Raw genomic sequence first — 110,359 nt, 5'->3', positions numbered from 1 at the left:
AAACAAAAAGCAATCTTTAATGACACTAATAAAAAAGAACATCCAGAACAGGCAGGCAACAGAAAGTCCAAATGACAGAGGAACCAAAACTAACTGAAAATCAACCGCGATAATACAATGAATTCAGGTAAAAAGTCTGAACAGAACAATATACACCAGGCAGGAAACGGAGCAGGGAACTACACAAAGAACAAGGAATGAGGGCAGACAAACTGACCAGGAACAAAGGGAAACTCTCAAATATATAGACACAGAAAATTAATCACAAGAATGAGACACAGCTGGAGTAGGAGGACACAGGCAAGAGGGAAATGGAGATAACAAGGGTGTGGAGGGGAACGCTAGGGTGGAGCAAACAAGACTAATACAGAAATGGTGTGAAGGGAAGACTCTGGGAACAGGGAAGGACTAACGAGATAGGTGTGATAGAAAACTCACAAAGACAGGAAGTAAAACCAGACGTGACACATGAGAAGAGAATCTACAAAATAAAACAGGAAGCAGATTAAATTTGAATGAATGAACAACAAAACAAGGAAGAACACAAACTGTAAACCCCGAAACGAAATCCACAAGATAACAGAATATTAACAAAAACCCAGGATCATGACACGTCCTGGTTAAGTTCCACCATGGGACCTCATGTAATACACCCGTAACTCTCTGTCCCTATGTTTCCTGCCTGTACCTCACTGTAACCTGTCTGATAAAGGTGAAAAATGCAAAAGTTGTATTTTAACACTCCACTATGTACTGCCTCCCAATGCTTTCACTATACTGTACTACTTGATTAGTTTTGCTGTGTAAAGCCAAAGCAGAGAAAAAACATTCATCTGAATCGCCACTAAAATGCAAAATGACAGAAAGAAGGGTTAGAGAGCGAAATAATGGGACCGTGTCTTGAGTCAACACATTAGATAAGTTAGAAGCAAAGCTCTTTTCAGAGGGATAAACACTTGTAACAGTTACTCTCTCAAGTACACAGTGAAGCTCTCTGTTTATCATTTTACAAGTGTCTAAATGGCGGGTTGCCGTCAGTGTCACACAGAGAACTTAGATCTCTGTAACACTGACTTTAAAGCGAGTTAGGAAAAACAACACCACTAAATGAGTTTCAACAAATGTTCAACTTTTTTCTGATATTTCAGAGGACATGAGATCGTCAGAAGAGGTTTGGAGGAACATTCAAAATATGATAAGTGCTTAATGTGGACATTTTGTGTTGTTTTAGACAGTGTAGTAAAAAAAAAAAGTTCTTTTATTATTTTTCTATTTATGTAAATTTGTATCTACACAAACTTTGGTTCTCACTGTACACTGGTATTAAAGGGATGACTTTCTGAATTTTTCATTTTCTTCTGTGAACTACAGCCTCACCAATATTGCTTGTTTTTGTCTTTTCTTACTAATTTATATGCTTTTTAATTCTGTTTATTTCTTGCCATTTTTCCTGATATTTATGATTTGTCAAATATAAGATTCTTTTTTATTTGATTTGATTTGGTTTCACTTTATTATCAGAAAAAAAACAGGATTTTTCTTGCACCCCAGGGTGTCGACTGTTTCACATTTAGCGAAACATAAAAAATAACAAAAATACAAATGCCATAAATCAAATCAGACATAATGAAAAGTGGATGAAGTGCAACAAATTAATCAGTCTTATTACATTCAGTGTGCGAGCCAGGTACACTTCATTTTAAAACCTCTGTAAATGAATTAAACCTATGCCTTGCAGTAGTACAACTAGAGGTGTTTTGGCAGCTTTAACACCTCTCTTCCCCTTATTAATTTTATATTATACTTTTAATTGTGGGATTTACCAAGAGACACCCTTTTGCTGCTGTTGCATTCAGTGTAACTCTCAAACACTTAAACTATTCATGACTAAAACGCCTAAAGTTATAGCGAATTATTTTGTGTAGCAGAAAGATTGTAAAATCAGCTTGGATCAGATCTACAGAGCTCATCTGATTTGTTCCACCAGAGGACAGTGTCTCACCACAGCGATGTCTCACCACAGCAGTGTCGCACCCGCTAGTATGTAACAGTAAATGAAATGAACACTGACTGTGCTAACAAATCAAATATATACCTGAGAATATTTTTGTAATTTTTGGGTTCAGGCACATGTAGCTGCTGCTTAGACACAGCTACATTTAAGAAAGTTGAGCAGTGCAATCTGTGTGTGGCCGGTCTTTCAGGGTAAAATCCAAAATAGCAAACAAATTCTATCCCATGATTGGAATAAAAACATACATGTTGAACACAGATATTGTCCTCTACTGCATGAAGCCTCAAGAAGGGACATGCACAACCAAACTTAATCCAAATTATTGCCCAACATGGACTTCAGCTGGAGTGACTAAAGTAAGACGTGGTAAATATGTGTGGAAACTCTCAAAATGTTTTCATTTTTATTGATAATATATATATTAAAGAGGAGCTGCCCAGTTTCACAGATATTAAATAAAGTGCACAAAGTGCCAGTCACAGCAGGAATATAAGTGAAGTCATTAATTTGTGTGGTATTTCCCTTTAATCCCTCCAGAGGGGCAGCAGGTCATTATAGTTCATCGAATGTAACGTTCTGGTCCTGTAACTTTATACCTCTGCATCAGTACATTACAAACACTCACATACTTACCATCAGCTGGTCCTGCAGTCACATGATGAGACTGGGTAAAACACACACGCACACACACACACACACACACACACACACACACACACACACACACACCAGTTTCAGGTTCCTTCTCTGGTTTCTCTGTATGGAAAGAGGGAGGGGGGGCTGTGACCCTGAGTGTGTAAGAGAGAAATCTGATTCTGCAGGAACAAAGTTTTCTGATCTTCGTCCCCTCTCTCAGTGGTCTGACCACACAGCATCATGGGAAACCAGTTGGCTGCTTTGTAGATACTGAGCTAAGATGTTTTTCCCATGAAAAAAAAAAAAAAATGTTGAAGTCGGCCTGAAACTGCAGACCAGCAGGTTGCTTCACCAGCAGTCACATGAATTGTTATTATATGTAACACTCAAACTTTTCTTTTACTTAACCTCTGCAGTACTGACCACTTCTCAGCACACTATTTGGTCCCTGTGAGAACAACACCGGTCAGTTTTAAACCATTATGTCGATGTTGAGTCTAGATGACCACTAGATGCCACTAAATACTACACACTGGACCTTTAAGCTTTAGGGCGTGTGTAGTGTTTTTCTTTGGCAGTTAAGTGGCAACAGGGCACTAGGGGTGATTCTCATCCTAGAGCTTCATAAAAAGAGCGCTCCTTGTGCTGTTTTTGTGACTCCGAACCTACCAACAAGCTTACAATGCACCCCATCAGTCAGTTACCAGAAATGGGCTTTTCTGTCTGTTGTAGCAGTTTCTCACTGACATATCAAACAGCTCCGGACAGATGGTAAAGGAGCAGCAGCAACAACACCAGTGCCTTTCTGATAAGTTCAGTGATTTTCAACTAGAAGCACTTGGAGCAGCTGCACAAAAAAACTAGAGCACTCTGAAAAAAGACGTTGGGTGCTGTGCTTTTTGCCAAGCTTTTCTCTCCTTATTGGGAGCAACTGAAAAAGATGCTGATGCTCAGAAGAAAAAGCCCTTACTTGAGTTCCCATTTTTCTGCCCCTTTACTTCTACTTCCATCTCACAGGAAAATATGGTACTTTTTATTTGATACCTTTAATTACTAGTTAAATTGCAGATTCTGATTTTTAATACAAAATATAATCAACTAATGAATTATGATGTATTATTGAGGATAAAGATAAGATCTGACTGCTACCTAGGAGTGTATGTAGTAACAAATAATCCCACATTAACAAGCTTCAACATTAAAGTGATGAACAAAATAGTAAGATTTTGAATGCAGGTCTTTTACTTGTAACAGAGTATTTATACTGTAGTATTATTACTTAAGTAAACGATCTCACTACTTTTGACAACTAAATCAAAGTTTTTAATATAACTTCTTTCTTTGCTCTGCCTGAAAGTGTCTGAGTGTGTTTTGTTTCTCTGTTATCAGTATTTCATGGGAGCTTATTTAACTGACGGATTCTTGCATCATCTAACATGCAGTGATAACACTGAGTGAAATTTACATGCACTGTTCAGATCTCTGTGTAAAATCAGTGGAATTAAGTATCTATTATAAGAGAAAATGACCAGTTCTTAACATACACTGGTAATAACTTCTTCAGAACATTTCTGTCAACAAAATCTCTGCTGAACATCTGCATCCTGTCGTCCCACACGTTGACTTAAATCCTTTTTAAACCATTTAAATAAAGTAGAGCGATAACAATCAAATCAGACCAGATACTTTGATGATATTGAAGATATTGAATACTTTTCTGAATTATTAATGATACCCACAGTCTTTCTGGAAACATCTTTCATGTATCTAAACTAGCAAAAGAGAGCACCAACCTAAAGTGCATGTGTATCCAATTTTCTATGAGGTCAACTTTAGATTAAATGTAAATTGTAAATACCTGAATTTAATTTTCTTTATATGTTTACGTCCATATAGTTTTCTAAATGATTTATACTGTATCTAATTTTGGAAGTTTTGGGGTATAAATGTGTATTTACTGTAATTCTAAAACAATCAGACTTTGTGTAATGTGATTATGATTATGATTAAGCTTAACCAAAACCAAACCAAAATGTATGTGGAGCTTGTAATCATATTCCAATTTCCAACAGCATAACTGGCTAAACTCCTAACTTTAGCACACTTGTGATGCACATATTTGTACATATTCCTTACTTGTATTTTTTTTTTACATGTTTATGTAATGAGTTATATATTGTGGCAAAATTGTTACCTTTGTCAAATGCTGATGCTGTCCCTGGTTTTATATGAGAAGAGGAAAAGATCGCTAGCTGCTAACCTAATTTATGCAATGTAAAATGCCATAGGCTTGTGTTAATAACATTAGCATGTTATATTTGTTTGGAAAACGTGTTAAGTATAAGGCAGTTGTTTTGTCAGTGAACCTTGTGAGTTGTAATGGGACAAAATTATGAACTGTTACCTTTGTTAAGTGTTGCTGTTGTCCCTGGTTTTATATGAGAAGAGGAAAAGGTCGCTAGCTGCTAGGCTAATTTATACAATGTAAATTCCATAGGTTTGTGCTAATAACGTTAGCATGTTGTATTTGTGGGGAACTGTGTTCAGATAAAGACAAGTGTTGAAATAAATATATGACATAAATACATGTGTATGGTTTGCTGTGAATCCCTTCTTCATTATTGATTGTTCTCACATGTTTTGAAACGTTGAATAAAAACAGGAGTCATTGTTAGTTTAATTCTGAACAGATTTTAAAGGTGCGTTCCATACAGTGTTCATCCAGAGTCCTACATATGAAGGCTCGAGCATATTTACAGAACATAGAGATATATACAGTCTTTATATAGAAAACAAAACTACTAACAAAAATAATCATCTTTTTTATAGCAGCAAAAAAGAAGAAACTAAAAGAGAAATATGTATATTTACATCTTTTTTTTTTTTTTTCAAATAACAAGGCATATTATATATATAGTACACTGCGCATACTTGCTTTCCCATTCTTTAAGTATACTTCTTGATTTAATCTCTGTGAGGATCAAAGTATATAGGCATCTCTCTCCTCCGTCATTTACACACAGTTTACCAGAGGCAGAGCCACACACACACACACGCACTAACATACACTGAGTCTGACCAGGTTGGACTAACTGCATGGCTGCCACGCTGCTGCCACTGACAGCTGCTGGCTGGAGACATGAAACAGCATCACCACGTCGCCACATTCATTCAATGATCAGGATGGTGGAGCCAACATGGCTGCCACTGAAAAAGTGCAAAGGCCAAACCCTTGTGTGTGGCTCTGCCTTAAAATTCAAAGAGATACAAAATAAAGAAGACATTTTCTAGTTGAGTTAAAACACCAGAACAGAGACAATAAAGACTCGTAAATAACCTCCGGTATTGCAGCCATCGATTCCAGAGTTAAGTGTAAACCAGGTGATTGCAAAGAACAGAGAACATGAACCCAAAACAAACACTGAGATGACGTTTTTTAACACACTCCTGCCTCTTGCTTTACATGTGAGCAGCAGAGACGACTGCTCACACACACGCACACAAACAACCCAGTCCACTCCTATAACATCTGTGGAAGCAAATAAGAGACCTAAGTATTTACATCTTAACAGCCACTGAATATTTTATTTTGAAATTGAAATGCCACTGAATTGATCATATTGAAATCATTTATTCTGAAAACCATGTACAGTACCTTAATTTGTTCTAAATTTTAATGTCCTTGATTTGCAACTCCAAAAGCTGAAACTGTATTTGTTTTTTCAGCGTTCACAAATATAGACAAAAAAATTCAAGTTGCATTATTTATTTATTTTTAAATCTTTAAGAAAAGATTCACGCTGCTTAAATTTGACTGGGCATATGAAAATCTAAAAGCCTGAATGTTTTGACCAATCAAATTTGACTGATGTTTTGTTATTATTAGCATTATTTTTAGATCTGAATTGGACTGATCGCATTTGAGCAACTTGAATCTATTTTTTTAAATAATTAAACTTTTTTGGGATCTTTGGGCTTTTGAAATTGCAACTCAAGAAATGTTATAATTTCAAAAAGGTAAATTCAGGACAAATACATGGTTTTCAAAGTCAAATATTTCAGTGACTTCAGCATTGTTTAAATTTCAATAGTATTATGTATTCAGTTGCTGTTAAAATTACGAAAATAAAAATATTTTTGTCTCTTATTTGCTTCCATAAACATCTCCCGTAACAGCAAATAGAACAGCTTTATTTATTCTTTTGGAAATTAAGTGAAAAATGTCCGTTATAGCCAAAAAGCTCAAAAAAATAAATATCAACAGTATTTTTTTTCTTTCTCTTGCAACACACCTGTTGTATTTTTGTTTTTTTTCTCACTATGTGCAAGTTCTGTGCAATGTAAGACACCCCCCGCCCCCCCACCGGCTTATCGAACATCAAAACAAAAATGATTTCGGCTGAAATCACTTCACATTCATTGACTTTGTTTGTTTAAAAAACATTTAAGTCACAAGATGGAATCAAAGTTAAGAACTCAATCTCCCAGCAGGCCATGCTGCTGACTGAACATTCCAGAGTCTACGGTAAATAAAAGGCTTGAGAAATGAGAATAAAGACCCCCCCCCCGAAAAATCAAAGACTTCAGAAACACTCAAGTTGCACTTCAAGTATTCGAGGCCTGGAGTTTCTCGACTACGCTTTAAACAAGGAGTGTCGCTCAGGACGGCGCGCATCTCGCCTTCTTCACGCACCTCGTGTTGAAAGGAAACGAGATGTGTGCTGTCTGAAACTTAGCTCAAAAATGTGCAAAAATATATTTAAAAAAAAAAAGAAAGAAAGAAAGAAAAAGTCACATGCTTGTTGAGTGTACTGACCCAGACCGAGCACAATGCTTCAGCTTAAAGAGTACATGTTGGTTTTTCTTTACACATTTATGTTCAAACAAAAAAGACACAAACACCCAGCCATGCATTAGAAAATACATCCCTGACCTATTAGGACAATAAAGAAAAGAGCTCGAGTGATTTGTACAGAGTCATACTTTGGTGTTCCACACATGCATATTGCTGTTGTCGCATGCAAACCTCCCAATCCCAAAGTTGTTTTTTTTTTTTTGCTTTTTTGTTTTAATCTTCATGTTTGTCATTAAACTGAAGTTGCGTGTCCATTATTCAATCCAGAATGTTTTATTGCCCTAGTGGTTTCAGAAGCCATTCAAAACTCTGGCATCTGTACCTCCTCGTCTTTCGTCATCGTCCCATCCCTGCTTTTTTTTTTTTCGTCCCAGCACCACAGCCAGAGCAGGATCAACCCAGGAAGCTAAATACTCTCTACTCTACTCTGCTCTGAGTCTGACTGAATGTACCTGAAATTATGGAAGGAATCTATTCTGTTAAAAACAGGGTTAAACTCTGCACCGACACCCATCTAAGTGAAAAACAACCACATCATCAGTGAAACCTCTTCTAAAAACCAAAAATTAAAACAATCTTCTTTGCTAAATGCTCCGATACACACTAAAATTAAATGTTCTTTCACCAGTAAATTAACTCACTGCCATTTACATTTCAGTTCCTTTCAGTTTGCATGTTTCAGCTGATTGAGGTGAAAGGAAAACCGACCCAAATCGCCACCACACACAACCCTGCAACCCTTAACGGAGCCCATTATTGCAACGAAAAATCTGATTTGTCCAAAAACAGAAGACACGATAAACTGTTAAATTTTTCATTTCGTCTTTCTAACTACAAGTTTTTCTAAACACGTCCAGCATAATCAGCTATTAAAACATTCCAAGATTATTTTACCTTATCAGTCTATACTCAGCATCATTTTGTATTAGTAAAGGTTTAATTTATACAATTTGCATTTAAGTACTTGTTGTGATTAGCCCATTAGTCTTATCATCATCTGTGTTTAAAGGTTAATAAGGTTGAAGTAAAGCTAAACTCAACAGTTTCACTTCCTCCTCCACCATCGTTGTTGCTGCTTCTTGCCTTTATTAAACAGCAGATGCAGCATTAAGCGCCACAGGCATCTCTTACCACACTTTCAAATAATATATTCTAGTCATGGGTGGATTTTGGTGATTAACTTTTTTATTTTTTTTTTTAGGTCATTTGATGAATTATTCTGAGTATTTTTTATCTTTTTCAGGAGACGTGGTTTAATTTTCCATGTTGGCTTTCTATAAAGTTGTGGTTTTCAAGACTTTAAGATTTTGACATCTGCAAGGACTCTGGGAAAAGTCTGCCTCTATTGAGGCCTCACCCATGATCCACAGATTGGATTAAGTTAAGACATGCATTTCCAAATTTGTAAAAATCCAACTTTTGCTCGGGTTCAAGCATTTTAAAGACTACTATGACATTTCAGGAAATACGCACTAAATATTTGTATCTATTTTAAAGTGAATACATTTCTCCAGTCCTCCTTTTATCCCTCTATCCTCCTCTATTCTAAATATCCATTCAGCATACAACACTCAGATGTAATGAGCATTGAAATTACAATATCACACTTAGATTTGGCCCAGTATGGTGGAACCAAGACATCTAAACCAGGAGTGGAAATCCTCCATCGAGGCTAAAGCAACAAGCCTAAGCCTGTTATAAAGGTTAATAGTTTTCATCACTCTGCCTTTCTCACATTATAAAACTCTTCTTTAAATATATCCATTAACCATTCTACTATTGTTGTGTCCCATTCCAGACTCTGATGATTACAAGTAGAGTTAGTGGACCCACTGGACCAGAGGAGTGTCAGGAAGCTCCATCCGAATTCGACATCCTCTGATCATCCTCATTTCAAAACTTTTCTAACTCAATGCTATTCGACACTCTTTCAAACAATGGCTCAGCTAATGTGCAGTTAGTGACAAACATTGTGCTAACAGCATTTTCTAAAAAAAAATAAAATAATAAGTGAGAAAGTTGAGAGTGAAGGAGAACAACTCCTCCTCTCTCTTTTTCTCTGGTGTTTGGTTTGTCTCTGCTCCTCTAACATGCAGCATGTAGGTTAGTTTAGATTATTCCAAACAAACAGAAGCATCATTCTGGGCCCTCGATAAATCATGAAAATAATATTTGGGATTGTAATGCCCTGTATACTGCACGTATTGCATCTGCGCTCTTTCTTGCCTGGAATTTCACTCAATACACATCTGTATTCTTGACCCTTAATGTACATACAACTTCTGAGCAGAGCCTATTGTCAACTTAAAGGCTAAATTAAAGACTTCAGCGCTCCTGCCATGTGGAGGAGGGTGAAAAAAATAAACATTTGCAATGAATCCAGGGACTCAAGATCAATCATTTCCCCCCAGTGACCAGGCTTCGGGCTCTTCAGAAATGCCACTTCCAGGAGTCTCTAGAGTCTTAAAGCTACTGTCAACGAGTGCTGTAAAAGTCCCGCAAATCCGAGTGTGTTAGGATTGTTTTGGTGAAAATGTCAACAGAAACACACACACTCTCTCGACGATCTTGTCGGCGTCATTTTAGCAAAGATTCGATCAGGCTGATTCCACAGCGAGGAAGAACAATTTTCAGCATTTTTGAATGATTGCAGCTTCGAGGACTAATGTTCATCAACAACGTTCATTATTAATGTGTTCATTCGATTGTGTTGAAGAGGTGTGTGTGCGTGCATGTCCCCTGAAGTTTCCTGCCCAGGCAGCTGCTCAGTAACACCTCCTAGAGGCCCTGAGAGACAGAGACAACCTCTACTTAAAACCACGACTAATGGATTAGTCACTTCTGGACGACCCTGACGGATCAGTCAAATGTCCACGAGGGTGAAAAGTGGAAGGAATTTCTGTAATGGCTGAAACAGCTCTGGGACCAGAATGTTTATTTTGTAGTTGGTCTGGTATAACACTGGTCCCTTGTCAGATTGAGGTGTTTCCTTCAGTAAATCAAGACACAGCAAAGCAGAAAAAAAAACCCCTGTCAATGCAAAAACAGACATAAAGAGTGGACCGCCAATCGCCCTCCTCTTTCTTTGTCTGTAAACCCCAGCACCACGAGGACGGTGATATCCAAATGTCTTTCCATCTGCATTCAAATTTGAATTTAGTTGTTGTGTCGACTTAAGCCAGCTGATCACAGAGCAGACTCATTCTCCGTGTGACAGGAAGTGGTGGTGGTGGTGGCCTTGCCCTTCTTGTTGAGTTTCAGGAAGCTGGGTTTTTCTGCCACCACGGTGACAGCCACTTCGTTGCTGTTGGAATTTTCCAGCTTTGTCAGGGATCGTTTCTCCGAAGCTTTGGCTGATTCCCCATCCCTGTCAAACATAATTAAGATCACATCTATTAGGACTGTATTTTGGGCTAAAAGGAATAGTGTGACAACCTGAGAAATGGGCTTATTCGCTTGCTTGCCAAAAGAAAGAGGCCAATTAAGCTGGTCTTAGACTACAGGAGTTTTGGGCCAATTTATCCCCAACAGCCCTACTGACAATTGGAGGAGAAATCTGGTCTGGGACCTTTGTCAGTACCAATGTTCGGCCCAGAATATCTAGTAGTGTGAGGCGTTCAATGTCTTAATTTAGGCATAAAAACTGGAAACAGTCAGAACAACTCCCCATTTCCAGTCTTGGTGCTAAGCTAAGCTAACTAGCGGCTTACCATGAAGACACAACAGTGGTAATAGTCTTTTCAACTCTTGGTAAGAAAGCTAATGAGTGTATTTCTTAAAATGTCAAACTGTTCTTTTAAGGGTTAATTTTCTTTGAAGTGGGGTTGTATGAGATACTAATTCATAGTCAGTGTATCACCTACAGTAGATGTCGGTCGGCATGACCCTAGTTTGGAGAAGCAGGCTGGAGTAGACAGCTCTTTCTGAAGGGATACTTTCTCTATGTTCTGTTCAAAGTTGCCAGACTCCTTTGAAGGAAACATTAATTTTACCTTGCAGAACACAGCAGCTGCTGGTCTATACCACTGCCTCGGTTGGTTAGTTTGCGTTATTGTGTGTCTTTGGTAAATCTGACCTAACCGTTAACACCAAAGTCACACAAATAAACCAGCTGACTGAGGCAGCAGTAGACCCCCAAACCCCTTTCTTCTGTGAGGTAAAATTACTTTTGGTTATTGGCTTCAGTTCCCTGTTGGAAAGGGCTGTCTGACGGCAACATATAGAGGTGAAAATATTGTAAATATAGTGTACAATTAAACTGATATTGATGTTTTTTGGTAGCTAAAATAGATTTTGCTGCTGCCCCTGTCAACAACAGTGCATTGCTTAGCTTCCGTAGCAGTACTCCAGCCTGCCTCTCCAAAGCGCAGGTGTGCCAACCACCATCTACTGTAGGTAATAGAAGTACCTCAGAAGTAGTAAAAGAAGTACCTCATATAACCCAGTGTCAAAAACTCCGAACTATCCCTTTAATGACAAGTCAGGTAATGAGAGGCCAGATGGTTTTCTCACCCGTTTGGAGTCGGGTAAATGACCAGGAAGAAGGCCGTAAAGAATCCGAGAAGGGAGCCCCCAGAGGCCACCATGGGAATGACACGGACGCTGCCAACAGCCTCCACAACAGCACCCAGAGCCGAGGCCACCAAGATCTGACTGATGTACACCTGCAAAATCACAAGTGATTACAAAATAACACAGAGCTTTCAGCATACTATAGCATACATACATATATAAGAGTGTGCCACAAAGACTTCATGATGACAACACTCACCTGACAGGATAAGATAGCACAGTCGATACCAAAGCCTCTGCGGGAGTTACCAGGACTGTGCCTGATGTACTGCAGGAGGCAGAGACAGTTACAGTTAATGAAAGCTACATATTTCAAAAATAGATTTACAGGATGTTAGAAAAATACAGACTATCACCAGAGTCATCAAAACAAACACAGATGAAACCAAGCAGCTGAATGTGTCTGTACCTCTTTCATTTCGTGATACTGTCCCAACAGAGCATACGGACAGTAGGAGATACTCATAGAGATGATGCCCATGCTGCTGATCATCACCATGGCAACATACACGTTAGGGAAGATTGCCATGACAGCAGTTCCTGCGGAGGGAAGAAGAAAAAAAAAATACTTAGTAGACACTCACAGTTATTTTGTTTTACTGTGTTGCTGTGCTGTGGTTCATACCGATGGAAAATGCAAGTGTCCCCATGATGTAGATGACTTTAATGCTCAGGTCAAAGTTGTCAAGGTACTTCTGAAGGATAGCTGGAAAACATGTATATGGTGATTGATTAATACAGAGTTAACAATCAGAGAGCTTGTTGAAAGTGTGTGAATGCATGTGCTTTCTATGACATGAACCAGAGGGCTTGTGTGTGTTACCTGAGCATGTGGCAGCAGTCATGGCATATATAACCAGCCCCCAACATCCCATCTGAACTCCTTTGTGATAATCCTCCAACAAAGTTGAGTTAATAGGAGCCTGAGAGAGAGAGAAAGACAGGTTTGGTTTTTAACTGAGGTGTGAGACAGAGTTCAGTTCAGCTTGAACCTGCTGTAGACAAGATGACGTGACACATGAGAATATTAGAAAAAAGGACAAAGAGAAAAAGACATGTTTTGTGGTGACTTTTTTTTTTTTAACAAATACTCAAACTACCAATTATTTAGGATGTTTCTGAGCAAACATTCAAACACATTTACACATGTTTAATGGCTATCAAATGTCTGATAAGATGATGTTGTAATGGAGCTATCATTTTCAGATTAGGTGTGACCCTCAATGATTCAATCTCAGGAGCCCGACTCCAATGCCAATCTCACAGTCAAATCGTCGCAGTTGTTGAAAAATGTGGTTATGAAACACAGGATCATTCTATCTGGGCTATATGGGGGTGCTGAATGTCTGATTTTACTTAGAATTGCTTGGTTTCTCCCCAAAAAATCACAATGTAAAGCTCATTTTACGTATAAAATAAATCAGAGCAGTCACACAAAACTGTAACGCTTGCAGAATGCTAAATATTTTTGAATGAATGATTATCTGTCAAAAACAGCAGGGGAGGCAAGCACAAAAAGCTGTTTGCAGCTGCTTACAGCACTCTCTCTCTCTCTCTCTCTCTCTCTCTCTCTCTCTCTGTGTCTAAGAATAAGTTGAAAGTTGTTTACAACCTCAGAAAGCAAGCAGTAATAAAAACTTAGGAGTGTGTTCTGTCTGTCTCTCTATCGATCGCTTCTGCTCCCTGTCAGTACTGACGACAGCGCCGCTTTGGCACCTACACGCACGAACAAACACACCCATACCTACTCCCAACACACAACAAACAGTGCTAGATTAAATACATCCTAATATAAACTAGATTCTTATGCCGAGTCAAGACGACAAATTGTTCAGTTCCGTGTTTCAACTCTTTCGTGTGGTGTGGAAAAAATGGAAACTAATGTCATACATATTATCGTATATTAATCAACGAGCAAATAAAAGAACAAAAACCATGATTTGACTATCAGTCAATAGGTGACACTGTAAATTCTTAGTCCAGGACACCTCTGTTTTAGATATTACAGATTATGTGATGCTGCAGAGAACAGCTTTCTGGTCAACTAATGATTCATCTCAATGTGTTTGGTATTGTTCTCAGTCTCTTTCTGAAATTTTACATCTCTAACTGTGGCTTGGACGAGCCATCACACCATTAAAGTAACTGAACTTGAGAGTAATGCGGGGATCTATATATACAGATATAGTGTAGGTCTGTGTGTGTGTGTTCCCCTACGGTAGGATCTCCATGGTAGATGACTTGTCCCATGAAGTCAGTGAAGAAGACGGCCTCAGCGATGATGGAGAACCAGGTGAGCAGGTGACAGACACACAGTCGCAGCAGCTCCTTGGGCATCTTCAGCATGGAGAGCCACAGCAGCCGCACAGTGGTCTCAACCTAAAGACAGATAACATCAGACAATATCCACCAAAAAAAAAAAAAAAAAAAACGAGACAAATAACATGGAGGCAAGAGTAATGGGGCTCCACTGTTGCCATGGTTACAGGTGAGTAAATTCCTCCTCACCTCTCCCTCTTCGCTCTCTGTGTCTCCGCTGGAGGAGTTGGTGTTTCCGCTGCGGTGTCTGTTCCTCTGTTTCTGCCTCCTCCTGTGTCTGGCCTCCACTTCATACAGGTCGTTCATGCTGCGAGACGGCTTGATGAGGAAAGCGGCATTGGCACGGCGGTAGCGGTAGCGGTGGCTTCCCACTCGACCGTAGTAGGAGAAGGTGCAGGACGGCTGGCGGTAGAAGATGTGGCGGTGACGTGACTGTCGCATGGGTGCTCCAGTACTGGCAGCTGGAATAAAAAAAACATTATAGGTTAACATTAGGTGACTGTTTTTAATTAAGTTGTATTTATTTGTATTTTATTTGATACAGAGTTGCACAGAGTGAAATATAACATGAAAACACTGACCTTTGACCATTCCAGCGCGATGTGCCTGTCCTTTAGAGCTCAGCCTGTTGGTGCCATCTCTATCAGGATTCGTCACACTGGCTAACAGCCGGCCGTTCAGTGTCCGCTGCTCATTGAGCTGGTTGTTCAGCAATGCCTCCTGACCGTCGTCATTTTCCATTTCCTGTAAGAAAGCAGAGAGGCGGGAGATCCTGGGGTTTGTAGCGTGCGTTTGGTGGCTATTGCTGTGGAGCAGATCCCCACTGCCTGCGCTGCTGCTGCGTCTGATGTTGCCAAACCGGGGTGGCGGAGTGCTGCGATGCTGGTTGAAGAAGTTACTGGTCAAAGGAGGTGAGCCGTGATAGGGCGAGAGGCGGTCAGCAAAGATGGAAGGCTCAATGTGGCACAGGAACAATGCATCGTGGTCCAGGTGGTCAAGAGTGGCGTCAGCCATGGCGAGAACACTGTCACTTTTACCTGGAGACGGATGAGGAGAGGGCTGATCAGTTAAGAGAAAATGATGGTGAAAATGAAAACTGAAACCAGTGGCCGTTGGCTTATGTTGCACATTATGTTGCCATAGCTTTTTCCATTGGATTTTGAATTACTGTAGAAAATAAACTCTGTGGCAAACAAATTTTTATGATGCTTATGTGTTTTGATCAGCAAGATAATCTTCACAAGTTACCAACACTTTCATGGTTTTTGAAGCCTAAATGCAATGACCAGAAGTAAAAAGCTAACAGTAGGCTATAAATGAGCTACACTACAGTTTCATGACTTAACATCCCCAACATAACGAGGCTGTAAAGCCATGTTTGATGTGATGAAGTCTGTAGCCTCATTCAGCCACTTGCTAGCAACCACCTTTTTTAAGACTCATAAGAATATTTATTGATGTATTTCACGCTGTAGAACAAAAGTCTCTTTAGCTTGTGTAACCACATACTTTACTTGAGGCCTCTAACCAAAAACCCATTGAAAAACCCATTGAACATGAGACAAGGTGACCAGGCGTGCTAAAACACTAACTCATTCCTGCAGCACTCTAAACAACCTTCAATCAAACTACTTTCACTCTTTCTGACTCTATGAATATGTTTGCTAGATTAATTACACTGATCTTTCACTAGTGATATGAATCTATAATAAGTGAATCCAGTGCCCTTGTTTCTGCGCTAATTACTTTTCAGTCTCTTGTAAAACTTTATCTTTGGTCTATCTGTTGTTAATGACAGCTAATCTTTTTCCAATTTGCTATCACTATAATCTATTTTTTGCTAAAATTGTTTTCACAGTTTCAACACTGCTTCCAGTAAAAAGTTATTGGAGGTGTGTTTTGTTTTACATAACTGTCCCAGTGTTTGGGAATAAACACCTCCAGACATGTAAGTCTCTGTAGGACACAAGATCAAAAGCCGCTGAACTAGATCGTCAATAATACCACAAATATTGTCTCTTTTCAGGAAGGGACAGAGACACAGATAACACATGAGATTCCTCTGTTTTTGTTTGATTAGAAAATCAGTTAATCAAAATGGCCTCAAACTATCTACTGTAAGTGGCAGCTGATAAAATCTCTAAATAACAAGACAAGGAGCTTAATTGCTTCCTTTCAAGTTTCAGGAGCAAAGGACCACCAGATATTCCCACACCTCATTCTCTTTTACATTTTTTGGGGATTGGAAGAGAAAAAATTAAAACACGCAATTCAGATTCTGCAAAAAGGCAAGAGTCTGTCAACTTACTTCTCACAAGCTCCATCTCTAGGAAGTCCATGTCAAGATCTCCGTGCTCTGACAGGTCATCTCCGTAGGGGTCATGCAAGTCGTAGCTGTCCAGTGTTTCATCCTCTCCGATCAACTCCAGCTTGGGAGCAAGAAGTCCAGTCCTGCCATTGGCCGATGGCTGTGGGTTGGTGCGATCTGGACTCTCCTGGTGAGAGGACAGAAAGGAAAGTCTTAGGGTTTGTTTTTTTAAAACTAAAATTGAATTTTACAGTGAGCACACACAAAGACACACACTCGCTGTACCTGATCCAGCCTGTCATGTTGGGGCGAGTACTGCTGCTCCTCAATACTAAGGAGATGTAACACCACAGAGATAGTGAAGAGGATGGCAGCGAAGAAGAACAGAATCTGCTCCTGGGACTTGAAGGCTGCTCCGAGGAAGGTGTGCGTCCAGTCTAAACCTCCGAGGGCGTAGCCGACCGCACCACCAAGACCTGCACACATGGACAAAAGTTTAAACATACAGAAGAGGCGTTAGGAGAATGGGATTGTGTCTGATCTCATTTTCTCTCTCTGCAGTAATTTATGTCAAATTTCTGTCCATATAACTATTATTACTAAATATTTACTGGAAGGACCAGAAATAATATTATCATAATATCTTGTTAAAGTTATATGGGTGTCAGATGTCAGCGGTACCTGCTGAGGCGGCATGAATATTAAGTGCCATGTCTTGTTCCTCCGTGTCCGCCACGTCTAGCAGGTACGCCCTGATTGGTCCCTCTGTAGCGTCCGCACAAAAGTCCAACACCACCACCCCCAGCACGGTAAGAACTATACCTATTGGTTGTCTCCCCTGCTCGTCACCCAGCGACAAACCTAAAGGGGAAAGACATAAATGGAAAAAGAGTTTTAATGATAAATAGTGTTTGTTTTTTTAATTCAATAAACACACCAATAATAAGTTGTTGTTTTTTTTTATTAAAAGGTCATTTTTATTGCAACATAAGTGTTTTTAGATGCTTTTATTCAGCTACTCTGCTAGAGTTTATGTACACAGTGTGTATTCAGCAGCTTGAAACATCCTAAAAATTTTAAATAGCAATTCAGCTAAATTGTAAGGCTCTGACACACTAAGCCGACATCCATTGTTGCACTGATGTGACCCTGTTCAGAGCTGCGTATGTGATCAATAGCTGATTAGTGAGTCACAACAGCTGCGTAACAAAAACACAAAGATGTACAGAAATGGGTCACCGCACATTTCCCATATTGCTTTGCAAAATGTGAGTGACCTTGTGTGTGTCATTACATTTGGCGACCCGGTACTGCAATCAAGCTGCTCGATGTGTATTCGTGTCTGAGAGCCTGAGTGTGAACTTGTATCAATGTAAGAAAACAACACAGAGTGACATGGGAAAGCTTTAATAGCCTGTGTGAAAATGAGTGTGTGTGTGTGTGTGTGTGGGAGAGAAAGAGAGGGCAGTGTGACGAAGCATGACTTTACAAAATGAAATCCATTAACGTCGGGGAAACAGCACAGTGTGTGTGTTACGTGTGTGTACTTATATATGTGTGTGTGTGTGGGACAATGGGGCTGCACAACTCACTAGCCTGGCAGACAGACAGGAAGTGAATTGTGATTGGTGGAAAGGGGGAAGCAAACAGGAAGCATTTCCCTGTGAACTGCCTGCTCCTGTGTTCCCATGTCAACACACACACACACACACACACACACACACACACACACACACACACACACACACTCATACACAGGTTACTACAGTTTTCCCATGTCATCCTGTGTTGTTCACACACATTTATATATTTACAACCATGGAAATGTGCACTTTCTCTCTTTTCTCTCACACTGATACAGGTCACTGGTCTTTTCCCATGTCAGCCCCACTGGCAAGGTGCTCACACATACATACACACACACACACACACACACACACACACACGATGCCCTAAAATGACCTGTGTGCCAACCTCTGTGCAGAAGAATGGAGGTAGAACAGAATAGAATTCAACAGAGGAGAATAAAATCTGCTGACAGAAAACAGTTCACACAGCTCTCCTTCTTGTTATTTATAACTCCTTTGACAATTCATTTCACTTTGTTCTATTTAGAGACATTTAAAAAGGCCCAGTCCCAGGCTATTGTTGCACCGTACATGCTTCACCCATTTGGGCCACATCTGAATATGCAACATGTACGCTCTACAGTGTTTCCCCTCGGCTTGCGTCCAGCAGCGGTGACTTTTATTTCACGCCAGTGTGTTGGCTCACACTGAAGAGACAGAAGAGCTTTAGACACATGTGCATGTCCAATTACATTTAGTCAAATGCTTCCCATAGCCATTATGCTGTTGGAATAAATCCTGCATTTAACATCTATTGTTTCAATCAGCATAGTGAAAATTGCTTGTAAAAACAAATGGCTGCTAACAAGCAGAACACAGATATAAGTTGCCGACCTGTGTGTGTGTGTGTGTGTGTGTGGGTGTGTGTGTGTTTATGTTTGTTCACGAATGTATAGACAGACATAATTAATGACATTACACCCGGAACTACGCTAATGAAGTTAACCCAGAGTTCAATATCTGTGTGGCATGATTGACAGCTGATCAATTTGATTGATTGGATTGGTTGAATATGACCTTGGAATGACTTTTAGATGATGTAATAAGCTGAGGGTCAGACTGAGGATAACATCGGTCTCTGTCTGTAGACACGACTCTCAGTGGGGAGAGCTTTGGACAAGGGATGCTCCACTGATTCTAGGAATAAATAGGTCCTATTCTTTTTTCTGTTTTCTGTGACAAAAGTGCATGCTTGGTAAAACAACAGTGCCTGCATTGTCATAGTTTGCAGTTAAATTCCCGCTGCAGCCGTGATAGTTTAGATAACAGCATTCAGCCGATGGCACAAAGTAAACATCTGTATTTGTAGGCTAGGTTACTGTGAATATCTCCCTCCTGTGTGTTCTTATTGTTTGATTTGTATGTATGAGTTCATACTGGGAAAGCACTGTAACAAATTAGTTTATTTAATTTGATGATATGAGTTTGTTTTTCTACTGGCATGTTCTGTTTCATTGTTTAATAAAGGCCCAGACACACTAAACTGACATCAGAGAACTACTGGCGATGAAGGCTGACTGTTGTCTTGGATTTGTCTCATCCAAGAAGTTGCACTTGAACACACTGTAAAGACTACAGCTAAAGGCCAACTAGCATGTATCTGCGCCTGCATGAGAGAAAATGAGCCTCCACAGCAGCAGGCGTCTGTAGACTGTATTCCTCATTCATAAAGGGAAACTGGAAAACCAACACGGATACAAGAAACTACTTAGCCAGCAGCACATTAACCACGCAACTTCATGTTGAAAGAACAAAGCGTATTTACCTTGCGCTAGCTAACAATGACACATCTTCCTAACATACATCGAGTGAGCAAACTCTGGCGGATAGAGCGTGATAAGGTGTCCAGATAGACTATGAGCAACTATATTCATTTGGCTTGCTAAAAAACTGACACGCCGCTTAGCATGTTTGCAGATGCACACAGCAGGTTAGGACATCTTCAATGGGAAACATTTAAACATTCTGATGTTCGCTTGCTCGCTCGTTCGCATCACATCCAGTTGGTTACACAGACAATTACGAAGCGTCTGTGCTAAAGAGCTTAATGGCTAACAAAAATAATGTACGTAATATGATACATTTGTTTCAATCTGTCTCCTTCTTGACTTAAGTTCTTATTTGCTTTTCTATCTCCATCTCCACAAAAACTTGGGTGACAGACACTCACTAACGGCCCGACATAGATGGACAGCCGACCGTCGGCCCTGTGTGTGTCAGGGCCTTAAGAAAAAAGGTGAAAAAAATGACCTGTTCATTTTTAGAGGTAATCATTTTAAATCTAAGTGACAAGCACATTATTGTGAAAAAATTAACCATTCATTTCCACACCGTACTTTCGATTTAAATATTTGATAATGCTTGCATCCCCTTTAAACCTGACAAAAACAATATTTAACTATCATTTAAATGAAATGATAGGAGAACTTATTTATCACACAGAAGTTTACTGAGACTTTTGTAAAATATTTATGTACTGCTAACAGTTAAAAGACTGTGGATTTGTCTGCAATTCAATCCTTAATACCAAGTCACTGCTATTACCGTGAAACACAAGATTTATAGTAGCTTTAGTTTACTTGACTAACAAGATTTTAGCAGCTGATCAAAGGGCCATGGAGCAGAGATAAACTGCTGATCGATATGTCCTCTCCTCCTCCCTGACACACTTACTTCAACACTTTTAATATCCAATAACACACACTCACCTATCAGCGATCCATTCAGAAACAGCGCCACTCCTATCAGTGTCCCGATGCAGAGAGCCAGGATGAACGGTCTCCTCCTGCCCCATCGCAGAGTGCAGCGGTCGCTGGCCGAGCCGATCAGAGGGCTGAACATGAGGCCGAGGACGGGACTGAGGAACCACGTCAGGCTGTAGTACTGCTCTGGAAGACCTGCACACAAACAGACAGACAGAGAGACAGACAAATTTATAGATAGGCAGAGTGAAGTGTGAACTTGCGCAACAGAGATTTAAGATTAAGACAGATGCCAAATGATAATCACTGAACCACTGAAATTTGACAATGGGAGTCTTTTTTTTTTTAATCCACCAGGGGGTGCAAGTGACATCCTAATTGTAGTGGTGACAGACATCATTTTATAATTTGATTGGTTTGATTAAACAAATTCTTTTTTTTATTGGAATCAGGCATTAAGACGAAAACAAGCACATGCATTTGATTTATGCAAAACTGCAATCATGGGATCTTGTATAACTCTATTTCTTTCATTTTATTGGTTATTTAACAGGGACAATGCACAGCCCATTTACTGTACCAGCTGTAGGTAAAAGCACACTGGAATCGGCTGTGACAGACTTGCATTTAGCTGACTGGTTATGACACAGCATTGCTCACTTTTATCAAAGTGATGTTAACAATATCCTGCTGTTGTGATGTTAGTTTTTACATTATTCATAATATGACAAAACAAAATAGCAACATGTTCAGTTGGTTGCTCCGTATGATAACAATGTAGTCGAAGTCACAGCTGAAGTAAACAGCAACATAAAGACTGTTGTGTTTGTGTTGTCACCTCAGTTACCTGAGAGGTGACTTGAGGCTAAATTTTTCAACACAGGTAAAAAAGAGAATGTCACGGCAACCGTGCGCGACGGGAGGTTTTTATCTTGTGTCTATTGGGCGTCTGTGTGAACATTAGCCCCGGATGATCACACAAAGGACTTTAACAGCAACACCTGCGTGCTAATGCAGAGAAAATGAACAGGAGTGTGGAGACTCAAGTTTCATTTCTGACTACTGTTCTTCAATAGACTCATTTAACTTATGATCTGGAAAGCAGGAGCTCATAAGATGTAACTTAAAGTGATGCTGGATAAAAGAAAAAACAGAGCTAACCTTTTAAAGCCTTTGTTGAATATCTTAAATTATATTAATTTCCTAAAACAAGTGGATTGGAATTACCCTTGACCTTTACGTGCATGTGACTTTCTTTTATCATCTGTGTCTCAACTTTCCACTGTCGGAAACTGGGTGAGGATTACAGACACGCATGTTGAATGACAGGACCCTAAATTAGTACGGATCTATAAAAACACACACCCACAGGATGCAACAACATAATGGAAACACATACGGAACTCTGTTCAGTACATATGCTTTCAGTAGCTCTGAATAATATCAGACAACACCTTGCACACACAAACCTGTCACCAACAAAACCAGTTCATTAACTCCTCATAAAACCTCACACACCATTTCAGCACCGCATACACACACACACACACACACACACACACACACACTCACATTTACATTAGACATCAGCTCGCACATGACCCGAGCTCATAATGACAGTAACTGATAACATAACATTTCTTAAAAACAAAAACATGTACATACTTGCTACGTATGATGGAAAATGAAACACTGTTTTTGTTTTCTATTACCACCTCATGACATTTGCACACTGTATAACTCCAGATTAAAAGGTTATGAGGTTCACAAGTATTATAGGAAAGACTGTGATAAATCTGTTTAGAAAACCCATATTTTTTTTGCAGGAAAGAATAAAAAAAACTTCTCAATTAGAATAAAAAAAAAGAAAATTAAAATTTCTCTCTTAGCACTGATTAAATCCCTAAAATCTCATCTATGTTCATCAAAATTACATATTTAGATTTTCTCCATGAAAAATATCCTTCCTGCCTTAAAAAGGCTTGATGTAACTCTACACCTTTGCCTCATTTACTATGCACAGAGCCATGAATATGCAAATTAATCCGTACCTCTATCTCCCCCTGCCCCCCAGCTGCTTGCCTGCATCTTGAACCTATCTTTGACTCTGCTCATCTCACAGACAAACCTCTGCTTGTTTTCTGTTTTGCAATCCACTTTACACTACACACTGGCACGTGGTAATATACAAGTTAATCAGGCATACTGTACATGTACGAACCGAAAACTGATTTCAAAGAAGGACGATGAAAGAGATAAAAGAAGAGCTAATTATAAAGGGTCTCCTAAAGGTCAGCGTATCAGAAAATCAATGTGTTCCATGCATCGTTCTCAATAACGTTATGCTGGGTACACACTATATGATATCAGCCCCCGGCTCGGATCGTGGACGACAAAGAGTGTTGTATGCGATAATCCATCGTTTCATCTCATGTAGTTTGTCAACTGTATGGCAACAACACCCCAGCCTTTTTGATATTTCCTCTAGAGACGTGTGTTGCTAATGTTGGATAAAATTTGCTCCCAATCACCAGTTTGACAGGTTCAAGTGAAAGTGAAACCTAGCTTGCAAAAGAAAACGAATCGCAGCTACACTTGGCTTCTCCTCTGATACCCCACAAGTTGACGAGATTAGTTTCTTAGGTTTGTGATCTAACAAACCCTAGAAGTCAGAATCCATGTTTTTGAGACTGTTATTGATTCACTGCATCAGCAGGTTTGCCTAATTTGAATCACAAGAGTCATCTGCCAATCAGGGCCAAGCATTGTGGTTGTAGTTGTACACCTGTCACAGTTAGGTATTTCAAGTAGGTGAGTTAAAGCTGAGCTATACTGCATTTACCAAAGCTGTGAGCCAAGTACACAGCACGCATCACCTCACCTCTACAGCACATTGTTTGCTTTGTCTTTACTTGTGCAAACTTTGCGAGTTTGTTTTACTTCCAAACTGTTTTGCCTGACTGAAATCTGACAGGCTCCACGTGCTCTTATTTCTCGAGGTTTAGGTGCCTTGAACTGTTTTTTGTTCCTGACAATTGGAAAACCTCATCTACATGTAGCTGACAGCAGCATCCCAACTAAAAATACTTCCTAAAATTACATCATGAGGAGGAAAACCATATCGGTAGCACCTGCTGAAAACTGGAGGATGTCAAGTAAAGTACATTTTTATACATGTTTACAACTAGTTTGACATAATCTGCAGAGTATAACTTTCATGACTTCCTTCAATTTTCACACCAGCAGCAACAAGTCTTTAACTTCTTCTAATTCTATCAGTGAAAAAACCACAAAGACCATCATAACCATCCTGCCAGCTGTAAAAATAGTTTAAAACCCACTCTCTGAAGTTAAACTCATTGCCTGAGGAATTTGCAAGTTTGTTCTTGTCAATTGAACGCATAAAGAAAACATGCATGATCAATGCCAAAATAACAAAACAACAACAGACTACGCCCTTGGACACATTATTTCACGGAGCTGCTGAGAGAAGGAAGACGAGAATGAAGATGCAGCAGAGGCAGACGGTCTTTTAGCTGAGTGAAGTCAGCTGAATCTCAGATAATTAAATTAGGACTTTATCATTGTCTCACTGTCAAACTGTCGCTTAATGCGGCTCAGTGAGAGCAGCCAAATACATTAAATGCCATTTGGCCGCCACACTCACCTTCTCATATCGAGAGAGAGAGACACTAAAGATATCTGTTCAAGGTAATCTACTCTTGGTAATGTCTCTGCCTGCAGTTTGAAGGTATGCCAGCCCACGTTGGCTCAAATAATGATCAACAGCTCTGCTTAAAGTTTGGGAAATGCACCTTTGAACAACCTTAAGAGCTTTGTATACTTAAAATAAAGTCATCAAACCTTAAACCTTGTAAACCTTAATCACTGCTGAAGGTGCATTTCTCTGCTACTGATCACACAAACAGGAATTATTCAAAAAACAGACTGACCTTTTTGCTCAGAAACAGCACAAGACATAAGGGTATTTATGTTGTTATATAACTCTGTGTAAGAAGCACAAAGTAGTGCAACTTCCAAAGAGTATCCCTTTAAGTGATTTCAAGCTATAATCCCCTCTTACTTTTATTTAATCTACAGTAATCCCAGAGGAAGAGAGACATTAGAGACAGCTGCAGGATCAATATGAGGAAGATAAAACTGATGTTTCATTCCTCAGTCAACAAAAGAGACGGAAAGATGGGCGAACGCTGGAAAGTGAGAGCGGATCGATGGCAGCTAATTTAATTAAGACAACATTAGGCTCTTAAACACTTAGAATGCACATTCATATTTCAACCATAATCAATAACTGAGTCATAGTATCTAATTATCAAGAGCCTTTGTGAAAATGTCCCCACGCCCTGCACAAGTTTCAGTCAGAGGTGTGACTCAGTCCGTCTGGATAGTTCACCTGCTGACTGAAGCAGGAAATCCAGTTCAAGAATCTGAGTGGTTCTTGGCTGTACGGGAGACCTAAAGCTTATTTGTTTGGTAAATCCAGGAAAACTCTGAATGACTCAACATAGCGAGTATCCGTGAGAGTGATGTTGCTGAAGCTTTTGTAAGCATTTGGCGTTTTCTGGAAGTTTCTGGAAGGGTGTTGTTTGTCTGCTAAACGTCACAGTCATGTGAAAACCTCCCTGCTGCAATCATGGTAATTTTTATGTTTTCATCACACGTTTCATGGTCTGTAGACCTCTCACAGTGTGTGACACAGAGCCAGAAAATTAACACGGTCATTTCTTTTTATTAAATTGTGTTACATCATTAGATGAAGCTGAGTATTTTCCCTTCATGTATAAATAATGTTAACTTAAGGGGCACTCAAGGACAAAATGATTTGGTGTGTCAGGCCTGAATGTAACTTAAGTGTGTTTACAGGACCCAAATATCCATGTTTTAGTCAAGACGACCTAAACTAAGACCAAGTGATGGCCAAGACCAGAGTCTATCAAGATGAAGTGATGACCAAGAACAAAAAGGGCAGACCAGAGTAAGTCCAACACTACATGACACACTGACAATGAAAATATTGAACATGCAAACCACGGGCACTCCTCAAACTGATCTGAAATATCCACAGTCACAATGAGTTCCAGGACATTCTCACTGTACATATGCACATATACATGAGAACGTCTTGAAATGTCTTGTTTAGCTGAGTTTAACTCAACCATCATTAGGCCCGTTTCCACTGAAGAAGTTCCTGGTACTATTTGGGGAGCAGGAACTACTACAGGAACGTCCTCTCGCTCGGCCCTCTCAACCGCCGTGTCTCCACTGAGAGAGCGGAGTACGAGGAAGGTTCCTGTAAAGTTACGGGCTCTGGATGTGACGTAATCGTTGTGCGACCATTTACCGGGGCGACGTAGGGACGCCGTTAGCTGATAGCCCTTAGCGGTGTCTGTAATAACTCACTAAATGGCCCATGAAAAAAAAATAAAATTTCCAGCGGATGTCTTAGTTACAACATGATTGAGCTATCTGGAGTAGTTTTATGTTGTATCCGACAACGGGAGGCTTTTAACAGATGACATCCTGATGTTAGCTTTGCTGCTGCTGCGGCCACTGATGCTTTCTAGACATCGTGATTGCCCAAAACTGAATAAATACCACACATAAACACAAAACTGCTTTGCTAGCTCAATCATGTTGTAACTAAGATATCCGCTGGAAAGAATATTTTTTTCACGGGCCATTTAGTGAGTTTTTTTTACATGGCGGAGGAAGCTATATGAACGAGCTAATCCTCGTCTGCTGAGTTTTAAAAATGCCGGCTATTTTGTTGCTTTCTGTTGACATCACATCCCTCCTTGAGTATATCCAATCAGCACCAAGTAATCCCCAAGCCCCAGCCGGGAGTCTTTTGGGGCCGTTCTGAGTACCTACCCGAGGCAGGGACTTGTTTAGCCCCTGTAAAAGTTCCGGAACTCTGTCCTTCGGGGGTGGTTCCTGCGGTAGAGGCACGCACCAACGGCCCCGGCCCCGTAAAATTACGCCGAAGTTCCTGCAGTGGAAACGGGCCTAATATTCAACACTCCCTTTTTGCACAGGCAATGTACTGATATCCCTACAGTTGTGGTATTGACCAATCTTACAACAAAATCCTGAGTCCTCTTTGTCCGAGACTGAGACGAGACCTTCATAAAGTTGTCTTGAGACCAAGCCCGATCTTGACAACTACAACACTGCCTAATGTTCCACTAGCAACCAGAATAATGGCCCAGTAAGAATAAAAATGCTTCTGTAACCACCTCAATCAGAGGAGACTGGCTAAATCGGAGGGAATTTTCATTCTGGTTTAGCTGGGGTGGTACCCCGCATGGAGTTAACATGGCGGTAGCAAGACAAAATTGGTTTGTGGTTTATGGTCTACTCCTCTGGGGCCATACACCTCTGCCTTAAGGGGTATACTTTCACGAAGAACTGCTGTGTCATTCAAAAATTTTGCCTCCGTTCCTGAAGCAGTACACTCCATGAAGACGATCTTTGTTTTGGACTTTCCTCCATTTGCTCCTGGTCTTTGGCGTAGGAAGGCAATTTGTCAGTATCTTGTGTTGTATTTTCAGCAGGTTATACGCTTCACAGAGAGCAGTACCACTTTGCACAAGTCAAAAAGTTACATTCTGATTAAATGCTTTGGGGCATGTTAACGCACATCTTAACAGATGACTTTATTCTGCCAAGTATCTGTCAAGTACTTTAAGTTAAATGTCTGGTTAAAAGTCTGCCAGGAGCACAGGTGTATGAAGTGTATTACGTGAGAATCATACACGCCAGGAAAACATGTTTTTTTGAGATTTTTTTTTTGCCTTCATTTGTTAGTCATCAAGTAGAGAAACGACAAGAAACACGGGGAGAGAGCGACAAACATCCCCTGCAGGAATTGAACACATGCACCTTACACCACTTGCATTGTGTCCCACTGGCTCCTTTCGCTGACTGTCAACCTCTGTGTTTCTCATGAGCGGGCCATAAACAAGGCTTGACCCCTGTCGCCGTGGTGACCAGGTCTTGGGAACCCCGTCACCACAGAGACTCCATCACCTTCGCTTCCTGGCTCCTAATATGGCTGTGTCATTCACACAGGGCTTCCTGTTGTGGAGTTTGTTCAATCTAAGGAAAGCTTTGTTTCTCTCTGTTTGTCTCGCTTTTTTTTTTTGTCTCCCCCTTTCTGTCTCTCTCACTCATACACACACCCGGAAAAATAAGATACTAGTATGAACACACACACAGACAGACAGACAGACAGACACACACACACACACACACACAAAAGGCACAAATGTACACAAAACCTGTTAAACCAGCAGCATAGCCATAAAGCATGAGACAAAGCAGCAGATAGGAATCTGTCTGTCTGTAGGTTTGTCAATATCAAAACAGGAAAACACTTTCTAGTACACAGTTCCACCCGACACACACACATACCCACACCCACACCCACACACACACACACACAGTCACAAATGATACAGAAAAAAAACAAACTTAGTAAATAAAGACATGTCTCTGTTCCCACAAACACACACCAGAGACATACCGTACAGACTCGTAAGAGACACACACACACACACAGCTGAGTTCCCACACACTCCTAGTTCTGTAGGTACAAACACACACACACACACACACACAGGGAACAATACTGAGAGAATCAAGACACAGGAAGTATTTCAGAAAGTAAGAAAAAGAAATGAGTGGAGTGAGGAGACAGAGGGTGGAAACAGAGAGAGGATTGTGAGAAAAGATTAAGATGAAAGAAAATCAAGAAAGGGAGGACAGTGAGGAGAAGGTGAGAGAGGGAGGAAAGATGGAGGACAGAGAACCGGAGGGATGAAGAAACTGACTAAATAAGTTCATATCCAAGCGGGCGAGCGGCCGTGAGTGTTAGTGATTGATCGTGGGAAAGAAAAATGTACAATCTGCTCCATCTATCATCAAAGTGCTCTCACACACACGCACGCACGCACGCACACACACACACACACACACACACACACACAAACACACACACTAAATATGGAGCTCAATGTGTGACTGTTGGAGTACAGACTGCCCATTCATCACAACTGCTGCACAGCCTTCATGTGTGTTCCTCCACCTTGTGCCTGCACTCAAACACTAAACAGACAGGGAAACTTTATGGTTCCAATTGTTTTCTAAACATTAAAGTTTAGATTAGATATAGTATGTTTTAACTGGGGAGAGAAATCACTCAGATATTGTGTTTTTAAAACAAAACAAGGTCTTGTAGAGGCATGCGACTCAGAATTTGATGCGACCCGACTCAGAATTTGATTCGAGCTTTTTTATCCTTACTTGAGCTTTTTCTATAGTCTACAATATTTGTATAAAACTTCGTTTTGCAGAATAATTCAAAAAATGATGCCCACTGTTTCAAAGAAAAGTCTGAGATCAGTTGATAAGAGTCTTCCTACCTAAGCTGCCTAACTTCACACAGTCCTCTCCTTGTTTTCAGAAGTCCTGAACAAGGATTACTGTATTTCTGTCTTGCACTTTGCACTTCAGTTTGGTTTGAAATTATTTTCTGAAGCTAACTCAATCTTGGAGGGGAATTTTTTCAAAGTTTTGAAAGGGCCATCTGTATTCTGTTTTCCTAGAAAAGACTGTACTGTATAAAAAAAAATATGTTTTTTTGAACTGTTACAAACATGCTGAAATGTCACTGGAATATTGAGGTGCGTGACTTAACTGGAGAATACTTATATAAACTATTATTAGTGCCAATTCTAATCATTGAGAGTGAAACTAAAAAGTTTTAAGAAAAAGGTATTATGGCTTATTAGTGGGCAGTGATGTCCAATTATTAGGAATTAATGTCAGCTATCTCTTGTTTGTGCAGGACCAACAGACAAGACGTCAGGACCAGCTGAGATTTTTATTGGACTGATGGACAATCACAATCATCAGGTTAGAGACACAATAATTTCTTAATTTGTTTTCTCAGTTTAAATGCTTAACTATGTAGGAGACTATAACCCATTTTACACTTCCTACTTAAGGCAGGAATGTTGCACCATCATTCCGACTCGCTGTTCTTCATAAAAGGTATAATTGCAGAATTGGGTAACGGAGTTGTTTCACCTTTACGCCGGCAGCAGAGGTAGTAAGAGCGCTGAATTGACATCTGTGTGAAAGGGACAGTTGGCAGGAAGGGACGGATGTGACATTTTGACGACTTTCTACATGTGTAGCCCACCAAAAGAAAATTTAAACAGTGGCTGATGGCAGTTAGCAGCTAACTAAAAGTAGAACAGCAGCCGAAAATGTCTGCAAAGTCGGAAGACAGTGAGGTCCAGAAGCTCCTTACCATCCGAGCAGTGGGAGAGATCAGCCGCCACTTAACAAGGATAGTAAATGACATGTCATGGCAATGTTATTGTTTAGAAAGTGCCGTCTGGCACATACTTTATAAGTCATGCTAGAGACCATCACAACTTTTCTAGACGCTGACATGTTGTCTTAAATCACACCCTGGAGGGGTAGTGTTGCAAAGGCTGCATAATGAAGGGTTTACAATGAGCCCTATCGCGTGATATTTGTGTAAGAAGGGCTTATGATTTTTGCATCCAGTGCACTCAGTGTTAGCATTTGTTATATTAATAATAAAGACTGTAGGCTTTCAAGATTAAGGCTGGCATCATTTCACATTTTCTAACTGTGGAAAAATCCCATGAAAAGACAAAAACAAATAATGACTGGATCCTACTAACAAGTGCTGTCGGTGTATCCGAAGCTTTATATAGCTCTTTCCTCTGAGCCATAGAGCTCCATTGTTGTCCCAAACACTATTAAAAACAAATCTATGCGTCACACCTTTGCACTGGGTGACATGCTGATTTATTACCATGAGCACTTTATTTTCAGTCAATCCCACATTATCCCGCTGCCATTCATCTCACCTTTGTACTTAATGTGTATTAATCCACCACTGAAAATAGTTTCTTATAAATGCAGCGTTTATACTCCTGTTTGAGTATCGTTGGCTAAGAACTATAGAGCCCAGCTATTATAGAGCATTACTTGATTTTTTTTCTTTAAAATGAAACTAAATATTTGTGATATCTTTGTTGTTGTCAATCAAAAATTATACACTATATATTGCCAGTGCTATGCTCGACTTATATTTTCTTGTTGACATTTTCTCCTCACAGCATAACTGCCTCATCCAACATGTTGACTTAAAAACATCTCAAACCAATGTCTATACTTTGGGTAATTTCAGAGTGAGTAAAAATTCAATTTTAAAAGCTGTAATCATGTGGCATGAGGGATACATCTTTTCTCCAACCCCTCCATTCTTATCTCTAACAATGCTGTGTTTCTATCCAGTAAACAAAACGCACTATCACTCGCATCTGCATCTCTCTCTTTTCCTATCATCCCTCTAAACAAAAGACCAATGTGTCCTTCCAGCCTCTTTAAACTCAAAACTTTTTCCTCAATAACCAACAAACATCTACCTTATTCTCTCTTTCCTTTCCCTTCATCTCTCCTCTCTCTGTTCCCATCCCTCCCGTTCCCATTCTCCCACAAAACACAAAACAATCCTTTCATATCCTGCGCAGGCGTGAGAAAACCGCAAGAAATATGACAAGCGTCCCCAAAAAACAGCCGGAGAAACGGTGTGAAAGTGAAAAAGCAGGGCAGGGGTCATGAATGGAGAAAGTGGGCAGGAAGGAAGGAGGGTGAGAGCGAGAGAGAGTGAGAGATGGACGGCATGAGGAAAGGAAAGGAGGAAGCAGGTGTTTTTGATTAAACAAAACAAGTGAACTGAGTCAGGTGTAGTGTTCAGAGAGGAGGAAAGAAAGCAGATGGGCTTTGGGAGCAGATTTAAAATATTAACATTGATATTTTATTATTGATAAGAATATGGTTGTAAGTTTTTTTTGCCAACACTGGCTGAAGGCTGCAGGCACATTTGTGTCTCTGCAGCTAACAATCGCTTTTGTATTCCTCTAATTTTAACATGTAGCTGTTGCACCAGTGACAATTCAGTCAGGTGCAGTATTGGATATTGATATCTGATGCTGCTAGAAGTTGTTTACATCAGCACTTTGTGAACAAAGTAGGAAAAAACCACATGATAATTAATATTTCAAATATACAAGTGAGTGGTGTAGGTGTAGTTCGGTAGAAAGATAATAGTTCCTACATGAAACAGCTCACAACAAGGTCTGTGGATTATCTTGAGTAACTGGGTCATGATTTCTGGAAAGAGATATTGCTGTTGAGTTTCTCAAATGTATTATTTGGTGCTTTGAGCACCACAATCTGAGTGCCATCTAGTTCCATTATATTGGAGAGAACTCTCCATGACCAATATCTCCAACACTTGGCAGCTCATACCAAAACAATCTAGACTGATAAACAGCACTACAGGCAAAAGGAAAAACATGTATTTTGGATTTCGAGGTGAACTGTCCCTTTATGATTGTTGGCATGACAAAGTAAATGATTTTATCCACCTTCACAGGACATTTTTGTTCTGATTTAAGGTACTGTAACTTGTACTGTACTGTGTATCCATTTCCCCTTAACCCCTTCATTTGCCAGAATCCTCTTGGACTAACTGTTTAGTTCAGCCCAGTACAATCTTGGCTTCTACAAACACAATTTAAAAGGCCAATAGCTCAGCAGCCACTTATTTGCCACTGTGAAATGGTGGTTTCTGAGGCTTGTTAGTGCTCTTAACCAGGAAGTTACAACAAAAAGCAACTGCGGTCAATAACAACAACGACTGCGTAAAGTCAGCTTTGAGACTGGGTGATAAAAATCTGTTCTCACAGAGAGAGTGATGGTGGAGTTATTAGATAAAAATCAAAATGAAAACAACAATATGACCAAATAATAAAACTGGATGCTGTATCACATAATATTAATAAAAGTCCTGGTCTCAGCGGGCGACAGTAACTCTTATACTTCTCCTGTTTTCATTTTTGTGCCTTATTTAACTCGTCTTGTACATTTATTTCTAATGATTTTTGTAATAAAAATCCTCTGTAAATTCACTGTGACTGACAGCTGAGAGCTTTCTGCCTTAGAGCATCCTGCAGATATTTGTAAAACCTTGTGACACAAATGCTGCTGAGGTAAAAGCAAATATAAAGCCACCAGTTGTTTTCCACTCCTAATGACAAGGTCATTTGAAGATGTTGCATTGTTATACTTCTCCACCTCTTAAAACCTTTGAATATACCTTTCTAATTATTTTCTGTTTTGTTGGTTTTAAATGCTATATAAAGCTGATATGTGCTTTATAATAAACTTGCCTTGCTGTGTTCTACCTGGAACTGGAATGCTCTCATGGACAGTAGGAGTGGACGAAGGAAGGGGGCAGAGACACAACGTGAGAGACGTTAAGAAAGGAGTGAGTCATTGTGCTTCCCAGCAGTGAGAGATGGCAAGACCATCAATCACACAACAGACACACACAGTCTCCAGCACCCACACACACACTCATAGACTCACAAGCTGCACAAGCAAGGTCATCATTAACAAAGTGCCCAGCAGAGTGAAATACTGAGTGATGAACGGTTGTGTGTGGCTCTGCTGATGACAACATACTGCCAGTGAAATCAGTGCAGGAAGGAGAATAGTAGTGGGGGAAAAAACTGCACAGAGCAATGCTGTCATTGCAGACAGTATTTCCCGGTTAGAATTCCTTTAGTGATCATTGTTCAGGAGGTTTTTACCAGGAGCCGAATTTTCTGCAGAGGTCTCCTCCTCTCACAAACAAACAGACCCAATGATTAAAACCAGTACAAGCACCGAATAAAGCAGATTCACTTTAAAAATCAGTGTTTTTCTGATGAAGTTTGGCTCGTCACAGAGGGGATGCTAGCCCAGGCCCTGCAGCCCTGTGCTCACCTTTTTTTTCTGATAACTTAAGATCCAATCATTTAGGAAGTTTTTTTCAGGAGCTGAATTACCTGCAGAGGTCATATCCTCTCCAAAACGAACAGACCAGGTGAATAACACTGGTAAAAACACTGAACAAAGCAGTTTCATTTTAAAATTAGTGTTTCTCCAATGTTGTTTGGCTGTTTCTCTGATAACTTCAGATTCAGATAACTGAAACATGAAGTGAAAAATGACAAAATCTAAAAAGTGTATCATAAAAATGTGACTTAAAACTGGGTAAAAAAAAATGTATGAAAGCTTCTGGCAGACAACGCAAAGAGATGAGACGCCACTGACAGGCGACAGCAACCAAATCACACGGACCATGTCCTTTTTAAAAACGTTGAAAACGTTGGGATGATCTAAGTACACAACTGAACAAAACATGTAACATTAGTCCAGTCATTTTTAGACTGTTTAATGCAAAAAAAAATGGCATATTATATCTTTAACCGGTGGTATTTGTTGTAATTGTTAAATATTGTTTTGGAGTTTAATGCCTTTATTCTTTATATCTACTGTAAAGCTATGTGTTTGTGTATACATACACACAGACTGTCAAGGTCAGTCTTTAGAGGACACAGAGGATGATGGACTTTACTTTGCACAAAAACACACATTAGGACAAACGCACACGCACTCTGCTTTATACTGAGTGGAAACTGGTTTTAAAGTCGTCCTTTCAGCTCATTTAACACAAAACAGGGTGGTGTGTGTGTGTGTGGGTGTCTGTGCATAGGGGTAAAAAAAAAAACAAAAAAAAACAAAAAAAAAAAAAAAAGAAACACCACCACCACCAACAAAACATCCTCTCTATGCAAAAAGGTGGCATTAAAATTGCATGACGCCTGCATGTATGTGAACACACACACACATACGAACGCAGCTGCCTCCAGTCAGCAGAGTTATGTAACACCACTGCAGTAAAGTGGCCGCCTCCTGCAGAGAGAGACACAGACAGACGGATAGATCAAAACTGAGAGGGAAATTAAAGCCGTGAAATCTTATGAATGCCGATTTACAAATATGTAAATGTTACATTTACATTCACCATATGTGGCTGACAGCAGGGAGGCAGGGCCCTCTCACTGAGACTGACCTATCACACAGAGGAAGCTGCAAACAGCATCGCCGACTGCCCTTTTGCTACCACAGAGGCAATCAATAAAGCCAATCAGCAGCAATCCGTTGGTTATAACCACAAATACAGTAGGTCAGCAAAAAGTCTTCTTAATAATGGTGCGTTCAAGTAGGGCTGGGCGATCATACGATCTCAATTCGGGATTGCGATAAAATTTTGATCAATCTCAATTATCAGCATGGGATGTTTTGAATCGATATCATATAACAAAAGTAAGCGCAACAACAGCATATCAGAGTCTGCTGGCTACCGTATGCCATGTAGGCAGGATACGCCCACTTCTCATTGTAAGCGTGGCTACAGTTGTGGCGGGAGGTAAACAGAGAGAGAGAGAGAGAGAGAGAAGTTGGAAAAAGGAGAAAAAATGAGTGAAACTGAAGTCGAGGACGTAAAAATAATGCAGAACGTGAAAGTGACATCACTATATCATCCGGAACCGAAGATACTGTTGGAAAAAAGAGATAACGCGACGTCAGTTGTGTGGAAGTGGTTTGGATAACGTTATCTCAAAAGTGACGAGGAGCATAGAAGCTGGTCTGCAAAATATGCCAGCGGTTGGTACCAACCAGGTCGGGAAACACCACAAACCTTTTCAATCACCTGAGACGGCACCATCCCAATGACCACACAGAGAGTCTAACTATACGGCCTCAAGTTGCCCCGACTCCACACACACAGCCTAGCAAGACCCCTTCATCTGCTGTTAGCGTCGCTAGCTGCAGCTTAGCAAAACAACAGTCTATCCAGTCATGTTTTGCAGCCATTACCCCATATGAGAAGCATTCAAAGCGGTAAGTTTATATACAATGTTTCAATAAGTTAAAGCTTTTATTTGACATTGCTTCTCGTTCTTTGAGTTTATATATGGCTAAAGGGGAAAAAACAACCGTAAACGGACAGCATGATTAGTGTTGCGTTCAAGGTCCCCCCAAAAAACGGGAGGAAAAAAAGGCTGAATATTCAATTTTTTTTCACAATCGAATCCTAAGGTTTTTTTTGGAAGGTCTTAAAAAAGTCTTAAAAAGGTACTGAAATTAACCTCAGGATTCCTGCATATACCCTGTAAAAACATTTTGTTCTCAATATTGGAAAAGCATTTTATTTAGTGTTTTATGTTATTAAACTTTTATTAAGTTTCAATGAATCTCTTGTTTCTTCAAGCTCCAATCAGGATGCTCCCCGAACTGGCAGAATCAGCAAAAACTACATATCGTGATAAAAATCCAGATCGATCAATATGAAAAAATATATCGTGATAACATTTTTGGCCATATCGCCCAGCCCTACGTTCAAGTGTCCATTAACAATGACCTTCAATTTAAGATAAGGCACAACTACAATAGGTGACATTTTACTGTCTTTCTGCTCATGCGATGCAACTTCACTTCCCTGTCGTTATACTGTGGATTGCTACACTGAAAAAAAAGAACGTGGGACGAAAGTAATATTACAACCATGGAGAGCAAGCAAGGCATAACCAAAGTGACTTCTGCTTCATTCAGTTCTGGAGACAGCGGTTCGGGCGGGCGTGTCAAAAAATGATAAAGCAGCATTCTGAGTTCTTGACAAAAACATTGCGTACAATAGTCTACATTCCACGTTCTCCCCCACACCTTGCAGAGCACTCAGACCCTGGTCTCTGTGTCAAAAGTGTCATTTAGCCTATATGTTGGGGGATGCCAACGTGAAACTGTACAGCACCTCAAAGCAATTATGTTTAGAGCCCTGACAACCTCAACTCACTACCCTCATTTTGTTAGGCTACAACTGTTTTACTATATAAATGCTGCTCCACTGTCAGTATTGTTTCTCTTGTGGGAGAGTCTACGTTAGCTAGAAAGATATATTTGACATTAGTCACTTTGTTTTCTACTCCAAGACGTACAGTACGTGATGGGCAGCTGTAGTGTTCCTAGCAGTAATGTTTTAAAAATATACATAGGATCTTTCTTAATTTGGAGGTATTTCAAATCACTCAGGGTAATTTAGACAATGATAATAAATTGGCCAAACCACTGTGACCTTTAATGCTTTCCTGGGATAGATATACATTGCTGACAGTAAACAAGCACACAGTCAGAGCCCCAAAAATCTGACACCAGCACACACTATTTTTCAGTAGTCAAACACATCTGCTCTTCTTAAATGACTCCCAACTTCATTTGCCATCACCTTAAATCGCTTAAACGCAACTATGGGACAAGAAGCAGCTAAACAGATTTGATTATTTTTACACTCAAAAGGTCATTGGGTAAAAAGATTTTTTTTTTTAAAATTACATGCAGCAAGTGAGTGAAATTAACTTCCAGTATCTCTATAACTCATTGAAGCAGAGAAAAAGTTTAGGAAAGACATGAAGAACTGGCCAGTGAGAAGTTTCTTAGAATATGGACCTTGCACAAATTTTGTTATTGTTGTCTTTTTTGTTATTTCTGTTATGTGATTATGTTATTATTGTCTTTACCAGACGTATGATTGCACAAGATTAATCTGTCAGTGTCCATCCATCCATCCTTTCAGTTATATACTGTCAAAGTGAACAAGCAGCAGTGAGAGAGAGCAGATGTTTTTCTACTTTCCTTAAATACACACACATATAATAACCCCGAGGCCAGCCATTACTGCTTCTCTCACTGGCTGCTATTAGGGACCGCTGTGTGTGTCTATGTGTGTGTGTGTGTGTGTGTGTGTGTGTGTGTGTGTGTGTGTGTGAGAGTGTGAATGTTGTGCTGTTGGGTTTTATGGATTTTCTTGCCTGTTTAGTGTGCTACAGCCCAACTTGTCTGTATTTTATGATAAATAAACTGATGTCAAGTGGAAAAATTAAATGGAAACAGTAATTATTCCTATGAAGTGTACATTCCAGACAGTACAACCCACTTGGGTCCAATTTTGTGGCAATTATTATCATTATTTGACCATTCTTTTAAACATATTTTATACATTTTTTTCTTAATATTTGGATATTTCCCTGGTCTCATTTGACAGTCAAAGTACCAGGGTGCAGTTATGATTTACTGTTACATACGTTGCGAGTTGAGAAGTTGTCAGAGTGCCTCAGGGCGATTCACACACTCTGTATGAGGAGAATTACGTGTCCCATCAGCCTTGTTGTTGTGCTGAGATCACTGTTCAGCTCCAACGTTTACGGCTGCAATGTTGCGAACGAGCTGTAGGTGAAGTGTTAACGTTGTGTGTGTTGTGTTTACATCCATACTGGATATTCTGGAGGCCATGGGATTCTTATTAAAACAAAACATCTGTGACAGGACCTCACTAACCCAAATGGCCAACCTGCACACTTACACATGTTAACACAGAGAAACATCTGACTTACTATAACAACACATGGAAAATCCACCTGGATGTTTATAGACTGAAACAATTACTTACCAATTTAAGCTGTAGCAACAAAAACCCTGACTGTATTATTATGAGAAAGGACATGCTTTGATTTTGATTACGAATCTAACTATATATAGATTGATGCCGTTGCTGACATTCAATTTTAAATATTTTAGGATACTCATATTTCATATATTTCATAATTCAACTTGTTTTTGAATAGTTTTAACTTTATTCTTCACTCGTTTAACTAAGAGTCCCCCTCCAGACATGTTTTACAGTGAACATTCATACTAATATTTTGTTTAAAATGATTTTCACAAATATCAGTTTAAAAAAAAAATCTGAATCTCATCTCCCTCCTGCCTGTCCCGACTGCTTGCCCTAGATTTTGCTTTCTGCTTTGTCCAGCGCTGCTCTCGCTACACTGACCGGTGAAAGAGCAGTGCACCTCAAGATGGCTAACGTTAGCGTTGGACGAATCATCACAGAGATTCAGCCATATGTTTGAGTCTCAGTCAGACCCAGGGTGCTTTTCAACAAGCTAACTCATGCCTCCTCACGTCCTCTCTCCTTCCCTGACCCAGAAATCGTTCCCTCTCTGCCATCAAAGAGGAACCTTCAGTCCCTTAAAGGCATCTCCAGGAGACAAGAAGCAAGGACACATGAAGCCCCTGGAGGAGCTTAGAGTGAGGAAAAACAGGTTCAACCTAAGCGGAGGTCTTTTAAGTGGCATGACATATGAATGCCACACTGCCACATGTGGTGCCGTAACTGACATCGCTTAAGACTGACGCTGTAAGATTTCTTATTTTGCGGCTTCAGCTCCTCCGCCCCTGTGTCTCCTCCTCACACTTCTCTCTAACATCCTCGCTAGGAGAAGCTAAGGTGCGAGGAAGTAATGTGAGAAAGAGTTAGTGTATTGAAAAGCACCCCCAGACTAAGATGAAGATGTAGTTAGCATCTTCCATCTGTTTCTGTTGTTTATTAGCGTGTTAGGTTGTAGGCTAACTGGCAGATGCTGACAAAGCATTAGTGGTCCATATCATTGTATGTTTATTGTACTTTAACTTACAATAATCTCAGCTGCGATGGCATATTTGGTAGATAGTGGAAGGAAGTTCCAGGGTTTGGTGTACAATCAAAAACTACACACACTACCATGTTTGCTGCCAAACTTTCACCATGCTAATGCTAACTCCGCTCTCTGTACTGACAAATCCGCTCTGCGCTGGAGGTTTCAGGTTTTTATGTCGGTGTCGTGTCTAAGTTTGTTCCCCCTTCGATAAGCGTTTCCATATTAGACAACAACTGGCTTTCATATACATCACAGACATCGCCTCCCTCAGTAAAAGAATGTTAAAACACTCTAGTGACAAATTATGCACACATACAAGTCAGTATAGTCAAGGTCAGACATTTTAGGGTGCATAAACAAAAGATAAATACAATTTTCAGAAGACTGGGACACTAATATATCTATATGATGCATTTATGTGCCTCCCATTTTATCCTGCGTCTATTTCACTGCTTTAAAACCAGCTGCTCTTTGAGGACAAACAGAGCCAATGATTGATTAAACTATTGAATAAAAACAATAACATAACATTACAACGACAATAATTGTTATTTGCAGCCTCTGTTTAAAGAATTTGCTTTTACTGATGTTTCTTTGTCCGTCATCATCACCTGAGAGCTCTGTGGTGGCTTGTTTTTGATGACTTCACCTCCCTGGAGGGGGGGGGGGGGGACAATGTGCTGACAAACAAATACATACACACACACACACACACACACACACACAGCTCTGCATTCCTCACATATCTTACACTAATAGCACACACATACCTTGCTTATCGCCTGTTGCATGGAAAAACACACACATCCCTGTCACACACATAACATGGCTTTGTCTTAAGGTTTCTGCTGACTCTGCATTTACATCACAAACACAAACAAACACACACGAATGTACCACAGTTCTGATTACCACAGAACCCTCTCCACGACTCCCTCGTGGTCCGCGCACCGCAGTTTGGGAACCACTGGCATCAATCATCACATGCTAGTGTTGCTGTTTGTCTTGTCTTTCATTGCATCACTATTACACCACTCACTTTGCCCTGCGTCCACGGTGATGTTAGCAAATAATGCTCTGAAACCTTTTTGTGTCTCCGTGTTTGTACAGTGATAAAATTAATAAATAAACAAGGTTACTGCAGCGATTATATAAAGAGCTATGAACAGGAAGGCTTTAAATAACTGACTAGACTGGCGTGTTTGTCTCTCCCTCCCTCTGCAGACACACATGCAGAAGTGTAAAAAGATAACAGAGGAGCTGAAGATTGTGGTGAAAAGGGCTCGCTGGCTGGCGGGAACACAATTCACACTGTCAGTAGCTCCTATTTCTCACCTATCTCTATGTAGATGTTTTTCTCTTTTCTCTTTCCCACTTAATTTCCCTTGATGATTGCTCCTGTCTGTTGCTATAACAGCCATGCAACATTTTATCCACCTATCCTCCTTCTCCATCCTCCATCCACTCTGTCCCATGAATGACTGGGTCAGATTATGGTGATTAGTCACTGTGTGACATCAAGCCAGTCATTTATATAACCCCGTATTACGCTGTCTGCAAGGTCATCTGCTAGATTAGACCAGCTAACGTGATAGGATCACTCGGTGGATTAGGCTACCTGGGACGCTAGCATAAACAATGCAAGATCAAGCTGATTTGCTGCACAATACTTTGCATGCAACATAGGATTTTTCTTTTAAAATGCTACATTTATTGAAACATTTATGTTAGGTAACAATGACAATTTAGCATTTAAAAAACACTAGATTTGGTAGCATGCCACTGAACTCATCATTATGCACATGACAAAACCAGATGTCATTTTGCATTATACTGAATCAAGTATTGGCTTGTACTTTTAAACCTTCACGGGCTGCTAGCAGAATCCATTGTGCTGCATGCTAACATGCTACCATCTTGTTACCATCAGGTGAAATCACAAATGCATGACGGGCACTTTAGTTAAGTTGATGGTTTCCTGCAGTGTTTTAAAGCAAAAATGGACCACAGTGCCTGGAATTAAGTCCACCTCTGGCAATATCATTAAAAAATAATACACTTTTGTAAAATAAAACATTTGCATTCAAGAGCTGAGGTGCTATTGCACACCTAAAATGCTATGTATTAAATGAGTGGGACTATTATTGTTTATATAATCATCTACTAAGTTGATCACGACGAGACAAGATGCATCAGGATCTGTTGGCTAAATTTAAAATTATTATTTTATGGGGTAGCATTTACTCAGTGCAAATGCTGTTGTAATAACCAGGTTTCCTAAAGATTGATTTTCCTAAAGCTGTTTACTAAATGTTATTTTGTTAGCTTTTGGTTAGTTGTCCTCATGCTTTGTAGGATAACATGCAGTGTGCAGGGGGGCACGCATTTATGCAGGATTTAAAACATAATTTGGTTGTCAAAGATGTGATTTATAATTTCAGATGGCTCATAAAATGCATGTAATATTTTTTGGGCAGTGTTTAACCTTATAAATTGTGCTGGATTTTGACTGTTACTGAGTGTTTTCTTGCTTTAAGACAAGTCAACTAGTAGTAGTTTTAACTTCTATCGAAACATCAGGGTAATTAATCGTTAGAACGTCCCTTATCTGGATGATCATTCAGTCTCGGCATGCAAACATAACAGCTGTATGGTGTGTCAAACAGTTGAAGCTTTAGCCGAGGAAATGGAATTAAGTTACGGCCAAGACTCTATTACAGTGAGCAGCAGAACCTGAATGAATAGAAGGACATTTCCTGGCAGATTGTAGTAATCTCCTTTAGTAAAGCCAAGACGGCCTCCAAAGAAGGATAACAATGTCACAGGGCTGCCAGCCCTGGACTGCTTTTGGGTACCACATTGGTGGCACGGCTGGTGCTGCATGCACAGCTAGTTAGTCAAACAGGCAAATAAACAGATCTAGATTAAACAAGGCTAATGGTGGTCACCTTCAGACTGGACTGTCCTGATAAGCAGACTCAGGTGGTGAGAAGAGAATGATGTGCACTCCAGGAAGGTCAAAAAGTACAGAAAGCTTTTGCAAAATAAATCATCCATTGCTCATTAACTCCCCTAAAGTCTTTGGCTTCAGGCCTGTATGAAAGAAAATGTCAATAATTCATCCCTAAGCGTGAAAGAAGTGCTTTAGTGTAACTGTCTTTTATATTTCAACTCTGTACATGGATGCACTGCTGTCAGGTTACTACCCAATGTTAGCTAACTTTGGGCATGTTTAACACAGCGCTTTAATGTTTAATATTAGTGGACTCCACACCTCCAGACTGAAGATCAGAAGATCTGTTGCACATCTGCTACTGTTTCTCAGTGAGTGTTTTTTCATTTCTCCCCTTTATGTCCTACTATTTTGGGACTTAAAGTGGCCCCTTTCATTTCCCTATTTGATCAACTGTGACAGCTGCAAACTCACAAAATCACAGGCACCTGTGTTAATTGATTTCACCCTGAGCCTGGTGTCTGCAGGTATTCAACCTGCATGATTTTTGTGTCCAATAACATCTACTCTCTACTCTGAGACTAGTGCATGTCCTAAACTGTAATCTTGTTACAGATAATTCCAGCAGCTAATATAGAGCTGCTGAAATTGAGCATTAATGCATCAGATTGCATCAGTTTGTCCTTCTGATATGTCTGTAATGAGCATCATGATGCTTTAACAGCTTTCTCTGTGTACACTTTAAGCTCAGAGAGCTTGTTGTTATGTAATACACCCCCCTCTGAACCAAAAAGAGCGACACAACATGACATCTGCACTCTTCATCTCCTCCCTCCTTATTCCCCCTCCCTCTCTTTCCACTCCTTATCATGTCTCTTAATCTCCTTTCTCATCATTGACTCATCTCTCTCTTGCTCTTACTTCACTTTCAGCTGCATTAAGTCATTAGGTGATGCTCTTACAAGATACAACTTTCAAAAAGACCAGAAGTTAAATATATCTGGAGGAGAGGCAAAATAAAATCAAAAGTCATTGCACAAAAATCGTTACAATATGGCCCTGGGCTGCACAGGTGGCCTGTTCTCAATCATCTTTTCATTATGAGCTATTTTCTGCCAAATTTAGATTTCTGGGTTCTTTCCTCTGTGCCTGTCTCACCAGTTTGAGGGAGTAAAGGCTCAGTTGGAAGAAGGTCATGTGTGATGTGACTGGTCCATTAGTCTTTATGTTTGTGCGTGCCTTTAGGGGAAAGGCCTGTGTCCCAGTCTGAGTGACTGCTGCCAGGAGCTCGGAGACAGAACAGAGAGCTCTGCATGCTCTCGGCACAGGACCTTGTAAGGTAGAAGTTTCTTATCCTTTCTCTGGGTTGTGTAAATATGGGCTCCTTGACCAAACTGTGTCTCCTGCACACACACACACTAACACACACACACCCTCCTTCTCTGACCCCAATGTTGTGGGGTTACACACACACAATGGTTTCACTCAGGGCGAGCCAACCAGCCAGCTATCCAGCTAATTCCAGTAGCTACAGTCAGTCTTCTGCCTGAGCATTAACCACATAGAAGGGGGGGGGGGGGGGTGTCGATATTTGTTATCCTAAAACTTGGACCTCTGCCCACAGAGTTGGAGGGTGGGTTTGTTTTCATCTCACTAGGCCTGTTTGTTTGTCTGTTTGCAGGCTAAAAACATGAATCAGTCTGCACAAAACCAGCCATTGAAGAGGAAAATGCATGAAGACATATAACTTCTAAAAGGATTCATGTGACACAATCACACATAGAGAGCATGGATGGAAAACAAGGACAGGAAAGTGCCGTCATTCCAAAGAAAGTGGCTCAGGACAGAAAGTAATAAGCCACTGGGAGAAGACCTTGAAGGTTAACTTTGGTATTTTCAATCTGGACCCTATTTTACCATGTTTTTGTGTCTGAGTGATTGATGGGACCAACAACAACAACAACAACAACTCACTCAGCGGTATTGAGTGGGAGTCCTGCAACCTGCAGCAGCGAATCAGGCTGCAATGTCACCACTCAAAGCAATTATGCACCACCAACAGACGTCCACTAAAAGTGTTTTTTTTTTTGCCACAAACATGTTCAGATTGTTAATATGATTGTCTCACAACATTATGGAAGGATCCCTACAGAGATAGTCCTTCTTCTTAAATAATTAGATCCTTTTTGTTTAACCAGAAACAGCCCCAAAATCGCTATCACCAAACCCACCAGACTCCGGCTACAGCGCTGGCATATTTTCACATCTAACTGGGTGAAATAAGGGTTTATATCAACCAAACAGCTTAGGTGATCACTGGAACAGTGGAGAGATTAACCAAGATGGCTTCCCATATTGTTGTCAGATACTTAGAATAACAATCTGAGCCTGTCAGTGACAAAAACAAGCACTTTCAGTGGACGTAAAATGACGGTGTGAACACACCCCTAATGGAATGCAGCCTGTTTCACCGCTGCCAGCTGCAGCACTCTTGCTAAATATTGGATTTCAACAATTGTTCCCATTAGTCACTTGGACGTTAAGGTTGAAAAATACACAAGTTATCCTTTAAGAGCTGAACCCACTAAGAATTATCACCCGACTGCAGTTCCCCTCAGCTTTACAAAACATTTCAGCATTTCTTAGTTCGAGTTTAAACCTTCAGTTTTACTGCTTTGTTTCAGTCTCATCAGCCTTGTTTCCTATCAGCACCACTTCAAATGAATGATAATATTGCACTGCGTCTGCTCGATGTGTAAATAAGCAACTGTTTGCTAACAAGATCAGCGTATAAACTTAAAAGGTGATGATATGCAAGTGCTGTGTTGTTTCTCAGCCTATAGTGTAAAAAAAATCAAAACAAAAAAGATGATTGCTACTTTCAGGTCTGTTCCCACATCAAATGTGGTGCTGATTCACCTGATCACATTGTGATATTCACGCTAAACAACAGCTGTAATCCTCTGTATCGTGTCACATTTCAGGTGCAGTCATGTAAATGTGTGCATCTCCTAACACACAACAATTTAGTATGACAATTAAACACGATGCTCCGCTGAGTGCAGTCTGCTTCATAACTCATTTGGATGGACGGTAATTCCTATGATCAGCATTAGAGGTCAGATTGAACAGCAGTCAATTAGCCTGACACAAAAAGGCCGACATGACTGGATTAACCCTCCACATCAGTGATGAATCTCAGTTAGACACCAAAGTCACTGCTCTGTCTGCTTCAGTTGCATTTATTTCAGTGAACTAATCTGCAGCAGTTGTACCTCTCAGTGGCTCTAAAATCTACTAAGAGGGGCTCAGACACATCCTGATCTAAAAAAATAGGTTAGCTAAATCAGGGCTAAAATTAGAACAAAAACATGCAGCAGCAAACTCCCCTGGTCTCATACTACCACAGAAGACAAGCCTAGTATCTGGTTGCAGTAATTACGGTTACAAGGTACAAACTGTTTCGGAATCCCACCATTAATCTCTGATCTTCACTTCTTCTGCCATAACATAATAGATTTTCAATAACTTTCTTTACAACATTTGGCAGATCTTAGTGCAGTCCTTCTAACAGAAAACAGAACATTTGTCAAAGCGAGTGTTTCAAAGTCTTTCTCCCTGTGGCAGCTCATCCTGGGTGAGCCAGCCAGGAGTCACGGTGGCCACAGAGTGTCCTGCCACTCATGTCGCCGTGGTTATATAAGCTAGGAGATCACATTACGCCACTGAGGGGGAAGGAGAGATTTGGAGAGAAAAGGAAAGGAAGAGAGAGAACGAGGGGGGGGGGGATTGCATGGGAAGTGACTTTGAATTATAAGCAAGGTTACGGCTGCTTCAGCCTTTTATCTCCCTCTTGCTCTCTCTACCTCCCTTTCTCACTCTCATGTTGTTCCCGTCCTCTCCTCCTTTTTACTTCTCACACCCTCGCCATCTCCCCCGAGGGCTCGGGTGTACTCCAGACAGATTTGGACTTGGTGAATACTTCAAGGCCGTCAAAGACGACGCTAGGTGCAAATGACAGCGCGCTCACTGTGACTGGATGTCTGTCTGTGTGTGTGTGTGTGTGTGTGTGTGTGTGTGTGTGTGTGTGTGTGTGTGAGTGAGTGAGTGAGTGAGTGAGTGAGTGAGTGAGTGAGTGAGTGTGTGTGTGTGTGTGTGTGTGTGAGCGAGCTAATCTCCAGGCAGATCCAGTGGAAGTCCATCTGAACAAGGTGGACAGCAGGGGGGATATATGTAGCTGCCAAGGTGTCCTCTGAAATGCCAGAACAACATCGGGATCAACAACAAGACGCCCTGTTCCCGCTCAGACACTATAATAAGTTTACACACACTTTGTATTCTGTATGACCTTGTATTGCTTCTTCTTATAAGAGGAATGTAATGGTTGTATCCTGAATAAGAATGAGAGGTTTATTCTTCATTAACTAGATGGCTGCAGTGTCTCCATTGTTAGGATTTGCTGCTTTTCTCTTTTTAAGGGAGTCTAATGGAGGATTTCCTAAAAAGCAATAGACTAACAGAGAGGCAATCCCTCTCAACATCAGTTATGACCCACAAGAAATGTTTGGTGGTTTGGCACGGAAATAATAAAATTGCTGCGTTGATGCTGAGGCCTGGGCTACTGTTTTTCCACACAGAAAATCAATAAAGAAATCAATAAGCAGAACTAATAGTGGCACTGCTGTCAATAAAATATTATCAGTTCCCATTCTTTCTGCTTGCAAACAGTGCCTGACAATGCCCACATAGTATACCTTTAAACTACACACCTAGCATATGGCTGTTGCCCGGAAAAACACACACACCAAAATAAACATACACAACATGGCCTTGTCTTCAATCTACTTGAATCTCAGTTTTGATTACAGTAGAACCCTCTCAACGAACCCCTCATGGTCCACCACGCACTACAGTTTGGGAACCACTGGCATCAATCATCACATACTGGTGTTGCTGTTTGTCTTGTCTTTCATTGCATTAGTATAACACCAATAACTGCGCCCTGCAACTGTGGCGATGTTAGCAAATAACCCTCTAAAACCCTTCATGTCTCCATGTTTTTGGAACCAGAGGTGACAATATTTGGTCGAGAGGTTGAAGTGGAGGAGCAAGGGTTGGATCTGACTGTGGCGATACCTCACAGACAGCCTGTCACTCAAGTGGCCCCACCCTTAAATATGCATAACTTTGGGCCTGGATAAAATGTAAATTCACCCCCTTACAGTGGTCATGAAGGGGGAAATTAGCTATAAAAACCAAAACCATTTTTTGTACCAGGCAGTCAACAGGTTTATTTCTACTATTAAGATGAACATTTTAATACGAGGGTCTACAGCTATTGACTTGATTTTGAAGCCAGCCTCAAGTGGCCGTTTAAAGAACTACAGTTTTTTGCACTTCGGCGTAGGCTTCACTTTTTAGCCTTGGAGGTTGCCGATTGCTGCAGACCAGTATGCCTTTCTGTTTTTTACACTAGTGTGTCACATTTGAAGTCATGGAAAGGATGGAAAACAGGTTAGTAAATGGTAAAAAGCAGCATGGAGGCCAGTGAAGATGTTACTATGGTTACTTCTTTATATCTTACCTTTTCAGTAGCTCTTTGAAACACAGTGCAAATTAATATGAAACAATGTCTGAGTGCTGCATGAGTGGAATAAATACCATTTACTGCTGCAGAGTCATTTGACCCAGATGTGAATGCTGATTGTAACCTTTCCCATTACATACAAAAGCCAGATGTTAGCAGGTGTTAATGGGTTTTTTGTGCAGTGGGAAAGGGGCTTTACTGCAACAAATGTGTAAAGAGCTATGAACAGAAAGGCTTTGAATAACTGACTAAACTGGTGAATTACAGAATTAGAATATCTTTGGCTTTTTGAGATTTTCCAACATTTCATAAATCCCAAAAACAAACTGATTAATCATAAAATAGACAAATTAACTGATAATTATATGACTTGTTAGCTGTAACAATGCAACTTTGTGGAGACTCTGAAACAGACAGCCAATTAGGCGGCTACAACAACAATCAATAAACAATGCAACGATCAATGCAAAATAAACCAACCCCTGTGAGTTCTGCACTGACTGACTTTTAAGGAATTATACAAAAATTGCAACTATTTTTGCTATTTTTTTTTTTTACTTGCTCACGCAATTTTACGGCAAAAGAAAGTGTAAAAAGTCATAACGTGCATGAGGGGGTGAGGATGGAATGCCTTCCTTTGTTTTCGGGAGGTCAGAGGGGGTGTAAGCACAGCAGGAATAAAGTGAGAACAGCAGCAGGTAGAAGGTGACAAAAGAAAAATTTCCTCTGGCATTTACCACTTCTGGTTGTTTTTAGAGTGATGCACCTGTGTTTTTATGTAAATACAGTACATATGCCATGAATCTGTGTGTGTGTGTGTGTGTGTGTGTGTGTGTGTGTGTGTATGTGACCTCTTTACTGACCTATCTGCAGCAGTACGGGTGTCACCAGCGCTGTCTCCATGGCATAGCAGAACTCCCGCCCGAACATCACGGCCCCGTGCATCACCCATCTCTTCAGGGGTATGCCTTCAACAGATCCCTCGCTCGCTGACTCCTCCCCTCCTCGACCTCCTCCTCCACCCGCTCCTCCGCCGCTGCCTCCCGATCCATCCGTCTCGCCTCCTGCTCCCCCTTTTTCCCCATCCGAGCCTGATGCCGTGGTGTTTTTGGCGCTACCCCCGCCCACCAGAGATCCAACCTGCATAGCGTCGGCCTCTGTGTTCTGGGGAGGCATGGTGGAGGGCATGCACGCAACGAGAGAACAAGTGCACCTCCTCTAACACGCTGACAAATCTGAGAACTACCTGTAGCTACCAAAGGAAAAACAATCCCTGCTCGTATCAAGTCACTTATACATATATATATATATATATATATAAGTACTTAAAAACTAGTAGTGACTCAGTTACAATCTTTACAAGCTACAAACTGCAGCCTATGGTCGTAACTTAAATGAAGGAAAATCTGATCTATTATCTATAGATCTATCAGGTTAATGTAAAGAAAAAAAATCTCAATCAGCAATCAGTTGTCCTCAAAACAAGTCGTCCAAAAAGCAGGTTGTCCTCCCAAAACACTGCAGCTTCAAATTCAACACATGTTAATCCTCTCGGCTTTTTCTTTTGTCCCAGAGTTGAAAAAAAAAAAAAACACAAAAAAAGAAAAAGACAAAATCAGCTTTCCAAAGGTTTGTAGAAAATCCAGAAAAATAAAAAGGGAAGCAGTTGAATTTTCACAGGAAGAGTGTGCGGTACATTCCAAGAGTGTGTTTACTTCTTTCTGTGTGCGTCAGGTGTGTTTGTGTCTGTATGAGTGTGTGTGTGTGTATGTGTGTGTGTGTGTGTGTGTGTGTATGTGTGTGTGTGGTGTGCGTGCGCTTTATGGCTTTTTTGTCATTGAGGTTTCCCCCTCCTTTTCTTACTGTCTATTACAAGCTGTAAAAATCCATATAGAAGACCATTCAGTAAGTTCCAGAGTCATTTTGTGTATGGAGGGCTGGATGACAGGGTGGGTGGGGGGGATGGAGTGGCCGCGGGGGGAGAGGGGAGGAGGAGGAGGGAAGGCAGCGAAGGTAGGCGGAGCTCCTCTGAAAATCCCCATCGATTGGCTGATCAATCTGAAAGGAAAACGCCCAGAGAACGACGACAGGCAGGTGGAGAAGCACGGAGCCACAATCCAGGCATCCAATTGGTCAGGAGGAGAGATGATGGTGGTGAGGTGGTTGATAAGAAAAAGAGAAGAACACCACAGTTAGTGACTTTCAAATAGGTAGCTTTGCGGCATATACACAAAAAGCAAAACTGCATTTTTCTCAGGTGTGTCGATATGAACGTACAAGGTGAAGGTAGAGCGTCAAGAGAAGGAAGAAAGAAGAGGTGGAAGTGTCGTGGCCAGGAGTGCCGCCTGTGTTTTTACCCTTAATTTCTTTATCAATATCCCTATTTAATTGGTACTAAAATTACCAGGGACCTCATGCACCAGAATTCGTTTATAACCCATGTGATCATGAGGGCTTCCATCACCTAAGGAATGTGCTGATGAGTGTAAAGATAGAGATATTGAAAGTATGCGTATGATTTTCCCCCAAGAGACCAGTGTTCATGTCCCGTATGAAACCAAGTGAGCTTTGAGTTATTTTAAGGTAACTTTCCTAAACCTAACCCATGTTATTTTAAGTACATAACTTTATGCTAAGCAGGCCTACGTAACATGATGACACCCAACCATGAGTCCTTTCTTAAACCAAACTTGCAGGGGCGCTGATTTATTAGATAACATACAAACAGTTGTATGAGAATATGATACTGTGGTTCATGCTGCGCATTAGCAGGGGTTGAGCAAAGTCTGTATTTCATTTGAGTTGACCGACACGATCTTGCAGCTGTGATGCTCACAGTCATCCGTAACTCCACTTGCTGTCACGCGTCATCCATCTCATCATTATCAGATTTTTCACTGTTCTGATGCATCTAAGCTTGCTTGTTCAGTGAATAGCAAGATGATCCTCCTGCACCCAAAATGCTGTCAAACTTTCATTTATAATTACCAACGCAGCCTCTGTAATTCTTGGCAGAAAAGAGGCACAGAGAAAGCAAAAATCTGAAGACCCCACATCACCGAGATGCAAATTTGCACAGAACTAAAATTATCACTTGACCTCTGTGTTTGCCGAAAAATGTTAGATAATTTGTGGTGTAACTGTTACATAACAAATGTTTTGTTTTACCCTTTGTCTCTCCGTTTTTGCACATATGGAATCAAATGGTCTCCGTTTTCTGCATTTAACAACTCCTATCATTTTTTCTTTATTACCAACACACTTAAGAAGCCTTTTTGTCCACTGTTCATGTGGACCCGTGATTGTCAAACTCCACAAAAACTAATTTCCCACCCTGATCCCCGTGGTGCACAGCGTCTGAGCAACACAAGCAGCATTTTTGTTGCAATTTGTAGGAAGTAATTTTTTGGCGTCACAGCCATTTTGTTGGTGCTTGCCTTTATGAGTGAAAAGATAAACATATTTCTTACTTCTTACTTGTGATATTGGCCCACACAGTCTCTCCTATGAAAAGAGCCCATTTTTAAACAGTGTAATTGGTCTGAGCACATGATTCATCCTCTCAGACACATGGACAGTCTTTTAGAACTCGATGGGGAGGATGAAAGCGTGCAATGAGCTGAAATGTTTTCAAATTGCACTACTGTTTCAAACAGAGGGCTTGTGTGTGTGTTTGATGAGAAGAAATGAGATATGTGGATGAAAAAAAGAGAAAGAGAGGAGAACGAGACATGAGGGCTGTCAGCTAACAACACGCCTCGTAGAGAGAAGGAGAAAAACAGACTGCATGTATGTTCAATACGACGTCCTGCAGAGTTAAATTCCAGAGTGTGTGTTTTTGTGTCCAGCGGGCCACTGGATTATAACCCGTGGAGATGGCACGTTTCCTCACACCCAACACACACACACACACTAATGCCTGCCACGTGAAAGGCATGCGCGCACACACACACGCACGCACGCACGCACGCACGCACGCACGCACGCACGCACGCACGCACGCACGCACACACACACACAAATCATAACAGTGCTAAGACCCTCATCAAGCCTCTTAGAGGGAGATTGAGAAAGAAAACAAAACAAGAGAGAGGGAAGGAGGACGGAAGGCAAGAGGTAAGGAAAGGAAGGAGGGAAGGATGGCGGGTTTGATCAGGTGGGAGGTGGGAGGAGTAAGAGATGGAGGGCGCAAAGTTAGGCAGAGGAAGAGTGAGTAGAGACAGACAGATGGAAGAGGCCGGAGGTTGAAAATATTTGCGTCTCGGCCCGTTTCTTACTTTCTCTGGTTCAACTCTCCTCTCCATTTTCGGTGCTCTCACATGTCCCCATTAACATTCATGATGCACTCAAGATGTTCATGAATATTTTACACACACACACACACACACACACACACACACAGAGCCCCCTCCTCACCTGACCTCACACACTGCAGCAGATTACATAACAAGGCCCACTCCTTTTCCAGCACTCATATATACATAACAACTACACACTAATTAAAAATCTAAATTATGTTCAAATTAGAGGCCAAGCACAGAAGGAACACCACAGCCTCCCTCCACTGTCGGGGAGAGAGAACATGATGTGCTGAAGCACCCAAGCTGGCAAAAGTCTCTGTGGCCAGATGTGTCACCACACCCGACAACAAAATGTTTAGATGTGGTTAACCAGCGGCCTCAGTGTGATGGGAAGTTAAGATTAAATTGGGAATGGTGGGAACATACACAAACAGGGTGGAGATGCTGACATTATGGTCTTCTTTTTAACAAACAGCAAAGCAAAACAGTTATATGGATATAAATGTTTTATAAATGTTTGTTTTTTTTACATTTGATAAGCCATTAGTTTTGCTGCAAAAGTTAAATCAATTCTGTGTGGTAACCTGGAATGTGACAACACTGAGGCTACACCCATGTGGTGATCATCTGCTCAGTCAACTGCATTAGCATAGCCTGGTAAGAACATCCTGATGAAATGAGCTCAATATTCTGTCTCGCTCTCTCAATCAGTCTGGCATTCAGTGGGCGGGACTCATCCTCACAAACTCCTTCAGCCAATCAACATTAATGACACAATAGGTGTCATCTTCATCACCAATTGAGCCAGTTAATAAATCAAGCTCCCGCTGAGGAGGGCCAACTCGGTCTTTTTAAACTAAAAGGGTTCCGCCTATATGACTACCCTACGATGCAGAAAATTGGGCACCACGGATCAGCTCGCCAATCCGGCTCTGTGTGTCTAAACACTTGCAGCTTGCCGGCAAAACGGCCCAACATTCGCGGAAAACCTGGCAGTGTAAATGGGGCTTGTGACTCTGCAGTGGTGGGGGTTGGGCTTCAGGGCTTTGCGGACTATGGAAATACACATTACAGCCATCAAGAGTCAATAAGCATGCGTGGATAGCCTACAGGAACAGCACCACTCTGCCACTACATCTCAAAGTGTGTACATTATGCCTACTTATAACTCTAAAGACGTTACCACCAGAGAAATATCACTAGTTAAATCCATGTTCTTCTTTATAACTGCAGTGGTTATGTAGAAGCAAGAGACTAACATGCCTTAAAATATTAATACTATAGCTGAGTGCATTTCATCAGTGGCATGACTTGGGCAGGTTTTATAGGGGCGGATTTAGTGATTTGCGGCACCAGGCAAACACTGTCCTGCTTTACATTGTACTCTTTCTCTAACTGGGAATAATGGTATTGGCAGTGGTAGAGGAAGTACTCAAAAGTTTTGTTTTCATGTTTAGTTTTCGAGACAGCAGAAAGCTGCAGGCATGTTTTGAACGGGTACTGCACAGGTGTGATGTAAATATGTGGATCTTTGCTTATGTGACTGTAGTGGTGTGTAATTTGTTTTAAATGAAGAAAATAACAGGTCAGGCGCTGCTGTTTGTCCATGCTTCTCCCTCTCTCTCTCTCTCTCTCTCTCTCTCTCAGGTGACAGCACTATCTGACCTGTATCTGTAACTCTCAGTCCAACAAAACACACACAGACACACACACAAAGCATCGAGTGCTATCTGATTAAAGGTCTATGCAGATGTCACACCAATTAGTGCCCTATTTTTTCTGTGTGTTTGTGCATGTGTGTGAGTCGGTAACATGAGCTCAGGTTGTATAGAATTTCACCTCAGCTTTTCTGGGAGCCAAAGTAAACAACGTACAGTCTCACGTGAGAGCGGAGAGAGGGAAGGTAGGGAGAGGAGAGGTGGAGGTGGAGAGGATGGAGCTGAAGCACAGGAGAAAGCACGGGAATACAGACAAAAAAGGGATGGAAGAAAGACACTTACACAAAGTTAAATATTTGCCAAACAAGTTGCAGTTTTAATCCACGTCTGTCCAGACTCAGATGTAGCCACGACAGAAGGCAATACTTAAATTGTGGATGTTGCTGCAAAGAAGCTACAAATTCTAAAACATGGATGCTTCACACACATCTTCAATCTGACAGCACAAGGGATCTGTACAATCAGCACAGTTTCAGAGTGGGCACCCGAGATTAGTGTCACCAATTCAGTATCTGACCAAATGTCTCCCCTTCTGTTCCTGAGTTATGGTGTTGAATAAAAGCCATTAAAGTGTTTTTGCACAACATTATGATGTCACAGTGAAGCTGACCTTTGACTTTTTTCAATATAAACGATGTACAAATTCTTGAGTTATGGCCAAAAAGTGTTTTGTGAGGTCACAGTGACGTTTGACCACCAAATTCTAATCAATTCATTGTTAAGTCCAAGTGGACGTTTGTGCCAAATTTAAGAATTCTCTTAAGGTCTTCTTGGGGTAGTGTGTTCACAAGAATGGCACGATGGGATGAATGGACAACCCGAAGACATAATGCCTCTGGCCACAGCTGTCACTAGCCCCGAGGCACAATAACAGCCCAAATTTTCAATCATTTTATCCTCAGATGGACAAACAGAATGAAAAAGTGACACATACGGAAGCTGAGAGGAAAACGGTCAGGTGGGTAGGAAAGGTGATGCTTGTGTAGTCCAAGGTCAGGGACAAATAAGTCTGTCATTTCCTATGTCTCGCAGATAAATAGACATACACACACACACACACACACACACACACACACGACCTCAACTCTGAATCTGCCAACACACACACTAAACTCACGCAACCCAGGTCTATTTTAGTGTGCGTTTATTCTTGTGCCCGCAGACCAGATTACCTGCGACACCAGTGTGAAATCAGGGCAAGCTCGGCTATTCTCACTTCATCAACACTCTCCTTCTCCTCCTTCCTCTCCTTCTTTTTCTGTCTCTTATGCATGTAACAGGTAACGTGAGAAAACAGACATGCCTAATGCCTGCTGCAGGCCTGATCATGTTTGACACATAATGTCAACATCCAAATAAGCAGTGACATGAATTGCATAAATGCTTTGCGTGCTTTCTGTGCTCTTGTGCAACCCTTTAGGACACCCTATAGGAGACATTAATCCATTTCTGCAGAGCAGGTTGACACTACAGACAGTGGAAAAACACAGATGTCGCTGATGGAGTGAGATTTTCTGCTTGCAATTATCTTGTCAGTTATCTAAAGGCACCAAATACCAATTTCCTCAGTGGGGTGGAGCTGAGGAGAGACAAGTTAGATGTGTTTTTTGTTTTTATTGTTAAGCTCCTCTGGAAGAAGTGCACTTGACAAATAAGTTTGTCAAGGTGAAGAAAAGATTTTAATAAGGTGATCATTTCAATATGTTTTTGAATCTAGGATGATGATTCTAGAAAATGAGTGTGTCTTTGTACGTTTGTTTGCCACGACCTTGTCCCCTGACCACATCACTTTTCCATCAGCTTGTACCCGCTAATTCATTTTGGTGTCACACTCCAGCAAGGTACGCCAGCGTACATGATGCACAGCATACCCCTGACCCATATACTGTAGAGCTGGATATAGATTACAAGAGGACCTCAGGGTCAAGTTCACATTTAACTGTGGCCTATAGATGTTTGTGTGCATCTGTATGTGTGTGAGAGAAAGGAAATAAAAGAGGGGCAGACAGTGAATGAAAATAAAGAGAGGCGTATTTTGTTACTGTGAGAGAGACACTTGACGAAAACTTTCCAAGAAAAGACGGATCAGATGATTTGATGTTGCACTTTATTTGGTTCGACTTGGGAGTATTTGTGAGATCAATCCTCGGTGAAACCCAAGAAATCACTTCAGGTAGAAGAGAGTTCACATCAGAGCCAGAAAAGATGGGAAATCTGATTATATAAACTGCCGCTGGGAGATATAAGATGTCAGTATCACATTTTGTGCAACCCTCTATTCATTTTACTATCAGTCTGCTCCTGGTGAAACAAGAAGCTGCTTTTCATTCACTCATAATAGAGTGTTTACTCTCAAAAATGTGCCATTTTGTCTGTGTCAGTATCAACTGTTATGACGCTTCTATGTGTGTGGGTGAGAATATGAGGCAATACGTCAGATTATTTTGTATGTGTGTTTCCATCACGTCCAGTTGCTCATGACTTTACCGCTACATTTTTCCTTTCTCCTTTTTGTTTCACATTTATTTTTTGTGACTAGAGCACAGAGACTCTTCAGTCTTTAGTCGCAATATCTCTCACTGTCTCTTACGCACAGACAGGTGCAAAAACGCACACACATTTGGCAGCACAGAAGACAGTTTTGGGACATTTACACCCACGGAGAAACATGTAAACACAAAGGCTGCTGACTGCAAAGCAGTGCATGCACACAAACGCTTCAGCATTCCCAGGCTGTTGGTGATATTCCCATGAAAAATAACCATATTCCCAGCTTTGGGAGGCAGATGGCAGGGATAAGTAGTGCAGAGAGAGAGATAGAGAGAGGTAAACAGAGACTGGATGTGTGCGTTATGGTGCAGTGCTGCTGCAGTGCAGAGAGTATGGGGGGGGGGGGGGGGGGGGCGCTGGGGGGGCACATGTGTATCAACGTGCACTAGCGTCAATGACAAATCCCTTACTCCATAACCAGAGCTTATATCACCATACTGACTGGTATGAACATGACATAATATACCTGCTGTGCACCCATAAGTGTACTCTCTCAAACACACACACACATTCACACACGCACACAGGCACGCACACACAGGCATGTACATATATCAAAACACTTATGAGAACCTCCCGCTGCCAGCTCTAAATTGATCTCCCATCTCCACCTCACCTGAACCTTACAGCTGCCACCTCTCAAAATAGAAGTTAAATGACTTCGATCACTTTACGCTCTGGCTGTCAAGGCTGATAACAGGACAAGAACACACAAATACCAGCATTGTTTCTGAATCAGAGACACGACTATGAAGGCATTCAAGGTCAATCTGTCACTATACTGAGAGGCTGATCAGGTTTAATGAATGTCTGCTGCAATAACGGTAGAGGCTCTGTGGTTGGTATTATCAACATCCAGCCCCATTATCCACCTACTTTTCAAATGCACTCTGGTTATCCACCTTGTTGTGACATATTAACTATGTACTGGAGTAAGGATGTTTTTTTTCCCAATGAATACCAAGTATGTCATTTTCAGTACCTGCATCAGATCAGATCATTCTTTTACTCATAAACTGAGACTTCAGAGAACAAAAACCATTGTATCATTTTCTTTTCAATATCAACTGAAATTTGCGTAAAATTTGCATTTCGCAGCTGCAAGTCAACAAGTAGATAAGTAGTAGATAAGCAAATATATCTAAGGGTGACTCTAGTGCATTGAAAACAAATCTGCTTCACTTGGTTAAACAAGCCAGAGGACAAGTTAATTTGGGAAACCATTATGCTGACATTAAGCCTGTTGCACATTATACAGCTCAGATCATAATTACTAGGTACGGGGAAAAAAACAACATTCATATCACCCAACGACTGCAGCTGTAGGCTACATATGGTAATTTCTCACAGCCATGATATCGTCTACAAAATGGCTGCAAAGCAATCAACGCAGGAGGTTACATCTAAATAAAATCCTATGCTAACTCTAATTTTGAGTATTTAATTAAATAACTTTAACTTGATACTTAACCCCTGCAGATAATTTAAAAAATGGTGTGACTACAGGGCTAGTAAGGGGGCGTAACCATCTTGGAATTAGGGATGGGCATTTTAAGTTATTTCCATTTTCAAGTACTCGCATGAAATTATTGTACAGTACTCAATACTAGAAAAAAATCTAACATTAGAATAGGAATGCTAATGGGCAAAAAATGGTGCAAGCACAAATAAAATTTCATTTATTAAAGCAACCAGGGTGCAGTTAGCCCATTAAACCATAAATTCAAAGTTCACATAAGAAAAATTAGCAAACTTTCTGTTGCTGCCATTACACAGGTTAGACACAGCACTAAAGGCCCTAAGACATCAAGCCGACGGTCGGCCGTCGACCAAAGTCGGCCCGTCTGTGTGCGTCTGTCGGCCTAGTTTTTGCGGTGTTTCCCGCACCGTTGGCGGAGCTAGTCGGTGAAAGAGATCACTCTGATTGGCTGTTTAGGTTTTATTCCCCCGCCCCTGTAGCGAGTTAATCTGCCTGTAGTAAAACCGGGGCTAACCGGTGCTTCCTCCTCAGGCTCTACTTTACTCAGCTGCCTGACAGATCCACTGCTTCTTCCCACTTTAACCTGAATAACAAACCGGAGCTAGCTGGCAGCATGACGGCGGGATGCACAGCCAGTTAGCCTCTGCTAGTCTCTGAGCTAGCCCCGGCTCTCCGTTTGAATCCAAACGGAGAGCCGGGGCTAGCTGGGAGCGGCTGGTGCAGCATGATGGAGGGAAGCACAGCCAGTTATCCTCCGCTAGCTTCCCATCTAGCCCTGGCTCTCCGTTTGGATCCAACCAGAGAAACGAGCCCTGGTTTGTTATTCAGGTTAAGATGAGTGAAGCTGAGTGAAGTGGAGCCTGCGGAGGAAACACCAAGACCGTCTGAATTTAAGAGCCAGTGGAGGTGCTGCGGTGCTCGGCTGCACAGATAGGTAACACCTCGGCTGTCAGGATGTACCATTCTGTCACTCCGCTCTCTGTCACGCAGGCACAGAACGTACGTGCTACTTGGCCGTCGGATGTAGTCTGTGTAGTGTGTTCAAATGCAACTGACACAGGGCGACGTGAGGCGACATAGACAACGCAGCAGTTGGCTTTCGTCGCCGCTAGTTCTTTGATGTCGGTTTGGTGTGTCCGCACCTTAAAAGGACCATTTCCAAGCCATTCACCTCCCGCTCAGCTCAACGTCTGCCAGGTTAGTCCAAGTCAACACCACAGCAGCAGCTAACATCCGACACCAAGCTGTTTAACAATCCCAACAAACTTACACCAAGACCAAAATGGCTCAACTCTGTGGTTAAACCTGTTAATAACCATTAGGTACAGTTTGCCATGTGATGCTAATAGTTAGCCCTTTCATTGTGTGTGTGGGCAGACTCTCACCAACTGTCCCTGCCATTGGGCTCACACTCCCACAGCAGCTATCTCCAATGTGTCTTGTGATAAACAGAGGGCGACAGCAGGGCACGGAGGCACTAAGCGAAGCAATGCGCTGCAAGCAGCTCTACAATGAAAAAGATTAAACCTCTTTTAAGGTTATAAATATATAAAGTCCTGTTTATAAACATAGCCTTGTAATTGAAGGAATACTCATATCCAGATTGAGCACTCAAATACTAATAGCCATGCCGGACAGCTGGTTTTCTCACTATCCTAAGTCTTTTAATATTGTTTGATTGCAGTATTAGATCTAATAAATATAAAGGCAGGGTTCCACTTTAAGGATATTATTATGAATTTTAGCCTCATCAGTGTCAGCATTGGGACCCATTACCTACTGTAAACTTGACCTAGCTTCTCTGTTTTGAGGAAAACTAGCTTTAAAAAGGAGTCTGAATGCCACTGTAGTGTTTATGTTTAAATATAGTTTCTACCTTTAAGGTTCAGGACACCTGTGTAGGTTAGAAGTCCCACAGATAAGTCACTACCTGGAGAAAGAGAAACGAAGTTGCTGGCACTAAATAGCACAGCGTTCCTACAGTTAAACACAAGTTAGACTTTGGAGGATTTCTGAAACGCCATTGGAACTAATCTTAACATAAATTTTATGATAATTAAAGAAAAAAGCCAACATCACTTACTTAGGGTCAGGGACAATCTTGTCCAAATGCTTATTGTAACATAAAACGTGGATTTTCTTGTCTTGCAAAGATGAGGGATGCAGGGACGAGGGAACAGAGTGAGTTTTCTGAAATTTGGCTCAGGTTGAAACAGGCTGAAGAAACATGCAGCTGGTGCAGGCATGACACCAGCAAAAATAAAGAAAGAGAGGAGGCGTGAGGAGGGGACTCTGTGTGTTGTGTCAGCTAGCTTTGCAGCCAGTAATAGCCCAGTCATCCTTGTGTTTATTTTTAGCCCTGGCTAATAGGCTAGTTAGTTAGCACTCTGACCGGCCCACATACACACTGCAGTCAGTTCACACACACACAGCAGGTAGCACAACACAACACAGCTAACTGCTTTTCCTTTTTTTATTTTGAAGCTGTAAAAGACTGTAATTAAAGTAATCTTGCTTAAAATACTGGGAAAGTGTCATCTTCAACTTCAACTTACTACAAAACAAGATTTTGACCTGGGGTGCCCAAACGGTTGCATGCCACTGTACATTAGCTACAAGCTAAGCTACTGCTACAGGTTTCAGGCTAAACTAGCAACTCTGTGTCACAGTAGCACAAACCCCCTGTGCAGGCAGGTTGAAGGTGACTAGAGCTTCATTTATTTCAACTATATTACTTACAATATAATAATATTACTTTGTAAGCACTGTTTGTGGACACTAAAGTTACACATATACACACAAACACACTGTTACTTAGATCCACCTCCTGCTGATCTGAGCCTGTCTAGACAGTTGATGTCATGTAGTTTCTAGTGTCTCCTAAATTTAGTATCATTTTTATGTCATCTGATAACCCAGAAGCTTTTTTCCCATCTAGCATTGCTAGCAGCTAATGATCCCAGACTCCTAATGTAAAAACAGTGTGATAACTCCTGCAGGTCTGAATGTGTGAGGCTGGATACAGTGAGGTTTTGACAAGCTGCTGACAGCAGCCTTGGCCTGCTTCTACACCGGAGTCACGTTACTGGCTGTGTGTCACCCTCACCACATAACCACACACACACACAAATACACACACACACACACACACACACACACACACACACACATACACAGGACTGTAACTCACCACCTCAAACCTCATCGGTGCCCCCTCTGACTACAGTACCCCCTACCCAACATCACATTACTGCACCCCCTGCCTGCATCCTGTCTCTCTGACCCTGGGGGCCTGCCCCCTTTTAGAGGGACTGTGTGTGTGTGTGTGTGTGTGTGTTCGTTTTCGTGTGTGTGTGTGCAAGTATCCTCCCCCCTCACGGCCCCCTGAGGCTTTAACCCACAAGGGAGCAGCAAGCCAAACAGGGGATAGAAAAAAGAAACTAAAAGAGCGTGCGAGGAGGTGATACAGATCTACTGGATGTACCTCGCCATTTGTGGGTGTGTGTTTTTTTCTATGCAGCCATCAGTGTGACCAAGCTTCGTCTGTCACACTCTGTCATTTGCCTCGCTCTGATCAAAATAAAAACACAACCCTTAAACTGACTCTAAGTCAGCTCAAACCTCACTAAGACATGCACATCAAACTCCCTCCGCTCACCACATGAACCGAATTAAAGCAGCTGAACACCAATGCACCAAAAAAAGTGGTGATTTCATCTCATAACGAACATTTTTGTTTCACACCAGCTTGTTCACAACAAGCCTAAAGCATTATAACTGCCTGCACAGACCTGTTCTGGATCACACAAGACCTCAAGATGTTAGGTTTTAACCCCACCCCCACTTCAAATGGAATATTCCACAGTAAAGCAGACACACAAACACACACTCCTCACGCATACACTCATGCGTGATGCTGATAAAGGCCAACTGACATTAGCTGCGTCAAACTGCTTGACCACACAGGCAGGTTAAGCTGTCAACAGCAACAAAGTCAAATCATCAATATGTGAAGAAAAAACCATGAGCAACAAACTGACACAGAAAATAAATCTTCATGTTATTATTATCGCAGTAACGTCTGAATTAACTTTTTGCTGCAATGCTGCTCAAGCTTGGCACTGGCAGTGCTTTAACCACAGAGGAACTTCTTGTTCGCTATAATTTCCTGTTGTCAAGCTGGTAAAAACAAAACCCACCCATTAGCAACAAAAAGTAACTGTCACAATGGAACAAGAGATGAAAGTCGAGTTTGCTCTGTTGTTTTGTTTTGTTCCTCTCCGCACATGTTGTTTCGGTGTCAAAGCAGGACAGGAATGAGGAATGGCACATGGAACAAATTTACCTTCAGTTTCATCACAAACCAAACTGTGTCAAACAGTCTCATCAAACCTGCAGCTTAACATCCATGCAACCATCGCTCACGAGCTGCACACAATAAGTGTCTGATTGAAAACTGGTACGGTGTCAGGGGATGTGTGCCAGCGGCAACTATGCCACATGAAATGCCTTAAATTTGACTACATGAAAAATTTGCCGTGGATGTTTTAGTAAGAATAACATGGTGTCCTTTATTTGAAAAAAAAAAAAAAAAAAAGATAGTTACTGTACAAATGAGGATAATTGTATGTGTTCATAACATCAACATGACAACAAACTTCTGTGCTGACTTCTGCAGCCATGACATATGAAATTATTCACCCTTCATTATCGTCTATGCTCCACTGTAAACATTTTATTACCAGCTGTTCTGCCAGTTAGGCACGACCACTATGTTGACCTTTCACAGACTTACAGTACATGACCGTAACCATAATAACCGCCTATAGGTATTGATAGATTAAGCAGATTGTCTATTCTGTATTTGGTTGCTTAGTAACTGGAAATATCATGGAGGAAGAACTGCAATGGCAAAGAGTAAGACCTGAGAATTCTTTGCTTGGACCGACAACTAGGGGATAGCAGCAGCTCAGTCCATAGGGACTTGGCTTGGGAACCAAAGTCACCGGTTAAAGTCCTGTACGGACCAAGTATGGTGTGTGGACTGGTAGCTGGAGAGGTGCCAGTTCACCTCCTGGGCACTGTTGAGGTGCCCTTGGGAAGGCACTGAACCCTAAACTGCTCGGGGCGCCTGTCCAAGTCAGCCCCCTCGCTCTGATGTCACTTCATTTAAGAAGTTCAAATACATTGGAGTAGAGCAGATGCTAGGCATAAATGTAACAATAGTTAAACATTAAAAACAAAACATATTAACTGTGCAGCCTTGGAATTGGTACTTTCTATGTACAAATCTGCTGAACTGAAACTTTAAATGTGGCGTCTACCTACATTCCAAGATAACTGTCAGTCCAACAATGTTGTAAATCCTTGAAAATGTACAACAATCAGTAAAAGTTACCTTTGTTTTAGTTTGAGCACACCACACCACAGATAAAACACGAGACAATGAGTAATAAATGAGCTGCGAAAGAAAATGTAACATCAGCAACTTATAAATAAATGTCAGTTTCGGTCTAGCAAGTGGCTTTCATGTATAATTCAGAGTCTACAACATTATTCCATCAATGCTTTCATCTGCAGCATCCACAACATGATTTTATGATCAAATCTGGCAGCAGGCGGGCTGTGGTGACTCATAATCGTGCTCCACTTTACCAAACGCTTCACCACGATTTAGAGAAAACAGCTTTCTCTGAGAATACAACATGCCAAAAACCATGGTGCTCATGGACACAAAGCACAAAAACAATTCAAATATCACATTACAGACCCATAACTGGTCCCCACAAGGACACGATCTAACCATTTGGTGGAGCGTTTAATCCAGAGTGCTTTATGAGAGTGCACATTTCTATATTTGGGAGGTCGCAATAAAACCTGTCACTCTGGCTGGACTCAATCCCACTGAGGGACGAAAAACAAAACAGCCACATAACAAGACAAACAGAGATATGAAAATGTTTCACAGTGCCTCTTATACTAATGCTTGTTTAACTGATATGTGACATTGAGTTTTATCATAAAGTATCAGTCTGTGTTACAGGGTTTATCTGATCCTGTGATAAATAAGCCGTGTTAAAGGATGTTCTTTTGTAGCGCGCAAATCTGCTCAAAAGTGAACAAGTGTGTGTGTCCATTACACTGAGTGCAGTATTACTAACAGTGTTAATGACATTACTGGCACACAGCCAGTCATTGTCTCTCATCTTTCACCTTGGATACCTGACTAACTGTCTGTCTGTGGAGCCCCTTTCAGATGATAAATACTCTGCCAATTTTGTATGTTTACAGCTAGAGCTGAAACAATGAGTGGATGGAAGATTAAATTAATTTGTAAATATTCAATACACCAATAAGTTGTTTTGAAGCCAAAATGTCCAAAAATACACTTTTTTCAGTCTCTCAAATGTGAATATTTGCTAGTTTTCTGTGATATTAAACTGAATATGGATTTTGAAGTGTCACCTTTGGATATTGGAAAGTGTGATGTACATATTTCACTTTTGGCTGACATTTGAATGACCAACTGGTTATTCATTTACTTAGAGCAACACTTATTTTTCTGGAAATTTTACACTTTTCTTTGTTTAGGTTAAAATGCTATTAATAAGTTGATGGCGCACTAAAATGTAAGTGAATTCCACCAGAGATGAAAACTCATAATTATACCATTCTCATATGGTTCTAAGAAAACTCCGACCAATCACTGCATTCGGACCAAATGCAATGATTGGTCGGAGTTTTCTCCTGTCCTGTCTGCCTTCCCCACGTGGAGGCCTCCGACAGACATAACCGCTCGCGTAACATCCTCCCCCCCCCACACACACCCTCCACCCCTGAGTCTGTGAGACATCAAATATGCTAGTAACAGGGACACTTGTGGATATAAACTAGTAACCTGAGATGACCATGGTTTTGCCTGGAGCTGTCCCGAAGGGAAGATGCCAGCAGCGCTGTGACAGGACGCGGAAGCGTGGAGGGGTTAGCTCTATGCTAACAGCTAACCCCATCAAACCAGCTGTTCCCAGCAGCCTTCTAGCAAACAGCCGCTCGCTGGACACGAAATGGATTACATCCGACAATGGAGATCCACTCACTGAGGTGTGAGGGACTGCTGCTTCCTTGTGTTCACTGAGACATGGATGAATGGTAACATATCAGACACCTGTGTTGAGCTAAGGAGGCTAACACTACACAGAGCAGACAGGGAGGCTGCATCATCTGGTAAGCTCCGCGGTGTATACACAAATAATTCATGGTGCTGTGATGTGAAGAGGATCTGCCAGTTGTCAGGATGTGGATTTTTTGACTGTGAAATGTCGACCCTTTTCATCTTACTATTGCACTATATCAAACTTATAGGTTCTTTCTTCTATGTTACACAAATTGTTTTTAAATGTTTTTTTTTCTTTTTGCTGCTGGTATACAAAAATGTCAGTTCGTTTTTTGTGCTGCGCGTAAAAATGACAAATAAAGAAGTTCAGTTCAGTCCATAATGTTATATATGACAACACAGCATCCAGTTGCTAATGGCTAACGTTAGCCTACTGTAGCATAGTCTCTGAAACATTAATGTTATCTTCCTTGTGCGTTTCCACTTACTAGTAACGTTAACATTACTATCTAACGTTAGCACTGTAACCTTATTCTAAAACTCATCAGTCATCACTGACTCCAGTTGAGTTTAAAATTCCAGGGTTGCATTTGTAATGTTACACTTGCCCTCATCTTCCATGTATCTAACGTTACCATGCCAACGTCTACGTCTATCATAGACGTAATGCGGACGTAATGGAGGAGGGGGGAGTAGGCCTTTGGAGGGAGGTGGAGCTGCAGGAGGAGAAGGATGGGACTTTGGAGGGAAGTGGGAGTTGTGGATGTTCAAATTTTATCTAAGTGCTGTGTGAAATGCAAGAAAGGTAAGAGTTGCTTTAAGAACTATCCTTCAGAGTAACAGGAAATGAAAATAATCAGTTAAAATCGTCAGTTTTTTCCACTTAGTTGGTCTGAAAATCTGCTTACTCAGCACCAAATAGCATTTCTGAAACATTTTCTACACTGATAAAATAAATACATCAAAATAAAATCACTCACCTTATCAATTAATTCACACACAAGATTGCAAAAGTTCTTGCATATGAAGTAGCAATGTTGTAGCACTCATGATCAGCCTTGGTCGAAATGCCACTTTTTGAGTGTCTTGTTCCCGCCTCAGACTTGCCCACATTGTAACTCTGTCTTATCTCCACCACAGACAAAGAGGACTTGGAATTTACAAAAGTTCTTGCATATGAAGTAACAGGGTTGTAGCACTCAAGATCAGCCTTGGTCGAAACGCCACTTTCTGACTGTCTTGTTCTCGCCTCAGTCTAGACCACATTGTAACTCTGTCTTATCTTGGCCAAAGACCAAGGGGACTTGGAATTTACAAATGTTCTTGCATATTAAGTAGCAATGTTGTAGCAGTCAAGATCGTCCTTGGTCTAAACGCCACTTTTTGAATGTCTCGTTCTTGCCTCAGACTTGACCAAATCGTAATTCTGTCTTATCTCGGCCACAGACAAAGAGGACTGATTTCAAGATCAGTCGATAACTGCAAGGGTATCACTTTATTTTTTCAGCAGTTCACCTCTGCAATGCCTCTGTAAGACATGTCTCATGGTACACTTAAACATACACAGACATACAGGATATGGTAATAAAAGAGGTGAATGAGGAGGAATCTTTTGTTTTTTGTGGGTGTTTTTATGGGAATGTGGATCTTTCAGATCACTTTGAGGAGTGCCTGCGATTAGCATGTTCCACATTTTATTTGAAGTGTGTTATGCAGTGTGTGACTTACACTGATCTGGTCTTGGTCTTAACTCGAGTCTCGGTTTTGGTCTTGAGTACAACACTGCGAAGTAGTGCACAAACCAATTACACGAGACTAAGAAGTGAAGCTTTACAAGCCGTGGCATGACAGTACGATTGAGTCATATGTAAATAGGTAAGGTAAGGTAAGGTAAGGGAAGGGAAGGGTAAGGGAAGGTAATTTATTAATTCATGCACAAAAAGGTGCCCAGCCCACATGACCTTATACGACACTACAAACATAACAAAAACAAGAGCAATAACATACTGCGAACAAATTACAAATTACAAAAGAACAAATTACAATGCACCTACAGTATGCTGTCTGGACTGGTAATATTATATTTCTGTAAGATTTTTGTTTCAATGTGATTGAATACTTTGATTTTTGAGCTATTTACTGGATAGGCCTAACATAACATGCCATTAGAAAAAAAATACAGTGATATTAGGATTTCATTTCCCACCAGACAAGATACACCACATTGTGCATTAGTGTTTATGGCTGCAGACCAGTTGATCAAGACTATTTTGGGCTTTTTTGGACAAAAACAACATTCCAAGACACATAGACAAACTGACAAAAAGTCAAAGGCCCCGTGCCACGCCTATCAGACAACACCAACATCAACACAACGCTAAAACTTCTTGACGCACCATGTTGGATAAGTGAAAAGTAAATATGAACTGTGACACAATAAGTAAAAGGGAGAGATAATTAAGTGTGTGATATCTGGGTGTTTTGTGCACTAGCAAGGGAGACCTAAAGGCAACCAAAGATGCTCCACAACAAAGCAAATCTGATTCGCTGCCAGTCTTCTCTGGCATCCAGTCAGCTCTCTGGTATTTTAATTGGAGAGTGGGAAATCAGTTCGTCCTGGGACAGGATGAGTCGGTGAAGATGAGAACAAAGATTGGACAAAACCCAAGGTGATGTCTTAAGAGAGGAGCTTCAATATTTGATTTAAGAGCAACATTTCTACTGCAGGATAAAATGACTTTGGGAGATAACTTTGGACAAAGAAAACTTTGAGGACTGAAAAATTGGCTCGTAGTGCAGATGTTTCACAACAACTCATTGATTGAGTAGTTGAGCAGGCAGTCAGATTTATTGCTTCTTTATTAATAGGTTACCTTTGCCAAGGAGGTCATGTTTTGGGGGCTGTTTGTGCGTCTGCATGTTTGTCTGTTTGTCTGTTTGTTTGTCTGTCTGTCAGAGGGATTACGGAAAAACTACTGACCCGATTTTCATGAAACTTGGTGAAAGGGTGTGGGCCAAGGAAGAACACAGTCAGTGTTGGAGCGGATTCGAATCCCTGGGCAGATACAAAAATTGTATTTCCCTTTGATTAAACTAGCATTATATGCACACAGTGCTCACCTTGGGCATCACAAGCACAAATTGAGCTGAAAAGGCATGAACCAGCGTTACTCTGCCTTGGATTGGCGAACCCTGATATTCTTACCCTCACCAATCTTACTACTCATGCTAAAAGCTAGCCAATCCAACCAAAGAAGGCAGCAAGTACTTGCAAATCAGAGGAAGAAAAAGCCGGGTCATGCCTTTGCCTTCCTAGGAAAAAAAAGTTGGCGCCCAATGGGTCCTGCATCCATGGGTTGGGTCAGCGTTATCAGCATTAAGAGTCGTATGAGCACTACTAGCTAGCCAGTGGGGACATGGCCATGAGTGTCACTACATTCTCTGCCATTACCCAACTATATCTTTACACAGCAAAAAGTGGTTTGCTGCATAGGCTAAGGTCTGAGCTGTCCCAATACCCTTCTAGTACTTTCATTGTTTTCCGAAAGGTTCTTGCTTGTCCTGCTTTTCCAGTCTGGCTGCATTCCTATTTCTGCGAAGGCGAAGAGAATTGTTTCTTAACGCATAATTGAACAGATCTATAAAGAGGATTTCACACCTCCAAATGAAAAACCCAGGGTCAAATACCAGCTCATTGTTCTGCTCTGACAGCAGTAATTAGAGGTACAGGAGTGTAAAAATCTCTGACAAAGGCCAGTTGTTTTCCACATAAAGTACTCTGGGACCACAGATGACCTTTATCGGTAAATAGGCCACTATATGTCCGGGAGAAATGAAAGATACCAGAGTAAACAAGGATGTTGGTGTTGTTTTTTCAAATTTAACATGAGAGGTATTATTAAGATGATCATGGTAATGGAAAAATCATGTTGAAAGCCACTTTATCAAACACTTTCTTTTTCACCTTAACGGATCGTTTTAATGTTTTGGTTATTGACAAAAGTACTTTGAAATCAACTAAAAAGCCTTTTAACTGTCACCAGACTAATCTGACCACAGGGTCCATTTAGCAGCTGTTCTGGAGCCTTCATAGGATCATATCACTTGATCTTCGGCAGATAGAGTCTGCCCAGCTGTTATGGAGTCAAATCCCCATTTTTCTGGGCACTTTCTCAGGACTTCTTCATTCTTGACCTTGACAATTGTAATCAGCGGTAAAAGGCAACACTGGCAGGCACTGAAGAGCTACTAAATGGACGTTGTGGGAGACATTTTCATCAATGCTGTTTCCAAGGTCAAGAATAAACGGTTTCTGAAATTCACAAGTGATAACATGAATACCAGCCTGTTTTCTTTTTAAGTTTGATGCATTTTTGTAAATATTCAGAGCTTTCTTGTGCCTATTTAGCCCCTTTCCCACTGGATAAAAATGAACACCCACTAACATCTGGCTTTTGTCTTTAGTGGGAAAGGTTACTATCAGCATTCACTCCTGGGACAAATGACTCTGCAACAGTCAAGGGTATCAGCTCCAGCTCTGATTAGCAGTGATGGAAACATAACTCCCAGGTGGCATGTTACTTTACACCCCTTTTTCATCCAAGCAGCTCCTGAACACCCTTCCAAATTAGTCATCACCAATTTGAAAGAGAGATTTATTAAGTAGCACATATAAAAAAAGAGGTAACCACCACACTTTTTAACTGGCCTCCATGCTGCTTTCTACCATTTACTACTCCTTTCTACTGTTTTCCAGCATGTTTCTGACATCCATCGTGAAACACCAGAAAAAAACAGGAAGGCATACTCATCTACTCACAATGGGAAAGAAGTCTATTACCTATTTTTAAAAACACATTTAAATAACTTGCATATACGTGCTAATTTGGTTGGAGTAAGTGGTACAAGTGATTAGCTCAAACCATCTGGAACTGACTACAGAGTTGACGAGGCTTCTGGGTGCGACATGGAGCTCAAGCCAAAAATGGAAACAAGATACAAATGAGGAAGATGGGAGACGAAAGAAACGGGGGTGGGGGGGGTGGGGGGGGTGTGGAGGACAAGACAGAGTGGAGGAGAGCTGACAGGGGGGGGCAAGCAAACAAAGTGGAAAGTCTCTATTCTTAGAAGACGTTTGTGTTATTGACAATCTCTCTGGCTACAGACAGCATCTGTGTGTGTGTGTGTGTGTGTGTGTGTGTGTGTGTGTCCTCTAACTCAAAGCCAGGGCTAAATACAGTACAGCCATCTGATACTGACTTTGATAACGGCCCTCCACAAAGAGAAAACCAACCAGCCATGCATGAAGTGTTGCTGGTCGCCTCAAAGTAAACAAACAACTGCCTGAAGATTCCCAACCACCCACACACACACACACACACACACACCTCTTGGACCACAGATGAATCAAAGTGTAACATCTACTTTCTGTTTTTCTAGATATCAATGTTGTGTGGTGTTTTTTTTACCCACCTAGAAAGTAAACATGCCAGATCTTTACACTCTTCGCATCTGAAATTTGCCAGCTGGATCAAAAAGATTCAGGAAAAAAGTAAACAAGCAGCAACCTGTCGTCTTTTACTCCCAGGTGTTAAACGGTATGACTCCAAACAACACAACGGCATTTATAGCTGCAACAACTATGTGTGTGTGTATGTGAGTGAGAGAGCGAGAGAGAGAGATCTTGTAGCGATAAGGGGGGCTGTCAATAGCACTGATGTAAGTAAGTAAGTAAGACAACACACACACACACACACACATATAAACACACAGTCTTGTTCTCTGATCAGAGGTGAGAAAACATAATCACTCATTTTCTTTCTCTCTCTCTGGATTTGTGTACAAAAACTTCACACCAGTAGGAAGTGGGTTATCTACACACAGGATCAGGGCTCAAGATACAAAGCCAGATTAGCTGTGTGTGTGATAGACAGAGAAAGGCAAAGATAGTGAGAGAGTGTAAAAGAAACAGTGTTAGGCAGGCAGTATTCCTTAAAGGTATACCAAAAGGGATTTTCCCGGAAAAAAAAAAAAAAAAAAAAAAAATGGACCCACTAGAAACGGGTCAGTGGCAGTGTATTTTTCTGCAGAGATTCTGCATTTGCCTGTATTTTCTTAATTCATTCTTATTTTCTGTGTTGGGGACATTTATGGGTGTGTACCGCCACAACGCAAAAAAGGTAGTGATTCATAGTTGTCCCACGCTGTAACATACCCAATTGGCCTACGTCATTGTGAGCATGCACTCATGCAGTACTGTGTGTCGCACAGCAGTCACACCTCCAGGTGGCGGTGGAGCTTTTTTTGCCACTGTGCTTAGTTTCTGTGGAGTTTGATTGGTTCGACTAACATGTCTAAAAACAGACATAAAACATAGCTTAATAGCAACAATATTAAACACAAGTACAAAATTCAGCTCACGAACAAAACAGCTGTCTTTTCCGAGACACGTTTTCTACACAAATACAACACAACGTAACTAGCGTTAGCCTCTAATATTTTACAGAGTTTCCACTCCTCAAATGAATCCAGGATAAATCACACCCAAGACTTAAAATGCTATTTTGTGGGGGTTTTATTGTCTTTATAAGTTATTGTTTCTTGACTATGAAATAAAAGAAAATGATTTTCAATTTACAAAAATAAACAGGAGGTCTGTGACGTGTAGTTACATTTCTGTGGAGGTGCACGTCTGCAGGCGTGCTGTGTTTACACAGCAACTTGCGCGAGTTGCAGACTAACTGACCACGGTGAGAAATGACGCTATAAAAGTGGAGTAAATTACGTCTTTTCAAGTCAATTTTGCATGCCGCGGTTTCAGGGCACTTGGATTACGACAGACGAGCCGTTCTGACGTTTTTGAAATGCATTAGCGGAGTTCTGTTACATTTTCAAAATGATTTTGGACATGGGTTCCATGTACTTCAAGTGTATGGAAAAATCCGGCTAGCTGTTATCCTCCGATACCCCGACTGAGTTTTGTGGATTAAAAAACTACACTAGACTTCTTGTCGGCATGAGGGTCAGTAAATACTGTCTGTATTTTCATTCTAAAGTGGTCATTTCCTTCATCGAAGAGACACAACGCTAAAAAAAATGCTGATATAGTGAGGAAAAACGCCAAATGAGAGTGAATCTGGGGGCGTTTTTTTTTTTCAAACAGTAACCAAAAATCGTGCATAGAATCAAATTTGGTAAAATAATGGGTGAAGAAACAAAAAGAGAAACTCCATTTTGTGACACTTAAACTTCTGGCCAAAAAAAATTAGCCTGGCTCAACTTTTGCTGCAGCACAATGTGACATCATCCGGCAAGCAGTAGCATTAGCCAATCAAATACATGCAAGAGCACATTTCTTCCCATAGTGGTTTATTTTGGAGATTTTTGTTAAGCATTGTAGTCTTTACTGGACAGTTCTGCCAATAGAGAGAGAGTAAGGACTCTAACCAGGGATGTGGAGGTTGCATGATAGATGTCTTAAATCTCCTCACAGCAGGATGCCTTTTTGTTATAAGGAACCTGCAGGTTGCGTCGCCTCCCGTTGCGACTCTCAGGCTTCATCGTGTGGTGTGGAAACCATTAAACAAACAGATCTGGAGCTACAGTGAGTACACTAGCAGCAGTCTGACAAAATGCCAAAGTCAATTTGGAATATGAGGCGTGTTTTGTGTGTTTGAGCCACAATTCAACCTCTTATAACAACCATATTCAAAGCAAAAATCCCACGCTAAGTTGTCAAAATGGTAGGTTTCTCTGTGTGCAATACATGTAGAGGACATCTAGTTAAGATCCTTGAAGCAAACTACAATATTATTTACATGTTGTTTATGGAAATACAATCCAGTTCTGCATGCAAAGTATCAAAATATTTGCATATGGGCAGACGATCAAAAGCCATTCTCTAGGAATGTATGCATATGGCAGTGTACGCTCTGTTTGCACAACATCTCTGCAAATCTATGTTTAAGTTCACGAGTCTCATGTGACTGTCTGCTCGTGACACGGCTGTATTTCGTAGGTAATAACCCGATGCTGACTCAGCACCAGTCAGCAAGCAATCCATCAAGAGGAAGTCGATTGCTTTCGCATCAGCTGAACCGCCGTGTCTGAGGCACGCAAAACCTGAAATGCAGGCAGCATTGCAGCATGTCGAAAACAAGAGGGTGACACAAAGAGACAGATTTTTAAGGAAGACGTTTGAACAATACGACTGTGCTTGTGTGTGTGTGTGTGTGTGTGTGTGTGCAAACCAAGTCCCTGATCAGATTGCCACATGCTGCACATCTTATTCTCTTTGTTTTGCTCGTGCTGGTTGTGGCTTTAAGCAGAAACATTACACATCTGGTGGCCATTTACATCACTCTTTGGGATCTCTGTTTTGTTTTGTGCAGATTCACTCCAACACACAGTAGAATAACAGACACAAGGAGGAGTGACACAAAGAGTTAAGGGCAAATAAAAGAACTGGGTGCTTTCGGATTTGTGTTTGTGCATGTGAGACTCACCAAAAGGCCTTGAAAGCTTCATAAATGTCGCTGAGACATAGACGTTTTGGTCCAGGCTGCAATGTTGAGCCCTGCAGTCGTACCTGAACGCACACAAAAGCAAAGAGTTAAGTCTCAGCAAATCACCACAGTGCACACAGACACACAAGTCAAGTAACACTGCAAGGGCTTAAGTTTGGTTTCAATGCTTGGGGGAGGGGGGGGGGGGGGGGGGGGGGGGGGGCAGCCTCTGTTATACTCTACATTGGATCAATACAGCACCCAACAACACAGCAAATAAGCTTGTCTGGTCTCACTCTTTCATGCACAAGAGCATGCTAATAGATCACTAGCTGCCAATAAACAAGAAAACACACGAACCTGCAAAACACTTAACGCTAAGTCTCTCTCACAACACTCCCTTTGCACCAGTGATTTGATGGAGCTGCAGTCGTCCAACACAGATATATTTAAACCAAAACTGTATGCCCAATCACAGGAATGTGTGTCCAATCCTTCAGTAGATTAGCAGCATCAAATGGATGTACATTAAAAGGTCCTCCAAGCTCAATAAAACACAACTTTTACATGTTTTCTGACGTCAGAGAGAAGCAGAGGCTCTGTTGTTGATTTAACACTGACATTGTTGAATGAGTGTGCAGTCATTTTATGGATAAATCAATTAAACGCTCGCATTCTCAGCACAGTCATGTCCTGAAATTGCTTGTTTTCTTTGACTAACAGTCTAAAACCAAAAGATATTTAAGTCAGAGATAGAAATCGCAAAGAAAATAAGCAAATATTCACATGTAACGCTAAGTCTCTCTCACAACACTCCCTTTGCACCAGTGATTTGATCGAGCTGCAGTCATCCAACACAGATATATTTAAACCAAAACTGAACGCTGAATCATCACAGGAATGTGTGTAGAATCCTTCAGTGAATAAGTAGCATCAAATGGATGGACATTAAAGGTCATATCAGCAAAATAAAACATGATTTTTAAATGTCTTCTGACAGCAAAAGGCTGGAGGAGCTCTGTTGTCGATTTAACACTGACATTATCATTTTACAATGCAGTTTATTTCTGGATAAATCAATTAATCGCTTGCATTCTATCACAGTGATGTCTTGAAATTGCTTGTTTTGTTTAACCAACAGTCTAAAACCAAAAGATATATAAGTCAGAGATGGAAAACACAAAGAAAATTAGCAAATATTCACATGTAAGAGGCTAAAAGCAGAGGTTTTTTTGGTACTTTTGCTTGAGAAAATACTTTAATGGCACTCTGTCATGGGGCTGCAGCCTTCCACAACAGATATATCTAAACCTTACATTTACATTGAAGTCTGAACTACAGGGTGGTGGCACCAACACCCACATCTCCTGGCATTCAAACCCATCATCAGCCCTTTATAATGAAAACAACAGATGAATAGTTGATTGCAAGTGGAGGACACACCTCATATTAATACTGAGTTAATTGGCCCAGACACCAAACATACCACTTATATTTTTGTTTTCACAAGTCACAGGTGTGTGAAGCTGCTCCTTCCTGGTTAACCATAACAAATGCAGTGATGAAGGAAATGAAGCTGCTGTCCAAACTGCAGCCCTGACACTGTTTTGTTTTTACACCTTCTTTACATTTAAACACCATTCAGCAACCATTCATATCAGCACTTTATAATCAGAGCAGCCTAATTATGCAAGCTGACCTGTGTCGGGCTGTCTGCACCTCCACCCGCTCCTCTCTTTTTGTTTTTAACACAGGCCTGCACAAACTACTGTAAATGCGCCCCCCCCCCCCCTCCTCCACCTCCTCCAGCTCTCTCTGCAGCAGCAACCTGAGATGCTGTGTATTCCGCCTCCCGGAGCCGAGCAACCTCGGCTACAAAATGTTTAATATCCGTCCCCTCTCGTCGCCGGTGTTTTCACCGGACACGGAGCTCACCTCGCCGGGTGGTGTCAGCCCCTGGCTCCGTGTTTCTGTCCGCTCAGCTGTCGGACGGTCGCTCGTCTCTGCAGCGGCTTTTGTTGCATAGGTTGTCCGCTACTCCTGCAACTGAAGCCAGGGCTTTAAATACGCCTTTAAAGGAATATCTCTCGGAAGAAGAGACGTAGCGCTGACTTCCGTCGACGTCACGGTTGATTTGCATAAAGGGGCGGAGCCGCGGCGGTGGTATACAAAGAAGCTGAGAGGCTGAAATTTTAAAGGTGAATGCCGTAAAAATATTTAGTCACATAAAGTCAATAAGTACGTTTATCCAACTACAATGTTGAAGTGTTTGTTCTTTATTTGAGTATATTAATTGTATAATACTACTACACTATATTTCAGAGTGGAATCTTACATATTTAATTTGATTTTAATTTAATTTAATTTAATTTCAGCATAATAAATTAACAGTAATCCGTATGACACAATGAGACAGAGAGAGAGACAGAGAGAGAGAGAGAGAGAGAGAGAGAGAGAGAGAGAGAGAGAGAGATGCAGGTAATGACAGTAGCTTACAACAACATTAATGAAAGTAATAATATTATGGTTATAGTTCTGGCTACTGTGGTACAATATGTTGAAAGTATATATTAGTATCTGGTAGTATACATGTGTGATAATAATCATATGTGTATAATAACAGTAGAAGTATGACTAATGAGTAATGACGGCAGCAGCAGCAGGAGGCATCTGGCAGGACCACGGCAGCAGCACAACCACACACGTCACGCTGTCCAGGCACCGCTGTGATATGAGTTAACCTGAGAGACAGTGGAGCACAAAGGCTCCGGAGAAGAAGCTGAGTTAGTGACATCCAGAATGGCCGAGTTAGCAAGATGCAGTAATAGGATACGAGAGAGAGAGAGAAGGAGAGAGTGTCTGCCTCCCGGACCGTAACAGGAAGATGATTCCACAGGAGAGGAGCCTGATAGCTGAAGGCTCTGGCTATTGAAGTGTTAACCCCACCCTTAACACTTACTTGGATTTGGGAATGTTAGTGTTGAATAAAAAGTACTGTTAAAGATGGTGCAGGTCCCAAACAGACCAAAAAAAAAAGGTATTGAATGAGGAATTGATTTTGCAGAATAATGACCATTTATGGTGAATATTACTGTACTACACGTTTCCAACTAGTAAAATGTGCATATCATTTTCAAGTCAGTAAATAAAGTCACATACTGTATATATCCATAGTCTTTCTGTCTTTTTGGTTATATTTATTTCATCCCTTCAGTTCACTAATCAGTTAATCTATTGATTGTTTCAGCTCTACAATCAATCATGACTCCCTCAGGAAAGACTCCACAGCAGAAATAGCTGATCAAGGATCACAAAGCAAAACAGTTCAGTGGTTCATTATGCTCTATAACACAAGTCAGCAATTAAGGTCATAAGGGCCTATTTTTTAACACCTAAACTGGATTTGTATTCTGTTTGTGCAAATACTATTCATTTAATTCTGTGAGTGTGACAGATTTATTCGACTGTTGAAGACCAAACATCAGTACGAGAACACAATGTACAAAAGACAAGCTGTGGTGTCACTTTTTATGTTGTTACCTTGAAAGTCACTTGTTGCAGTCCGTCGTTGTATGCGGTAAAAAGCAACATACTGAAGCTTTCCATTAGTCTGTGAACAGATAATCGGTGAACCTGTTTGGCTCTGCTGAAACTTGAGTGCACTATAAACAAACAACAGATGCATGACTTAACGTCCCCACCTCAACAAGGATGTGGGGTATCTACTGACATATTTTATGTGGTGGAACAAAACGTCAAAGTCTCTTAAGCGTGTGTTAACCACAGACCTTCAGGACGAGAGAACTGGGAGTACTAAAATGCTAACTTATATCCAGGTTTTAGGACTCATTCGTGCACCGCTCTATGATGTATATATGATGAGGGTAAAAACACATCTGACCTGATCTCTGTGAGACCCCCTGCAGCTCAGTGGGGTTGGGCCTCTTGGGGAATGTATGACAGCTATAATTTGCTCATGCCATGTGACATTCCAATTGAAAAAAAAGCAGCAAAAAAGAGCAGGCAAATGTGGCAAAACTGCCTCTGATTGTGTGTTTGAGTAGTGATGTTTAGTTGAGACTTAAGTGCAGTTTTGGTTTGTGCAATAAACCAACCTTACAGCTGAAGTACACCCATACTTAAAGCTCTGACAGATGTTATGCAGCTCTGGAATTGATGTCCCCTTGATCTCTCTGAGCTCCCCTACAGCTCAGTAAGGTTGGGTTTCTTGGGGAATGTATGACAGCTATAATTTGCTCACGCCATGTGACATTCCAATTATCAAGAAGAACAGCAATAAAGAGCAGGCAAATGTGGCAAAACTGATGACACGCTTTGACTTCTGAAACCTAATTTGAGGAGGAACTGATACCAAAACACAGACAGAAATGTGAAGAGACAGAAGAAATAGGTGATGTGAGAAAGGACTGTTTCCTGATGTGATGAAAATAATTTCTTCTGCACATTTAGTCACAGTCAACTGACACTGGGTGCCTGTGACATGAGAACAGCAGTTTCACTTACAAAGGCAGGTTTAACATGTTAACATCCCAAATCTTCATCATCATCTAGACTCTGCCTGCTGTCAGGGAATCTCGTAATTTGAAAGATCATTTGTCTTGTCCAGAAGGATGAGGCGTTCTTCTTCTACCCTGTTTGTCCTGTCTGACATGACCTGCACAAACATGTCAAGAATTTAACCTTTGACTGTTCACGTTGAAGCAGTGACATGAATAAATGACCTGTAAGCACTCAGTAACTCCTTTTTGTTTGCTAAATAAAGTTTTTGATAATGATGATGATTATAAACACTTATTAAAATACAAAAATAGGCTTATTGCTGTGAACATGCTTTATTTTGTGTAAATCCCACATACATCATCCTGCTGCTGCAAAAATTTACTGAAGCACCAAACTTAAACTACAAACTTAAAACTTAAGGCCGTTTCATAGTCGACGCATGCAACGCGAGCAAGCGACGCGAGCAATACACTTCCTTTCATAGTCAACACATTGAACGCAAGCGACACGGGCGACACTTGAAATGCAATACATCACTCGCGCAACAGGGGGTAGCAGAGTCACCGGTGCATTCCAGCTAGCTAGTACTGCTGTTGAGTGCAGGGCACTGGAACTGTCATATAAATAGGGGTGTGCCCATAAGAGTTTGCAAAGTTTTTCCTCCTTGCCCACCATATTTCATACCCGCTTCTTCTGTGAATAAAAAAAGTGGTTAATTTCAAGTACGTCGCTTGCATTATCCCCCCACTGGCAACACATGGTATTACATGCATCGCTGCATCACGTATCAAAAAAATGGACAACACATTTTGAGATGCAAGCACGCATCATGGCGGCCAATGCGTCCCAATGCGTTCGTGTCTGCGTGCCTTTGCATCGACTATGAAACGGCCCTTAAACTGAACCTTAAACTTAAACTTGAGACTGTATTGTTTAATTTGTTAATGCGACTTACGTTCTTGCATTTTCCTCTATATGTTGTCTTTCAGTGTAAAGCACTTTGAGTTTACGTGTAATGTAATGTGCTTTATAAATAAAAGGGCCTTTGCCAAATGTGTATTAATCCACCACTGAAAGTAGTCCCCCCAAAAATGCAGTATTTACTTGTGTTTGAGTAACATTTGCTAAAAACTACAATGCCCAGTTGCTTTAGGAAATCACTAAGCCTGTTTTGGAAATCCACCTACATACTCATGAGCTATTTTATAAGGTTGGCTTGTTACGCTGACAAATATGGTCCTGCATGAACACACGGTTTTCAGTTTTGGTTACTTCACATGAAAAATGGTAATATTTTTCATCCTTCTTTTCTTCTTGGTTTCAAGTGAACAGGGAGAGTTTAACAACATCTGAGTCGTAACGTGATAACAGTCGTGGGGTCGTTTGCTTCTATGTTTCGAACGCTGTCAATCATGTGTGTGTCAACCACACCCACATGGTTTTCCATTGTTAAAGTCTTCATAAATAACACTTAAAGATGTTTTCTCTTCCTTTGATTGCTGCTTATTTTGTCATAATACTGTATATAAAAAAGTAGATAATATATAATAGATAATTTAAAGATTTTCATCCTCAGCAGGACTAAAAAGGCTGAGACACAGGAAAGTTTTGAGAGATAAACAGTGTTGATGATTTTAATGTTTTAATGGTATTTATTGAAAGTTAGAAAAATATAGAATAATAACAATACAATGTCATTTTGTCAAACTAAAGGTGAGACATCCCAGGTGAATAGGGTAAAAATTTAGATTTATCACCATGTAACTTCCCCAGCTGATTGCTTACAGTAAAACAATAATTTTTTTATGCAATATGCAAACTAGGCATTATCTAAGTAAATATGCACTTGTTGCATACATTTCCAGAACAAAAATCTGAACTAAAACAAACACCTAAATGTGTATTTTGGATGTTTTCACCTGGGGTATCTCACCTTAAACAAACAATGCTGCACTAGCTGCTACAGCACTAATGAAGTTTAAGGAACTTTTATCTCTTATCATTTCTGTTTCAGCAATTACAGCTGCAGCACAAACCGCAATTGTGTTTTTCCCCCCTCTTAAAAATAACTCCTGCTTCCTGTAAGTAAAAGGAATTAAAAAGAAAAGTGATTACGAGCTGCAGGAGACACAGAAAACAACTTATCTCTCACTGCAGCTGAAGCGTGAGTGGCCCTGCACGCTGAGAGATTAACTGCTGCTTATGGCTTTATGTAACACAAAAATGTGCAGCGCTCACATACACATAAACAAACAGATTTACAGGAATAAAATTGCACAGAGCTGCACATCCACACATGCAGTGTTTGAAGGACTAAAAAGGGAGGTTGAGCTCAGCCTTCACGTAAACAAACATGCACAGGGAGGTCAGAGGTCAAGCAGCAGCCCTGCAGGGATTCAGTTTTTTGCTCAGACACACCTTAGGCATACCTGTCAACACTGGAACGCAAAAATATGGGTTTTTATCCCGGCACCCTACCTCGAGCTCTCAAACCACTGCTATCCACATACCCCTCATATTTAGACACAATGAATCTGTGATGGAAAATGACTCTATAACTGCGTAACCCATCACTTGTGTTAGCTTTGCTCCAATGATATTTAAAAATGCTTACACAATCAAATACCATACAGGATTTGTTATGTTTGTTTCATTTTGTTCTTACATTTTGGTTCTACATTTGTTCAAGGCTGAGTCGATCTGATGTCTTTGCAGCTGCATGTACCTTCTTTATCAGTTTCCTCCCTCACCTGTCTGTAAAGGAGTCCCAGCAAGGATACCTTTGTGTCTACACTCTGCAGACTAACTGGCGCAAAGCATTAAAACATTGAAACATATCTCTGGTGTTTCAGAAATCTTTATTTCAGATTCTCACACGCAAATAAAACAAGGTGAAGAAGAGGAGGAATCATCCTGGGAAAAACTGCATCTGAGCAGGGTGGACTCTGTCTGTTTTAGCTTTATGCTATATCCTTCATATCACTCTGCCACTCTGCAGCCAGAGCAGACGAAGAAGGAGTCTGAAATGATTTATCAAATCAGTCAACTCACAGAAAATGAATTGGCAACTTGACTGTTTCAGTCCTTTTTGGATTGTCTGCTTTTCTTTGTCATATATGAATAAAAACTGAAGATCTTTTGGTTTTGGACTGATGGTCGGATAAAACAAGGACTGTGAAGGTGCTACCTTGGCCTCTTGGGAATTATGATGGGCATTTGTCACTGGTCCAGTTTTATCCTTAGTCATTACTTCAAGGTCCACACAGTTTGATACATTCAGCATCATTTGTGTTTAGCCATGTCGTCAAACTGGTTTGCTGTCTCTGTCAAGCAGTTGTCTATTAGTTACTCACTCTACCAGGAAACGGCACTTCAAAATGGAAACTCTGTGTGGGAAATTCACTGTACTTAAAAATGAAGTGTGTTTTTTACCAACTTGACACGTTAGCGAGTCACTTGCCGAATGTACCTGGGACCCACTTTTGGATCGTGACCCACTGGTTAGGAACCACTGTTGTAGAGAAAGCAGTTCATCATTTATGATGCCTGCTTAAAAACAATTAAAAACAGCCTGTTTATATTGATATTGTGGGTTGTGATCTGTGAAAGTGAACTTCCACTCATGTGAGAACATCAACTTTAACTTCTCTTGGTATCAAACAGCACGCTCTTCTGGTCAACTCTTGGAAGTGCAGAACGAGGGGCTGTATCAATCAACTGGAGAAAATCATGTGCGTACAGCATGTAGTTCTGATGGGCACAGTAATACATATATGCCATAAAACTTTAAAATGACTTTGTTAAATTGTTAAATGCTGTATATAGTGGTAGCTCTCAAGCTTTTTTGGCTTGTGATCCCTTAAGGTCAGATAGGCAGTTTAAATTTGGCACCACTGGGTAATAATCCCATAACTTTCGAGCATATCAGGTGGTCTGAAGGAAAACCAGTGGTCTGCAACTCCACTTAGCTTTGTTTTCAGGCTTTAGCCAATCTAGTCCATGACGGGAGGCTTTTCAGAGAGAGCAGCTGTCAATCACTGCTCATGAACTGCGGTCAAACTGTCAAACCAGGCAGCACTGATCAAATAAGAATCAAGTATTGCTTATTTCAGAAACATGTTTTTGTGTACAGTTCAGCTATAAAACGAGAAAATAGTTTGTGACAGACACAACTGCCATGTTGAAAACAGTCGGGCTGAAATGAGGCACTGCCCACCAGCCAGACCAACTCTCTCATTTCACAGCTAAACAGTACACTAAAAACATCTGAGGTGAGAAATGGGCAATGCAGTGACAGAATCTTGATTTATACTTCATAAACGCTGCGTAGTCTGACTGCAATTCATGCACAGATTATCCAGTTCCTCCAGAAAAATCATGATCTTACGATCGCAATAATTCACAGCGCAAATTCAACGAAAGTCTGCAATATTTGCGGGGGCTTATAATTTTTCAAAAGTCTCGTGATTTTTCCGCATTTTCTGACCAACCAGAAGTCGCCACGCATGCGACGTCATTTGAAACATCATCAGACGCGTCGTCAAATTGCGCTAATGGCATTGCAGTATAGAGAAATGCACTGTATTGACATAAGAATTTGCACTGTTTAAATGCATACAATATGTGTTAAATGTATTAAATTGTTATGTTTATAGAAGATGAAGCTTGCATGTTTTTTTACAGTCACACTGTCTGGTTTGAGAGCTACAATATTCACTCAGGATTTTTTGCACCATTATTGGAGTCCATGTTTTGAAACTAATTCAATAAAACTAAAGAGACCTATAAAAAACATTTGCAGATATTTTTGTAATATTCAGAATGATTAGCACGTGATTACATGAATAATTTTTTTGAAGGTAGTAATTTTAAAAAAATCACCTTTTTTTCCTCATCATTAGCCGCATTTTTTGTCATTTGCCGCAATTTCCCTAAAAAAAAAAACAAAAAAAAAAAAAAAAAAAAGGGCAGTAATTTTCATCACACTTTTTGACAAAATTTGCTGCAAATTAAAGGTTTTTTTTTCCATGAGATCCTGGAGGGACAGATTATCTGCCTCATATACTACTGTCAGGATGTAGTGACAGTGTACTAAAAAAGGTACGTACTGTGACTTTAAAGTGAAGCAGCATCTACTCCCCTTCCTCATCAGTTGCTGTTTCTGGTAGCAAGGTCAAATTTCCCAATTTTCCCAAGAAAAAGTCAGAGAAAGTCTGAAAAGTTACTCTCAACCCCCAGGCTGGGAACAACAGGCACACAGGGAATAAACTGAAACTTACTCCTGTTGAAAATAATAAAGACAAACTGAAGACTTTCTTTGTAAAGTATGTATTTACATTGTTCACTGTTGGTTAAATATTAAAGAATCTTGTAACGGTCTTGAAGATATTAAACAGTTTTTACATAAAGTCTTACAAAAGTCACTAAAGACAGTATTCATACATCAATGGTTGACTTGCAGGAATTGTTACAAGTTTAGTTTACAAAATGAATACATTTCATATTCACACAGTGTATAAATACATCATTAAAAGAGAAGTTGAACCTTAAGTTGAAAATTATCCCACTTGTAATTGTTTAAAAAAACAGAGGTATACATCCTTATGTACTCCATGTTTAGAAAGTTTTAGGCAGATAGAATAAAATATAGAAAAAACGAAAATAAAAAATCTTCAGTCTGTTGTGTTTTACTTAGATAATACAAGTAACTAATGATAAACTAGTAGAAATCCATATAAAATACACAGTAAGCAAATGTCTACAGATTATAAATACATTTTAACATGACACCGTGGCAATTATGTTACAAATAACTACATTTTTAACATGCGCAAGGCATTTTGTAGCTGTGACTTTTGACTTGGCCTTCATCTCCTCTGTCAGTCTGTACATAAAAACATTTTGCCTCTACGTGCTTAAACCAACAACCCCGTAACACAGGTAAAACTAATCTCGTAGGGAAATAAATAGAGAAGAATGAGGTAAGTATTTGATTAAAAAACATATTAATACAACAAGAGCGAACACTGTGGGGTTGGTGCTTAGTTTGTGTTTTTATCAGATTCCAGTTGTTGCAGGACTAAACTTGTTCCTCTGAGACACGTGTATCGCTCTATGTCAAGTGCAGCTCCCAACTTTGTATCATCTTGCATCATATTTCCTGTCACTCTCAACCGTGCATTGTCCATTAAAGAAAAACCTCAATTAAAATAAACCTCCTTCAAGGCTTTCCCACAGTTTTCAGTGTAGTCCTTTCAACTGCAGAAACACAGTTGGAGGTGAGGCTCAGTTACACAATGTTCCCATATAATACTAGTGTCATCAAACTCAATGTAAAGCAGAGTACCGTATTAAATAAAGCATACAAAATGTGTAAACTTCAGTAAAGTGAAGCACTTTGGATCTAGTGGAACTTTTCATCCCACTTTTCTTTTTTCAGTCTTCATTTGTCCTTCATGTTCTCCAAAAAAATACCGGTTTAGTACTGTTAGTATTTCCAAAAAAATCAACACTTCTTAGCAGGTGGGCGAGGCTGCTCTGCGGGTGACACTTTACGTAAACCTGTTGATTCACATGACGCCATGTGAGTCCTTCATGTCTCTGAGATGCAAATGGAAATCTGGGATTTCGATCAGATCTTTACTCCCTTTTCTGAAGATTTTTTGAGTTTTAAAGGTGCAATCAGTGAATCTAATCCAACACACTTTTCATCAAAATCAGCCAATATCTCCACATGGTTCCCTGGCTGTTTGTTCTGTGTGTGCAGCAGGAGCGAGAGGGGCGGTAAATCTGGCACTTGATGTAAGGGGTGTACTTGTTTGGGTGTTGAGTTCAAATATCAACAACCCTTCTCAAGAATCACCTTTAAGAAGTCAGGCTCCAACTTTAAATCGTCAGTCAACCTCTCTACTCCACCTTCCAGATGGCGATCTTCCCATCATGTTTGCCAGCTCCACTAAGGACGTACCGATCCTCTGCAGAGCAGAGCGCCGTCACCTTGTCGTTGTGGCCATGAAGCTCCTTCAGGACTTGGTGGCGTTCTGTCTCCAGGATGTAAATCTTTCCTTTGGTAGAGCTGCGGCCAACACCACCAACCCACACCTGGAGAAACACAAATAAGGGGATGGATAATGTGGTTTCATTTTATGACACCTTCAGGATTATAGGGCATTTGTAGGTGTTTTATATGTATATATTTTTTATAGTACTGTATATTAACCTGGTTTTTAACTTTGATCATGCAGTAACATCCTGCGCAGTCCTGTAGAGTCACGCGGTGATACGGTTTGGCAATGTCCTTAATGTGCCAAATACACACTTCTGCTGAGTCGGCACAAACGCTCCACAGCTCTTCCTTCTAACAACACATAAACACATAGAGGACAAAGGGTCACACTTCAATATGATACCAAAACACACCAATACACAGAGAGAAACTGTGTGTGTGGGGTTACCTCAGGTAACAGCAGTATAGAGCTGAATGTAGCTATGGATCCTCTCTGCTGCTCTGGTAGATTCAGACGATGTTTCAGTGAACCGTTCCTCCACACCTCCATTATATTGTCCCTGGAGCCTGGAGAGAAAGACAGACATAAAAAGAGGGTGAGGTGATTCAATTTCACATCATCAGCTATCAGGTTTCCTGTTTGAAGGCTCCAGATAGAGGAGTGTGACACTTACAGCACCACAGTGTCCCGTTACAGCTGTAGACGGACTGCAGACGGTCGCAGGAGAGACGAAAATGCCTCTTCACCTGAGGGATTAGTGACACAAAAATCAGAGTTATGAAGTGAAAATTTTTGTTCTTAAAACGGGAAATGACTCGAATAACGGAGGATTCTTTGACCTTTTTTGACAGTACATAGCACGCTGTTTTATTTAGAACTTGACAAGAGATTTTTTTAAAAAAAAGTGTTGGTTTGAAACTGACCTGTAGTGTCGAGACATCCCACACCATGATGCTTCCCTCAGCACTGCATGAGTACGCCACCTTCTGGCTGAAGAACATTTGAGCAATTTACATGTTACTTGGGTGCCGAATTGATTTACACGTACATCTGTATCTTTTCCTCCCTTCAGCTCAGTTAAATCGAACTCAAAACTCCATTTACATCTCAAACACCATCAGTATTGGTCATTTTCGTGGGATTTAAATAAGCAACAGCTGAGGTGTGTTTGTGTGTGTTACCCGTATTTGTCTGTGTCCAGGGCCAGTCCTGTGACCTCCGCCCTGTGCTCAGTCAGCTGTCTGTTACAGACCATTGCCACCATGCTGATGATGTAGATAACCGAGTCCTCGGAGCCCATCCACACCTGGTCCTTATCAACTCCCAGCATGCAGTTCTGAACACAGAGAGACAAAAATATGTTACACATCAGAAGTAACACAGCTCAAAGAACATAACAACTGGGTGTGTGGAGATATAGGAAAACTGTAGGTTTTGAGACTGAATATGGAAACTTTCAGGGCCGAATGTTGGATGAATAAAAGAAAGTCCACAGAGAGGTTCACATGAACTACATACTTGTTCTAGTATTTTCAGCTGCATTCACATCAGTGACACAAATTTCCTTCAAAACAATGAGGCAAGTGATTAAAAATGAGTCGAGACTAAACACTTGGTTAGTTATTTCTCCAGCACAAAATGCCCCAAAATTTGCTGGCTGTAGCTTTACATCATGAGGATTTGTTGCTTTTCTTTATCTTATGTGACAGCAAACTGATAACTTTAAGGTTTTGGACAGCAAATTGGACAAGCCAAAACATTTAAAGACGTCACACTGGGCTTTGGGTAATTGTGACATACTCTTTCCTGCAGCGGCCGAGAGAACTCAGTGTAATGCAACTTGGGAAACGTTTAAATTTGCTTGTCTTTTCTCAAGGTGCAGTGCGTTAAGCCCTCTTTGCGAATGTTCTTTTCACTTTCTCTGACATTTTATGGACCAAACAATTCACTGACTCAAAAAAACAAACAAAAAAACCCAAGAAGATGGATCAACAGTGACACTAGTTGCAGCCCTTAGAGGTAGAAAAGTTTATCTACAGTAGGACCGTTCTTCTCTCTGTAGGTCTCTGCTCCTGAAAGGTACGTGTAGCAGGTATAAACTAGTTCAGGGTATGCATAATGATAAGCATTATATTGGGTTTGGGTTATACAGAAAGTGCTCAAAATTTTGTGTTGGAGAAAAAATTGTTGCGCAATACTAAGCTTCTCCACTAGGTGGTGACATTGTCTAATAAACTACACTAACATACTGGCCTACTTCAAGTAACCACTATAGAGGAGGGAGCATGGTCCAGATGTTTAATATGTGACCTGGTGGTGAGCTGTGTGCAAATATTATGGTTGAGTCCAGAGAAAACACACGCACAGACTCACACGGGTTAACATACTTCATGTGACTGTGACCTGCATGCTTGCAGTGGAGGTCAGTGATTAGCACAGAGCCTTAAAACTTAACACTCATCCTTAACTTCATTTACCTTGAACACTCTCCAAAGAGCTTTAAGACACTCCAGCTGACTTTCACTTGTTTATATTTTCAATATAAAAATGTTTTTGTCATGGGGGGGATGAAAACTATTCAAAACACACTTTCTAAAACATGTGCTTGCATGTCTGAAGATAACAGTGACACTGTTTCATGTGAAGCATACAGGAATATAAACCTGAGGAGAACAGTTTTATCTGTATCTGATGTCAGTGGCATGCATGTGCTGTTGATTCTGTCCACTGATGTGAAGACGTCAAACTTCTCACCAAGTGCTTTCATTCACTGATAAGATAAGTACCACAACTTCAAGTTCACTACAACATTAAGAATCAGAGAAGTATTAGGTATCATTACATTTTATGATATCATATGCAAGGAGGATAAAAAGTGACTTAAGTATCGATAAAAAAAAAAGTGCAAATAAATACACGAATAAATAAATAAATAAACAAATGCATAAAAAAATGCTGAAATAAATACAGAAAGAAATAAATGCAAAAAAATATTTTTTAAAGAATTAATGTATAAATAAGAGTTGCAATAAATATGAAAAATAAATAGATAAATGCATACATAAATAAACGATTGTTGATAATCAAGACAGGACATAAATAAATAAATATCTTACATTTATTCTACATTTTCATACAATTACAGTCATTTATTAAATTAATTCTTATCTGTATGTTAATGAGATAAACGGTTTAAACCTCTGCATTTATTTCTTTATTTAGGTATTAATTTAAATTATTTATTATTTATTTATTTATTTAATCTGTATTATATTTAGCTTGTCTTTATTTATTCTTTTATTTGTTTATTTCCTTGTGTATTTATTCCTCTATTTATTTGTTTACACATGCATTTATTTATTGATACTTATGTAATTTCAATTCTTTTTCAAATATATGCATGTTTTTCTATAAATCTTTTTCATTTAAAAAACAAAAAAGTTAAAAAAAAAATGCAAAAAAAAGTTGTTTTAACTCGAGCAGCTTGTACAAAAAACTTTGTCTAAATCAAAAAGTCTAAAAATTAGGACAGATAGATACAATTTCAAATACCTGAGGAGGTGTGGCTCTGAAAAACTCAGTTTACAGAATTAGTGTGTGTGTAGTGTGTGTATTTTCTTTACCAATCTTGCATTCCCAACGTGGCAGGTGTGTGTGAGGGACCAGCTGGAGGCATCGAACACCATCACCTTCCCCACACTCACGGACACCCATAACTGACCTGAAACAAACACACACACACACACACACACACGCAATATCTATCAGTTATTTCTCAATTCCTTATCACAAACATGTGACCCACAGCTGCCAGTGTTTACTTTTCCAGGAGGCCAAGAGGGAAATGTGAATATCAACCAACACTTTGAATGGAAACACTTCATGTTCAAAACTATTTTCCCTGCTGCCTGACTCCACCCAGGCTTCACCTAACGGTCAGATTTCCCCCAACGTATTCAGCGCCATTTAAAAGCACCGCTGGTGGAAAGAAAAAGAAAGTGACATCCTGTACTTCGTAGCAGGAGGGGCCGAGAGAGGGAAGGAGAGAGAAGTAGAGAGGGTGTGGAGAGGAGAGAAAGAGAGGGGGGGAGAAGTAGGAGTGAACTGGCCATATTCCAAGAATTCAATTCAGTGACCTATATTCAAACCAGAGAGTCAGAGAGAGGCAGCGAGGGTGGATCTGAATAGACAGATTTGTTCTTTTCACTGACAGAAATCTGAGAGCTGACTGCGACAGAAGAGCTGCACAGTGTCTGTACATTAGGGCATCACTGTGTATGAGTGTGCATGAGGGTGTTAGTGCTGGGGGTCAGTCTGCCACCAGCCGGGCATCTAAGTGGCCCCAGATGGTCGATCCACTGAAGGCAGTGGCTTTGTAGTTCTTTTTAAGCTGTCTTCCTGCCACGTAATGCACCAGCCTGTCTGCCCCAGCACAATAAAGTCAAAGGCCTGTACACAAGGGGATAAATAACAGCAAACAAGTCTGCTGTTTTAAGGTCAGATGTGATTACTGGGATCTCCTGATGGGCAACAGATTACAACAAAAAACATATAGAGTTTAGGTAAGGTTTTGTGTGGAGGCACAGAACAGCTGTGTTTGCAATTGTTTTTTAATGCTGTTCTCTCGAGATCATGGGTTGATTAATCCGTTACTGTGAGTAAACAAGCTTTGTTATGTCAAGATAACAAGCACCCCTTGCTTTCATGCTGCTCTCCAGTACAGGCAGCTGTAGACCCAGACCCAGGGTGAGTCTGAGTGAGATGGAGACAGCTGCCCGAAGGAAGAGAGGCTTTGCCCGGTGAGGCTCCAACATAATGTCATCTTCTGCCCTCTGCCTTGAGGTGGTGAATTTACAGCTCATGGCAAATAAATATGATACAGTCTCTGGCTTTTGTTTGATGTCGTTGTTCATTTCCAACCCAGTGTTAGCATAATTAGCATGCATTAGCTCGTAGGGCTAACTTGGCTTGCTGCTAGATTACTTGAACATCGCTGTCACCTTAAATATCACACCAAAACCGATTCAAACTCAAACTGTGTATGGGAAAAGACGAACAAGCAGCCAAATATCCATATTAAACAGCCAAATCTGATTTAACAGACATAATTCTGAGTCAGGCACAGCTCCACACAGCTAAAAGGCTGACTTGTGTATTTAAGACAATTTTACCTTGAGGAGAAGCTTCCCTCCCTATACATTCTTTAAAGTTTGTCTGACTTCCTTTTCTAGTGTTCCTGTAAAGAAGACCAGAGGAGGAAGTGCTGTTGAGAAACTTTATGGGCAGCTTTATGACGAAACTGTAGAAGGGATGACAAAGCAAAGGTCATGTGTGTATGTTTGCCAGTCAGTGTGTATGTCAGTGATTGTGAAACTCCTCTGAGAGAGACAGAGAAACCTGACAGTTGTCATTGTGGCGATAATGAGTGAACTGAAAGGATTGCTTGGTTACAGTTGGTACCTGGTGTGTATAGAAGTACATCTACAGCCTGAGGTGCGGCGAGCTCCAGTGAGGGGTTGATTTTGTGCTTCAGTGTCTCTGCGGTTGTCTTGGGGACCATCATCGGCACTAGAGACACACAAACCACTGTTAACGAGAGGTAACTCGCCTTTCACAGGTGGCGAATGCACAAACACGCACTTAAAACCCTCCAAAACGGCAATGAAAATCTCTATGCAGCCTCTGATGAGTCATTATGTACTAAGGAACAAGTTAAGTTTCCAAATGATCTCAAACCAGTCTTAACTGAGGGGCTTTAACATGCAAACTGCAACCAAAAACAAGTCTCTACATGATAAAAGTAAAGCAAACAAGAATAAATCTACGACAATAATCATCACCAACCTTCCATCCTGATGCGGTCAAAGTGAGCCAGCTTCGAGGCAGCGTAGATGGCTTTACTGCTCTGAAGGCTGCCAACTACTGCATCCATTAACAAGGCGTTAGTCAGAGCCTGCTGCATGTACTGTGGGTCCTGGAGACAAAGAGACATTATTCAAATTCCAAAAAGGCGTCAAAATGAATTTCTAGATGCATTTAAAGTCAAACAGATGTGCCCTCTGATACTAAAAGTTCACAAATATAAAGGTATATTTTTAAAAAACATAACAAAGATGGCCACTTTAAAGAACTGATGTTAAAGCAAGTCTAGAAAAATAGATTTTAGGGAGTAACAGTGGTACCGATTCAATTATAAATGTAAACAGGCTTTGATAAGAGCATGCTACAGTAGAAACCTCTTTTAATGATCACTGTACATGGATGATATTATATTCAAAAAAAAATTTTCTTTGTCTTTCATGCAGATTACCATCCAGTTGACATTTGTATATTTATTACAGCAATATAAAGCAACAGCTTTGCAATTTAATGTAATCTATTTAGTGTTTCAAAATACAGTAAGTGCACAACTGTTTCATTATTAATCCACTTAACGAGAGTGGCTCCAACCACAGATGCTTTCCCCGTGCACACTCATTTTGTCCCCATCACCAGCAGCCATGACTGTTTTTCATTTGATTAGACTACACCAGCACCAGCCTCAGATTGTCAGCTGGAAGCACAAGGATTACTATGAAGCAAAGTATCACGGGTGCAGAGTAAAAAAAAAACAAAAACACAGAATCACCCTACTTTTAAATTCTTTTTCTGTAAGTTGTCATGTCTGAAAAGACCCACAATGAACACTGTAAATAGATTACTTGATTACTAAATGTGAGTTATTTAAAGAGCAAGTGTATCCAATAAAATAATTAGTCAACTTATCGAAGAAATAATCGACAGATTAGTGGACAATGAAAATAATTTTTATGAACATATATCAAACAATAGTCAAAATGATGTAAACTCAAATATTTTCCAAAATATCCTCTCAATTTACCGGCCTGGAAAACAGTTTTTCTAATTAAATAACTTTTACAGGAATTTCATGTCCGGGAACCCTGCGATCACTGTAAGTGGTTTCCACTGTATTATCATGAGAAAAGACAGTAGAGGTGAGAGACAGAGATGTCACAGTTACATCATCTGGTTTCACAAAGGAAACCCTCTGTCTTTGTTGAAGTGTGTGTTCGTGTACGCCTCAGGGAATTTCAGCCACACCTAGCAAAGGTCACTGAAGTTCAAAATGACTGGTATGTGCAGGCATGCACACACACACACACACACACACAGAAAAAGAGAAATGAAAATGTCTGATTCCCCCACACGTACAATATCTCTCCCCCACACATACAATACACCCTCATACTGGCTCACACCTACACCCTACAGTTACAGCTTTACCTTGTGTTGGTCAGCCATGTTGCGCCCGGCCCACATTTCTTTGACCATCAGGTTCCACAGCTCGGTCTCTGTTTTCAAATTGGCCTCAAATGCCTCCTTCCTGCCCCGAACACGCAGCTTCAGGCTGGGGATTCGCAGAAGCAGGAAGGGAGCCGAGGACACTTTCACCTCCTGCAGGAAAAGAGAGGAAGATAGGATGTAGGTTGCTCCGCAGGATCAACATACTTAGATTGACTATGGTGCTTTGACAGCACATTTTTCAGGCTCCTAGTTCTGACTGAAGCGCTTTTTTGAACTCCCCTCAGAACCTTTCTTCTCTTCACTTTAGTTTCATTTTTAGAAAACCATACCTCTAAATCTCGATACTGTGCCACCTCCACGTAACCTGGTCGTCCATCAGTCAGCAGAAAGAGCCGTCGCTGAGTCATGGCGATCTTCCCCACGCCGCGGCTTGTCTTGACAGAGGAGGACAGCTTGAAGACGCACTCGCTGGGCTCAATGTGCTCCAAGACGGATGCTGGCAAGCACACCTGTAAATCACATATAAGTGTGTCAACTGGTCAGGGAAAACCTTTTCAACAAAATAGGTTTCATTTTATTGACTTCGATGTTAAGGGACGTTAAAATAATACATTAATACATTACTACATTAAAACTATTTATAAAATTGCACCAGAAAATGCATTTAACACCCTTAAAAGTTATTATAATTTAAAATAATTCATTCAGTTTATCAGAAATCACTGTATCTTTAAACTCTTTGGTGTTTTACTTGATGAAAATTTGACTTTGAAGAATCATTCATTCAATTTGTAGTTAAAAAAACAAACAAAACCTGATCATATCAGTTAAATAGTTTTGTTCATTGCTGACCTTTAATTACAACTGGCAACTCAAATGATATTGCCACTTTCTCTACCAATCTTTTTAAGATCCTTTCTTTATAACATTTATCAGATGTTTTTAAGGCAACCCTTGACATGTGAATCATTTGCATCACCGAAAGACACTGGGTTCTCTATCAGATACAGGAGACCTCAGCTGTGGATTACCATCACACTGCAACTCAATCTTTCTTTCTCACAAACTTATAATTAGTTTAATTATAATTAAACTAAACTAATACAAGCTCTACTGCTCAACAACAAAATGAACGTTTCCTGATGTCGTTGCCTGTAAGCAGAGGTAAAATAAGCTTATAGTTTGAATTATGATCAGCTGACAGCACAAAATTACTGATTTTCCACCTATATGTCACATGACCACATTACAACTTAGAGTATATTCAAAATTTGGGGCTTAAATACCATTTTCCACCAAAATTAGCTTTTTGAATGTGGGAAAACATGTTAAAAAAATAGGCCATAGACTTCTTTCCCATTGCCTGTAGACCAGAGCTGTGCATGGACAGACTGGACAACAGGTTAGTAAACAGTAGAAAGCAGCATGTAGGTCAGAGAAAATGTTACGGTGGTTTCTTCTTTTTTATATCTCTTACTGATTTAGTCTCTCAAAGTCGGTGCTGACTACATTTTAAACATCCACCTGGGTATCGTAAGTCCCTCACTGCCGACTGAAGCAGATCGGATCTGATAAATACCCGTGAGTACTGCAGTCATTTGACCCAGGAGTTAAAGATTATTGTAACCTTTCCCATTAAATACAAAGGCCAGATGTTAGAGTTTTCTGTGTAGTGGGAAAGGGGCTTAAGCTGTATAATACAAGCAAAACCTATATACACAGACCTCCTGTGCCTCGGCCTCAGTCTCCTTCCAGATGGTGTAGAAAACTCTGAACAACTCTGGACCAACCTGCTTCTGATGACCTGCAAGAAAACAAGCAAACACACTTTCACTGAGTTTACAAACTATATTTTGATCTTCATTTACCCTGAAATGGTTGACTGAGCAACATTTATAGAAATGCTCAGCTTCATACTTTCTCACACACACAAACATGCAAGAATCTGGCAGCAGCTCTTTTTCCTATTCTGCCAGCACGCCTGCAGAGCGATCAGTTGGGGGTTGTCGTCATTACTGTACATAATGACTACATACAGTCCACAGTCTGTGCTCTGCCCCTTGCACCAACCTCCCATGCATACACAGTCCTCTGTCAATGGCTGCTGAGCAATCGTAAAGTTTAGTTTTCACTATTACTTCAGAAAAGCACAACAGGACAATGACTTCATATTGTCCAAAATCTCTGATGACCTCTGATTAAGAGGAGAAAAGGAAAGAAAAACTTAACGTTTGCTTATTAAACCTCAGGATGTTCATTCGCTTTTTCCAATAACATAATGCGGAAGGCAAGATAAGCTTGCACTTCTTTTTTCCTGAAGAACGTTTTCCATCATGCGATTTTGGCTGAAACCTCCACTTTTGAGAAAGTACCTCATCTCCCCCTCTCCAAATTCCCTTCCTCCCCCTTCTTAGGCTAAAAACAAATATCCCTCCTTACTCAGTTCAGAGCTTTCTTATGACTCAAATATCTCGTCAATCTTGTTTACGTGCCTTTGACAAATCTGGGATCACAGGAATGTTGTCAGGTCACTGTGGCTCTCACGTTGGCTGGCATTACTTGCTACTGGCTGCTCATAATGTTTGAGCAGTGCACCTTCAGATGGCTAGCGTTAGTATTAGAGAAAACATCACAGAGATTTAGCCATGCATGTTCAAGCCTCAGTTAGATCAAGACCAGTTGTGCACCACAATCAGCACCTAGCAGATGCATCAGAATCATTAGTGTGGTTTGCATCTTTTATTTGTTTATGCAGTCTGTTAGCTTGTTAGCTTGTAAGTGGCAGTGGCTGACACAGCGTTAGTGATTGTGAAACATACAATAATATCAGCTATGATGCGGAAGGAAGCTCCAGAGTCTGGTTTACATCCAAAAACTGCACACACACTATCCTGTTTGCTGTCAAAACTTTCACTATGCTAATGCTAATTCTGCTCTCTGTACTGACTAGCCCACTCTGCTCTCAGTACTGATTTCAGGTGTCAAAAGTCTGCCCCCCCCCCCCCACTGATATTTGTCATCGATATCTGTCGTATAAGACATTGATTGGCTTTCGTATTAGTTAAGTTACTAATGATCTATCTTACCCAGCATATGTTTCAATCTCAGATTTTCAGTAGAGGAATGTGAAAACACCTTTCCAGTGACAAACTTTGCACAAATACAAGAAGACATTGTTATTTATAGATATTTTAGGGGATGTGGGGTGACCTCTAGCTCACCTGGTAGAGTGCGCGCCCCGTATAGGCTGAGCCATTTGCTGAGGCGTAGGTTAGATTCCTTCCTGCGGCCTTTGCTGCATGTCATCCCCCCTCTCTCTCTCTCCCTCAATCCCTATCTATCTTCAGCTGTACTGTCATTAAAGGCAAAAAACTGCCCAAAAACATAATCTTTAAAAACACATTTTAGGGAATGTAAACCTAAGAAAAACACATTTTTGAGTTGAGTTGACTTTAACTTTTAAATTACCATTAGCCACCACCTAAATGCCAGTAAATGACCACTGGAGCCCTGGTTACACCCACAACACCAAACAGCCCTGCATGACAAACTCTCCTTCTTCAAGAAGTGGTGAGGTAATGATTAACCCGGGGAATAAATGTTTGCCTGGAAAAAGGGAGAAGGAGAGGTGTGTGTGTGTGTGTGTGTGTGTGTGCTTGCTGAGGCAGTTTAAGACGCCTTGGAGTTGAGAAAAGTTTTTCAGGACAGCCTGTTTGACCAGAAAAAATGGGAAAAGCCTGAGCTGCTCTCACAAATGTGCATTTACATAACATAATATGGTTTTACTGTATAAACACACACACATATGCATCTGCAGCACACTGCACTACTTACCCACAGTGAGAGCGTCAAAGAGTCTATGTATGGTTCCTTGGTCTTTTACGATGCCAGACTCCTGGATACATTTCACAAACTCCTCCAGCTGCATGTATTTTTTCGGCAGCTGGAAACGCTTCACGGCACCTTCCTCATGCCCGTTGCCGTTGCGTGCACGTTCCCGCTCCTGGTCCCTCTTGACCCGACTGATGAGCCGCTTCAGTTCTGGTCGTCCGTCCGCCTGTGGAGAGATTCTGTCAGTTGTTATCACAGTGCTAATCAATAGGGTTATAATTACTTCTTCTTGAGCTGGTGTTTCTTTGCCAAATGATTTTTTAATGTGTTATACACCTCAACAAAAATATGACTGCTTTTACTCAATGTGACCAACTTGTATAAATCAGGTGCACTTGATGCAGTTAACTGAGGTGAATCCAGATAACAGTATTTAAAACTAGCACAGTACATCACAGTGTTTAAAATCATGATGGACTGACCTGTAACCGTTCAGCTTCTGGCAGAGAGTCAACCAGTGACTTAACCATCTGAGATGGGAAAATATCCGAGTCGGTCTTATAAAGACTCTGGAAGTCCTCCAGTGCATCCAGACGCCTGTTGGACACAGTGTTTACCAAACCCCGCAGGTAGTGGTACCTAGAAAGACAGACAGACAGACTGGTTTAGATGTCTGATGAGGGTTATTAATCTGTCTAGAAGTCAGATGACATTCAGAACATTACTATAGCAGCAAACAACTTTTTGCTATGTAAAGTTATAGTGGAGTAATGGCGTCCTGAGCAGAGAATGAAGGCATGCTACCTCTGTGTGTTGTAATCCGAGCTTCTCTGTGCTTTGTTGTGGTAAGGCAGTCCGGCTATACTGACATATTCGTACATATGTGTACCCCAAGGGCTAGTTCACTGCAGCGGCTCTGCGTTGCACTTACACAGTGGTTACCACTGATACTGGGAGTGCTTGCCCTAAGTTTCCCCCCCACTGTTTGCAAAGTTTGCTTTGTCTGCACAGTTGCCATTAGCTGCTAGCCGCCGCCTCAGCCACCTCCATGTTAAGAACCATGTGTGTGTTTTGCTAAATGATAAATGGACTGAACATGTATAGCGCCTTTTTAGTCCTCTGACCACTAAAAGTCACATTCATGGTGGCCGAGGCTAACATACAAGATGTCACCTACAACTCAGTTTGAACTTCACATGCAGTTGCACAATGATGACATAGGCATCAGGAGCAATTCAGGTTCAGTATCTTGCCCAAGGATACTTCAACATGCAGAGTGGAGGAGCCAGGGATCGACTACCCATCATTCAATTGGTGGATCTAACTGCCTTGCCACAGCCACCACCATTTTTATCTTGGTCAATGATTTATTCCAATATATTAGTGTAATTTTACTTCAGTAAAACTTGCAATTGTCAAACTGATTTCTATTTTCCCTGAATTATTCACACAAAATGACACTATCACTCACCGCAGTGTGAATGCTTTAAAAATGTCACAACTCATGGGATACAACACTTTATGGTTCAGGAATTACAAACTGTTAAAATAAATCTGAACGAGTCACACGCAAATACTGTTCCTGAAGTACTAATACACTGTATCAGCATTTCTTTTTTGAAAAAAATAAATAAATAAATAAAAATCATTCAGATATCAAAACTCAAAGTACCTGGCCAACAGTGCAGACTCCTCAGGCAGTGTACCGTTAATAGCCTTCCCCAAGGAAGCAACCATGTCAGAATAATAGTTCTTGACGTAATGATAGGCCAGCGGAGGGGGGAACTCTGGGAGGCGGAAAACCTTCACCGCTTTCTGAGGAAACCTCAACCCTGGTGGGTGACAAAGGAAATAACAAATAGTTTGACTTTTTATTGACTTCCACTTTCCATTAACCCATTTCCTTCATCAGCACTCACCAACATCAGGCGTAATCTTCCTGAGGGAGGCTGGTCTGTTGGAGCCGATGGCAGTCACAGTGTCATTGGCAGAATGCTCCAGGTTAGGCAGGCTTGCTCCCAGCCTCTTGCTCAGTCTGTCGTTAGGGCTGGCGTAGCTGCTGTAGCCAGACCTGGACAGATCGGACATGAGAGGACGCCGAGGAGACTCGGTCATCGCACGATTCCTGGGGAAAGACAACGAGGTTTAATTATCAACTTTGCCAACATTGCATAATCAATATTGAAATACAATGTAAAGTCAATGTAATTTTCACACATGGGGGCTGTGCTGTGAACTACAACTACTTTACATGACTGTGTCTCATGTGATGTCAGCATTTTTACATGTGTAACCTAAAAAAAAAGGAATTGACATAAATTTCAAAATGTACTTGTTTTAACGTTGCAACAAGCACTATTTTTCTGCTAAGCTCTCAACTTTCTCCCCTCATTGTTGCCTGGTTTCTGTCCCTCAGTCATGACATCATGCCAGCATCATACCTGTGTGCATGGTTACGTGTGTTCTGCTCCATGCGGCTGAAGGTGTCCCGTTTCCTGTTCAGCCTGTCTCGCAGGAATGAGTGAAAGATATGCGTTTCTAATACCTGGGGACAACAACAAAGAGAAGCATGCAGCACAGGTTGTCAGAGTTGGTGTGTGTGTGTGTGTGTGTTTGTGTGTGTGCTAGTGTGTGTGTCTGTGTTTTTAAATCTGTGAGTGTACCTTTTTGTAGAAGGGCTGGTCTGCTGGCTCCCTGGTCCTTAGAAACTCCTCACTGTTAAAAACTCTGTGTTCATGGTTTAGAAAGTCCTGCACGCCTCTGACAAAGTGATGAAAAATGAGAGATGGACAGAAGAACAGTTAAAACATGCAGAAACAGAGAGGAAAGATTAGTCTAAAAGAACCGCACACACACAGTGATACCTGAAGATGTTGACCACTAGCTCCAGAGCAATGTTTTGTATCTGTGTGTTGAGGCGTGTCTGCCAGTCTCTGCGTTGGCATCGCAGGGTGTTGGCATCAGTGCCTGCTCCAAGGTGACACAGCTCCAAGTCATAGTGAAGCTGGAGACACTCGGCCCTAGACACACACAAGTATGTGAGCCTCAAACGGTTCAGAAAGACCTTATAGGACTATTTAATTCAGCTGTTTAACTTGTGTTCCTTTTGTAATTTGATTTGGCAGGTATTTAGGCTAGAGATTTAATTTTAGTTCCAAATCTGCCTACAGTCTACTGTCGCGTCCAGTGTCAAAATGATTTCTAGTAAACCTAAATTCTGCACCATAAAGTGGTGCTACACTGTTGAACATAGTGTTTCTGCCCATGAGTAGAGAGAATTTACAACCAGCAGTTTACTTTTACAGTGTGTGTGTGTGTGTGTGTGTGTGTGTGTGCTACCTTGACATAAAGCTCTCAGCTGCAGCCAGGGGAATAGCTGGTAGGTCAGTGGTTTCAGACCATGATGACTGAATGATGCCGTCATCAACATTCACCAGAATTAATTCCTCTGTCTCCTATACACAAACATAAACATACACACACACGCATGTATCGTAGGAACAAAGAGTACAATTCATTCATTTAACACAATCAGACTGTGCCCTGTTCTGTCAGACTAACAGACAGCCACTGTTAAATATATGAACTAAGCTACTGTAAGACACTGAATAAAGATGATTGCTGTGGAGAATGTGAGCTCTAACAAGACTGCTACAAAAAGACTGGTCATTTGAATTACGCAGTAGCAATTTAAACAATACTTAAAGGTATACTATGCAGGATTTTCCTTAAAAAAAATCCCTCTCAATCATCACTTATGACCCACTAGAAGTGTTAGGCAGTGTATTTTTCTGCAGACACTCTGCCCTCTGCCTGTATTTTCTTATTTTCTGTGTTCGGGACGTTTATAGGTGTGTTCCCCCACAACGCTCAGGTGAGGTCAGGGCTTTATAAAAAGGTAGCGACCAGATGACTGTAAACAGCAGGCAACCAAAAGACAGAGCACTGGGAAAATACAAATATTGCAAGGCTTTTACTTTCACTTTTGCAGGCGAGCATGTTTGCAAACAGTAACCAACAATTTTGCGCAGTATACCTTTAATGACAGCTCTGATATTAACTAGACAGCCAAGAGCCTTGCACTCTTTGGGAAATGGTAAAAAGGTGATAGGTCAAAATTGTAGTAATAGGGGTTACACTTCCATATATTGCCATGCTGTAGGCAATGCAATATATTGCAACTATTAGGAATACTGTCAGTATTAACAGTGCACACTTTATGACTCTGGCTGTTGCATTGTCCTGTGTTCTTTGTGTTTGCACTTGCAATATCTTGTTATGTTGAAGTGGAAGAGTCAAATGGCTGAAGATAGTTTACAACACTGAAGGATCAAGCGGTCAGGGTTTAAACACAACACAAAATGAACCACCGCCACTGATCTAAGCCTGTAAACTATTAATTAAAGACTGACACTTTCTTACACTCCTTGTATTTACATATTATTTCCACTGATTCTGACTATTACTTGTAAAATGATCATAGCTCTCCAACAATAATTACATGTCTTTTCTAGTAAAGGGAGACATTACAGGATGGATATTCACTTTATACCAACTAAAGCCAAAATCCTAAAACACTGCTCCCATCATTTTGTGGCAAGAAAGGTCAGATTTGCCGACATAACTTGACCCAAAACAAAAAGCCAAGATGGTAGCCAGGCCTTGATGCTGGTAAGAAAGTCTGTAGACAGAGAATTGTTGTACTCACTGCAGCGACTTCTTCAAAATGACTGATGTGACAGCCCATCAGGAAGGCAGTAGGAGCCATGAGGAAGTCCAGCATTCCTCGGGACAAGACAGGAACATAGGGCTGCTGCCAGGACAGAGGCTGAAACAGATGTCAGAGGAACAGAAGACAGATTAAAAGACGACAAAGTGGATGCTGCAGGAAGTTTCAGCATATCCTTTCTGAGCAAAAAGAAAAAAAAATTCCTGCAAATATAAGACACAATGTTCCATCTCCACTGACCTGCAGGTACAGAAGCAAACTCTCTGCGACCAGAGTGAGTCTGGCATAATCAGCAGAGAAGAATACCAGCCTCTGCTCTTGGAGGAGGCAGGACAGCACCTAGAGAGAGATGGACATCATTTTAAATATTTAGTATGTAGTTTATAAAAAGAAGGACCTCCCTTTGCCTCTTGTACATCTAAACAGCACCCATAAACGCAATAAAAATACCTTCATATGAATTACATAAATAAGTTTAACATCACATTATAACTTTTTCTTGTGCTTATATGCCATGCAATACCAGTTTCTGTGTTCTACATTACCTGGAGCAGCATTGTGTGTGTGAAACAGAGGAAAGGAAGATGCAGGTCGATGTCAATAACAGGGCTGTCTTGATCCTCCCTTGATGAAAGAACCACATGAAGAGGACGCAGGCTGAAGGACTAACACACAGAGACACACACACATTTTACTATCAACATCTAGCAACTGAAACTGGTCTCACACAGAGAGAAGTAAAGATAGAGGGTGAGAGACAAACAGTGAGATGTCTCAACTGAGACAGAGAGGGGGAAGAAGTGTTTTCTCACCACATGTAGCTGTCCAGGAGGTGGTAAAGGGACCAGGGACAGCTTGGCTGAGAATTCCTTTATTGTCTCCTCAAAGTCAGCTTGTCTTGAAGGCCGCAATTGGACTGAGAGACTGAGATGAGGAGGCAGAGACAGGTTTGACTCGTCATCTAATCTCCTTAACCAAAAACTAGGTTTTCAATCAGCTCTATGTGTGCGATAGAAATTATTACCATGACAAGCAGTCTTTTAGAGCGTTGTAGTAGGGGAACTTGGAGATGACACATACAGCAAAGGGTGTATAGAGACGGACCTTCGATGAGTTCCACCTGTGGCCGTTCTGGACAGCACCTTCCTGATAGAACCGACAGAGTGGACAGACAGTGAGAAACAACTGCCTGCTTTCATTTGATTCAATATGATTTTCTGTTTGCGCGTGTGTGTGTGTGTGTGTGTGTGTGTGTGTGTGTGTTTGCACCTGTACAGCTCTGTAGTACCGCACGACAACTCCATGGGTTCGGTTCCCAAACAGGTCAGTAAAAACCAGGAAGTGATAACTGTCTTCCTTCTGCTCATTCGCTAACTGAAGACCACCTATCCAATGGAAACAAAGAAGTCTCAAGATACGCCTTTTAAGCAGAGTTAAGCTGAATGTGGCGTTCATGTCATAAAGGAGATACATTCAGATGAAAATCCAAGTCGCAATACCGACTGTGGAACTCAGATTTTTGTCATTTTATTAAAAGACATATGGCTGGAGGGTAGGAAGGCAGGACAAGTCTGCACACCAGTGGGTGGATCTGATGTGTCATCTACATTGTGGACTTTTAGCGAGATAGTGATTCATGATGGTAGCACAAGATTGTGATGTGGGACTTTGTTCAGGCAAGATGGTGATCCATGATGGTAACCACAGTGCAGCAAGATCAGTCACATCATGGCTATATCTTTAGAGATCAAGGTTTCGACATGTCACGTCTTGCACTGAAGAAGTAAGTCTAGCACACCAGGCAAATGTAAGAACTTGTTGCTTATCATACAGTCACCGTTGGCCTTACTGAGGTAACAGACTGTTGTATTTACAGAAGAAACAGATGTCTCACTATTGTTATAGTGTTATTCAAAACAAAACATGGTCATGTTAAGGAAGAGGAAACACAGTATACCAGGGAAACAGAGCTGCGGCAAGGCGATGAGGTCCAGATCCTTTGGAACACTGATGTCCTCTGTCGCAGAGGGTGTTTCACTACGATTGGTTGTTTCTCCATTGGACAACGTCTCTGCAGCACGATCTCGCCTCTTCTGCAAACAAACAGAAAGACAACAAATATGGATTCTACTTTTTGAATGTGATAAACAAAAATGTTGCTAAATGTGATCTGAAATGCCCAATCCTTTATCCACGTGTATGATGTTTGAAAGACTATCCAAAAACGGTCTCAAATTTACTTCAAAACTATTTTGCTTACCTTTTTGATGAAGCTCCTTCTCCTCTGGACACGACTGAAAGCTGGACCAATCAACTGGCTGGAGTTGGTCTCCTTGGAAACAAACGGTGGGGCATGGACCTGCAGGACCTCAGCTTCCAGCACAGGGGGTTCGGTTAACTTACTCTGCTGATGAAGCTGTGACACAGTTTGGAAATAGTTAGGGTTATAGGTTGGACAACTGAGAAGTCAGAGTACATATTGGCACCCAATTAAAATCTATTTTGGTGTCTTTTTTTAAGTTGTATTAATAATTCAGTTACTTCAGGATAAAATGTTGAAGTGCATGCAAATATGAAGCTGTGAGGAACGAATACATAAATATAAGAGGAAGAAACCTTGACCGCACATAACACTGCAAATAAATATTCTAAAATGCGTTTTGTTTGTTTTACTTTTTTCAGAATTAACCCCTATTGTAGCCATTGAAAATGTCTAATGCATTTTTAATGCATCTGACCAATCAAATCTAGGTAGAGCCTACCTGTTGCATGCCACAGATGGTTTGATTTATATTAGAACTCAATTGTTTATTTGTGTCAAATCATAAACCTTTATTCATTGTACACTGTTAACTATTTCAAGGTTAGATACCATGTACACCTGTTCATATTGTCGAGATTAACTGCCCAGGTGCAAAAGGTCCATTCAATAGTAACCTCATAACAGAAGAGCTAAAATATGGAAGTGTATTTCAGTGATTTGGAAACCTCAGAAATGTCTCAACTGTAACTGAGATATAGATGTCGACATCTGTATGTCTACATACTGCGTAGCTTATGTGTTTGACAGTGTGCACATGGTTTTTTTTCTGAATGTGTATATATACCTGGTTTATGTCTCGAAGCTTATCGCTGGAGGCTCCAACCACCACACATGCCTCCAGCAGTCCAGACGGGAGCTCTGCCATCTCACACACTGCCAGAAACACACACACACAAAGTGCATTTATATGAGGTGAGGTCATTATCACATAGGTGTGTCAACCATCAACAATTTTCTTAACATTTGTACTGAGGTAGATTTTTTCCTTACAGTGTCTCAATATAATATCAAAAAACAGACATTTGATTTTATCTCTAAAGCAATCCTAAACTGAATTTCCAAATAATTTACTAAATCATACATATACAGTACAGGCCAAAAGTTTGGACACACCTTCTCATTCAATGCGTTTTCTTTATTTTCATGACTATTTACATTGTAGATTCTCACTGAAGGCATCAAAACTATGAATGAACACGTGGAGTTATGTACTTAACAAAAAAAGGTGAAATAACTGAAAACATGTTTTATATTCTAGTTTCTTCAAAATAGCCACCCTTTGCTCTGATTACTGCTTTGCACACTCTTGGCATTCTCTCCATGAGCTTCAAGAGGTAGTCACCTGAAATGGTTTTCCAACAGTCTTGAAGGAGTTCCCAGAGGTGTTTAGCACTTGTTGGCCCCTTTGCCTTCACTCTGCGGTCCAGCTCACCCCAAACCATCTCGATTGGGTTCAGGTCCGGTGACTGTGGAGGCCAGGTCATCTGCCGCAGAACTCCATCACTCTGCTTCTTGGTCAAATAGCCCTTACACAGCCTGGAGGTGTGTTTGGGGTCATTGTCCTGTTGAAAAATAAATGATCGTCCAACTAAACGCAAACCGGATGGGATGGCATGTCGCTGCAGGATGCTGTGGTAGCCATGCTGGTTCAGTGTGCCTTCAGTTTTGAATAAATCCCCAACAGTGTCACCAGCAAAACACCCCCACACCATCACACCTCCTCCTCCATGCTTCACAGTGGGAACCAGGCATGTGGAATCCATCCGTTCACCTTTTCTGCGTCTCACAAAGACACGGCGGTTGGAACCAAAGATCTCAAATTTGGACTCATCAGACCAAAGCACAGATTTCCACTGGTCTAATGTCCATTCCTTGTGTTTCTTGGCCCAAACAAATCTCTTCTGCTTGTTGCCTCTCCTTAGCAGTGGTTTCCTAGCAGCTATTTGACCATGAAGGCCTGATTGGCGCAGTCTCCTCTTAACAGTTGTTCTAGAGATGGGTCTGCTGCTAGAACTCTGTGTGGCATTCATCTGGTCTCTGATCTGAGCTGCTGTTAACTTGCGATTTCTGAGGCTGGTGACTCGGATGAACTTATCCTCAGAAGCAGAGGCGATTCTTGGTCTTCCTTTCCTGGGTCAGTCCTCATGTGTGCCAGTTTCGTTGTAGCGCTTGATGGTTTTTGCGACTCCACTTGGGGACACATTTAAAGTTTTTGCAATTTTCCGGACTGACTGACCTTCATTTCTTAAAGTAATGATGGCCACTCGTTTTTCTTTAGTTAGCTGATTGGTTCTTGCCATAATATGAATTTTAACAGTTGCCCAATAGGGCTGTCGGCTGTGTATTAACCTGACTTCTGCACAACACAACTGATGGTCCCAACCCCATTGATAAAGCAAGAAATTCCACTAATTAACCCTGATAAGGCACACCTGTGAAGTGGAAACCATTTCAGGTGACTACCTCTTGAAGCTCATGGAGAGAATGCCAAGAGTGTGCAAAGCAGTAATCAGAGCAAAGGGTGGCTATTTTGAAGAAACTAGAATATAAAACATGTTTTCAGTTATTTCACCTTTTTTTGTTAAGTACATAACTCCACATGTGTTCATTCATACTTTTGATGCCTTCAGTGAGAATCTACAATGTAAATAGTCATGAAAATAAAGAAAATGCATTGAATGAGAAGGTGTGTCCAAACTTTTGGCCTGTACTGTATGTATTAATAAAATTACATACAATGTAATAGAAGAGATATATATAGATATAGATAACACTCACACCAGATATAATTAGAGAGAGCCGCTGGTAAAAATGACAACATCAGTGACGGCAATAGCAGAAGGAGCTGTGGCGACAGTTCAAAGATTTCACATTATGGCCATGACTCACAAAAGATTCCCAAACCAGATGCTGATATCATCTAAGGTCAAGTTTTCCAAATGACAAAACTGGAGCTTGAGTAATCTAATTAGTAAAAAAAAATATAGCATCAGCTAAATTAAAACCAGCAGAATCTTTGGGTCTTACTTATAACAATACTTTCTCTTACTCACACACACACAAACACGCACACACATGCATCCAAATCTCTTTTCCCGCAACTTCCTCCAGATGTGCGCTGACACACACAGACGTTCACATGCAAAGACATAGCTATAAACATCTAACTCACCCTAACACAGACAGACGTTAGGGTTTGGTCACTGGTGCAGTAAACCAGTTCTGTCATCAGAATCACTGATGGGAAACCCATGTTAGTATCACTAACTGTACCAGAGAGTGAACACAGAGGAAAACACTCTACTTCATGAGCCCATCCTTAAGAAGAATCACTTAATCCTGCTGAGAGAGAACTCACATTGATTCTGATCACTACCTTGTTGTACAACTGCTCTATCAGATAAGCTCAAGTGCCCTTCATCTACAACACCTGTTGAGCTCCGAATAAATTCTTTTGAACAGATTCACTTTATCCTTTATTTTGGATATTTCTGCTTTAAGTGGTTTTCAGGCACTCTTAATCTGACACCAAGCCTCTGACCAATTTGTATTCCTATTTGCAAAAGCATAATTACCACAGGGAATGGGGGCATGTCACTTTTGTCACTTTTCAAAATCCACTTTTTTTATCCCCTTATCTTTTATTGTTTCAGGTTAATTTTCTCACTTAAGTTTCTCTAATTCATTCATTTTCCATAAGCACTTATCCTGTTAGGGGTCGCAAAGGGGCTGGAGCCTATCCCAGCTGACACTGAGCAAAAGGCAGGTTACACCCTGGACAGGTCGCCAGACTATCACAGGGTTGACACATAGAGACAGACAACCATTCATGCTCACATTCACATCTATGGACAATTTAGAATCACCAAGTAACCTGCATGTCTTTGGACTGTGGGAGGAAGCTAGTGTAACAGGAGAGAACCCACGCTGACACGGGGAGAACATGCAAACTCCGCACAGAAGGGCTCCCCCTCCCTGGGTTCGAACCAGGAACCCTCTTGCTGTGAGGCGATTCCTATTTAAGGTTAATATTTTCCTAAAAATATGCTGGTATGAAATATCAGTGCGAGCTCAGCACAGTGCTCTTTGTAGTAAAAATGAAACTACAACATTATCCATTAAGTATCTTTAGGTATCTGGAACCTAAAATGAATCAGAGTTGGGACAGTGCATCAACAATACAGAGGTTTGCATAGCCTATACAGTATGTGTAAGTGTTGTCAAAGGTACCAATTTATCAATACATATTGATTCTAAATATCTAAATATTGTGCTTTTCCTACTGTGACAATTGAAAATGTCTTCCATGAAAAAGGCCGATCAATTCACCTATCTACCTACTTATCTATCTGGGTTAGGCAGAGCCACGAATACACATCTGACTTGCATTAGTTGCAGCTACAGGCAAAACCCCAGGAACTGTTCTCTGTTAAACTATCCTGTTTTTCCTCAGCCATTCTCTTTCATGTCTTTCAACTCTCCCCCTCTCTTCTCTCTACCCTTCTTTAATCTCATCATCCTACTTTTCCCCTTTTATCTACTTTATCACCTCCTCTTTCATCCCACATTGTTCTCCGGTTTTGTCCCCCTTCTCTGTTTTGCCATTTTCTTGTCTCTCTTCACCTTCGACACGCTTGCTTGCTTTCTTTCTCTCTGTCTTCAGGCCATTCCGGGCTCTGACTAACTACCCTGCTGTGTCACGGACACGCACGCACACACACACACACACACACACAAACTTTAGTCATTTACTCCCTGAAAACCCCTAAATTTGGAAACCCAGTGCGTGTAGGAGTGTGTGCAAGATTACAGTTCTCATAAACTCAACCAGTGTCCATCATTATAGTACATTTATAACTTCTCACACAAATGGAGTGGCAGGACAGTCTCTTTCACACACACACACACACACACACACACACACACACACAGAGTGATATAAACACTTAATAAAAAGCAGATGTCGTGCATGTGAGACTGAGACAGACTGAAAGAGTAAAAAAACAACAAAACAAAAACAACACTTTTCTGAACAAAAGCAGTGCTTGTTTTTGCTTCATTTCTTCATTCCACATTGTTTGCAAAGATTCCACTACCAAAACATTACTGAGTGGAATAACTTTATCATCAGTATACCTCACAATAATATAGTTGTGACTTGATTGGGGAGCGTAGCCTCCATGCAGACATGCAGAAGCTGTCCAGGAGCTTTAACAAACACGTTTGGCTTCATATATTTCATAGTGGAAGCTGCTTTGATGCAGCCGACAATTTCACCAAGCAACTGCAGGGTAAGCAGGTATATTATAGAAGCGAAAATACATTTTGAAGAAGTCTGCTTCCAAAGCTTTCTGTGCTTTGAGACAGACCTGCTAGTGTTTGCAAACTTGTACCAATCAAGTCAGATGGAGTTTTAAATTGCAAATTTACAGTCCAACAGACAGTAAACGGGTCATTGATTCTGTTGACCCATTGCATTTCTTTGCAATTACTGTTGTGTACAAATACATTTTCCGGTCTAGACCTGCTACCAAAGCTAGAATTTGAACTTCAGACTGGGAGAATTCATCTACTCCACCTTGCATCTTAGGGCTGCACAATAAGCACTGCAAATAGAGTAGCCTCTCACTTTACATCCCAGTGAAATGACAAACAGTACAGTGCATGCTCTCAGGTATTTACTGAGCTCTTCTGGGACACGGGAGGAGGGTGAACTCTTAAAATGGGTGGCATGCCCCTTTAATGGGCACCAAAATGTACTAGCTTTTGGTTGGTGTGGGAGAAAACTAGAGCTTATCATTCATGACCTGAACCAGTAAACAAAATAAAGACAAACATGCTGTAGTAAATCTGTCTCTTATCAACCTGCCTCCCTCGGTTTGTAACACTGTTCACTAGATAAATACCTTTAAAATTAATGTTGACACAACCTGTATGTCGCAGATATTAAACTAGGGTATGTTTATGATTTGGCGGGCAGGTGGAAAAGTGCCAAAAAATGAGCAACATGTGGTTGTGAGCCAAGGCACATCCCTCAGATTTACCATGTAATTATACAGCCCAAATCAATTAGAACAGAGCAAACGGGTCATGTTAGCATGCAGGATCAGTTTCACCCAGCTGTCAGCAGAACAAACCGTCGGTAATGTTCACATAATACACACAACGTTTTGTAACTACAGCTGACAATGCTGTAAAGTTAGTTAAAGGACATGAAACTGACTTGTTAAGACCAGTCGAGCAAGATTCTTGAAACAGCAACGTTAAAATCAAAGACTCACCTTGTTTCACTCGGTCATTTCCACTGGACAGACGCTTAAGTCACACTGGTGAGAAGTAAGCTAACGTTAGCTCCAGCTGGCTATCATAAACTTATTATAACGTCTCAACGCTACATTACTTACTTCAATGCTGTCTCTGACTTTTACAGTATGCTGTGATTCAACTTGCTGACACACACACACACACTGTGTGGGTTACCGCGGGTCTGTCAAACTCAACGCAACGCCATATTCACTTGAACTTCCTGTAGATTTCAAAATAAAAGTTGTCTTTTTTACACTTCCGGGAGCTGGGTGAAGAGTCACGGCGCCATCTACTGTGTGTTTAGTGAACTGCTTTTTGTAAATACAACACTAAAAACCTTCTCTGTGCGTTTGAAATAAACATTTACTGATTGAACATCCAAATAAATTATTGCAGCCCACTTTAATATTGTTATAATTTCTTCTTCTGCTTCTTTTTCTTCTTCTTCTTTTTCTTCGTCTTCTTCTTTTCCTCTTTATGTGTTCTGTTTAAAAGTTTTTATGACTGATTTATATTTTGGTTGTTTTAGAATAATTTAGAAGAATATTGTGTGTTTTTTTGATGGAATTCTTTAATATGCCTTTCCACTACTACACAAAGGA

General features: G+C 40.8%; 2 protein-coding genes across 2 annotated transcripts; both read right to left on the bottom strand.

The window, feature by feature from the left end:
- Positions 1–5,325: 5,325 nt before the first annotated feature.
- slc45a4a (solute carrier family 45 member 4a) lies at positions 5,326–75,811 on the bottom strand. The gene is made up of 16 exons (XM_033636865.2): positions 75,671–75,811; positions 73,736–73,818; positions 48,932–50,126; positions 21,041–21,229; positions 17,386–17,565; positions 16,990–17,180; positions 16,705–16,891; positions 14,978–15,433; positions 14,586–14,857; positions 14,295–14,456; positions 12,901–13,000; positions 12,703–12,783; positions 12,487–12,617; positions 12,277–12,345; positions 12,018–12,169; positions 5,326–10,872 (listed from the first exon to the last, which is right to left on the bottom strand). The coding sequence occupies exons 3-16, from the start codon at positions 49,254–49,256 to the stop codon at positions 10,692–10,694; spliced, it is 2,676 nt and encodes an 891-aa protein (XP_033492756.1). The 5' UTR covers positions 49,257–50,126; positions 73,736–73,818; positions 75,671–75,811; the 3' UTR covers positions 5,326–10,691.
- Positions 75,812–83,574: 7,763 nt separating this feature from the next.
- Positions 83,575–109,941, bottom strand: dennd3a (DENN/MADD domain containing 3a). Its single transcript, XM_033638100.2, has 30 exons — positions 109,733–109,941; positions 104,236–104,324; positions 103,389–103,544; positions 103,086–103,221; positions 102,398–102,513; positions 102,153–102,274; positions 101,941–102,052; positions 101,674–101,793; positions 101,369–101,467; positions 101,108–101,227; positions 99,739–99,854; positions 99,264–99,419; positions 99,063–99,159; positions 98,841–98,944; positions 98,319–98,524; positions 98,072–98,231; positions 96,882–97,038; positions 96,403–96,625; positions 94,293–94,372; positions 92,898–93,077; positions 92,548–92,718; positions 91,108–91,237; positions 90,724–90,831; positions 88,887–88,984; positions 86,445–86,599; positions 86,187–86,253; positions 85,937–86,009; positions 85,711–85,829; positions 85,476–85,613; positions 83,575–85,357 (listed from the first exon to the last, which is right to left on the bottom strand). The coding sequence occupies exons 2-30, from the start codon at positions 104,314–104,316 to the stop codon at positions 85,163–85,165; spliced, it is 3,795 nt and encodes a 1,264-aa protein (XP_033493991.1). The 5' UTR covers positions 104,317–104,324; positions 109,733–109,941; the 3' UTR covers positions 83,575–85,162.
- Positions 109,942–110,359: the final 418 nt, after the last annotated feature.

The sequence above is a fragment of the Epinephelus lanceolatus genome, chromosome 16 (genome assembly GCF_041903045.1).
Source record: "Epinephelus lanceolatus isolate andai-2023 chromosome 16, ASM4190304v1, whole genome shotgun sequence".
Taxonomy (NCBI): Eukaryota; Metazoa; Chordata; class Actinopteri; order Perciformes; family Serranidae; genus Epinephelus; species Epinephelus lanceolatus.
The sequence above is the reverse complement of the archived record's forward strand: the minus strand, read 5'-3'. Positions and strand labels throughout refer to the sequence as shown.

What these genes read in the sequence shown, in the direction of transcription:
- slc45a4a (XM_033636865.2), bottom strand. Translation starts at nt 49,256, where the DNA reads ATGCCCTCCACCATGCCTCCCCAGAACACAGAGGCCGACGCTATGCAG. An exon ending in GACACTTGCATTTTCCATCG is followed by an intron (nt 12,618 to 12,702) that starts GTATGAACCACA and finishes TTCCCTCCGCAG; the next exon opens with GAACTGCTGTCATGGCAATC. An exon ending in GTGCTATCTTATCCTGTCAG is followed by an intron (nt 12,170 to 12,276) that starts GTGAGTGTTGTC and finishes GTGATTTTGCAG; the next exon opens with GTGTACATCAGTCAGATCTT.
- dennd3a (XM_033638100.2), bottom strand. Translation starts at nt 104,316, where the DNA reads ATGGCAGAGCTCCCGTCTGGACTGCTGGAGGCATGTGTGGTGGTTGGA. An exon ending in GAGTCTGCACTGTTGGCCAG is followed by an intron (nt 97,039 to 98,071) that starts GTACTTTGAGTT and finishes CTGTCTTTCTAG; the next exon opens with GTACCACTACCTGCGGGGTT. An exon ending in TAACGGGACACTGTGGTGCT is followed by an intron (nt 85,830 to 85,936) that starts GTAAGTGTCACA and finishes CTTTCTCTCCAG; the next exon opens with GCTCCAGGGACAATATAATG.